Below are 144,179 nucleotides of genomic sequence, written 5' to 3'. Positions count from 1 at the left end.
TACTCATTGCATGTTTAGAGGCAAACCTCTGATGTTTTAGCTTGGCACTGGAAGGGATCCAGTTTCCATCTGTCTCCACGAGAAGGCACAATTGCAGACTTGCTGATGGAGACGCTGTGCACTGCCTGGGAGACACATATATTTGACTCTCTTTAATGCTTTGCTTATAGCCAGGGGTATAGGCTGCACATTAGAATCAAATTAGAATACAAAAATAGAAAGAATGCTAAGGTTAGGTGGATTGGCCATGCTAAATTTCCCATAGTGTCCAGGGAAATGAGGCTAGGTGGATTAGTCATGGGAATCACAGGGTTACAGGGAGAAGGTAGGAGGGTGTGACTGAGTGGGATGCTCTTTGGAGGGTCAAGTTGGATGCGATGGACCAAATGGCCATCTATTCCATGATTCTAACTCCCTTCATTCAAACATTAGGCATATTACATCAATCTGTTGGATATACAAATACAGCAAACACACTACCTCTTCTCTTCTACATGCTTGATACATATCAAGCTGTTGGACATAACTCTGTTATCTTTTACAACTCTAAATGTAATTTCTCTAACACTGGCCTCTTACCTATCCTAAAGTACCAATATGACAGTGCTGATATTTTTTAGCATGTGCTTCCTAGTCGACATATTTGGTGTCCATTTAGCACTCAAAACACAGGCACAATCGAGCCTAAATATTTTAACACTGAGCCTCACTTTATTTGTCCTGTATAGCAGATATTTAATAGATAAAGTTATAGAAATTTGAGTTATTTTATTTTAGGTGAGTCTGCCACGTAATTGCTCATTTTGGTGCATTTGGTATGCACTACTGCATGACAACGATAGTCAACCCACTGTGGAAAATTAATGTCTGAAATGCAGACCGCAATGTTGAAGCTCAACAAGAATAATAATAGGTAACCAGGGAGTAGCTGCCTTAAATGAGAAGATTTCAACAATTGAGAAGGTTTTGTGCATTTCAAATAATTACTAGCAAATGAGAGATTACTTAAATTTAACTTGAAATTGAAGTGGCAAAATCTGACAAGATGCATCGTTTAGTTTTAAAGAGATGTGAACAATGTTAACTATGAGTAAAATACCTCATTGAAATGTAAGCAGCCACATTGTTAGACAGCTAATAACTAAATCCAGTGAAATATAATACTGGTATTGCTTAGAATTGATGGAGACCATCAATGACATAATAAGTAACTTTCTCCAAATCTGTCTCTGGCACACTTGATGGAATAATGAACTAAAAATAATCTGAAAGATTTCTTTCCTTGGGAATATGATGAAGGGTATTGAATTTAGCAGTATAATTAAGGAACTGTGAATTTTCAGATTGGTCTTTTAGTCAATTTCTACAGTGCAAATTTCTCATGCAAATTGAACAGCTTCAGTAAAGTTAGTTTTCTTTCCTTCCTCCATGATATAATGCTGAACTGTCCACATACTCTGTACTTTCTTCTTCTTTTCAATTTTTGATATTGTTGTACTAAGTTCATAGAGTGTATAAGGTTAAATTCTGATTCCACAAAAAAGTTTAATTGTAAGGTGTCAGCTGCATGCAAACTGTGAAACCACGAGGTGTCTTATTGCCAAGTATGTTAACAATAACTAAAACTATTTGATACTTTGCCTCCAGCCACAAGTTGCAGACACTTAAATAGGTGGACTCTTGTGATGGGTCAACAAACATAGCATTATACTTCTGTAAATTGAAGTCATAACCTAATGACCCCAACTACAACCAAACCAGGCAACAAAACCCGACCTAGGTCTGTGACACCACCACCTCCTCCAGAACTTCCAATTCCCCATTGCCCAACAGGTCATTTTCACTATGGATGCCCAGTCCCTATACACCTGCATTCCCCATGCAGATGGCCTAAAGACCCTTTGTGTCTTCCTGTCCCGCAGGCCTAACCGGTCCCCCTCTACTGACACCCTCATCCGCTTAGCTGAACTCGTCCTCACCCTCAACTTCTCTTTCAATTCCTCCCACCTCCTACTGACAAAGGGGGTGGCCATGGATACCTGCATGAGCCCAAGCTATGCCTGCTTCTTTGTAGGTTACGTGGAACAATCCCTCTTCTGTACCTACACAGGCCACAAACCCCACCTCTTCCTCCGTTACATTGATGACTGTATCGGCTTCCACAAGAAGCTCAAACAGTTCATCCACTTCACCAACACCTTTCACCCCAACCTTAAGTTCATCTGGACCATCTCTATCACCTCTCTCATCTTCCTGGACCTCTCTGTCTCCATCTCAGGCAACCACCTAGAAACCGATATCAATTTCAAACCCCCAGGCTCCCTCAGCTACCTAGAATACATCTCCTCCCACCCACCTTCCTGCAAAAATTCCATCCCCTATTCCCAATTCCTTCGCCTCCACCGCATCTGCTCCCAGGATGAGGCATTCCACTCCCATACATCTCAGATGACCTCGTTTTTCAAGGACCGCAACTTCCCTCCTGCAGTGGTCAAGAACGCCCTCGACTGAGTCTCCCGCATTTCCCGCAATTCATCCCTCACACCCTGTCCCCGCAATAACAACCAAAAAAGAATACCCTCCTCCTCACGTACCATCCAACCAACCTTTGGATCTAATGCATCATCCTTCGACACTTCCGCCATCTGCAATCCAACCCCACCACCAAAGATAATTTTCCTTCCCCACCCTTGTCTGCTTTCCGGAGGAACCACTCTCTCCGTGACTCCCTTGTCTGCTCCACACTCCCCTCCAGCCCCACACCTAGCACTTTTCCCTGCAACCGCAGGAAGTTCTACACCTGCCTCCACACCTCCTCCCTCACCCCCATCCCAGGCCCCAAGATGACTTTCCATATCAAGGAGATGTTCACCTGCACATCTGCTAATGTAGAATACTGCATCCACTGTACCCGTTGTGGCCTCCTCTACATCAGGGAAAACAAGCGAAGGGTTGGGGACTGCTTTGCAGAACACCTACGCTCGGTTCGCAATAAACAACTGCACCCCAGTCACAAACCATTTCAACTCCCCCTCCCATTCGTCAGGCAACATGTCCATTCTGGGCCTCCTGCAGTGCCACAGTGATGCCACCTGAAGGTTGTAGGAACAACAACTTATATTCCTCTTGGGAACCCTGCAGCCCAATGGTATCAACTTGGATTTCACAAGCTTCAAAATCACCCCTCCGCCTTCCACATCCCAAAACCAGCCCAGTTTGTCTCACCTATCCCCTCCTCCCACCTCAAGCCACACCCCCAATTCCTACCTACTAACCTCATCCCACCCCTTTGACCTGTCTGTCCTCCCTGGACTGACCTATCTCCTCGCTACCTCCCCACGTACACTCACCTTTGCTGGCTCCATCCCCACCTATTTGACTTGTCTTCTTCACTATCCATCTTCTGTCCGCCTCCCCCTCTCTCCCTATTTACTCCCTTCCCCATTTCTGATGAAGGGTCTAGGCCCGAAACATCAGCCTTCCTGCTCCTACGCTGCTGCTTGGCCTGCTGTGTTCATCCAGCTCTGCACCTTGTTATCTTGATTTAACACAAGTACTTTCTGTGAATATCCATAAGGCTTCTTGTGGGCAAAGCTGTTTTAAAAATAATTGTATGAGCTAAGTCAATCTGGTATTTTACAAATGTTCTTTGAATGGTCAAAACTACAGAATTCTGGACTTATCATTTTTGAATTGCCGATTTCAACTGATGAAGTGTAATTTTGGTGTTGAGGTGTAAAAGTTGAAAAATCAACTTTAAACTACATCAGGGAAAAATGAGAAATCCAAACTTCACATTTGGAGAGCTATAAAAAACCTTTATTTGAATCTCAAGCTCAAGTTTGATTTCTCCAAAAATGATCACATCTCTTTTGGATTACATGGTTGATTATAAGCTTGATCTTCTGGGCCAATGGTTCAGATTGTGTTGGTACTCTGAGTAAGGCTTTTGTTTTGCTTATTGCCTGAAAAATAATTATTGTACCCCTATTCCTGAATGAACTTTACAATATAAAGAAGCAATTCACACCAGCACATTATGTGTTAACCTGCTTTTCAGTTTAATAAGCTAACTCCTTAAAAAATATCCTTGCTGTGGGATTCCTGGCTTATGCTTACAAACTGGCGTGTTTATCTAGACTAAAATAGTAACTCAGCTGTGCTGTTTTAGTGCAATTCCCTGTCATGCCAGCATGTCAGCACTCAGTGTTCAGTGAGAATGACTGGCTTCTCGCCCTCTGACAATACAATATGGTTTCAACATTCTGTTCAAAACAATCTTGGTTCCAGCAGGGACAGGGCACAGGCAACTTTGATATTCCCAGTCACTTTAATACCATAACCCATGGATTGTAATATCCACTCAACCTGTCATGTCCTATTGGAGCAACTCTCTAGTGGTTTAAATATTAGTAAGGACTTGTCACTGCCTTTTAAGAATGACTCATCCTTTCATTAGAAATGGTGAAGCTTATTTATGTGGAAAGCCAGCTGCTGACAAGAGATTGTTGGAGAAATATCCTAGTAGGCAATACAGATTAAAATGGTTATGTCAGGTTTATGTGATTTTTTTTGTCTGTTTGGTTTTATCTCATCTTACACTATCTGATTTGATGCAATAAAGTGCTGTTTCAGAAAATAATGTCAACCAGGCATATGATTCACAGGATATAACTTTTCAGGGATGAGACACCATATCATATTAAGAATATCTATATCACACTACAAATTGTCTTGCTTATTTCATATGTTGATTACATAAAATTCAGTTCATTACAGTTGATTGAACAGGAAATAAAGCTATGCATTAGACTATGCAATTAATTCTTCTTAACGTTGAAAGAAATGCCACTGTGCACAGTATGTATAATTCCTTTTAAAACTGGACATAATTGAAATTAAGTTTTGGAAACTGAGTTTCTTCTTATAGTCATATTCTTTATCATTTAAAAAGAAACAGTAATCATAATTACTTCTGAATTGTTTTAATTTAAAGCAAGATGCAGCAACCATATTAAACAAAGCAAAATTTGATAGTCAAAAGTAAGAATTCTTATTTAGAAATGTCTAGATGTATGTGTGCTATTGGTAGGATAAAAAGTACTGTTGTTGTTTTTTGCTATTTAAGACTGTTAAGATGTTCTGAGGCTTTTGTCATTCAGTTATGGGTGAATAATGATACAAGTGACAGGACAAAAGGGTTCATGATCACTGGAGATCCCTGCAGCTGAAAACTGTCCATCTGAGTTTAACTGTTTATTTCACATAAATAGAAATGAATGTGGAGTGGGGGAGGGAAAGAATGTCTGTAAATACAAAAATTGTGGTATATTTTGGAATGTTTATAAGCGACTATCTACATCTGTATTCAAAAATACACATGCCAGGGAGCATGGCCAAGACCTTCGTAATTTTTAACCTGTGTACATGGTACTATATGTTGGACAAATCAAACTTTAGCATCACATATCCCATGCTTTATGCCATAATCATTACCATTAGAAACAGCACTGTAATACAAATGACATGTTGCTACTATTTCTAAAATCCTTTTTGTGCCATTTATTGGGGTGCAAGACATCAGGTTCTCCAGGCACAGGCCTTGTAACCAGAGGAATCCAGAAACTCTCACTGGATTTCCTAATGCCTGTGAAGACCTGATTTAATTGAAATACAAAGTTTTTTCACTGAGATGTAAATATTATTACATATATAAATACAGAAAAATACACAGAGCTATACCATGTCTATGCTGACCCATAAATGCCAAGTTACACTAATCTCTTTTACCTGCACTTGGCCCATCAAATTCCAGGGCATGGTATGCTAAGTGTTCAATCAGATACTTCTTAAATGTTATAACAGTACCTGCTTCCAACACCCACTCAGGCAGTGTGTTCCATATTCCGACCACTATCTGGATGAAAAAAAAATCCTCAGATCCCCTGTAAACCACCTACTCCTCAATGTTAAGAGATAATGGGAACTGCAGATGCTGGAGAATCCAAGATAATAAAATGTGAGGCTGGATGAAGACAGCAGGCCAAGCAGCATCTCAGGAGCACAAAAGCTGATGTTTCGGGCCTAGATCAGAGAGGGGGATGGGGTGAGGGTTCTGGAATAAATAGGGAGGGGGGGGGGGGCGGACCGAAGATGGAGAGTAAAGAAGTTAGGTGGAGAGAGTATAGGTGGGGAGGTAGGGAGGGGATAGGTCAGTCCAGGGAAGACGGACAGGTCAAGGAGGTGGGATGAGGTTAGTAGGTAGATGGGGGTGCGGCTTGGGGTGGGAGGAAGGGATGGGTGAGAGGAAGAATAGGTTAGGGAGGCAGAGACAGGTTGGACTGGTTTTGGGATGCAGTGGGTGGGGGGGAAGAGCTGGGCTGGTTGTGTGGTGCAGTGGGGGGAGTGGACAAACTGGGCTGGTTTTGGGATGCGGTGGGGGAAGGGGAGATTTTGAAACTGGTGAAGTCCACATTGATACCATTGGGCTGCAGGGTTCCCAGGCGGAATATGAGTTGCTGTTCCTGCAACCTTCGGGTGGCATCATTGTGGCAGTGCAGGAGGCCCATGATGGACATGTCATCTAAAGAATGGGAGGGGGAGTGGAAATGGTTTGCGACTGGGAGGTGCAGTTGTTTGTTGCGAACTGAGCGGAGGTGTTCTGCAAAGCGGTCCCCAAGCCTCCGCTTGGTTTCCCCAATGTAGAGGAAGCCACACCGGGTACAGTGGATGCAGTATACCACATTGGCAGATGTGCAGGTGAACCTCTGCTTAATGTGGAATGTCATCTTGGGGCCTGGGATAGGGGTGAGGGAGGAGGTGTGGGGGCAAGTGTAGCATTTCCTGCGGTTGCAGGGGAAGGTGCCGGGTGTGGTGGGGTTGGAGGGCAGTGTGGAGTGAACAAGGGAGTCACGGAGAGAGTGGTCTCTCCGGAAAGCAGACGGGGTGGGGATGGAAAAATGTCTTGGGTGGTGGGGTCGGATTGTAGATGGCGGAAGTGTCGGAGGATGATGCGTTGTATCCGGAGGTTGGTGGGGTGGTGTGTGCGAACGAGGGGGATCCTCTTATGGCGGTTGTGGCGGGGGCGGGGTGTGAGGGATGTGTTGCGGGAAATACGGGAGACGCGGTCAAGGGCGTTCTCGATCACTGTGGGGGGAAGCCGCATCTGCTCCCACGATAAGACATTCCACTCCCGCACATCCCAGATGTCCAAGTTCTTCAAGCTCCCACGATAAGACATTCCACTCCCGCACATCCCAGATGTCCAAGTTCTTCAAGGACCGCAACTTTCCCCCCACAGTGATCGAGAACGCCCTTGACCGCGTCTCCCGTATTTCCCGCAACACATCCCTCACACCCCGCCCCCGCCACAACCGCCAAAAGAGGAACCCCTCGTTCGCACACACCACCCCACCAACCTCCGGATACAACGCATCATCCTCCAACACTTCCGCCATCTACAATCCGACCCCACCACCCAAGACATTTTTCCATCCCCACCCCTGTCTGCTTTCCGGAGAGACCACTCTCTCCGTGACTCCCTTGTTCGCTCCACACTGCCCTCCAACCCCACCACACCCGGCACCTTCCCCTGCAACCGCAGGAAATGCTACACTTGCCCCCACACCTCCTCCCTCACCCCTATCCCAGGCCCCAAGATGACATTCCACATTAAGCAGAGGTTCACCTGCACATCTGCTAATGTGGTATACTGCATCCACTGTACCCGGTGTGGCTTCCTCTACATTGGGGAAACCAAGCGGAGGCTTGGGGACCGCTTTGCAGAACACCTCTGCTCAGTTCGCAACAAACAACTGCACCTCCCAGTTGCAAACCATTTCCACTCCCCCTCCCATTCTTTAGATGACATGTCCATCATGGGCCTCCTGCACTGCCACAATGATGCCACCCGAAGGTTGCAGGAACAGCAACTCATATTCCGCCTGGGAACCCTGCAGCCTAATGGTATCAATGTGGACTTCACCAGTTTCAAAATCTCCCCTTCCCCCACCGCATCCCTAAACCAGCCCAGTTCGTCCCCTCCCCCCACTGCACCACACAACCAGCCCGGCTCTTCCCCTCCACCCACTGCATCCCAAAACCAGCCCAGCCTGTCTCTGCCTCCCTAACCTATTCTTCCTCTCACCCATCCCTTCCTCCCACCCCAAGCCGCACCCCCATCTACCTACTAACCTCCTCCGACCTCCTTGACCTGTCCGTCTTCCCTGGACTGACCTATCCCCTCCCTACCTCCCCACCTATACTCTCTCCACCTATCTTCTTTTCTCTCCATCTTCGGTCCGCCTCGCCCTCTCTCCCTATTTATTCCAGAACCCTCACCCCATCCCCCTCTCTGATGAAGGGTCTTGGCCCGAAACGTCAGCTTTTGTGCTCCTGAGATGCTGCTTGGCCTGCTGTCTTCATCCAGCCTCACATTTTATTATCTTACTCCTCAATGTTAACTTGTGCCCCATGCTCTGAGACAGATCTGCCATGGGGAAAAGATTCTCACAATCTACACTAACTATACCACTCATAACTGAATCAGATACAACCCCCTAAGCCCCACCTCAGACTCCTCTGCTCCAAAGCAAACAACCCAGCCTATCCAGTCTTTCTTCATAACTGATTCTATCTATTCCAGGCAAAATCCTGTTGAATCTCCTTTGTACCCTCTCCAGTGCAATCACATCCTTCCAAAAGGGTGGTAACAAGAACTACACACCTTTTTTCCATCTATACTGCAGAAATAATCTGCTTACTGACTTTTCACTGCAAGGAAAGCCTAAAGATTTGGGGCCCAATATTAAAAATAACCCTGCATGACCACATTTACTTCAGTTGTTGAATTATATAATAAATAATGTGAATGACCACTGAATACACTACAGCGCTGACATGGTTGGCATTATAGCAATGCTTAAGGGAATTGTTAACCAACTAATATTAACTGTGTATCGAAATCCTAAAGCCATGCACATAAAGAAATGATTCCACCATATTTTTCCACAAAAAGAGAATAAGAAAATACGAACAGGAGTAGCTCATTTAATCTCTGAAGTTTGTCCCGCCAATCAAATAAATCATGGCAGATCAACATCTCAATTGCCTTTACCAATCTTAGATCCATTTGCCATGAGACTCATACCTCATCAAAAAAATCCATTAAACCAACACAAATCACATTGTTGTGCTGTTGTAAATTGACATCAAATCCTTTTGCTCCTCCCGTTCCTTGCTCTTTGCTAAAGGGAATGTTTTTATTTCATTGAATCCAAGGTGGATAACTTTATATCTCCTCATGTTGTACTCCATCTTTCACAATATGTCCCCATTATTATGATCCTTCAGTATTCCTTTCGTAAATTTAAGCACTCCAATCCAGAGTATTTATTGTATTTTCTAACTTAATAGACTGTAAACATGAAATTATAACTGTGTACTTTCATCCAAGGCAATCCAATATGGCTGAAACAGCTGAGGCCTTGTGCAGATTGCTGAGGAACACCATTTAGGTTCCTAGAACCTGGCACATGTTGGATGTGGAGAGCATGACCTGAGACGCGGGTGCCCGAGTTTCAACATGGAGGTCCATTGGAGCAAGGGACAAGCTAAATCCGAAACAAGCCAAGTCAGATGTTCATTTTGCATTCCTGGTTGAGTATTCCCGATGTTGAGTTTGTTTGGCGAGTTTGATAAGATGGGAGTCTGAATATTAATGAGGTGAGTTGTGGTATTAACAAGGCTTTTAACAAGAACTAATCCCTGTCAATTGCCATTGGGTGCTGCTGCCTAGCGAGGATCTTGCCACACCAATTGTGCAAAGCATAAAAGCTGGAGCAGGATGTTCTCGACGATAAGGTGGGCACCTGATTTTGCCACACATGTTGCCATAGCGCACATCAATCAGATACCAGGTCTGCCCAAAGACTGAGCTTTCACAGCCCTTTGGGGGTGAGAATTCCAAAGATTCACAATCCTCTAAGTAAAACAGTTCTCTTCATCTTTGTTCTAAATGGCATCTGTTTTAATTTTAAACGGTACCCCCGTTTCTTGACTTCCTAACCAGGAGAAACATCTTACCCACATCAACAGTATGGATCCCTTTATGTAGGGGCTATATTTTAAGTTTTCATTTACTCAGGGGAGAGGAGGCTTGGGGTACAGTGAGCCAATTTTGGAAAGACAAAAGTTTAACACAGCATATAATTTAAAAACAAAACAAAACAATAAACTGATAATTTAAATAAATGAATAATTAGTAAAAACATCCATTAAAAAGGTGCCAAGCAGCAGATCTAACTAAAGCATCGTTTTTTTACCATCTTGGTTATGAAATAGAGCTAGAAAGAGACAGAACAAACCCCAAACTCTGATCACCTGGGAAGGGGCCTGGGGACCAGCACCAAGTTAAATACTTCAGTTTAACTAACACTGAACTTGTGATCACATTTGGTCGTGTACAGACTGTGTAGGCCTCAGTGAAATTCTTGTGAAAGTGGAGGTGTGAAGCAGATTCTCTTTGAAACTGAGGTTTCCTTATCTCCCAGTCTGCTTTGTGGCTAGTTTACAGGGAGGCCGAGCAGGAAGTGGGGGTGGTGGGGGGGGGGTGGTGGTGGTGTGTGTGTGTGGAAAGTGGGTGTGCATTTTGCTCCCTTCTTTCCCCACACACTACCACTACCAGTCCATTACTGCATCCCACACACCTCTCTCCCTTCCATTCATCACACAATCACAGTCACTCCGTCACAGCCTCCCACACACACACGTACCGTCTTTCACTGCCACCTCCTCCCCTCAACACAGATGCTCTCTTTGACTTTCACCACCTCCCACACACGCTTTGTGTTTTTCACTCCTTCCCACATACACTCACACACACTTTCTCTCTTTTCCACTGCCTGTATCTTTCGCTTTTTCTGTCTCTCTCACACTCACAACTTCAACATGGGCTCAACAGGCCCAATCCAAAGACTTGAATGCAGTTCTACAAGAGGTCAATGCCTATTTGTGAAGAAGTTTCATTTTCCCACAAACAGCCCCAAACATTGACATAGGCCCAGTTGGCACCCCAAACCAGGGCCTGCTTGCCAACCCAGTCCCACTCACCAACTCAGCCTCAAATTCAACCATTGCCTCAGCCTTCATCCTACCCATAGACCTGGGCCCCACCTGTCAATTTCGCCTCAGGCCCTGCCACTGTCCCCAGGTCCAAGCCTTCTTGTTGATGGATCTGGCCACTTCCCAAACTGCTTTCCCACCCATGCACCTAGCTAATATCCTCCCTAAAGCAGCCTAATCCAGCAGAATCACTGCTGCTCCCATTGTCCAGGCCCCAAACTGAATGGAAATGGAAATGGAAACATTCATACAGCTTGATGCTCTGCCAGATTCAGTCAGGAAACTTATCAGCAGCAAACGAAGAAAAGAAAAAGCCTCTAATTGGATGAGCACTGCCTTGCAGAAACATGTTGCACTTACTTCACAGAATTGTTATGGTGCGAAAGGAGGCCATTCAGCCCATCATGTCAACACAAGCTCTTTGAGCATTTTAACTGTGTTAGTTTCCTGTTTTCATTCTATACCCCTGTACAATAGGGTCAGCACAGTGGCTTAGTGGTTAGCACTGCTGTCCCAAAATGCTAAGGACCTGAGGTCGATTCCAACCTTGGGCGACTGTCTGTGTGGAGTTTGTACACTCTCCCCATGTCTGTGTGGGTTTTCTCTGGGTGCTCTGGTTTCCTCCTACAGTCCAAAGATGTCCAGGTTATGTGGATTGGCCATGTAAAATTGCCCATAACATCCAGGATGTGCAGGCTAGGCAAATTAGCCATAGAAAATGCAGGGGTAGGTGGATGGGCCTGGGTAAAGTGCTCTTCAGAGAGTTGGTGTGGGCTTGATGGGTCAAATGGCTTGCTCCCACACTGTAGGGATTCTATGATTCTATTTCTATTTAAATACTTATCTATCATGATGTCTGAACTTGAACTAAGTAGTGCATTCCTGACATGAACTACTCACAGTGTGAAAAAGATTTCTCTCACATTGCAGTTTGCATGTTTTGAAAAACACTTTTTTCTGATGAAGGGTCTAGGCCCAAAACGTCAGCTTTTGTGCTCCTAAGATGCTGCTTGGCCTGCTGTGTTCATCCAGCTCTACACTTTGTTATCTCGGATTGTCCAGCATCTGCAGTTCCCATTATCTCTTAAAACTGTCCTCTTTGGTTCTCTATCCTTTTACCGCCACCAGCTACTCTGTCAGACTCCTTATAATTCTGAAAATATCTATCAAATCTCCTCTTAGCTTCTCCTCTTTAAGGAAACAGTTCTAAACTTCTCCAATCTTTCTTGATAATTGAAGTATCTCATCCCTGTAACTATTCTCACAGCCCTTTCCACACTCAACCCAATTCTTTCTCACCCTTCCTATAGTACAGAGCCCAAACTTCTACACAATATTGCACCAGAGGTATAAACAGTCACTTCCACAAGTTCATCATAACATCCTTGCTCTTATATTCTATGCTCCTACTTATGAAGCCTAGAATATTGTATGGGTTATTAAGAGTTCTATCCAATGTCCTGCCTGTTTTAATGACATATGAACATGTACTCCCATGTCTCTTTGCTCCTGCACACTTTTAGAGTCATACCCTTTATTTAGTACTGTCTCTGCATATTCTTTGTACCAAAGTGTATCACCTCACACTTCTCCATATTGAACTTCATCTGCCACCTGTCCAGCCACTCTAAATTGTTCATGTCTTTTTGAAGTTCAACATGTCCTCTTCACAATTTGTAATCCTCTCAAGTTTCATGTTGTTTGCAAACTTTGAAATTGTCCACTGCTCACCAAGATTTAAATTACTTATATACGTCAGGAGAAACAATGGTCCCAATAACGATAATTGGGGAAATCCACCACAAACCTTCCAGCCCAGAAAACACCCATTAATCATTTACTCTCAGTTTCATACCCCTCAACTAATTTTGAACCCATATTTGTGCTGTCCCTTTTGTTCTACGACCTACTTCTTATCTCACAAGTCTGCTGTGGGGCACTGTATCAAATACCTTTTGACAGTCAATGAAATTGATGTACACCATGTCAACAGCCTTCCTACATCAACATCTATACTACCTCCTCAAAAAATTAGTTAGACATGACCTTCCCTTACCAAATCCATGGCAACCCTTCCTAATGAACACATAATTTTCCATTTGGCTACCAAGCTATAGTTTCTTCCAACAATATTTGGTTCCAGCCTAAAATACAACAAAGTCCTGCAGATGTTGAAGATCTAAAACAAAAATAGAAAGCGCTGGAGATAGTCAGCAGATCTGGCACCATCTCTTGAGAGAATACAGAAAGGTAACATTGATCGTTCATCAGAACTTAAAGTAGCTGGGGAATTGAACTATTTACGTTGATGCTGGGGTGCACTGTTGGGGAGAGGGTTGGTCGAATACATGGATATGGTGTCAAAGGGCAGATAGACAAAAGGACAGGCAAACAAAAGGATTGCAGACGATAAGCTGTAAGGGAGATAAACACTGAATGGGTGCTAACAAGAAGTGCTCTGAAATTGTTATACCCAGCAATAAGTCTTGAAGGCTGTAAGGTACCTAGGCAGAAGTTCTTCCAGTTTGCATTGGGCTTTGCTGGAGCACAGCAGCAGGCCAAGAGAGAAATGTTAACATGGGAACACAGTGGTGTGTTGACGTGGCAGGCAACTAGAAGCATTCTTACAGTCAAAGCCAAGGAGTTCTGCAAAGCCAGTGTGTGTTTCATCGCCATAGTGTAGAGGTAACACATTGTGAGCAGGGAAAACAGCATACTAAATTGAATGAGTACAGGTAAATTACTGCTTCACCTGGACGGTGTGCCTGGGCCTTGAATAATCAGGAGGGACGAGGTAAATGGGCAGTGTTTTCTGTGATTGCATGACAAGGTGCCATGGGAATTGTGAGGTGTTGTTGGGAGTAGAGGAGGAATGGACCCGGTGTTCTGGAGGGAACTATCCCTGCAGAATGCTGACAAGGGAGGAACGGAAATATGTGTCTGTAGTGGCATCGCATTGGAGGCAATGGAAATGGCAGCTTATGATCTGTATGATCCTTTGGATGCAGGGGCTAGTGAGGTGAAAAGTGAGGACTCAAGGAACCCTATTATTGTTGTGGAAGGGAAGGGAAGAGAAGGGATGAGGGCAGAAGTGAGGGAAATGAGACACATTACTGAGGGTCCTGTCAACCATGATGGCTGAGAAACCTCAGCTCAGCAAAAAGATAAACTTTTCAGAGGATCCTGCATAATGATGCAGCAATGAAATGAGCTGCTTTGTCCTAGATGATGTCAAGCTTCCTAACAGTTTTTAGAGGTGCACCCATCCAGACCAGAGGTGATATTCCATCATTTGACTCTTGACTTTTACTTTGTACGTGGTGTACAAGCTTTGGGGATAACAAAGGCCATCCTGCCTGCCAAGAGCTTTGTGATTGGCTCCTGGATAGCTGAACAGCTTGTGGGTGGGGATGATACTGCTAGAAGCCTTGTACTTCTGAATGAGAGGAGATGGTATCTCTTTCGTTCTGCTCTAAAATGTCAACTTGCCAGGACTGTTCCAGAATCTAGAGAATTTTGGAAGATGACAACAGAAGCATTCATTATATTCACTGCTACCTTCTTTTGTAACTGGGCATGCTGATGATCAGACTCATGGGATATATCATTTTTCAGTCACACTAATTTCTCCAGTGCTATTGTTTACTAATATGAATAGTAACATATAAACATAGGAAAAGAAGTAGGCCATTCAACCCCTCAAACCTACGCTGACTATCTTTTCCACTTCCCCCCGCCCAATAATCCTTGGTACACCAACATTTCTGCAATGTTATTTGTCTATTCCTCTTTGAACACAGATCTAAAGTAATTGTTTAACTGCTTTGAAGATTCTTTTTCTTCTCAGTTATCGATAATACAATTTCACACAGTAGGGGCCTACATCTGTCTTCACTAAACTTTTTTTATATACAAGACGTGGTCCAAGATGCATAAGAACAACTTAGGGGACCATGGTGGGTCATTGGGGGAGGGGGAATGTCTATCACGGTGGCTTATTACCAAACTTCCATTCCCTGAAAGTAACATGAACATTTTAGTTATGTAAGACACATTTGGATAAGATTACATAACTCAGAGCTCCTTTTCAAGGCATGACATTGAAGTTTGTCACTTTGTGAAGTCTCCGTGCACAGAATATGTGACATGTATATCTCTGTGGTTGCAGTACTTGAGGCATCGTTTCATGTGTGAAGACAATGTCAAAGGAAAGAGCAATAACAAAGTCATCAGCTGAGACAGCAACATCCAGTGGCTACCACAAAGCCTCTTGAGGGAGAAACAGTAGGTGAACATCTCCTGAAGAGACTGAAGAAAATGGTGTGACTCCACATATACAGACCTTTCTGTCAATTTCGACAGCTTTTGGGAAAGCAGTGCCAACACCAATTAAAGATAGAGATAGTAGGAACTGCCGGTGCTGGAGGCTGAGATAACAATTTGTGGAGCTGGAGGAGCGCAGCAGGCCAGGCAGCATCAGAGGAGCAGGAAAGCTGACGTTTCAGATCTGGACCCTTCTTCAGAAATGGGGCAAGGGAAGGAGAGGCTGAAATAAATAGAGAGGGGGAGGCAATGATAGAAGGTGGATAGTGGAGCAGATAGGTGGAGAGGAGGAGGACAGGTCAAGGAAGCAGGGATGAAGCCAGTAAAGGTTAGTGTAGGTAGGGAATTGGGTTGGGGGCTGGTCAGTGGGGAGGGAGGGGCGGGTTGGTGGGAGGGAAGACGGGCAGGTCAAGAATGCGAGGATGAGAGGGGGTGCTGGTGTTGGGATGAGTTCAGGGGTGGGGAGATTTTGAAGCTTATAAAGCCACATTGAGACCATTGGGTTGTAGGGTTCCCAGTGCTGTGGTACATTGTATCCGCTGTTCCCAATGTGGCCCCCTCTACATCGGGGAAACCAAGTGGAGGCTTGGAGACCGCTTTGTGGAGCACCAATGCTCCGGTTGTGACAAACAACAAAACCTCCCAGTCGCGAACCACTTCAACTCCCCCTCCCAATCCTTGGAGAACATGTCCATACTGGGTCTCCTCCAGTGCCACAACGATACCACCCGAAAACTGGAGGAACAGCACCTCATATTCTGCCTGGGAACCCTATAACCCAACAGTCTCAATGTGGACTTTACAAGCTTCAAACTCTCCCCACCACCGAACTCATCCCAACACCAGTGCCCCTCTTGTCCCCGCCTCCTTGAACTCTGTCTTTTCTCCCACCTATCCACTCCTCCCATCTCACTGACTAACCCCCAGCCCAACTTCCTATCTACACTCACCTCACCACTACTAGCCTCATCCCCGCCTCCTTAACCTGTCCATCTTCCCTCCCACCCACCCGCCCCTCCTTCCTCACTGATCAACGCCCATCCCAACTCCCTACCTATACTCACCTTTACTGGCTTTGTTCCCACCTCCTTGACCAGTCCGTCTTCTCTCCACCTACCTGCTCCACTATCCACCTTCTTTCATCGCTTCCCACTGCCTCCATTTATTTCAGACCACCCTACCCCTCCCCCATTTCTGAAGAAACGTCAGCTTTCCTGCTCCTCTGATGCTGCATAGCCCGCTGTGTTCGTCCAGCTCCACACCTTGTTATACCATTTAAAGATATCTTGGGCCTTCGTCACTAAGTTGTGTCACCAACTGATTCAGGACTTGTGCTCAGAAGGACAGGATGTTCATGACATCCTGTCCATGGAGGCTGCTGCATAAAAACGTAGAAACTAACAGCAGAAATAGATCATCTGTCCTTTTTAGCCTTCTTCACTATTCAATATTATCATAGCTGCTGCTCCATCTTAATTCCATTATTCTGCTTTCTCTCCATACTCCTCAATGCCTTTAATATCTAAATAAAATCTATTTCTTGAATATACTCAGTGACCTGGCCTCCATACCCTTCTGTGATGGTGAATTCCAAGGTTGGGTAAAAAAAAAAGTTTCCTCATCTCAGTCCGAAATGGCCTCCCCATATCCTGAGATTTTGATCCTGGATCTAAGTACATCAGCCAGGAGAAACATCCTCCCTACATCTGGTCTCTCCAGCCCTGTTACAATTCTATATGTTTCAATCACATTCCCTCTCATTCTTCTAAACTCTTGTGAATACAGCCCACTCAAGCCAATCTCTGCACATACTGCTATCTCTAGTGAACCTTCACTGCACTTCCCCTTGAATAAGGAGAACAAAACTGCACACAATATTCCAAGTATGATCTCACCAAAGCCTTAATAAGGCATCCCAATTTCCGAACTCAAATCCTCCTACAATAAAGAGCAACATACGATCAATTGCTTTTTGTCTATGCCTGTTTACTTTCATTGACTAAGAGGACACCCCAATTCCTTTGTACATCCACATTTCTCAAAGAAGCATTTAAATAACACTGTTCCTTTCCGTTTGTCACTTTGAAGTGTACAACTTCATATTTATTTCATTAAAGCACTAAATTAAGCTGGTCACATGATTTTTCTTCAACAAATACAAACTGACTTACATTTATAAGCTATACTTTTCCAAATTTTTTTCAGGATTATTGCCACTAACCAGATTGATCTGTAGTTGTGAGGTTTATCTTTAACCCCTTTTCAAAATAGGGGTGTAAAATTTGCAATCTTCAAGTACCTTGAATAAGGATTGAAAGACTGCAGTCAGAACTTGTGCAATTTCAACCTTTACCTCCCTCAATATCCTAGGATACATCCCATCCTGACCAAGTGACTTTTCAACTTTGAAGATATTAATATTTTATGTAACCTACTCATATCTATTTTTATCTGTACTGCTGCTGACGTGTATGACAGAAGTGTATATACTATTGACAAGTTTACAGATGACACATAAATAGGTGGGAAGGCATGCAGTGTGAGTGACACAATGAGTCTACAGAGGGATATAGATAGGATGAGTGAGTGGACAAACAAATGGCAAATTGAAACATAATGTGAAAAAATGTAAGGTTGTACACTTTGGCAAGAAGAATAGAAGAGTTGAATACTTTTAAGTGGGGAAAGACTACATAAAGCTACAGAATAGAGGGATCTGAGGATCCTAATGCATGAATAACAAAAAGCTAGCATCGAAGTTCAATTTGAAATATAGATGGCAAATCGTCTGATAGCCTGTATTTCAAAGCGAACGGAGTATAAAATAGAGAAGTCTTGTTAAAATTATACAAGACAGGAGTAAGGCCACAGCTGGATTGCCGTGAAAAGTTTTAGACCCCTCACTTAAGGCAAGATATACTGGCACTGGGTACAGTCCAGAGAAGGTTCAGTATGTTGATTCTGAGTATGAAGTGATTTCCTTACGAAGACAAGACTGAATAGTTGGGCTGGTACTCTTTGGAGTTTAGAAGAATGACAGGTGACTTCATTCAAACATATGAAATTCCTAGGAGCTTAGCAGATCAAAAGCTGAGAAGTTGATTCCCCCTTGAGGGACTGTCTAGGGCATTCTAGCCATCAGAGATGAGAAGGATTATTTTCTCTCAGAAGATAATGAATCTATGAATTCTTTACTGCGGAGGCTTGTCAGTTTTAGTCATTAAGTATATTCAGGCTTAAATAGGCTGATATTTCATCAGTAATGGAATCAAGAGTTATGGGGATAAGACAGGAAAGTAGAGGAAAGATTGTCAAATCAATCATGATCTCATTGAATGACAGCCCAAATTTGATGGGCTGAATGGCCTACCTCTGCTTAGTTTTATAACATGGTTTTTCAGGTGAGGAGATTTAGTTTAATATTTATAACTGAGAAATTTGTGGAAGTGCTGCAGAATGTTTTCAAGAACTTGAATTTGGCAAGAAGCATTGGTATATCCTTATACGGAGCGCAGAAGATTTGATGAGCTGCCCACATAATAGGCATGGGAACTGTATTTGCAATGCCACTGGATCTATAACACAAAAAGAAAATGAAACACTGGCTCAATAAGAGGAAGTTGTGTGCAATGGGAGAAGGAAGAGGAAGAGGGGAAAAAAGGCATTAGGAGCATCTTTGCTCCCAATACGCTGTCTGACCATGTAATCATACACTGGTTTCCTAAGGACAGCATCTTCTCACTACCATTACTCTGCTTTACTCAACCTTCCCATTTCTTTGTGATGCGCCGTCAGAGCATCTCTTGGCCAAAAACTTGTAATAAAAGCAGTTAACAAAAGCCGAACTCTTGTATCTTCCTCCAGCTTCTCTGCGACTATCCCTCATCCCTAAGCTCATGTTCATACCAAGATAATAAAATGTGAGGCTGGATGAACACAGCAGGCCAAGCAGCATCTCAGGAGCAGATTGGCCTGCTGTGTTCATCCAGCCTCACATTTTATTATCTTGGAATTCTCCAGCATCTGCAGTTCCCATTATCTCATGTTCATACCGAGTTTACTTCTTTCATGAGATCCAACTCCTCACCTATCGACCCTATTTTTCCTTTAAAGTACTGATCACCTTAATTCCAATCTTGCTTTCCATATCAGCTGATATTGTTAACAGTTCTTTAAGAGCTGCCATCATACTTCCTTCAGAATTGACCACACTATCTTCACAAACTACCTTCATTTCTCAAATTTCCTTTCATCTCCAAAGGCTTTGAATGTGTTATAAACTTCTACATCTGTATCCGTCACTTGCATCCTCCAAATTTGAATTCTTCTAGTTAGGTTTCTATCCTTGACAGCATATCAAAATGACTCAAAGGTGTTCCCATACGACTGAGGCAAAGATTAATCTTCTCTTTGCTCAGCTCAGCCGCTCTGCCTTCTTTGACGTGGTTGACTACCCTATCTTCTTCCAACATCTCTTCAATGAAATCCAGCAGGGTGAGTCTGCCCTTGTATGTTTCAAGTCTGTAATCATAGCTACACTTGCAATAGCTTCACTGCCCACTCCTACAACTTTATAAATGCTGTCTACAAAGGATTGATTCTCCATCCTCTCCTAGTTCTAAATATGCATTTTGCTCCTCAGCAAAGTCTTTCAAAACAAATAGTTTTCACATGAAGCTAATGACAAACAGTGCTAAATAAAATGGAAAGAATTGCAGATGATGGATATCTGAAACAAAAACATAAATATATAGAGGAACTCGGCACGTCTGGCAGTATCTGTGGAGAGAAAGCAAGGTTAATGTTTTGGGTCCAGTAACCCTTCTTCAGAACTGGACCTTAAACATTAACTCTTCTTTCTCTTTACAGATGCTGCCAGACCTGCTGAGTTTCTCCAGTTATTTCTGTTTTTGATTCACGCATCCAGCATGTTTGCTTCACCACTACCTTTCTCCACTCCTCTATTTATGTTAACTTATCAGCAATTGATTTTGGCCCTTACTCCAAACCTTGTTCCCTGGACACTGACTCCATCTTTCCTTCGAAACTACCTGTGGTTGAACCACACTCTCTGTAATGTTGATGTCATATCTGATCCTAAGATGAGGTTCCAACCATGTATTTGTGCCATTACTAAGATTTCCTATTTCCAGCTCTGTAACATTGCTCAATCTGCCACCATCCAAGCTCATCTGTTGCTGAAATACACATCCATGGCTTTGATACCTTTGTACTTGACTGTTCCAACACACTCCTTGCGGTCTCTCGCACTCTACAGCCCACTCGTGCTCAGTGATTCATCATGTGTAGATCCCACCTCTAAACTTGGCTGTTCAGTCTGCAGAGTGCCAGCATCCAAACTGATGGCTGTTAGTGTTCGAACAACTGGTGATGCTTCTGCATCAAAAGTGCATTGTTGCTCTCTCTTCTTCCTGTGGCTGTTGCGAGTATGTATAAGCAAGATATCGAAAGGAAAAGGCTGAAGTGAAAGATTGGTGTTGCAATGCATCATGAATTCACAGAATGGTTACAGTACAGAAGGAAGCTATTCAACCCAAAGAGTTCATGCTAGTTCTCTGTGAACACAATCCAGGTAGTCCACACCTCTGCCCTTTCTCTGAAACTCTATAAAATATTGCCTTCAAATACATAGCTACTTCCCTTTTTAAAACCGTGACTGAATCTGCCTCCCACCACTCTTTCAGGTAATGCATTATGAATCATAATTAGTCACTGCTGAAATATATTATTCCTTATCTTGGCTTTGCCAACTACCTAAATCAGTGCCTTTTGGTTGCAGGTCATTCTGCCGACTTATACAGATCTGAACATCCTTTCAAATCTCCTTTCAATCTTCTTGCGTCATATTCTCTAGCTACAATCCCAGTTTCTTCAATCCATCCATATAAATTAAATTCCTCATTCCTGGAAGCATTCTACTAAATATTTTTTGCCTTCTGTGAAGAGTTCACATCCTTCCTACAGTTCATTGTCCAAAATTGGACACAATACTTCCTTCCTTTTGTACTCTATTCCTCTATTTACAAGGTCAACATTCTACTTGTTTTTTTTGGCAGCTTTCTCAATCTGCGTAGCCACCTTCAACAAATTATCCACATGAGCCCTGGGTCTTTCTGTCCATGTACCAGTTTAGAATTGTACCCTTTAACGCCTCTTCCCTTTTGTCCTACTAAAATATATCAGTCCCCAATTCTTTCTATTACATTTAATTTGCCATGACCCTGCCCATTACACACGGCTGTCCATATCTTCTTGAAGTTTATCAATGTTCTCCTCTCTATATATTGCAATGCCAATTTTTCTGTCATCAGCAAATTTTGGATCTGTTCAATACAACCAAGTCTAAGTTATTAACATATGTTAAAGAAAGCAAAGGCTCTTAGTACCAAACCATAAGATATCCCACTTTATACCTCTCTACAGTCCAAAAAATAACTGTGTACTACTATTCGCTACTTCTGTGCTTTCAGTAAATTTCATATCCATGCTATCGTTGCTTCTTTTATTCCACGGACTTCCAATTTGCCAACATGACTTATAAATGGCATAAATTAACATGTTTTGTAAATCTGTATATGTCATATTAATCACATTGTACTCAATATCCCTTTGTTGTACTTTATCCAAAAACTCAAGTCACTTATCAGAATTTGCTTGTTATAAATCCCTGATGGCTTACCATAACTAATCCGCATTTGTTGAAATGACTGCCCTAGATGACCATTTCTAAAAGTTTTCCCACCACTGAGGTTAAACTGATTGTTCTGTAGTTGTTAGGTCTATCCTGGCACCCTTGTCTTTAATACTTGCAATTCTACATCTTGGCATCATGTTGAAGGAGAACTGAAAGACTGTGGTCAATAACTCAACAATTTCTGTCCCTACTTCCCTTAGAAACTGAATTACGTTAGCTACACTCAACCCTCTGACCATGTCTTTACCTCCCTTTTTGCTCTTTTCTGAGCTTTGTATTTTCAGCTTGCTTCTCACCTGCTTCACGTTAATCTCCATCTTTTCCAGCATCAAAGGAGTTCTGGTTTTGGTTGCCTTCCTTTCTCCCTCAGGAGACTATATCTAGAGTCCTCTCAAGCCATCTCCTCCTTAAAGCCTGTCATTGCATACAAATTTTGCCTTCCAATCTTCAATTCCAATTTATCCTGGCCAAATCTGTTTTCATTCCACTAAAACTGGTGCTCCTTCAAAAAAAACTACTTTTTTTTAAACTCTATGCTGCTCCCTCTCCATTACCATTGTTACCTAAACTTGGCAATATTTTAATCATTATTTCCTAAATGCTTCTCACAGACACTTGATCCTCTTGAGCTATCTGAATCTTTAGAAGCAGAGCTGACAACATTTGTTTCCTCATTTGGCCAGAAACATATTGATCAAGGAAGATCTTCTAAACACTCTTCAGAAATTCTTCATAATCTCTGCTCTTTACGCTATTGTTATTTCATTCAAATTTAGGATAATTAAAACCCTCAATTATCACCACCATATAAGTCTAGCACCTCTATGAAATTTCTGACAAAATTTTTCCACTTGTCGATGTGTTTTAGCATACACCCTGTACCGCATTGGCACCTTATTGTTTCCTTAATCATAGAATCATCCAGATGAGGCCTTTTAGCTCATCAGGTCTGCACTAACAAAAATATACTACTGTAAATCTACATGGTTCCACCTTTTAGCACTCAGCACATAGCCTTGAATGTTACGACATTTCAAATGTTCATCCAAGTACTTTAAAGGTTGTGAGGTTATCCTCTTCAATTACCCTCCCAGAGGATATTCCAGACTACCACCACCCTATCGGTGAAAAAGATTTTCTTCAAATCTCCTCTAGACCTCCAGCCTTTCACCTTCAAATTATGCCCCTTGTTGTTGACAATATTGACTAAGGGGAACAGCTGCTTTCCATCAACACTGTTTCCATTGACAGAATGCAACTCTCAGTGCAATTAAATCTTATTTGTGCCGTAATAGATGTTAAGTAAATTTATTCCAAGGAGAAGTACTCAGCACGTGCAAAAGCAGTTATGTCATAATGACATCAGATCACAATGAGCTAGAGTCTGAGTGTAAAGGCTGCAGCAGTATGTCCTCACTTACCATGTAAATAGTTACATTAACAAATTCTGTTAAGCCTCACTCACCAAAGTGTAGACTTTGTACTACTACAATAAGAAGCTCATCGATTTCATCATGGTCCATAAAAGTGGGACCTTTGAGACAGTGCTGGTTAGCCACAAATCAGAACCCTCCAGATTCCTCATTTGCCATCAATCTGTCACTTAATGCTGCCATCAAAATGCAAATTGTAAAAGCCGTAGCTATTCCATCCAAGCTAAGTTAGATTGCACAGAGCAATCAGCTGAAGAAGATCAGACTGTGAGTTTGTAAAACCTGCGCACTCCTCCACAGTAGCAAGACCAGGACAACATGTGCTCAGCAGAGGAAAAGACTCAACAGCTTCAATCTTTGCTGCTTCAAAGATATCCTTAGCATCTCTTAGTAGGTCTAGCTGACCAATCAGAAGTTCTGTAGCCTGTGAATTTCAGACAGCATATTGTTACAGCAAAAATGTTTGATAAATGGATGATGTCCCAGTATGCAGGACCTTCTGGCCCATGAACAAGTAATGGCCTCCTGAGTCGCCATATTTTCACGAAAAGGGCAATATGGAAAGATGACAGATACTGGTACAGACAACTGCCAATGTCTGGAAACTCAGGAGGCTATTTGGAAGAACATTGGAAGCAGCAAGGAGAAACAAATAGTTCAGCTAGCTGAGGACAGGACCTAGTGAAATCAGAGGTCAGTAAATCATGCATCTTTTCAGTCCACTATTTTTATCTGTGCTAAAGCTGCAGCGACTGCCTTGTCAGAGTGGGTCTTCTGAGGCATACTATTTGACGATTAACACACAACTGGCCACCAGAACACAAATCACTGTCTCATGAGATGGAAAGCTACAGGCTATCTTGATTTTAAAAAAATATAGCTTATTATCTTGGTTACTAAAATCCTCATTATCTTGCTGTCTTATTGGTTTCTGTATATTGCTTAACTCATGACCAAGTTAAGCTAGTTTGTGCACAAGAGTCTGGTAGCTACTTTTCGCTTTGAAGTGACAGAAACGCATGTTGAGAATCCCACCAGTTCCCCAGTAAGCAAATGACCATAATTAAAGTTTAATTGTTAAACACAGGCATGCTAATGTCTGCATAGACATTTCTGTCTTGCTGAGACTATGAATAAAGCTTTAGGTAAAGGGAAAAAAAGACTGGAAAGAAAAACGTGAACATTAATCCTTTCATCGCAAGTTCAAGTGGAGGTTATTGCCTAAAATGTTAATATTCTTTTTTTTTCATCTAGTAATGTGCACTTCCATAATTTTGAATTTGTTGTTGCTAGCTTTCACTCGTCTATTCACTTGATAATCCAGTCTATTCTACTCTTAATTCCAACATTGTGTGTCCCTTATATTTGAAAGGATAGACATGACACAGAGTTTCGCCAAGTAAGTGTAATCATTGTACCTAATAAGTATCTGTATTTATTTTACCTGTGGAATGACTGTGAAAGAAATAGAGTGGGTAGGATAGGAAACCACCATCAAACTAGTATCTGAAACTCTTTGTGATGTGGTACTCTGACCACAGTGGCAGTCATGTTGTCCTTGCTTTAGCGTTCAGACAAGCTGTTAGCAGTAAAACTTGCAACCAAATTTTATTACTACCTTTTTCTAATTCATTCTTAGGATATGGCACCACTGGCAAGATAAGCATTCAGTATTCATTCCTTGCTCTGAAGAAATGGTGCTGACCTTCCTTCTGGAATATGTCTGGGGGCTTGGTGGGCCATTTCAGAATCAAACACATTGCTATGGATTTGGAATAGAGTCAGGAGGATAAATTTGCTTCCCTGAAGGAACTAGGAAAGTTTTTACAACAAACTGGTACCTGCTGCTTTCAAGCTGAAGGCCCTCCTACTGGCCATCCAGTTTTGAGAGCCCACCCACCACCATTAATTATCCGACATCCATACCTGGTTTAGCCTACATGTGACTTCAAATCTACAGATGTACGCTTAATTCTGGATGGCCTCTGGAAATGGCCTAGCAAACTACTTAATTGTATCAGTGATAATAGGAACTGCAGATGCTGGAGAATCCAAGATAACAAAGTGTGGAGCTGGATGAACACAGCAGGCCAAGCAGCATTTCAGGAGCTCAAAAGCTGACGTTTCGGGCCTAGACCCTTCATCAGAGAGGATGAGCCCTAAAGGGCATAGTGGCTAAACTGTTGATATGATGAGAGATCCATCAAAAGAGAACTGTCTACTGGACTTCATCCACATCAAACGACCTGTTGCAGATTTGTCTGTCAATGAACTGTGTCAGGAGGAATGATCACCACACAGTCTTCTGAAGACAAAGACCTGTATTTCTACTAAGGATATCCTCCAAGATGTTGTGTGGCACATGCTAAATGAGTTGGACTTCAAACAGATTTAGCAACTCATAAGCATCAGCAGCAGCAGAATTGTACTCATTACAATCTGTAACCTCATGGTATATGCCACATTCTACCATTACTATCAAGCTAGGAAGTCAACTCTGGTTCAATGTGGAGTGCATGAGGGTATGCCAGGAACTGCACAAGAACTAGAGGTCCAAATGGCTAGGGAAAATGAGAGCTGAAAGCAGTTAGCATCCGTAAGAGTACTGTACTGAAGAAACTAATGGGGCTAAAAATGGATAAATCCACAAGACCTGATAAGTCTACATGCCAGTGTTGAAAAAGATGGCTATGGAAAGAGCCAATGCCTTGATTATTTTCCAAAATGCTATATTTCTGGAATAATTCCAGCAAATTGAAGGTAGCAAATGTCACCCCACTATTTAAGAAGACTGCAAGAGTGAAAACAAAGGATGACAGACCTGTTAGCCTCGTATCAGTAGTAGGGAAAATGCTAGAAGCTATTGTAAAGGATAGAATAACTAGACACTTGGTTGATAATGATCTGATTGGACATGGTCCACATGAATTGAGTGAGATATCATGTTTGACAAACCTTTAAGATTTTTGAAGATGTTACAAACAAAATTAACAAAGTGGAGCTGAAAGACATGGTGTACTTATATTTTCAGAAGGCTTTTGATGATCCCCCACAGGGGAGTGGTTAAAAATATTTAAACCACACAGTATAGGAGGTAATGTAGTGGCATGAATTAATGAGTGGCTAACAGATAGAAAACAGTGGGTAGGAATAAATGGGTCATTCTAGCATTATCAGACCATGACTAGTGGTACATTGCAAAGATCAGTACTTAGATTCCAGATGTTCACAATATAGCTCATAGAATCCCTAGTGTGGAAACAAGCCCTGTGGCCCAACAAATCCACGCTGGCCCTCAGAGCATCCCACCCAGACTCATCCCCCTGTAACCCACCTAGTCCACACATCCCTGAACACTATGGATAATTTAGCATGGGCAATCTACATTTTTCGACTGAGGGAGGAAAGCGGAGCACCCAGAGGAAACCCACACAGACACGGGGTGAATGTGCAAACTCCACACAGACAGTCACCCGAGGGTGTATTGGAACCCGGGTTCCCGACGCTGTGAGGCAGCAGTGCTAACCACTGAGCCACTGTGCTGCCCAGATTGAGCAATGATTTGGAATTGGAGGCCAAATATAATATTTCCAAATATGGGTGTTTGGAAGTTTAAGATAAAGGTGAAAGGAGGCTCCAGTGAAACACTGAACACAGAACAGTACAGCACAGCACAGGACCTTCAGCCCACAATGTCGTGCCGACCTATTATCCTACTCCGAGATAAAAGTGCCCTGCATACCCTACATTTTACTACTATCCATGTGCTTATCCAAGAGTCGATTGAATGTCCCTCATGTATCCGACTCCACTACTGCTGCTGGCAACGTATTCGAAGCATCCACCACTCTCGGTTTAAAGAACCTATCTCTGACCTTCCGCCAATCACCTTAAAATTATGCCCACTCATGATAGTCATTTCTGCCCTGGGATAAAGTCTTTGGCTGTCCACTCTACCTATGCCTCTCATCATCTTGTACACATTAACATTAAACATCAAGTGTTTAAATACCTCTTTCTTTGCTGAAAAGTTCCATTTAACTTTATTTCATAAACAATATTACAAATAAACATAAAATTGAATGTAAAGTTACAATTAAAGTGGCATTTTGTTCAAACAACATTTCAGCGCGTGGCAGATATGCGTACTGAAGACCTTAATTTCCTAAAATATATAAAAGGTTGGCTGCCTTTTTAGCAGAAAACACTGCATCAATAGTATTCAATGCTGCTCTGCTTTATTAAATCATCAAGTTCGTGCAAATTGTTTGCAATCTCGCCACATTAATGACCACACTTCAAACATACCTCACTGACTGTAAAATTGTTTGCAAAGTCCTGAAGAATTGAAAGTGCTTTAGAAACACAAGTCTGCGTTTCTTTAATCTTCTTGCACTGACGTTAAAAGCAAAAATGGATATTGACAGCTGGTGCTCTGGTGAGCGTTGCTTTTTTCTAATCTTAAATGTTGAGATAACTTCTGCCTCAAGCACTAATCCTGGGAGTGAATTTCACAGCCTCACAACCCTCTGTGTGACAAAGTTTCTCCTGCCCTCAGTTCTAAATCTGTTATATTTAATCTTATATCTATTGCCAATAGTTTTCAACCTTCAACTAATGAAGACAATCTGTTTGTATGTCTTTTCTCACCCACCATCATTTTAAAAACTTCAGTTAAGTTGATATGTCATCTGTGCAGATCTAATTGAAATATTTCTTGCATGTCTATCTTGTACAGTGTTTATATTTCCTCATGCTAAGCAACATCCTCATGGTAATAAACCAAAGAACTGCAGATGGTGAAAATCTGAGACAAAAACAGAAAGTGCTGGAGAAGCACAGCAGGTTTGGTAGCAGCTGTCAGCACACTATCTTGCATTTCTTTCTCTCTTGGTTTAACTGCTGCTATTTCTTTATTTGCCTATCCCCTTTCCCCATTCTCTCTGGGCTCCATCTCCATGTACTCTATTCGCTCCACCACCCTTACCAGCCCTTCACCCCCCACTCCCCAACCCCACGACCACCTGACCCCATCACCAGCATAAATACCACCCTTTCCCAGCTATTTTCAATTCTGGCGAAGCGTCACTGGACATAAAACATTAACTCTAATTTTCTCTTTACAGATACTGTTAGAACTGCTGTGTTTCTCTCGCACTTTGTTTTTGTTTTATGATGTTGATGATGTTGCAGTGTATTCTTTATAAATCTTCTTTATTCTTCAATAGCAGAAAGACAAATATGTTCTCACTCTGTTCTAGCTGAAGTCTTGTCTAAATTTTGGGTAAGCATGTCATTAAAACAAACCAACACCTCAACAACTTTCACTACTACAAATATTAACTAGCCCGTAATTATATAGGTGCTAACTTTGTCTTTTTAAAATATGGGTACAACATTGGCTACTTTCCACCAGATCACATCTATTCTCAGGATCCTGAAATGGGTTTTTTCGGACCTCTGCTATTCCTCCCTCACCTGGAATGATCAAATCTGGTTTGACACATTCTTGGAGATTTGATCACAGAGCATTTGATCTAAGAACACAGCTCATGTGATATTTGACCACATGACACTTGTCTATAGTTCATAAATATTGCTGTATTTACAGATGTTGATTGATTTAATACATGCAACCCTTGAATAAAATAATGGATTTTGTTGTTCTCGTTCTTGTTTTGTAATAAGAGGGTAGTTTATACTTCTATAAAAAATTACCTTAAGCAAATGAAAACTTCTATGATGAAACCATCAAGAAAATACTTTTAATTTAACATAATCATCATCAGTATTGAAGTGCAAACTGTGGGGTTTACAGGTATAATTTTGAAATACATTTGATGCTAGTTTGGGTCTGTTTTTGAGATAGTAACCAATGGATTTTTGTGTGTGTCTGAAGTTAACAATGAACTTGTAGGTATTTCTGTAACCACTGTAATTTATTTTAAAACAGTGTAGGGGAGATATCAGAAGTAGGTTCTTCACACAGAGAGCGGTGAGCATGTGGAACGCGCTGCCAGCAGTGACAAACAATAGACAATTGGCGCAGTAGGCCATTCAGCCCTTCAGGTCAGCACCACCATTCATTATGATCATGGCTGATCATCCACAATCAGTATCCTGTTCCTGCCTCAGCCAGGTAACCCTTGATTCCACTGGTAGTTGATAGTGGAATCAGATACTTTAGCAACTTCTAAGCGACTCTTAGATAGGCACATGGAGGATAGTAAAATGTAGGGTATGCAGGGTGGTTTGATCTTAGTAGGATAATAGGTCAGCACAACATCATGGGCCGAAGGGCCTGTAGTGTGTTGTGCTGTTCTATGTTCTTACCTGTAGACTAAATGGGACTGTGTAGCAATGGACATGTTTAGTTTAGAGCGTGTGGGTCCCAGAATGGCAAATAACGTGGTCTCAAAGGTTTGTTAGAGTGTTCTGGAGTTTCGTTATTTTTTTTAAACTTTAAGGGAAACACCCATAACTGAAAAATGTTTCATTTCACTTTTAAATTTGTTTTACGTTGGTCCCGTGAAGGCCTTCGAACAGGGTGGCTGTATTAAGCAACTCTCTTGAGAAGGGAATGGCAGAGATAGTGAATTAAATTACCTGCAGTGAAGAGTCAGAGCCAGTCACACACCAGGAACCCTGAAAAGATTACTTAAAAGCTGAGTACAGTGAAGCTTGGGTGTGGGATAGCTCCAGGAAGATGCTATTGGAGTTCCAGTTTGAAAACTGAAGTCACAACTGACTTAAACATACCAAAGTATTAGAGGTAGGAATTCTAATCTGGGTATTTTATGATTGGTATTTTTGGGAAGCATACCAGGACTGGTGTTCTGGGTACTATACAAAAGCTGTTTTGATTTTTTTCAATCTATACAGGAGTGTTTGCGGGTTAATGGAATTAGGGTTTTATTGCGTGGTTGAAACCTTTGAATTTGTATTAGAAGTGGATACTTTGGATTATTCAATTTTATCTATGTTCCTTTTTCAATAAACTTCTATTTTATCATTCAAACAAAATCTGCAGCATTGTGTGTTTGTGGTACCGCGTGATACCATTTTGTTAAAAATAAAACAAATAAAATTATGATCTTTCAAGCCAGTTCCTAGATGTTATCAAACTTATCCGGTAATAACATCAGCTGGGATGGTAACTGTATAAGTAATGTCTTACTAAAGTTTTTGTATAATTTTAATAGTTAGAGTATATATTATAACATATCTACTGATAAATTTCTATAGATTATAAAAAGAATCAATAAACTATCTCCCACCATCGAAATCTGCCTGACTTGCACAATAAAACACAACACACCATGCATCACAGCTAACATCAACTATATATCTGCATAGTTTGCGCTATTCTCTCACAGGTATATCTTGTCCTTGCTCCAGTTTATATTGCTCTTCTCTTCTCCATATTGTGCTTCATCATTTCCTAAGTCTTACTGCTCTTTCTATTTCCCATCACAGTCCTTCTCCCAGTCTGTTTCTTTCTCCTGTCCTTTTCTAATATATGTTGTTCTTAGCCTTTCCTCCAGTTTGTCCTTCTCCCACTCTTCTCCTCACTGCTAAGTTTGTCTCTCCACATTCCTTCTTCAATGAGCCCAAAAGCTGACGTTTCGGGCCTAGACCCTTCATCAGAGAGGGGGATGGGGTGAGGGTTCTGGAATAAATAGGGAGAGAGGGGGAGGATGGAGAGAAAAGATGGAGATGGAGAGAAAAGAAGATAGGTGGAGAGAGTATAGGTGGGGAGGGAGGGAGGGGATAGGTCAGTCCAGGGAAGACGGACAGGTCAAGGAGGTGGGAGGAGGTTAGTAGGTAGATGGGGGTGTGGCTTGGGGTGGGAGGAAGGGATGGGTGAGAGGAAGAACAGGTTAGGGAGGCAGAGACAGGTTGGACTGGTTTTGGGATGCAGTGGGTGGAGGGGAAGAGCTGGGCTGGTTGTGTGGTGCAGTGGGGGGAGGGGACGAACTGGGCTGGATTAGGGATGCGGTGAGGGAAGGGGAGATTTTGAAACTGGTGAAGTCCACATTGATACCATTAGGCTGCAGGGTTCCCAGGCGGAATATGAGTTGCTGTTCCTGCAACCTTCGGGTGGCATCATTGTGGCACTGCAGGAGGCCCATGATGGACATATCATCTAAAGAATGGGAGGGGGAGTGGAAATAGTTTGCGACTGGGAGGTGCAGTTGTTTGTTGCGAACTGAGCGGAGGTGTTCTGCAAAGCAGTCCCCAAGCCTCCGCTTGGTTTCCCTCACCCTCAACAACTTCTCTTTTGACTCCTCCCACTTCCTACAGACTAAGGGGGTGGCCATGGGCCCCAGCTATGCCTGCCTCTTTGTAGGTTACATGGAACAGTCCCTCTTCCGCACCTACACAGGCCCCAAACCCCACCTCTTCCTCCGGTACATTGATTACTGTATCAGCGCCGCCTCTTGCTCCCCAGAGGAGCTCGAACAGTTCATCCACTTCACCAACACCTTCCACCCCAACCTTCAGTTCACCTGGGCCATCTCCAGCACATCCCTCACCTTCCTGGACCTCTCAGTCTCCATCTCAGGCAACCAGCTTGTAACTGATGTCCATTTCAAGCCCACTGACTCCCACAGCTACCTAGAATACACCTCCTCCCACCCACCCTCCTGCAAAAATTCCATCCCCTATTCCCAATTCCTCCGCCTCCGCCGCATCTGCTCCCACGACAAGACATTCCACTCCCGCACATCCCAGATGTCCAAGTTCTTCAAGGACCGCAACTTTCCCCCCACAGTGATCGAGAACGCCCTTGACCGCATCTCCCGTATTTCCCGCAACACATCCCTCACACCCCGCCCCCGCCACAACCGCCAAAAGAAGATCCCCCTCATTCGCACACACCACCCCACCAACCTCTGGATACAACGCATCATCCTCCGACACTTCCGCCATCTACAATCCGACCCCACCACCCAAGACGTTTTTTCCATCCCCACCCCTGTCTGCTTTCCGGAGAGACTACTCTCTCCGTGACTCCGTGGCTTTGTGAGGGGTAGGTCATGCCTTACAAACCTTATCGAGTTCTTTGAGGATGTGACTAGGAAGGTTGATGAGGGTCGAGCTGTGGATGTGGTGTATATGGACTTCAGTAAGGCATTTGATAAGGTTCCCCATGGAAGGCTCATTCAGAAGGTCAGGAGGAATGGGATACAGGGGAACTTAGCTGCTTGGATACAGAATTGGCTGGCCAACAGAAGACAGCGAGTGGTAGTAGAAGGAAAAGATTCTGCCTGGAAGTCAGTGGTGAGTGGGGTTCCACAGGGCTCTGTCCTTGGGCCTCTACTGTTTGTAATTTTTATTAATGACTTGGACGAGGGAATTGAAGGATGGGTCAGCAAGTTTGCAGACGACACAAAGGTCGGAGGTGTCGTTGACAGTGTAGAGGGCTGTTGTAGGCTGCAGCGGGACATTGACAGGATGCAGAGATGGGCTGAGAGGTGGCAGATGGAGTTCAACCTGGATAAATGCGAGGTGATGCATTTTGGAAGGTCGAATTTGAAAGCTGAGTACAGGATTAAGGATAGGATTCTTGGCAGCGTGGAGGAACAGAGGGATCTTGGTGTGCAGATACATAGATCCCTTAAAATGGCCACCCAAGTGGACAGGGTTGTTAAGAAAGCATATGGTGTTTTGGCTTTCATTAACAGGGGGATTGAGTTTAAGAGTCGTGAGATCTTGTTGCAGCTCTATAAAACTTTGGTTAGACCGCACTTGGAATACTGCGTCCAGTTCTGGGCGCCCTATTATAGGAAAGATGTGGATGCTTTGGAGAGGGTTCAGAGGAGGTTTACCAGGATGCTGCCTGGACTGGAGGGCTTATCTTATGAAGAGAGGTTGACTGAGCTCGGTCTCTTTTCATTGGAGAAAAGGAGGAGGAGAGGGGACCTAATTGAGGTATACAAGATAATGAGAGGCATAGATAGAGTCGATAGCCAGAGACTATTTCCCAGGGCAGAAGTGGCTAGCACGAGGGGTCATAGTTTTAAGCTGGTTGGTGGAAAGTATAGAGGGGATGTCAGAGGCAGGTTCTTTACGCAGAGAGTTGTGAGAGCATGGAATGCGTTGCCAGCAGCAGTTGTGGAAGCAAGGTCATTGGGGTCATTTAAGAGACTGCTGGACATGCATATGGTCACAGAAATTTGAGGGTGCATCCATGAGGATCAATGGTCGGCACAACATTGTGGGCTGAAGGGCCTGTTCTGTGCTGTACTGTTCTATGTTCTATGTTCTATGTTCTACTCCCTTGTTCGCTCCACACTGCCCTCCAACCCCACCAAACCCGGCACCTTCCCCTGCAACCGCAGGAAATGCTACACTTGCCCCCACACCTCCTCCCTCACCCCTATCCCAGGCCCCAAGATGACATTCCACATTAAGCAGAGGTTCACCTGCACATCTGCCAATGTGGTATACTGCATCCACTGTACCCGGTATGGCTTCTACTACATTGGGGAAACCAAGCGGAGGCTTGGGGACTGCTTTGCAGAACACCTCCGCTCAGTTCACAACAAACAATTGCACCTCCCAGTCGCAAACCATTTCCACTCCCCCTCTCATTCTTTAGATGACATGTCCATCATGGGCCTCCTGCACTGCCACAATGATGCCACCCGAAGGTTGCAGGAACAGCAACTCATATTCCGCCTGGGAACCCTGCAGCCTAATGGTATCAATGTGGACTTCACCAGTTTCAAAATCTCCCCTTCCCCCACCGCATCCCTAATCCAGCCCAGTTCGTCCCCTCCCCCCACTGCACCACACAACCAGCCCAGCTCTTCCCCTCCACCCACTGCATCCCAAAACCAGTCCAACCTGTCTCTGCCTCCCTAACCTGTTCTTCCTCTCACCCATTCATTCCTTCCACCCCAAGCCACACCCCCATCTACCTACTAACCTCATCCCACCTCCTTGACCTGTCCGTCTTCCCTGGACTGACCTATCCCCTCCCTCCCTCCCCACCTATACTCTCTCCACCTATCTTCTTTTCTCTCCATCTCCATCTTTTCTCTCCATCCTCCCCCTCTCTCCCTATTTATTCCAGAACCCTCACCCCATCCCCCTCTCTGATGAAGGGTCTAGGCCCGAAACGTCAGCTTTTGTGCTCCTGAGATGCTGCTTGGCCTGCTGTGCTCATCCAGCCTCACATTTTAATATCTTGGATTCTCCAGCATCTGCAGTTCCCATTATCTCTTCCTTCTTCAATCTTGTGTTTTTCCTCTTTCTGGTTGCTTTGCTGTCTCTCTCACTCAGCCTCATTTTTATTTCTTCTGCTCTTCCTAAAATGTTTATGCCCTGTTCTTGTTCTGTTTGACGCTTTATTTCGATTAATGTTAAGTACAGATTTAGCAGTAAAATAATTGTTTCCAATGCACCCATACTCCAATTTCAACACCCGCACGCTGCAATTGATGCACTTGATGTTTGTACTTTGTAACACTACTTCACTGTTTACACACTTTCTCATGTTAGCCTAACTTCATTTCAGTCTTTTCCCTATCTACAATTTGTCCACTTATTTTTAATCTTTGGTCCAATATCACTCTTGCTGTATTGCTTTCTGCTGTGCAATAACTTGTCTGTTTGACCTTCTCTATTAACTGATTATTCCTAATTTCCCCAGCTACCAACTCTTACTATTTTGCTAAGACAGTATATTAATCTGTTATCATATTGGTAAGTTCTGGAAGAGGTTCAACTGACTTGAGTTGTCATCCACTCTTGAGAACAGTCCCCAGAATCCGAACTTTGCCCACAGAAAAGTAAAGCTTTGAACATGTTTGAGACTATGGCTGGATTTTCGCTCAGTGTTGGGAGTGAAAAATTAGGCCTCATTCTAGGTCCTTACCCCATTAGGATCTTGAATGCAGTCAATCAAGTGCCAAGTGGTGAGCTCACCATCTAATCAGAGATGAGGTCCAATGGGAGACTCACTGCACTCAGCTATCGAGCGATCGATATGGACATTGTCTACCTGACTTGCAAAGTACAAGAACAAGTAAGTTTCTCCTGCTGTCATAAAACAGTCATAAGTTGCCTGACCATATTCCCGCAAGGGCAGCCTCACTAAGGGACAGCCAGTAGCCCAGCAGCTATTATGAATTGAGAGAAGGGTGAATGGGAGGGATAGTTTTGGTCGTCCCTCACATGTCCATTGGTGTAACACACTGGTCCCAGTTAAGAGGTAACAATTTGTTTGTAACTGCAAAATTAATGCAGCTTCTATTTATTACATTCCTGTTAAATTTTGGAACTTGTTAATAAAATATAATCGTTGAATTTGTTTCATTCACAGAACGAATGCTGGTTTACACTGGATATTGGGAAAAGAGTTATCATAAGTTGGATGGCATCAAGAAGGGATGTGGCTCAGGGCCAGTAAGCTGTCTGATCCGGTCATTAAGCAGTGTCTGGGGTAAGAAGGTGAAGTCATTTATGTGACAGAATGTCACCTCTTTACCATAAGAAACATGGGTTTGCTGTTGCTGTGTTCAGTATATTGATGGTGAATGGCAACTCCAGACTGCTAATGTTTGTCTGGGTATTTTGTCAGGGATCCAAATTGATATCAGCACAAGAGATGCTGGAGTATTCTGGGCTAGCTGGGCAATGGCAAGTTCTTCTGCTAACATCAGATGAGAAAAGTGCCAGAAAGGGAGGTTAGGTAGTTAATGAGTTTAGGACAGTAGCATGAGAAACTGCACAATCTCTTGCAGAGAAACTTTCCATGAAACGCAATGAAAATAACACAACCAAAGACTGTAAGATTCAATCCCGTGTCCCAGTTTAAATGTATACATATGTTAAAATAAGAGACTACTCTAGTTTTCTGACCAAAAAATTGTGTAGAGGGTCAAATACATAACTGTTGCAATTGTTTCATTACGTGAATGACAGACGATTACTTCTGAAAGTAGCTGGCAGGTATTCAAATCCAGAAAGCATTGACAACGTGTTTTGGAAGATATTTAATGAGCTGAAGTTGTTTAACAAGCTGATTTGAGTTTAGTTGATGCAAAAGAAAAATATTGTGGATGACAGAAATCTGAAATATAAACTGTGATAAAGGCTCATAACGTATTAGTATTTGTGAACTTAGGTTCTCAATTGGAAAAACAATGGATTTCAGTTTTAAGTTCTGAGAAGGTGTAACTCGTTTTTGTTTCAAAAGATCAGAAAGGCAGCTGGATCTGTTTGCTAAAAACATCTCCAAGTAATCATGTGATTTTAGCTAAATAATTAGCAATTTCTGCGTTCCAAAAAGATATAACTGGGAAGGATTTTGCTGACTAGAGTTTACAATGCAGACAGGGAGTTAGAAGCAGGTTCATTCGCAGAAAAGAGGTCTTTAACATAAGATGTGTAATTAATGGCAGTCTCCAAAGCATTCAGCACAGACAGTACCTTCCAAACCCATGATCACTTCATCTAGAAGGTCACCAGCAGCAGATACCTGGGTACACCACCAATTACAAATTCCCTCCAAGCCAGTCCCCATCCTGAATTGGAAAAATATCACCATTTCTTCATTATTGCTGGTCAAAACCCTGGAACTTTCTCTCTAAACACACTGTGGGCCAACACACATCATGTGGACTGCAACGATTCAAGAATGCAGCATCCCCACCTTCTCAAGGGCAGCTGACCACAGCCAATAAAACACTGACCAGCCAGAGAAGTCCACGTCCCATGTGTGAATAAAACAAAAGACAATCGACAGGATGCCACAGGGGAATTAAAGGAGAATCAAGTTAACCAACACTTGGTAATGGTATTAGAAGGACACACCAGGACAATAATTGAAATCATCCAAATTAAAAGAGATGATGACAGCAGGCAGCAGAATCAAACCCTATGTAGTATCTGTGGGTAGTGGATGAAAGCACAGTTGAGGGAGAACCCTGAGCAGGCTAGCCAAGGGCAGGTTTCATTTTGGATTGGTGATGACCAAATAGAGCACTTGTTCTGCAGGAAGAGCCACTTCAATATTTCAAATTTCCAGTTACAGCCAACTAAGGTCAGTTTGACAATGACTGCAAGGGAATCCCAGGAAAGGCCTTATGCACAGTACTAGGTATCCTGATTATGATGCCGAACAAAAATGGCTTAAAAGTCTTTGAGGTTGAAAATATCGGCATGATCCAAGATATAATTAGATTATGATGGCACCCTACCATATGCTATATGAGAAAGGAGGAAGGCTTAGGTAGCACTCTGGATAAATGTCAACAAACCAAACAAGTAGGTGCATGCCCCGATCTGTGTATTCCAATGAACATGCGTTGTATGGTTTTCAGATAAGCATTAATTTAAGCAGTGGTGTAGAGCTACAGTGTAAAGGCTAATTCTCAGTGTAGCGGAGTGCACCTAGGCTCTAAAACTAGCATGAGACATTTGAAAGATGGAAGTGAGTGACGATGATTTTTGCAAATCCATGGAAAAGATGTTGAAGAGCCTTGGTGCATTATTAATGAGGTGAAGAACAGAAGCTTGCCTGAGAAAAATCTCTCCCGCCATGGTGCACCAGACACATTGAATTTCACACAACAAAACGCTCTAAATAGAGATGGGAAAACTCCACCCTCTGTTTCTCTCTCCACAGATGCTACCAGACTTACCAAGCATTTAACTGCATTTTATCTTTCCCTTGGAAATGGTGGGACTGTTCTCCCTGGAGAAGAGAAGCTTAAGAGGAGATTTGTCAGTGGTATTCAAAATCATGAGGAGTCTGGACAGAACAGAAGGGAGATACCATCCCACTGTGGGAGGCTCGTGAACCAGAGGACATGCAATGAAAGCATTTGGCAAATGATGCCGAGAAACATAAAGAAAACTTTATCAAGCAGTAAGTAGTTAGGATCTGGAAGACACTGTCTGAGAATGTGATGGAGTGAAGACCAATTGAGGCTTTCAAATTGAAATTGGATCATTATCCAAAGAAGAAAAAAAAAATTAAAGTCTATTTGGAAAAGTATGTGAGTGCCAGCAGCTGAGCTGCTCCTCAGGAGACCAGCACTGACATGACAGGCTGAATGGCCTTCTTCTGTGATGTAACCATTTTATAATTCTATAGTTTGCAAACTAAAACCATCATTAGTGCAGAAAGTATGACAATATCAATTGAACACTGGGATACCTTAGGTTATTCAAAGGTTAACTGCTTTTCACCAATTAGGCCAAATAATAAAATGGGAGGTTATCTCAGATAACCTTAGAAAATGGCCTTGAGAATTCTAGTTTGAGACCAACTAATGCCTGTGTTACAAGCAGCAAACCAAATTTATACTGGCTGCTAGATAACAAAAGCTTTTGTGCTCCTGAGATGCTGCTTGGCCTGCTGTGTTCATCCAGCCTCACATTTTATTATCTTGGAATCTCCAGCATCTGCAGTTCCCATTATCTCTTATACTGGCTGCTGTTTTAATTGATTGTTTCAAGTTGCCAGTACCACCCACATTGTTCATTACTGGCATTCAAGAGTGGGCCCAATGTTATTTGTGTTGGGAGCCATTTTGAAGAGACTCTGTATTTCTTGCATTGCTATAAAGCAATTACGTGGTAAAGTAACCATCCAAGGCTTCATACGCACCTTCACGTCAAACTGCATTGTACTTGTGCTTCTTTTAATCTAGTCTACTGTATTTGCTGCTCACAATGCAGTCTCCATTACATTGCAAAGACTAAGCATACACTGGGGAGCTGCTTTGTGGAACACTTCCACTCTGACCATAGGAATAACCCCAATCATCCAGCTGCTTGGCAATTTAATAAACCACCTTGCTCCTTTAGTAACATGTTTGTCCTGGGCCTACGAGAATGTTCCAGCAGAGCTCAATGCAAATTGGAAGGGAGTTGTTATGGTGGGCTTCACTTGAAGTGAAGTGGGACCAGTATCCTGGTAAATTGAGTAATTAATACTGTTGAGAAAGTTTTATTCTAATTAGAGGGATAGGGTTTGGAAGAGGGGAAATGGAGGCATGCAAAGTAAAAGGATAAAGCTACATTGCAGGGCAACTATTTGGATACTAGGAGTGGGACACGAAGCAATAGAGTGTACAAAAATTGAAAAAACAACAGCACAATTAGGGGGGAAAGTAGTCCTTTACGTAAGTGTGCATAGCGTTACCAGCAAAATAAATGAATTAATGGAATGTATAGAGGTTAATAGGTATGATCTTATAACTGTTACAGAGACATGACTTCAATGAGATCAAGGCTGGGAACTAAATTTTCAGTGGTATAAGACTTTTCAAAAGGATAGCAGAAAAGAAAATTGGGTGGGATAGCTCTGTTAATATGAGATTAAGTACAATATTAAGAAATGATCTTGCATCAGAAATGAAGACTCCATATGGATGGAAGAAAGAAATGATAGCAGAAGAAGATACTAATAAGGGCAGTCTATAGACCTCAAGCAGAACAGAAAATATATTAGGAGACAATGAAGACATGTAAAAAGGCAGCACATTAATCATGGATGAATTTATCTGCACAAAAGATTGGAGAAATCAAATTGACAGAATTAGCCATGTGGAAGAATTTACTGAGTGCATGTGGGACAGCTTCCTATATTAGCATGTTGTAGATCCAACCAGAGATCAAGCTATTTTCGATGTTGGAATTGGTAATGAAGCAGCTTTAATAAATGATCATCAGTAGATCCCCGAGAAAACAGTGGACATGAGCTGCAGCTTACTTTTTTGGTCCAATGCATGTTGCATCAGGCATTTTGGAGGGATTCTCACGTAATGGGGTCCAAGAGGATGGGGGGGGGGGGGTGGGGCTCATTGGGATGCTCTTTAGAGGGTCAGTGTGGATTTGATGTGCTGAATTACCTGCTTCCACACTGTAGGGATTCTATAATTCAAAGGTCTTAAGGAAGTGGCTGCAGAGCTTAACACTGGGTAAAATATTCCATAATTCACTGGACTCCAATGGATTGGAAACCTGCTAATGCGATGCCCCTGGTGAAGAAAGGAGGGAAACAGAAAGCATGAAACTATAGGTCAGTCAGCCTAACATCTATTGCTGGGAAAATGCTACAGTCCACATTAAGGAAGAAATAGTAGGCTATTTAAAAAATTAATGCAGTCAAACTCAGTCAACATGACTTTGTGAAAGGGAAATCATGTTTGACACATTTGTAAGAGTTCTTTAAGGATATCACAGGCAAATTTGATAAAGGGAAACTGGTAAATGTAGTGAATTTGGACTTCCAGAAAGCATTCACAAAGGTGACACATAAAGGTGACTGCACACTTTATGAGCTCATGGTATTGGGGGTAATATATTAGTATGAAATGAAGATTAGTTAACATTCAGAATCCAGATTGATGGACTTTTCTCAGAGTGTAATGTATCCAAATTTGTAACACAATGAATGTTCACCCTGAAAATTTCACAGTTCCAAGAAGCTGGGCCACCACACAGATTTCACAATTAACATTTTTGAAATAACAACACGGCGCACCTGTTAGCATGACTGGTCCCCATTGAAGGAATTACCTTTGCTGTAATCAACGATGCTTGTAAACCACTAAACCCCGAGGCAAGGACTGATTTAAAACAATGCTACTTGCTTGGGATTAACACCCTGTCATCATTTGGAATCTTCCTCATAATGTCACATACAGTCATAAAGAATCTGTTTTTACTGAGATGCTGGTATGCAGTTTAGTGCACAGAGGTATATGATTTTGACTGCATCTCTGCATGAGATAGCTGCAGAAAGCAGAGGTGCTCTAAGGTTGCTACTGGCAATTCAACTGACCTTGACTGTGAAGCTTGGATCACACTCACATTAGTCTTCAGCACTCTTTGCAAGCCAACAGTAAGTGTAAGTAACCTCATCAATAAAGCCGACATCAGCTAATTTGGTTTCCTGTCAAGCAATAATGTTGACACAAAGCTTATGTTGCTCAAGAACAACTTCAGGTGTCTTGCATACACTTCCTGTGGAGTGTTGATCATTGTTCTTGCCAGCGTGTATAACCCTTACATTCTAGCTTTCAACCTGAAATGTTACATTTCTTTGCTGGGTACAGCATTGTTTTAGGAGGTGCAGGCTTGCCTAGCATATGTATTCCCTCATGAGTTCATTGGCTGATATACAGAGAAAAAACAAAAACTTATACAGTTACAAACTACCTGGGAAAGTCTGTTGATTCTCAAGCCATCCAGATTAGTCCCAGTATTGTTACAAAAATTACTGCTTTATTCAAAGTATATGGGGATTAATCAGGCTTAGTCAGCATGAACTTATTAAAGGATGATTACGTTTGATAAATTTGAACAATCCTTTTGGGGTGGTAACCAGGAGCATCTGATGTGGTCTACATGGACTTTAACAAGGCTTTTGAAAAGATCCCTCATGGCACATGGGTCAGAAAAGTAAGAGTGAATGGAATCAAAAGCGAAGTGGCACAATGGATTCAAAATTGGCTGAGGCAGGAAGCAAAGGATAATGTCAGAGGGATGTTTTTGTGTGACTGGAGGTCAGCTGTAGGTTTCCACAGCCCCAATGCTGGGGCTCTTGCTGTCTGCAGTGTTCATCAATGATGTGAACTTAAATGAAGGGGGGTACGATCAATAAGTACGCAAATGGTAGAGTGGTAAGTAATGAAGAGGATAACCATAAACAGCAGGAGGATATCAATGGATTCATATATATCGTATATTTTTACAGTGTAGCCAGGGGAAATCATTGATGGGCTTCAATTTCAATTTTGTGCCAGTCAGAATTCAGCTGCACCGGGCAACCATATGGTTGAAAGATGTGTGACCAGTGGTCCTTGGCTGTGATCGTGACCATCTGGTTCTTTGTTGACAAAGCCAAAACGTTTTTCATGAAGTATTTTGTGATTATCAGCACATTTGTGCTTGGTAGCAAACTTATCAAGCATGAATTAGTTCATGTCTATCAGCTACATGGGGAACAGGTCTGGATTTTTACCCTAGGTGCCAGGCAGCTGACAATGGGAACTTTAATGCTTTCTTGTTTACAGGATTGTAATTGTAAATACCAGTAACAAATATCCTCAAAAATGCCATGATAGAGAATCACATGCCCAACGTGTTCTAGATATTTTCTGATCAACTTTTTCAGAGTTAGAACCAACATATCCAGCTTCTGCACTGATTGTTTCAGGAGATTGAAATGCTTTGAGATCAGTTGAAGAATGCGACACACATCAAGTTCGAGAATGGAGGTATTTAGTTGGTCAAAGTAATTGATTTAGAACACTGTGCAAGTGGTCACCTTAGGAGGGATATTTGAGAGCGAGGGGCCCCAACCTTTTGTAGCATCATCCCAGTACAGCAAGAAACATCGTAGTAACACTAAGCTGTTGGCTCAATGTCACACAATTTAGCCAATAGTTCAAGTGAGTCCAAAGAACTAAATATGAAAATTGAGATTTCTGAACTCCACAAAAGGATGAACTAATAATTATTCACTAAATTGCCCTGAATGTTGTGTTTTGAAGGAAATCTCAGTCTGGAGTGCTGATTGCAAACTCATTTAAATCAAGTGCTTTCATTTGGGAAAAAAAAGCTTTTTATTGAATGATTTGGCAAACTTTTTCCTTTTCATTCATCTTACCCACTTTCCTGCAATTATTTGCAGAAATATAGTTTGTGGTGACCTAGATACAAGGGTTGCTAAGAAACAGCAGACTAGTAAAGAGTGTCTACACATGACTCCTCCTCTAATAATCTCTACCATACCTCTAAAACAAGGAGAAAATGTAAAATACATATTCTACACGTGGGAAAAATTGAATTTTTGCTGCAAAAAAAAATTGATTTTGAAGTGAAACACATTGCAGTCAGAGTTATAGCTATCATTTGTGCCACTTCAGGAACCAAAAAGGTTTACAGTGGTAAATGAAACATTTTGGCTTTTTAAGGTCAGTACTGGTTCTTTGATGCAGCAATTTAAAAAAAACTCACTTCTTAGCTGTCTTGTCTTATTTTTCACTCCCTCATCTTTTAAAAACTTTTTTCTTAATTGACACAGTGATATTTGTCTCAGAGTACTCCTTTCAGCAAGACATTTCCTACTCCAAAAACTCAAAGGAAGAAACTTCACCAACCTTCCCCTTAATTTTCAACTGTTAGCCCTGATAATTGACACTCATCCTGGGGAAGTTTTTCTGTATTCACCTGGTCAAACCCTTCATATTTAAACATCCTTTCTTGTTAGCCTGCTTTGTTTTTGTAAAATAATTATAGTAGCTCAAGTCCCTCTTCTTGTCAATTAGGGCATAACCTGAGATGATTACCCATGTATTTTACACTCCTATTTATTAAATCCAAAATACTGTTGCCTTCTTTTTTGTTAGTGTCAATCCACATTTACATATTCAAAGAATTTTGAACACCATGTCATTTTGCTAATCTGCAACTTGAAACAGTTTGCCATTTGGTGTATATTCCACTTTGTTTTTCCTCCAGAACTGCATCATTTCACTTTTTGATGGTGAACTGTACCTTCCAATAGCTTCTTGTTTGCCTAACCTGTTTACATCCCTGTGTCTTTTATAATTTGCAAAACACCACACTCCCAATCCATGCGTATATCATTAGCAGGTTTTGACACTACGATCTCAAAATCCAGATAATTTAGATAGGTTATGGTCAGCCAAGTGGGCTCAAATTATTTTTGAATCCAATCAATATTCAACATCCTTAATCTTTTACAAACACAAAGTATTGCAAATGTTGTAAATGTGCATGTGTTGGAACGAATCCCTATACTTCACAGCTCTGGCAGCATCTGTGCAGTGCAGGTAGAGCCAGTGGCCAGAATTTTTAAATTATTATGAGGTCAGGATCAAAAGAAGGTAGGCACACAATTTGGCACTGCTGGTGCTGGCCTTCATACCGGTTTGCTGTAATAATCCTGCCTTTAGCACTAATTTTCAATGATGACGGCTTAGGTCTTGATTCCTGGCAGGCAGTTAACTATCGAGAATTACAGGATCTATTAACGGCTGGCTGTGCGCTGACTGGGATTCTCAGTCAGCCATGCCAGTGGCGCATGTCAGCCTGGCTTTCTCCTTCTGTCTCTCTATCCTCAGATCAGTAGCTCTGACCTCAGCTGGTATGGCTGCCTCCCACTGGTTCTCCTGCAAAGGGAGTGTGCCTGTTGTCCCCGATTTAACAATAAGCCACTGCTTGATCTTGAATTAGCTACAACTTTGAAAATCCCAGCGGATAGAAATAAAACAACACGGATCCAGCCCACAAATCTTGATTAAAAAATACTGTCAAATATTTCTCATCATCCATCAGAACTAGGAAATGTTTTTAAGCAAGTGTAAGGGTGAGAGGTGAAAATTGACCAAAGAAAGAGCTGTAATTGCGTGGAAAACAGGAGAGATTACAGAGACTAAAAGAGTTGGTGGTGTAAGACAAAGACTATTAATGGGACAAGAAAGAAAAGATTGGCTAGATTTTCCAAAGTAGCAATGATGCACAGTTGAGGGAAAAGAATGACTTATTGGAAGCACTGATATGTCTTTAGAACATATGTGAAAAATAGTGAAACTGAAAAGTTAGCTTAATGTCTTTACAGGAAGTAGGATGTGATAAAGTATAGTCAAATCAACTGTGGAAGTCAGTGTACAATAAATATTTGTTGATAATTTATCCCTGAAATAGAAACAGAGATGTTAAGGAAATGGTTAAGAAAGAATAGGAAATGGAGCATGGAAGCAAAGTTGAAATTTTCCAGTTTATTGTGAAGAAACAGCACTGATGCAGTCAATGATGTACAGAAAAAATTTGAGGGGCCCTGATTAGGAATGATATAAGGAATAGTTATCAAAGGAAATATATGTGTATCTAAGATCCATGTGTGTAATGAGTGGAATTGAAGGAGAAGGTCTTCAAGTGAGAGAAATTAGCCAAGTGAAGTTCAATGGGCATTGGTTGGAGTTGAAAGATGGAGATACATAAAGATATACATTTCTGATGAGAAGGAGACAGTGCCAGGAATTTGGAAACTGTTGGGAAATCTTTCACCCTACTGTAGACTTTCTCTTTCATCTTGTCCCCACCCAATCTTTAAAAATACTGACAATGTATTACATTTCTAACTTTTCCCACTTTTGCTGAAAGGTCAACAGCCTGAAATATGAAGTTTTTTCAGGCTGCCTGTCCTGCTGAGTGTTACCAGCATCTACTCTTTTTTCAGATGTACGACATCTGTTTGTGTTTTGCTATCATTATATATCTATCATACAGTAATATAACAAGCAAACAGACTCTTCAGTCCAACTCATCCATGCCTACCAGACATTCCAATCTGACCTAGTCCCATTAGGCAGCATTTGGACCATATCCCACTAAACCCTTCCTAATTATATACCCACTCAGATGCTTTTTAAGTGTTGTAATTGTACCTGCCTCCACCCCTTCCTCTGTCTGCTCGTTCCATACACACGCCATCCTCTGCGTTCAAAAGTTCTCTCTCAGGTCCTTTTTAATTCTTTGATCTTTCATCTTAAGCCTATGCCATCTAGTTTTGGACTCCTAGCCTGGGGAAAAGACCTTGCCATCCACCCTAGGCATGTCCTTATGATTTTCTAAATCTCTATAAAGGTTACCCCTCAGCCTATGACACTCAAGGGAAAACAGTCCCAGCCTATTCAGCTTCTCCCTCTCAAAACCTCCAGTCCTAGCACCATCCTTGCAAATCTTATTTGGAACCCTTCAAATTTAACAGTATTCTTCCCAAAGAAGGGTAGACAGAATTGTACGCAGTATTCTAAAAGTGGCCTCACCAATGTACTGTACAGCCACAACATTATGTCCCAACTCCTGCACTCAAAGTTCTGACCAATTATTTGGAAGCCAAAGCCAAAATTGGGTAAGCTGTCCGTGGACTAGTCAAGCAATAGCTTGACAAAGTTATACTCACAGAATCATACCTTGCAGACAAAGATCCAGACACTACCACTACCACTACCATCACCTTCACCTTCACTTGATACGTCCTGCCCACTGACAAGACTGACCCTCTGGAGGAAGTGATTTACTCTGGAAAGCCTCAACATTGACTCCAGATAGCTTCAGGTTTAACATGGGCAAGGTAATCTCCTGCTGATTACCAAATACCGTCCACTCTCGGGTAATGAATCACAAACCTCAACGTTGTGCAACATTTGGAGGAAGCAATGCACATGGCAAGGGCGCCATATGAGCGTGCCTTGCCAGATCCCGAGTTGTACGTCTCACAGGTTAACCACCCCCTCATTGCCGAGTCTTTCAATCGCTCCATTCCCTTCTATCCAAAAGAAATTTAAAATTAACTCGAAGCAGTTTCCTTTAAATAAGTACAAACGCAGCAGGATCAGAAAATCAGCCATAAACCAAAACAGACGGCAGAGAAAACCATCAAACAGCCGGAAGTGGGTCCACGTTACTAGGGTGAAAGGTGAAGGGGAGGGGCCTGCTGTTACGGAGCGGTCATGGATCCCGGTGGTGAAGGTAAAGCCGATTCTTCCGTGTGATCTGAGCCCTGTGGGAGCGACCTGGCTCTGGGTATAAACTGACAGGTCTGTCACGGTGAATTAGGGCGATATTTTCCTATAGTTATGGAAGATAAGATCCGATAGCCGAATCTTTAAATATCCATCGCGCCAGCACACGGCATTGGCGTGTGTGATGGGAAGGACTGCCCTCACTTACCATCCTGCACCCTTCCGGCCTTTCCTCATTTATCCCGCACACCCCCAGTGTCTTCCTCTTTCACTCCCTACCCGCCATCGAGGGAGGGCCCTCATCCCCCTGCCCGCTGCCACCTCGGACTGCCAACCCACCCCACCCGGCATATCCTCATCCCCCATCTCAGGACTGACCCCATCCCCTTCTTCTCACTCCCGCGCTGGAACTGTCTTCATTTCAGTCCCCACTGGGGACTGTACACAGTTCTCTGTGTATTGATGCTCAAGTTGCTGATGCAGTTAGATCATGTATCTTCCTGGTTGAGGCTTACTCATGAATGAAAAGGAACGAGCATTTTTGGTAATTTTTTTGAATCTTATGATGTCCTAATCTTTATAATCAGTGGAATAGTCGTGAAGTCATTTCACTGATATAAAATAGGAGATGTTACACCTCAGTGGGAATATTGTGTCGAATTCTGGGTATCCTTCCCATCTTTAGGAAGAATATGAAAGCTTGGGAATGAAATTTCATTTACTTGGCAAATTGGTGAACTGGGACTATCTTCTTTTGAAATAACAAGGTGTAGAGCTGGATTGACACAGCAGGCCAAGCAGCATCATAGGAGCAGGAAGGCTGACATTTGGCTGCTTGGCCTGCTGTGTTCATTCACCTTGTTATCTCGGATTCTGCAGCATCTGCAATTCCTGTTATCTCTCTCTTCTTTTGAGGTGTTTTAAGAGGAGTTTAGATTTAAGTGTTCCCTGAGGGGTCTGAAGAAAGCAGAGAAGGACAACTTTCTATTTGCGGAAAGCTGACAACTAAATTACGTCAACTTAAAGTGTTTAGCAAAATAACCAGAAGCAGTATGAGAAACATCTTTGTTGTACCATGGCCCAGATTTCCACTAGCTAGACAGTTGTTACTCCAGTGTTGATGGGAATTGACCTTACAGAATTCCTATCATAGCAGACATTGAAGGAATTGCCTGGGAAATTGAATTTTCCATCAGGCACTTTCTCTACACCTGGAGCCCTCCAAAACTCTTCATTCACATTGGAGACTTCAGAGAGTTTCAATGAAATTAAGTAAAGTAATTATCCAGGAAATGTTAGAGCATTAAATAGATGACCCGAAGTAACTATTCACCTGATCCCACGTTTACCTCAAGCACCCTCCATTACACCTCTGTTACTACACCTTTCACCCTCAATCCTGGAACAGACACCTGCGGGGACCTGACTACCATCCTATGACCCCAATGCCCTTTCCTCCCCATTTGGACTGGACCTGACCCTATATAATGCCCCACTAGGACTGGCCCCTCCACCTGACACTTGCTCACCTTGTTAGTCCCGACTTAACATAGCACTAGCAGACCCCGCCACTCACCAGAACTGCAGACCAAACCAGAAACTCCATGACACACCAGGCCTGATGCTACCCCTCACCTCCCCTCCCAACTCCATGAACCAATTTCTACAACATACTTGACCTAACCTAACTTAAATACTACATCACTTAAATTGCACCCTCACCAAGTAGCATTTTATCTGACACTCTGCGCTGATTCTTCATGATTTTCAATAGTTTGGCTGATTTCTCTATCAATAGCTCCTCTCAAATTTCCTTAAATAAAATGAAAGGCCATTAGTGGGTTAGCCTGACACAAGGGCAAAAGAAATGGAAAAATACCAAAGGGCGAAAAGACATGAAAAAGGCCACACAAGTAACAATGTGAGAAATATTAGAGAAGGGAAGAAAAAAGCAAACAAGCTGAAAATATGGCAGGTTGTTTTTATTCTTGAGATATGGGCAATGTTGACAATGCCACATTTATCACCAACTCCTAATCTACCTAAAGTACTGCTAGACTTTCTTGAATAGCTGCTGCTGTTTAATTAGAGTTCCTAAGGTAACTGAGGAGAGAAGGGGAGAATTTTGATCAAACAATAATGAAGGAATAACAATATACAAGTCAGGATAGATTGTGTCTTACAAGTTAGTAGTATTCCTTTGATATTGATGCTGTTGCCTTTTTCTATGTTTGAGGTGTGAGATTGAGCTGTGTCATCAAACTCTACTAGGTGAACAAGACACAGTCCAGATACAGTGGAGGTAATGATTATTGACTTGCTAGTTATGGATACTGATCAGTAATAATAAAAACTGTAAACACTCAGTGGGCCTGGTAGCTTTTGTGGTGAGAGAGACCAGAGTTAACATTTCAAGTCTGTGACCTTACATCAGATTTTCTCTTCCTACAGATGCTAGAAATACACCTCAGTTTTTCTCTTTCCACAGATGCTAGAAAAGCTACGGAGTATTTTCTGTTTCAGATTTTCATCATCCAAAGTATTTTGCTTTTATGTAGTAGTAGTTACACTGAAAACAATGTTAATTTCAAGCTTGGGTTAGTATTCCAATATGATTCCAACAAAAAACATTATGCGCTGTGGTTCTTCTCAACCTGTCTATAGTCTGTGACACAGTTGGTCATGCCATCTTTCCAGCTGCACTCAAGAGGTTGAGATTGTGATGGTTTGGCTCCATTTTGACTTGTACAATCAAAACTAGAATATCTATTTCAATTGTTTCTCCTCTCACTTATGCAACATTACCTTGGAGACCCTAGGAACCAATCCTTAATCTTTATCAAAATCCTTGTTTTCATGTCAATGCTGATAATACTTAGCTCCACGCCGCCACTATCTTTCTCGGTCCAACTGCTTTTTTCTGAATTACCAGACTGCTAATCTGACCAAATGAGCAGGAATTTCGTCTAACTAAATATTTGGAAGATCAAAGCTGTCTGAGGCTGAACCAGACTTTTTGGTTATAGAATTGTGTGACGTTATTTTCACCTCTGTAACATTGCTTGATTCTAGCGAGTTTTGAGAAGATTTGTAGCTCAGGTTGAGGTTCTGGATGTGAGTTTGCTTGCTGAGCTGGAAGGTTAGTTTTCAGACGTTTTGTCACCTTTTTTTTGTCACTTTTTTTTATTTTGAAAAAATATACTCGATTCATAAGATGTACAAAAAATAAAACATATTTATACACCTACCCAGTCATGCAAGCCGCTCCGGGTTACCCAGGGGGTACATACACCAACTAAAGGGAAAAAAAAACAAACAAAGAAGAAGAAAAAACAAAGCAAAGAAAATACCCTGGCAGTCGTCACCCCGCACAGTCCCAGTTGGCCCCCTGACCAGTTGGGGAAGGCGCCAGCTGGGCCCAGTTACCAGATAGGGCCCTTTTTTCTATTCTGGACGAGGGGTTTCATACCGTGGTCTTTCCCCGCCGCGCCTTGTCGGCGGCTGCACCAAGCTTTAGCGCGTCCCTCAGCCCGTAGTCCTGGACCTTGGAGTGCGCCAGTCTGCAACACTCGGTCGGGGTCAGTTCTTTCAGCTGGCAGACCAGCAAGTTGCGGGCAGACCAAGGAGCGTCTTTCACCGCATTGATGGTCCTCCAGGCGCAGTTAATGTTGGTCTCGGCATGCGTCCCGGGAAACAGCCCGTAGAGCACAGAGTCCCGCGTCACGGAGCTGCTCAGGACGAACCTCGACAAATACCACTGCATCCCCCTCCAGACCTCCTGCGCATAGGCACACTCCAGAAGGAGGTGATCGACAGTCTCATCCCCTACGCAGCCGCCTCGAGGGCAGCGTGCGGTGGCGCAGAGATTCCGGGCATGCATAAAGGATCTCACTGGCAGAGCCCCTCTCACCGCCAGCCAAGCAATGTCCTTGTGCTTGTTTGAAAGTTCTGGTGATGAGGCATTCTGCCAAACGACTTTGGCAGTCTGCGTGGGGAGCCACACGACGGGATCCACCCTCTCCTTTTCCCAAAGGGTCTCGAGGATACTACGTGCTGACCACTGCCTGACGGCCTTGTGGTCAAAGGTTTCTCCACGAAGGACAGATGGTACGGGACAGTCCAACTACTCGGAGCGTTCCACGGCAACGAGGCCAGGCCCATCCTTCGCAACACTGGGGACAGGTAGAACCTCAGTAAGTAGTGACACTGGTGTTTGCGTACTGAGGATCTACGCACAGCTTGATGCAGCCGCACACAAAGGTAGCCGTCAGGGCGAGGGTGGCGTTCGGTACGCCCTTTCCCCCATTTTCCAGGTCTTTGTACATGGTGTCCCTGCGGACCCGGTCCATCCTCGACCCCCAAATGAAGTGGAAGATGGCCCAGGTGACCGCAGCGGCGCAGATCCAGGGAATAGGCCAGGCCTGCACCACATTACAACAGTACCGACAGCCCCTCGCACCTGACAACCAGGTTCTGACCCGCGATGGAGAGGGACCGGAGCATCCACCTGCCCAGCTTCTGCTTCAATTTGGTGATACGCTCCTCCCAATTCTTAGTGCACGCCCCAGCTCCACCGAACCAAACACCCAGCACCTTCAGGTAGTCTGTTCTTACGGTGAAGGGGACGAAGGAGCGGTCATCCCAGTTCCCGAAGAACATGACCTCGCTCTTACCCCTATTGACATTGGCACCCGAGATGTCCAACAGCCTACTCACCGACCAGTGATCGGTGCAGAAGACGGCGACGTCGTCCATGTACAGGGAGGTCTTGACCTGAAGGCCTCCGCTGCCTGGGATAGTCACGCCCTTCAGGCTCACGTCCTTCCTGATGGATGCAGCGAAGGGCTCCACACAGCACACGAACAAGGCAGGAGAGAGCAGGCAACCCTGCCTGACTCCAGATCTGACGGGGAAACTGTCCGATTCCCACCCGTTGATCGAGACTGCGCTAACGATGTTGGTGGTAGAGCAGCCGGATCCAATTGCGGATGCCCTCCCCGAACCCCACTTTGGAGAGGACGTCCCTCATGTAAGCATGAGAGATCCTGTCGAAGGCCTTCTCCTGGTCCAGGCTGACGAGGCAGGTGTCCACCCACCTGTCCTGCACGTAGGCGATCGCATCCCTGATGAGCGCAAGGCTCTCAGCGATCTTCCTGCCCGGCACAGCACAGGTTTGGTCAGGGTGAATCACCGACTCCAGCACAGACCTGACCCGGTTGGCTATGACTTTGGCCAGGATTTTGTAGTCCACGTTCAATAGTGAAGTGGGACGCCAATTCTTAATTTCTTCCCTCTCCCCCTTCCTCTTGTAAAATGAGGGTGATGATGCCCTTCCTCATGGACTTGCACATTTCCCCTGCCCGAAGCGCACTATCGTACACCTCCAGCAGGTCCTGGCAGGTCCCACAGAGCGGAATACAGCTCGACTGGTAGGCCCTCGCTCTCGGGAGTCTTATTCCTCTCCAAGGAATTGAGGGCTCTGGTCAGCTCGTTCAGGGATATCGGCCGGTCCGGCCACTCAGTGATAGACGACAGGAACGACTCGGAGGCCGTGCTGTCCGTGGGCTTTGTGTCGTACAGTCCAGCATAGAAGGATCTGCTGATCCTCAAAATGTCGGGCCGAGACGATGTCACCGAGCCGTCGTCCTCCTTCAGCCGGCTAAGCACAGCGCTCTCTTTGTGCACCTTCTGAAAGAAGAAACGCGAGCACGTCTCGTCCTGCTCCACGGAGGCCTCCGCGGTGAAGAGCGAGGCTTGCTGGCCCCTCACCTCGCGGAGGTCGTCCGTGACATCGACCCCCATCAACTGCAGAAGGAGCAGGTTCTGCACCCTTTTCTGGAGTCACAACAGCTTTCCCCGCCTCTCTCTTGCCTTCCGAACACCGTTGGGGACAAAGAACCTCTTGATGTTCTTCTTCACCGTCACCCACCAGTCACCCGGAGACTCAAAGAGGGGTTTCACGGTTTTCCAACCGGCGTACTCCCTCTTAAGCTTCTCGACGTTCTCTGGGGTCAACAGATTCGTGTTGAGCTTCCACGTCCCCTTGCCGGCCGGCTGGTCGCCCTATAAGTGACAGTCGGCCAGCAGGAGGCAGTGGTCAGAGAAGAACACCGGCTCGACGCCGGTGGACCTGACCGAGAACGCCCGTGACACAAACAGGAAGTCTATCCTTGAGTGAATAGACCCGTCTGGCCGCGACCAGGTGTACCTCCGCTGCGCTCTGTCTGCAGGGGTGCTGAAGACGGCGAGCAGCTTGGCATCCTTCACTGTGCCCATCAGGAATCTGGACGTGATGTCCAGTTGACTCCCCCCACCCGCTGTCCCCATGCCGGATCTTCCATCTGCATCGATGATGCAGTTGAACTCTCCGCCTAGGATGACCAGCCTGGACGTAGCCAGCAGGGGTGGAAGCCGCTGCAGGACGGCCAACCGCTCACTCCGTACCGCTGGGGCGTACACGTTGATCAGCCTCAGGGGAGCGTTCCTGTAGGTGACGTCAGCCACTAGGAGGTTCTCTTCCCCCCCCCCCCCCCCCCCCCCCCCACCACCACCACCACCTGATGAGAGATGGTGAAGTTGCGCCCCCGCAGCAGAATAGCCAGGCCCGAGGAGCGACAGTCGTTACCCCCCGACCAGATTGAAGGCCCACAGGTCCAGTCGCCGGACCATTTCCCGTACCTGCCGAGGTGCGGTATACCGTACTCCTGCAGAAACAGGAGGTCTGCCTTGACGGTGGTCAGGTAGGCCAACGTGGACACACATCTTGCGGTGGACTTGACGCTGCGCACATTAATGCTCGCAACTCGTACCCCCATTGGTGGGCAGTGACTGCAGTACCCTCCCCAAGTCCAAGGTCCAGCCCCTCCATCTGTCCCTTCATGCCCATTGCCCGGGCTAACTGCTGGATGCTCTCCGGGCTGAGGAAACCATCCGTGCTGCCTTCCGGGTGGCATCCCCCCGTCGGGGGTACGGAGGCAGGAGAGCCCGGCTCTGGGTTAGGCTGGGGACGCGCTGCTTCCTCCTTCCCACCTGGAAGTTCTGGGGGGCCCTCCAGGGCCCCGGGGCATGTGACTGGGTGTCGGAGGGAGCCTCAGGATGCCTCCCGTCACCTGGAAGTGGGGTGCTGCTTTCCTTCTCCCTTGAGATCTTTAGCTTCTGCTTTGGGCGTGCCCTCTCCGAATCCCCCTCGTCAGAGGAGCTCTTATAGCCCCCCTGTAGCTGCCTCTTCCCGCCTGATGGTTGCGGTTTTTGGGCCCGCCGACGCACCTTCCTCCTCGCTTTTGGACTGTCGTCCACTCCCCTGGGTCGCCTGTCGCCGCCTCCATTGACTCCGGGTTGTCGGTGGGGGGGAGCGGAGCCTGCAGGGGCGCTTTCCTGGCCTCGGGCCCATCCTGCGGGGCTGGGCCCTCCTGCACGACCTGGCCCTCCTGCACATTAGTGGGGTCCTTGCAGGGCCCTGGTGCCTTCCTCTCCTCCGGGGGTGGCTGGCCCCGCATTGCCCCTGCCGGCGACCTGGGCGTAGGTGGTCCCCCGCCGCGGGCATGCCCTATAGAGGTGGCCCTCTTCCCTGCAAAGGTTGCAGCTTTTTTCTTGTGGGCAATCCTTTGCAAGATGTCCCTCCTCCCTGCAGATGGTGGCTTTGCAGTCGGCCGCCACATGACCTGACTTACCACAGGCATGGCAGACTTTAGGTTGCCCTGCATAGGTCAGGTAGCCCTTGCTCCCGCTGATTGCGAAGCTGGACAGTGGGTGTACGATGTTTCCGTCCGCGCCCATCCTCAGTGTCACCTTGACCTGTCTCTTACTGGTTCAGATGCCAAAGGGATCCACAATGTCAGTTAGGTCCCCTTCCACCTTCACGTACCTTCCAGGGAAGGTCAGGACATCAACTGCTGGCACATGCGGGTTGTACGTGTGTACAGTCACCATACGGCTCCTCTGCTCTGGCATCACAAACAGCAGGGCAGCGGTCAATACAGAGGGGGGCGCCCTCACCTCCTTTCTCCTTGAAAAACTCCAGGAAGCGCTCGCAAAGCTTGGCACTCTTGAAGGTTACATCATAAAAACCTCCTCTGGGAAAATCCTGCAGGCAGTAAATGTCCACAGCAGCAAATCCACAACAGTCCAACAGGACCCTCTTCACGAAGAAGGTGCGGTCCACAGGTGCACCTTCATCCACCTTCTTCACGGAAACACGGATGGTGTTCCGGACCCCCTGACCTGGGGCACGAGAACTTGCCGCAGCTATCGTTGCAGGTTGGCTGCTCCCCTGAACCAGCGTTAGGCCAAAGCCAGCATTAAGATCCACCGGTTGCAAGGGTGCACAGCCAACCCGACGTCTTCCTTCCACCTCCAACACAGCGCTCTCCTCCTCCTCGGTCCACAAAAGAGTGGGTCTTTATTTTGTTCTGGATGTAAGCTGGTTCACTGAGCTGGAAGGTTTGTTCCCAGACGTTTCATCACCATTCTAGGTAACACCAACAGTGAGCCTCCAACGAAGCGCTGGTGTTATGTCCGGCTTTCTATTTATCTGGTTAGGTTTCCTTGGTTTGGTGATGTCATTTCCTGTTCTTTTTCTCAGGGGATGGTAGATTGGCTCCAAATCAATGTGTTTGTTGTTGGAGTTCCGGTTGGAATGCCATGCTTCTAGGAATTCTCGTGCGTGTCTCTGTTTGGCTTGTCCTAGGATGGATGTGTTGTCCCAATCAAAGTGGTGTCCTTCCTCATCTGTATGTAAGGATACAAGTGATAGTGGGTCATGTCGTTTTGTGGCTAGTTGATGTTCATGTATCCTGGTGGCTAGCTTTCTGCCTGTTTGTCCAATGTAGTGTTTGTCACAGTTCTTGCAACGTATTTTGTAGATGACGTTCGTTTTGTTTGTTGTCTGTATCGGGTCTTTTAAGTTCATTAGCTGTTGTTTCAGTGTGTTGGTGGGTTTGTGGGCTACCCTGATGCCAAGGGGTCCGAGTAGTCTGGCAGTCATTTCGGAAATGTCTTTGATGTAGCGGAGAGTGGTTATGGTTTCTGAGCCCGTTTTGTCTCTTTGGGTTTATTGCTGAGAAATCGGCGGACTGTGTTCATAGGGTACCCATTCTTTTTGAATACGCTGTATAGGTGATTTTCCTCTGCTCTGTGTAGTTCCTCTGTGCTTCAGTGTGTGGTGGCTCATTGGAATAATGTTCTAATGCAGCTTCGTTTGTGGGTGTTGGGATGGTTGCTCGTGTAGTTCAGTATTTGGTCCGTATGTGTTGTTTTCCTGTAGACGCTGGTTTGAAGTTCCCCATTGGCTGTTCGCTCTACTGTGACACCTAGGAATGGCAGTTTGTTGTTGTTTTCCTCTACCACTGAGGGTATTACTGATGGTCTTGAAGGTTTCCTCTAATTTGTTTTGTTTGGTGATGACAAAGGTGACTACAGGAGCATTGATTTGAGAATTGCTTGATTCTGCTACTGACTCTTCTCAACTGCTGCAGAAACCCTCATCTATGCCTTTGTTCCCTTTCAGTTTGACAACTGCAATGCATTTCCATGTGATCTCCCACATTTTATTCTTAGTAAGCATGAAGACATTTAACAATCTCATTTATGTCCTTACTCTCACCAAATCCCGTTCACTCCTCATCCAAATGCCCACTGACCTGAACTGGCATCCATTGAGCAACATCTCACTTTCATGACTCTCATTCTTGTTTTCAAATCCATCCATGACCTGCGTCCTCCCTCTAGCCCAGAACCCTTTGTGATATCTACATACCCTGGAATCTGGTCTCTTGAGCATCCCTAACTTTAAGTGAACACAGTGGTTTGGTGTCATCCAGAGATGAAATAAACACGCTGATAAGTGCTGTCATGTTCCTATGGCTAGGTTTTTATTTGTATGTAACTTTTCCACTGAATAATGGTACACATTACTTTTGTTTTTTTTCCATAAAGGGCCAATATATAATTCATTCCACACTGCGCGCCACAACACTGATATCTGTGAATTTTGTGAATAGTATCACAAAAGATATCGTAATGGTGTTGAATTATCTTGTTTAACTGCTGTATTCAGGATATTTTTGTTTATTTAGAATGAATTTTGGTGGTTCAGATTTGACAATCCGTTTCCACACCTTTTTTTGATATGTATAATGCTATATCCTACATTTAAATGACAGAGGTGAGTCATAAGGCTTCATTTACACTGTTTACAAGTTCACATCTGCATCTTGCACCATATGTCTTTATCATGTTCCATCATTTTGTTCACTTCCAATATTACAGTTCTAGTATTTGCGCTGTGTAGCGTAATATGACATAATAATAAAGCAGCTGATGTGTAGTGTATCTATGAAGAGAGTGTCAAATGGTTTCCAATCCCCAAAGCTAATAGAGTCATACAGCACAGAACCAGACCCTTCGGTCCAATCAGTCCATGCCAAACATAATCCCAAACTAAACTAGTCCCATCTGCCTTGTCCTGGCCATATCCCTCCACACCTTTCCTATTCATGTACCTATCTAAATTTTAAATTTTGCATTTGTACCCATATCTACCACTTCCTCAGGATGTTCATACCCTCTGTATAAAAGAAAATTGCCTCATATCCTTTTTTAAAATCTCTCTCCCCTCATCTTAAAATCTCTCCCCTAATCTTGAAATCCCCCAATTTCCAGAAAAGGCAACGAGCATTAACTCTGTCTATACCCCTCATTATTTTATAAACTTCTTCGAGGTTGCCTCTCAACCTCCTACACTCCAGTGGAAAAAGTCCTAGCCTGTTCAGCCTTTTTAGTAACTCAAAATTTCTATACCTGGCAACTTCCTGGCAAATCTCTTCTAAAATTCTTTGCATCTTAATAATATCTTTGCTGTAACTGGACACAGTCTTCCAGAAGAGGCTTCACCAATGTCCTGTACAACCTCAATATGACTTCCCAATTCTTGTAGTCAAAGAACTGAGCAATGAAGGCAAGCTTGCCAAACACCTTTTTAATTATCCTGTCTGTGTGTGATGCAAACTTCAAAAAATTATGTTCGTCCAAGTCCCTCTATTCTACAACACTACCCAAGGCCCTGTCATTAATTGAATAAGCCTAACACTTTCTTGAAATATCCACAGTTTCTCCACATCCTATTCAAATGTTATGGTGATTATTATAATGTTGTCATTTTTATAATAGAGCAAAATCCTCACCATTGTCACAAGTTGTGATTTGATGCAGCTAAACCATATGGGGTGCCTTGGCTAGATTCACTTCCGTCAGACCACCTTATTGGGATTGGTCTAATTCGCTTATATCTTGGGAAAGGATGATTGCTCAAATACTTCAGTAGATTTTAGATCACTCTTGATAGTACTAGAAGGGTATAGATGTTAGCATAATAGTAATGTCACAGGACTAATAATGCAAAGGCCCTGCCTAATACTCAGGACATCAGTTTGAATTTACCACAGAAGTAGGTGGAATATAAATTAATTTAACAAATCTGGAATTGAAAGCTACTCTTCTTGGTGACCAGGGAGCTATAATTGAGTGTGATTAGAAAAGAAAATCCACCTGGCTACCTTATGCCCTCCAGGGAAGGAAATCTATCATCCTTATTTGGTCTGGCCGACATGAGAGAACCCAGACCCACAGTGATGTGGTTGATTCTTAACTGTTCTCTGAAATACTGTAGCAAGCCATTCAGTTTGAGGGCAATAAATGCTGCCTTTGTCAGTAATGCTCTTTATACATGAAATACTAAAGAAAAAAATCTCGTTAATGTCTAAGATACCTGATGGTCCCTTGCAATACATTAGGCTCAACTTTAATAGTACACACGTTTTTCTTGCTGAAACATCCGAGTTCACACCTCAGAAAACTGAACCACTGCAACTGGTCGTTCGACATTGTGATCTCCAGCATTTGTTGCTTTCAGTACAGATTCCAGCATCTGCAGTAATTTGCTCCTATCTTTCAGGTACTAACTGTCTTAAAAACCACTGATAGTTTGAGAATCCAAAGAAAATGTTTGCAATGCACCTGATAACTTTGTGAGCGAATCATTTCATTTGATGCAAGTGCATTAATGAATTTGACTACATGCCAGTGAAGAGTCTGAAACCCCTAGCGCGTGCATCTTAATAAGGTCCTACCACCTTTCTAAAGTAAACTATTTGCTGTTAATAAATTCAATTTAGGAATTTAGTCAACTCAGATTTTCTCAAAATAATATTTTATTAATAATATAATAATATAATATAATAATATGTAATATATTATCATCTTCAGTACTTTCTTTTGAGAATGTTACACTTGGAAGCAATTTAAGTAGTAGTAAATATGAAAGTTTAATGTGAATTCATTTTATTGTAATGCTGTAATAAGAAACTATATTTGGATCACCTCTTTTTTCCTCTTCAGATACTAAAATGTTTTAAAGCAGGTGTTCTACTAGAAATCTTCATTATAAATATATTGTGTGTAGAGATGTATTTGAATAAATTGAGTATTTTTCATTTCAGTAGATTGTGCGAGATACATATTCAATGCAGACAGAACGCAAATCGGTTGTTCAGTCTTTGCTCCTTCTCTCCAGGGAACTGGTGTTCTGAGAAGATTCATAGAAAGCTGTGTGTGTGACTAACATAGAGTGAAAGGATAAATGTGCTTCATGATGAGACCCGGTTCTTGCTAGATTAGTGACAGTTTGATGTGAAGTCAGATCACTAATGTCAAGAAAAGCCACAGGAAGCTCTGTCTATATTTAAACTGTTCTATTTTTGGTGAAGTCTTAAAAATCTGTGGTAAAGTTACTAACCTATTGTGTTCCCAAGTTGATGCTTTGAACATTTAGCACATTGCCGATACTCTCTTTAGTAGACTGTTCCAGCCTCTGACATCGATTTTTTTTTCTGTCTTTGGGAATAGTTCATAAACCAGCCAGGATTGCCCTGAAATATCAAACTAATATTGTAACGGCTTTAGAATACAGTGTTTAATATTACTTTTTGGCCAAAAGACATGTTTCTGTATTTACTGTCTTAGAACTTGGACAGCAAAAACAAAATAAGGTTTGCCTCTTTGTAGGGCACGTGGAACCATCCCTCTTCCAAAGCTACACTGGCCTTATCCTCCATCTCTTCCTCCATTACATTGATGACTGTTTCGGTGTCGCCTCGTGTTTCCACGAGGAGCTTGAACAGTTCATCCACTTCACTAACACCTTCCACCCCAACCTTAAGTTTACCTGGACCATCTCTGATACCTCTCTCTCCTTCCTGGACCTCTCTGTCTCCATCTCTGGCATCCACCTGGAAACTGATATCCATTTTAAGCCTACTGACTCCCACAACTACCTAGAATATTCCTCCTCTCACCCACCTTCCTGTAAAAAGGCCATCCCCTATTCCCAATTCCTTCGCCTCCGCTGCATCTGCTCCCGAGATGAGGCATTCCACTCCCGAACATCCCAGATGTCCTCTTTTTTTCAAAAACTGCAACTTCCCCTCCACAGTGATCAAAAATGCCCTCGACCGTGTCTCCCGCATTTCCCGCAACTCATCCCTCACACCCCCTATCGGCAATAATTACCAAAACAGAATGCCCCTCGTCCTCACGTATCGCCCCACTAACCTCAAAATCCAATACATCATCCTCTGACATTTCCGCCATCTGCAATCTGACCCCACTACCAAAGACATTTTTCCCTCCCCACCCTTATGTGCTTTCCGGAGGGACCACTCTCTCTGTGACTCCCTTGTCCACTCCACGCTCCCCTCCACTCCCCCCCACCCGGGCACTTTTCCCTGCAATCCAAGCAGATGCAACACCTGCCCCTATACCTCCCACCTCACCCCCATCCCAGGCCCCAGGAAGACTTTTCACATCAAACAGATGTTCACCTGCACACATGTTAACGTGATATACTGCATCAGCTGTTCCCGTTGTGGCCTCCTGTACATCAGGGAAAACAAACGGAGGCTTGGAAATCACTTTGCAGAACACCTACGATCAGTTTGCAATAAACAACTACACCTCCCAGTCGCGAACCATTTCAGTGGGCCTCCTGCATTGCCACAATGACACTACCTGAAAGATGCAGGAACAGCATCTCATATTTCGCCTGGGAACCCTGCAGCCCAAGCGTATCAATGTGGACTTCACAAGCTTCAAAATCTCCCCTCCCCCGACCACATGCCAAAACTAGCCCAGCTCGTCCCTGCCTCCCTAACCATTCCTCCCACCTCAAGCCCTCCCCCATCCAACTGACCTCATCCCACCACCCCCACCCCCGACCTTTCCATACTCCTTGGGCTGAACAATCCCCTCCCTAACTCCCCATCTACATTCACTTTCACTGGCTCTAACTCTGCCTGTTTGACCTGATTGTCTCCTCTACCCTATCTTCTCCTTTATCCATTTTCTATCCGCCTTCCCCTATTTATTTAAGAATCCCGTTCCCCTATCCCATTTCTGAAGAAGGGTCCCGACCCGAAACATCAAACTTTCCTGCTCCTCTGATGCTGCTTGGCCTGCTGTGTTCATCCAGCTCCACACCGTGTTATGTCAGATTCTCTAGCATCGGCAGTTCCTACTATCTCATAAACATATTTTTTGCCAGGTTTATATTTCTTGATGTTACATAACTGCCTTTCAATGCACTTGAATCAGAAAGGAAAACTAGTTTCTGTATTTTATATATTGAAATGGAAGATTTTGTGAGAAATTCTCCACACCTTCCCTCCAAATACTTGGACTTATACAAGTGATATTGTGAATGGTAACAATGGGCTGTGTAAACTTGGTGTCATTGGAACCTCATGATGTCATATCAGTTGATATTCAATGTTAAATGTACTACATTAAGTGCATTTCTTGTACCTTAAGCCTCCATTAAATTGTTTTCATTTACTCTGGAAAATGTGTAGTTCTACATAATTAGTATAGAAATGGATGAAATGACATAATTCCACATTTACCATATTACAGTTTGTGAAATTGTTTCATGATTACATTGACTGCTGCATAAAAATGGTAGGTAGATTTCAAAAAGCATTTTTTAGCATTGACATGCTGTCCTTAGACGAACATTATTTTAGTGCAAATTCATTCTATGCATTATCTGTCATGTATTCAGAAAAACCCATTGAAGGCCAGAATTTTTGTGAAGCAAAGCTCCTTTTTGTTATTTGTATTTAATTCTGATTTGATAAATACAGCAACATGTTAATTTTGTAAGTTGTCTTCATTTCCTTGCACTTGTTCTCTTTTAAAATCTCTTTAACTACTAATTTATTCAATTTGTAAGGAAATGAGAGTCCTTTTACTTCTCTTTGGCAGTCCTTCTGGATTGAGGATAACTTGCTTTGCTGTGATGGGTATGATTGGTGGTGAGTTCAAAGTGTGATGGAGATGGGTTAGGTAGATGAGTTATTTGGAGACTTATACACTCTCTCCAACTTCGCAACTTCACTTCTGTGTATTCCTGGCAAGCCCCTTGATGTTTTTGACCCCTTTCCTAACAAATGTCTCCTTTTTGAATGTTCACAAGTCAGTGATTCCCATGAAACACAGGGATGTTCAACGTCTTCAGAGACAGTTTGAGAATTTACTGAAAGGGTTTGCATGTTCTCCTCGGAGCCTACTGTGCAACCCAGTTCTATAGGACAGGTTGCTTCAGGAGTCTAGTTTTGGGTGTGACATGTTTTGCCCATTGCACCTGGCTTTGAGTGATTAACAAATCAGTGCTGAGCGTGGCATGTTGGTTTGGAAGAGGACACTGTGATTGGACTACGTTTCTTCTCACTGAATTTGAAGGTTCTTACAAAAGCACTTTTGATACTTATCCAATGCTTGAGGTGTGTGCTATAAGTTACTCCAATCTCTGAAGAACATAGGATATCAGGGATCACTGCTTCTGATAAGTGTTGCTCTTAGCCTTGGGGTTGGAAAGTCTGGAGGTGATGATGAATTTCATTGCATATGACTACCTTTGTTGAGAGACTGTTCAGAAATATGGCAAATGGATTACGACGTCCAGATTCTTGTTCTTGATATAAATCAGTCAGTGTGAAGTTGTACTATGGAAAGTAGTTGGAAAAAGAACTTAAGTTTCCCAGGCGTTTACAGAGAAGAATTGGACAATGAACTGGAGGCTAGTTTCTTAGTGAGCACATATGCTTGTTGAAGCTCAATATTTTGAAATTAGAGTGACTTTGGTTTTGTATTGTAGGAAGTATTTGTTGAACAATTTGCTGCTTGTTCTGTGTATTATTTCCAAGTTTGTGTGTAATTTGCTGGAGGTGAGGTGCAGTGTTGCAAATTCTGCAGTGTTTCAATATGTGAGGACCATGGCTTTTGTGCTATGCACTGCAGGTGGTCACAAATTTCGGAGGGCAGCTGAATTGAACAAGGACACACGCTTTATTCTTCTTGCCCGATAGGAATCAAAAGCTTTGGTTAGCTCAGGAAAGGCCATGTACGTTTTATTTTGCATTTTTCATGGGATTTGCTTTTCAGAGAAGATTGTGTCTGTCAGTGGTACCTGTTGGTGGGTGAAAATTGCATTGTAATTCAGGAAGGACTTCCAGCTATTGGGAAGAGGCAGTTGAGGAGGATTGCACCAATGATCTTCCGCGTGACCAACAGCAGGGAGGCTCTTCTGTAATTTCACTAACTGGACTTGTCTCCCTTATTGAATATTAAACCAACCCAGCTGTCACTTTAAATAATCATCATTGTAAAATTAATTTGATCATTCAACTGTCATTTGAACGCATTCTGAAAATGTTTTGTATGAAACTGAACATTTAGCTAAGTCAGGTTGCGGATAATCAAGATCTATTTTTGACCACATTATGGATCTCCTTCAGAACAAGATATGTAATACATTCAGTGGTGAGAAAGGTGAAAATTTGATTGGAACCGACGATTAAGTGGTAATTAATTTGAATTGTATATTGTCAAACTGTAGAAACATTTTATAGTTTTACAGTTTTAGCAAACATGTGACATGCTGTACAATTTTCATCAGAGTATTTAGCATTTGTCAAAAATACCTACCAAAAATGAATATCATATGATAACTTTATGAAAGAATCAACGAACTTTTTTTATCTTAATGAACATCCATCAAATAACATCACCAATTATGACACTGTGTTTATAGCAAGGGAATTGTTCACATCATGTTTACATTAATTCTGGAACATTGGAAGTGGTACAGACTGTTAAATGATAAAATTAACACTTATGGATTGTTGTATCATTTAACCAAGTGAATTTAATATTACTGGCAATGCTATTATGAATGCTCACTGAATTTAAAAAGTGGATCACATCTAATTTCACACTTCTAAGTTTTCTGAAATTTCACAGCAAGACCAATGCTAATGTTTAAGTAAGATGTTCAACTAAATTTAGGTGTTCATCTAATGAAACTGTAATTTAGCTTCACCTTTGAGATGTTTACCAACTTTGTTTTACATTATAAGCATTTTCTGTTTTAGATTTCCATTTTTCAGTTAATCTTGTTAATTATTTAGCGTTTCTATCTGGTGAGTTGCTTTAAAAGAGTGTTAAGAAGCAATGCATTGTTATAAGGAGAATGTTTTGTTTAAATCAGTAGACTGAGTGATAAGATTCCAAGCTATTAACAAGACCGCATCATGATGATTGGTCATTTCAGAAACGACTTAAAAACAATTCTGTTTTCCAACCCCTGCAATCACCTCTGTCCTCCCTACCCGCATGCATTTAAATCATTTTGACAACTGCTAAATGAAGCAAGGATCAGTTTGTCTACCGTTTCTACTGAATGCATTTTTTAGATTAGAAGTCTGAATTAAAAATACTTGCCCTAGCTATGAATAATAAACAAGGAATTGTGAGCACATCAGTGCAAACATAAACCTGTTCCTCTGAGAGTATTCACGCTGTAACTGCTGCCTGTATCATTTTTGTTAATTAAAACTTGGCAATTTAAATGATACACAAATTAGTTTTCTAAATGAAAAGGAATTTCTTTGTCATATTTTCTATTGAATTATAATCACTTGTATTTATATATTTGACAAGTTACCCGAAATTAATTTCAAATAATTCCTTGGGTGCCTTTCAAGTACAAAGGTGCATCCTGAGGGGCGTAATGAAGGGGTGTATGTTTTTCCTTTCCTTTGTTTTCTTTCTCCGTAATGTATTTACACTTTTAGTATGGTAAACTATTGCACGATGTTTTAAAGAAACAAAAATGAGTACAGCGCACTTGCAGGCAAAAGTAGCCAGTGACCAAATGCAAAATCAGGACAAAGGGGTCACAGCTAGTGAGTCTGGATACCAGAGATAGTAGGAACTGCCGATGCTAGAGAATCTGAGATAACAAGGTGTAGAGTTGGATGAACACAGCAGGCCAAGCAGCATCAGAGGAGCAGGAAAGCTGATGTTTAGGATCTGGACCCATCTTCAGAAATGGGGGAGGGGAAGGGGATTCTGTAATAAATAGAGAGGGTGGGGGAGGTAGATGGAAGATGGATAAAGGAGCAGATAGGTGGAGAGGAGATGGACAGGCCAAAGAGGCAGGGACAGAGCCAGTGTAGGTGGGGAGTTAGGATGGGGGTTGGTCATTCAAAGAAAGCCAGACAGGTCAAGGAGGTGGGGATGAGGCTGGCCGGCAGGAGGTGAGAGTGGGGGTTGAGGTCGGAGGAGCGCATAGGTGGGAAATAACATGAACAGGTCAGGGAGGCAGGGATGCAGCTCATAGAGGTGAGTTTAGGTGGGGAGTTAGGATGGGGGTAGATCTGTCAAGGGAAGACGGACAAGTCAAGGAGACAGGGATGAGGCTGGTAGGTAGGAGGTGGTGTGTGGGTTGAGGTGGGAGAAGCAGATAGAAGCTTGCACAGTTCATCCACTTCACACTAACACCTTCCATCCCAACCTTAAGTTCACCTGGACCATCTCTTATACCTCTCTGTCCTTCCTGGACCCCTCTGTTTCCATCTCTGGCAACCACCTGGAAACCGACATCTATTTCAAGCTTACCAGCTCACACAGCTACCTAGAATACACCTCCTCTCACCCACCTTCCTGAAAAAATGCCATCCCCTATTCCCAATTCTTTCGCCTTTGCTGCATCTGCTCCCAAGGTGAAACATTCCACTCCTGGATCCCAGATGTCCTCCTTTTCCAAGGACTGCAACTTCCCCTCCACAGTGGTTGAAAACGCCCTCGACTGCATCTCTCGCCTTTCCTGCAACTCATCCCTCACACCCCCTCCTTGCAATAACAACAAAAACAGAATCCCCCTCGTCCTCACCTACCACCCCACCAACCTCTGGATCCAATGCATCATCCTCTGCTGTTTCTGACCCCACTACGAAGGACATTTTTCCCTCCCCACTCTTATCTGCCTTCCAGAGGGACCGCTCTCTCCATGACTCCCTTGTCTGCTCCACACTCCCCGCCAGCCCCACCATCCCCGGCACGTTTCCCTGCAACCACAGGAAGTGTTACACCTGCTCCTACACCTTCCCCCTCACCCTCATCCCAGGTCCCAAGAAAACCTTCCACATCAAGCAGATGTTCACCTGCACATCTGCCAATGTGGTATATTGTATCCGCTGATCCCAATGTGGCCTCCTCTACATCAGGGAAACCAAGCAGAGGCTTGAAGACCGCTTTGTGGAACACCTACACTCGAATCACGACAAACAACTTCACCTCCCAGTCGTGAGCCACTTCAACTCCCCCTCCCACTCCTTGGACGATGTGTCCATCCTGGGCCTGCTCCATTGCCAAAATTATGCCACTTGAAGGTTGCAGGAACAGCACCTCATATTTTGCTTGGGAACCCTGCAGCCCAAAGGTATCACTGTGGACTTCACAAGCTTCAAAATCTCCCTGCCTCCCTAACCTGTCCATCCTTTCTCCCACCTATCCGCTCGTCCCACTTCAACCCCCACGTCCTACCTACCAGCCTTGTCCCTGTCTCCTTGACCTGCCTGTCTTCCCTTGACTGACCAATACCCATCTTAACTCCCCACCTACAGTCACCTTTACTGGCTCCATCCCTGCCTCCCCGACCTGTTCGTCTTATTTCCCACCTATGCCCTCCTCCCACCTTAACCCCCACGCTCACCTCCTACCGACCAGCCTCATCCCCTCCTTCTTGACCTGTCTGGCTTCCTTTGAATGATCAACCCCCATCCTAACTCGCCACCTACACTCACCTTTACTGGCTCCGTCCCTGCCTCTTTGACCTGTCCATCTCCTCTCCACCTATTTGCTCCTCTATCCATCTTCTATCCGCCTCCCCGTCTCTCTCTATTTATTTCAGAATCCCCTTCCCCTCCCCTGAAGACGGATTTCTGAAGATGGGTCCAGATCTGAAATGTCAACTTTCCTGCTCCTCTGATGCTGCTTGGCCTGCTGTGTTCATCCAGCTCTACACCTTGTTATCTTTGAGTCTGGATATCGTTCTTTTTTCTGTACTGATATGAAAGAAATGTCGTAGACACAATGTTAATTCTGTTTCTCTCTCCACCGATGCTGCCAGACCTGCTGACTTTCTTTTTAGTTAGTTTTTAATTTTCTGCCACATTAATTTTTTGTATAATTAGCTTTTCCTACTATTTTTGAACAGTCAGATCATCATGTTGCATTGTACAGCATTATTTACATCATTTGAGTATATGCCAAATGTTTACCAGTAGTATATCATTATCTTGCTTGAATATATAATTCAGTAAATAATACTATAAACCACCATTGCTTATGGGTGAATAGATGCTCTATAATTCTTTGTATTTTGTGAGGACCTTAATTCATGGAAGAATGTATAAGGTGAAGGAGTATTCAATGAGTAGCAAGACACTAGGCCTAGTGCAGGAAAGTGAGGCTAGAATACTATTTTGTCATATATTTTTGGCAGCACTGATATGATGGGTCAAAGAGCCTCTTCTGTACTGGATGATTCTATGGACTGTAGTTTTGTAATGCTGTACATCTAAGGTTAGTTCGAAACGTGTTTTTTTTTTCCTCTTTCCCAGTTTCGAAATTGTGGACACTTTCCAATATTTAAATGAATTCAGCAGTTTTTAATATTCTTCAAATGTGCTGATGCTTTGTTAAAGCTGGTTCTTGAAGTGTTCCATTTTGTCAATTTGACAGACTTATTTACTTCAGTTTTGTCATGTTTTGCTAACATTGAATTTTCCTATCAAATGGCTCTTGTATTTATGCCCCTTGCAGAGTGGTGGTTAACCATGCAGGAAGGTTTTGGTTTGCCCTGAGTTAGCTAATCTCATCCTGGCAGCATTTGGAATGCTGATTAGCATCAGCAACCAGGGTTTGGGAAAATGAAACCAGCAAGTATCCACCCCCACCTCTCTCCTTTCAGAAGTGCAAGCAAGTTGTCACAGAGCAAATGATTAGGAGTAGCTCTTTGCAGTTAATGGTAATAACTGGTCAGTCTTCTAAACGCACATGAAAGCAACAACCATTTGGTTTTAATACCTAAAGATAGTTATGACTATGAGCCATTTTGAAAACTGTCTTTAGCAAAATGGGGAGAAAGTTGGTTGGACGAAGTGTGTTGTCAAAGAAGTGCACTTGTACGCCGTAAATGTGTACTAAAGTGAGAAGCGAAGCATTGATATTTTGTGCGAAATTGTAGTCTACAACTTGGGATCATGGACCAAATCTTGCAGGACTGGAAGTATATTTTAGCGTACAATGTCTGACCTTTTCTTACACCTTTTAACTGGAAAGTATAATTTTTCTCATACCTTGTAGGAGATGTAAACTGAAAAGTAGTGTGATAAGGAGAGTAGAACATCTAGAATCCTACTGAGTGGACTGACAGTGCCAGTATCATTCAGCAATAAGTTAGAATTATATAAAAAGGGGGATAAATTAGAATTCAAATCAGCTATGGGAAGAGAAATACAGTTACAGAAAAGCTCGTCAGACAGCATCCGGGGAGCAGGAAAGCAAACGTTTCAGGCTGAAACAAGTTGACTTTCCTGCTCCTCAAATGCTGTCTGGCCTGCTGAGCTTTTCCACCTCCACACTTATTGACTCTAGCTTCTAGCATCTGCACACATTACTGTCTACAGTTAGAGAAAGAAAGATTAGGTTAAGAGAGGGGAATAAAGGGAATGAAAATGTAAGAAAAAGATTTCTTTTGGAAAGATAAACTGAACAGTTTTAAATGAAGTTCATCTTCTGTGTCAGATTGATTGATTGGCATCCTATTAACATTTATCACATGAGCAAAAGGGTACTTAAAATAAATCGTAACTTAGTATAATTGACAACTGATATGCCAATACAGATAGTATTTCAAAATAATGGGAACCCTAGGTCACTTTCTTAAAGCCCTCTTCCCTACCTTCACCTTCACCTCCACATCAAGTTCATATATCACTAGTTTGTCCGGAACTTATTCAGCTGGCTTTGCCACATTCCTCCCTCCCTTTAGCCCGTTAGGCCAAACGTATTCTAAATTCTGTCCACCCACCTTAGCTGTGAGTTTGCAAGTTTGTCTAGCTTTTAGTTCTATCTCCCTCATTTATTCTTTAAACTCATCTTGAGAGAGATCTATCTCCTACTCCTTGACCCTTTTCCACTAAATTGCTGCTCTCCTAACTTTTCCTACTACTATCCATGTTAGGGACTATCATTCCTAGTTCTCACACATGCAGGTATTTTGTTTCTTCCTAATAATTCTGCCGTCATCGCCCCTCCTATGAAAAAGTTATTTGCCCCATTATCCTTACAAATTGCCACATCAACTTCATGCTCCATTTCCCCTCTAAAATTCTTGAACCTTTTGTTGCCTCCCAGATCCATCACCACCCCATCCAAAACTCCATGTTTCAATCCCACCATTCAGGTTTTTAACACCACGACAGGTCTGAAATTCCTTGTATTAAAGTCACACATGACACCTGACTGTGACCACTGTAAACTATCCCTCATCAACTTTCTGACCATCTCTGCAGCCTTTAACAAGGTTGACAACACCATGGTCTTCCAATAGAATAGCTTGATAATCCAAAAGTATAAGGTAGTGTTTTCAGACTGATAACACCCATCTCAAACTTATCCCCACCTCTCTCAACTGCTCATTATTGCTGAATGATGAAACTGCTTATCTGACATCCAGATTGTGCCCCTTGATTTAACACCCTGTATTCCCCAATTGCTATCTCCATCCCTGTTCTTGGTAACAATCTGAGTGTAACCAGTCTGTCTGGAACTTTGTTGTCATATTTGACCCTGAGATGAGCTCTTGTTCACAAATGGAAGCCATCACTTAGATCGCCTGCTACCTAAAGACTTAACCATTTCAGTGAAATTTTCATAATCACTGATCAAAGTTGCTTTCTGGCTCAGTAATGTCGTTTTTTTTTGAGAATTCTCATCCTTGTTTTCTAATTCTTCCATAACCTTGCTCCTCCCTACTTCTGTAGTTGCTTCCACCCTCAGATATCTGTGTTTCCCTAATTCTAGTCACTTGTGCATCCTTGATTTTAATTGCTCATGCATTCAACTCCCTAAGCCCTACACTGTTGAATTTCGTCCCTGCAATTTCTCTGCCTTTCTATCTACTGTCCATCTTCAGTAACAATTTGAACATGTTTTTGGCTATCTGAATTAATAGACTGAACTCTTCCATTTTTAGTTAGTGTTTTGACAAGTGAAATTCATGATGCACAGACCATCGTGGCTCCGGTAAACTCTTCTCAGCAATCTTCCACTATACTTCTTATTAATTACGCAACCGGGATCTTGGACACACCTCTTATACAATCTCACTGGAGGAAAGACAGAAACATTTGCTACTGCTAGGATCTTCTGACAGTGAGATTGTGATCATTATCAGTGAGGAAACTTCCCAGAAAGATAAATTAGCTCTCCACTTTATAGACAGTGACCTGGAAGTGCTGGTAGAGTGTCAATTTATTACCATGCTGACTGCTGCAGGAGACCATGCCATCAGGTACTGCCAGCCTAGACTCAAATAAGTATCTTGCTTAAAAAGGAACGCATGGCAATGCAGCAAAATAGAGTCATAGAGCTATACAACATGGAAACAGATCCCTTTGGTCCAACTCGTCCATACTGACCAGATATCCTAAATTAATCTAGTCCCATTTAACTGCATTTGGCCCATATCCCACCAAGTTCTTTTTATTCATATACCCAGCCAGATGCTTTTTAAATGTAATTTTACCAGCCTCCACCACTTCCTCTGCAGCTCATTCCACACATGCACCACCCTCTGCATGAACAAGTTGCCTCTTAAATCTTTCCCCTGTCACCTTAAATCTACGCCCTCTAGCTTTGGACTCCCGCACCCTGGGAAAGTGACCCTGGCTATTCATGCTATGTATGCCCCTCATGCTTTTATAAACCCCTATAAGGTCACCCCTCAGCCTCTGATGCTGGAGGGAAGGGAAAATAGCCCTGGCCTATTCAGCCTCTCCCAATAGTTCAAACTTTGCAATCCTGACAATATCTTCGCAAATCTTTTGCGAACAGTTTCAATTTTCCTAAAGTGGAAAGACCAGAATTGCATGCAGTATTCCAAAAGTGGCCTAACTAATGTCCTGTACAGCTGCCACATGACTTCCCAACTCCTAAACTCAATGTGCTGACCAATAAAGGCAAGCATACCAAACATAACCTTTATTATCCTGTCTACCTGCAAATCCACCTTCCATGAACTATGAACCTGCACTTTAAGGTCTCTTTGTTCAGCAACAGTCCCCGGAACGTTACCGTTAAGTGTAGAAGTCCTGTCCTGATTTGCCTTTCCAAAATGCAACACTTCACATTTATCTAAATTAAACTCCATCCGCCACTCATTGGCCCATTGGCTCATTTGACCAAGATCCCATTGTACCCTGAGGTACCTTCTTCACTGTCCACTACACCTCCAATTTTGGTGTCATCTGCAAACTTACTAACCATACCTCCTATGTTCACATCCAGATCATTCAAACAAATGACAAAAATCAGTGGACCCGTCACCAACAACAACAACAAAACAAAATCTGAAAGAACTGTGGATGCTGTAAATCAGGAACAAAAGTAGAAGTTGCTGAAAAAGCTCAGCAAGCCTGGCAGCATCTGTGAAGAAAACATCAGAGTTGATGTTTTGGGTCTGGTGATCCATCCTCAGAACTGCACTAATCCTTGTGGCACATCGCTAGCATTTGGCCGCCAATCTGTAAAGCAACCTTCCACCACCACAGTCGTCTTCTTGTAGATTTGTCTACCTTGACTTCCATTATTACCTATATCATCATTTTATTTACTTGTATTAAATTCATCACTTCCTCCCATTAATTTATCTCAGATTCCTGATTGTTTATTACCTTCATTGTAAAACTGATTGAATACTCAATTAACAAGATTAAGTTTCCTTATTAATTACTATAGTCTTTCCTGCAATGACATTCAATGGAATAGTCCCCTTTCAACTTATTTTTTCTTAATACATTTTATTGACTTTGATATCCCTTCTGACTTCTCAGTAGTCTCATTTTGTAGCAGTATTGTGAGCTTTTCGTGTGATCCTTTGACCTACTTCATTTGTTCACTGCGGTTACTTAACTACTTTGTCCCTTAAGCATAATAGCGGGTTTTATATCATTTTAAAAATATTTCTTTGAATATATCCCTATATTTGTAAGTTTGCTGCTTGACAATTCTATACTGTTTACTGAGGTTAATTCATTTCTCATACTAACTTTGAAAGCCTTGATGATGGTTCTCTTTTCCTCTCAAGTGTAAAATCCAACTCAGTTTTGTTGTGGTTATTATGTGAAAGGTGCGCCACAACTGTCAGATTGCGAATGAATTCTAGATTGTTATCTGTTATTAATTCTAGTGTGTCTAAGATTCCTTGTGGGCTCCAAAGCATTTTGGGCCAGATTATAGCAGTCAGTAGTGAATGTAATACTGCTGCTCCCCACAGTCTTTTATGAGCTTTGCACTGCAAGTTCCTAGGCAAAAGTTGGAGCATTCTCTCCAAAGCTTCTGGGGCCACTGTGCAAGAGGAAGTAACAATGTAACTCTTTAAGGAATCAGATAGAAGAGTTATTGGTGAGCAACCCAAAGCTTGAACAAGGAATTATTATTAAGACTATTTAATTCACTGTCTAATAAAACCCAGAGAGTAAAGATCTCAACTTTCACCAAGTTGGGGTGACTTAGTCATCCTTTAAAAGAATTCCAAGAAAAGAGATAACATGCACTTAGATTCACTAAACATTCAAAATGTCATTTTTATTTTCAATCTTGAGTTTGTTAGTTGATTCTTGGTTCACTGTAGAAAAGATGAGCTTCTCAAACGTGTAATGATTTCCAGGCAGGGGTATTCCTTTTTATGGCCTGGAATCTCTTGCCTTAATTTAGGGGTGGGATGGTTTTGACTCCCAAAGGAGCTGATTTGTAACTCTTTCTTTAAAATAAATCAAATATAAAGTGTTTCTTAGCACTAACTGCTTTTGTTGTGTGGCTATGGTGGTGGGTTTTCGACTGGACACACAATTTTTTGATGTCATTAGCCATTGTCACATGCCAACTCTGCAGTTGTGAAGAACCTCTGAATGTCTGTATCTCCATTTTCTAATAAACTTTGCAGTCAAATAATGTGACTGTAGGATCTTGAAGTCCTTTTGCAGAACTTCAGATTTACTCTTATCTATGCCCTTTGTTTCCAAGTGATCCACACACTGGAATCATAGAGTGGTTACAGCTAAAAAGGAGACTCTTTGGGCTGTTGCGTCTGTATTGGCTGTCCGCCCTGAAATTCTTTTTTGTTTCATTAATTATCCAATTCCATTTTGAAAGCTGCAGTTTCCTAGGCATTTATTTCCGTATGCTAGTGCTCATTGCTTTAAAAAAAACTTTGGTTGTTTCATCACTCACCTTAAATTGGTGTCCTCTGATACTCCATTCTTCCAGCACCGGGAATAGTTTCTCCCTACTTAGTGTAGATCGCTCAATTTTTAACAACAACAGTAACAAATCCCCCCTCAAGCCTCTCTAAGGCAAACAGCCTCAGATTTGTTAATCTCTCTGTGTAGCTGAACAATCTCATCCTATGTGCCTTCACACCCTTTCCAGCTATGTAAAATTGGGAACAATATTCCAGTTGAGGTTGCCATGCTTTCTACACTGCATCTGTGAGTGGACTTCAAGCATACTTCATTGGTGTTCTGGTTGCTGGCCCTCACATCCCAGAACCTTTCGTGTTTATTCTGTGATAGCTCAAATCTTAGCACCCAGGAAGCAATGTACCATTTGAGAGTATGGGATGTCATTGACAGAGGATGCCGTATAGCCCTTGACAGTAGAACTCCCTACTACTACTGTTAATCTATTCATGTCATCTCTACTTTTTCCCCATAGGTGCCTTGCAGTATGATAAGTCTCTGCTTGTCGCCTTTTATTTCAAATTACTGCTACATAAATAGGTATACACATTAGGCAAATCAAGCTCCTTTTGACCTTTATCTGTAGTTTCTTGTTGTACCCTAACTTGTATGTAAAGGTAGTCACTGGTCTCCTTTAATAGCTCCCGGGTAGCTTGTGGAGCAATCACGCAATGAAACATCAGCTCCAGAAAATGTGCTGTCTTCCACCTGTCCATCTAGTTGATTCTTTAGCTGTGCAACTTTGTGTTTCAAGGATTGCAGTATTTGTGCACTTCAAAGACATAGCCACTCTGATCTGTAAATCAATATAATGCACACCACACATCACACTCCAATTTCATTTCCTGCTATACCTATATACATATTTAATTCAATGGTTTATAGAATCATTAACACTCAGTATTTTTACTCAATGTTTTGAAAGTCATTTTTTTTCTAATTCCCGGAACCTGTAGTTTGCACATACTGCCTGTTTCTGCCTGGGTTAGCTCTGGGTGCTCCGATTTCCTCCCATAGTCCAAAAATGTCCAGCTAAGGTAGATTGGCCATGCTAAATTGCCCTTAATGCCAAGGACTTGAAGGATAGGTGGATTAGCCATGGGAAATACAGGTTTACAGGGATGGGGCAAGGGGGATGTGTCTGGGTGAGATGCTCTTCGGAGGACTGTGGACTGAATGGGCCAAAAAGCCTGTTTCACGCTTTAGGGATTCTATGATTCTATAAAAAACATGAAATGGAGTTCAGGTGAATAATTACTATAGGAGAAAAATATTTGGTCTTTTGGCTACAAATGCTGCTTGCTGGGCCTTCAGGATTTTCAAGTGGGTGAAATGAGGGTACGCTGGAAAAACAATCCAGAAAAAGATTATTGAAAGGACAATAGGTGACTCCTTTTCAAAACAGTGGTGAAACTGTGTTTAAGTACCTGATTTATGATTTACTGATCTCAGTATCCTAGTTATCAAATCCAAATGTTAGAGAAACGTCCCGGTAGTCATCCATTTCTACTGTACTACTAAATTGGCACTAAGAATACCACTTTTATATCTTCCAGAGAGAGATCATCTTCGGCATGTGGAGAAAGATGTGCTTATTCCCAAAATGGTGAGAGAGAAGGCCAGAGAACTCTGTTCAGAGAAGGTTGAAGGTAATGATTTATCGTGTCCTGTGAGATATACCTGAAGGCAGGCCCTTGGCTCATTGTCAGCTGATGCTTCAGCCTGAGATGTTTACTTGTCAATTTTCTTTTGTCAGTGGTGGTTTGCCATCTCCGGCATTGGACAGGGAACAGGAAACAAAACCACATTTTTGGCATTATTCTGAACCTCATTCTAGCCATCCATCAGCTATGCTAACCTGCGTGCTAATAATTTATCCTTTGACTGTATTTCTGTGTTAAATATATGCAGTACATTGAAATAGTAGCACATGTAAAGCAAAAAAATGCATTCCTGATCACTGATTATCCCTTGGTGACATCTTCTGAAGATATGCTGTCAGACTCCACGTGTACCCAGTTGTTTCTCTCATATCACATCTCTCAACTCTCCACCTTTGTTCATTCGGCTTGCCCTGCCTGATATCCAGTAACGGGTGTTTTGTGGCTTCTTCTAATTAAATATTAGGAACCTTGAAGCTGTTTTCTTTAGTCCCTGCAACCAACGCCATTCTTTTTCTCATTAAATTTATCTATTTCCCTGGCTACTTCCCCAAAGTATCAAAGTTATTCTCAATTTTGATATCCTATTTGAACTTCTGAGGTTTCAACCTCATATCTTTCCCATTACTAAGACCATCTCAGCTCTTGTCACAGCTTTTTTTGCTGTGGAAAACCTCATTTAATCTCTGAATGAGGATTCAGACTGAACAATTTCAAATCTCTCCTGGTCATTTTCTCACCTTTTACCTTTGTATTCCAAACCTGTTGTCTTGACTTGCATCATGTTCTGTTATTAAGAGCACACAAACTCCTGCAGGGATAGGTTGTTTGGCTCTTGCCATTCATTAAGATCATTGATTATTTGATTGTAACGTGAACTACACTTTCCTGCCAGATTCCCATAACTCAACACCTTCAGTAATCAAAGTCTGCCTAACTCTGTCTTGAATATGAGAATGTGGAGCTGGAGGAACACAGCAGGTCAGGTGGCATTGGGAAATGCCCACTTCTGAAGAAGGAGCCTGACCCAAAACGTCAGCTTTCCTGCTCCTCTGGTGCTGCCTGACCTGCTGTGTTCCTCCAGCTCCACACTGTGTTGTATCAGTCTCCAACATCGCCAGTTCTTACTGTCTCTCATTCTTGATTATGTTCATTGACCCAGTTTCAATTGTTTCTTGAGGAAAAGAATTTGAAAGATCAGCATGAGATATTATCCTAAATATCGGGTGCTGCTTATCTACTGCCTTGCCTTTTAACAATTCGCCCATCTGCATTGCCAAAGCTGCCATTGTTCAATTGTAATTGCAGTTAATTATCTTTAAGACCCCAGGCTGCGATCCAGGCTTCTCATCTTCAAACTTAATATTAAACTTCTATATTGTTCTGATTGGTTTTACTGAGAAAATCCTTTACAATGAAATCATGAGTGTTCCGTATCCCTGAGGCAAAGGTCTGTTTGGTCAGCACATTTAGGGAGGTAGTCAAACTGCAGTTTAGGGGTGTGCAGTCAGAGAAGGAATAGTTGACTGCCAAACAATTCAACAAAACCAGGCAGGTAGTGCAGGAGTCAGTAGTGAAACTAGAAGATTCAAAGCCTAAGCTTGATAGGCAATTAGTTAAGGGAACCAACAGGCAATCTGCAGCCATAAATGTAATTTTAGCATGATAGGTTGCCTCTTTGATGCGAGGGTCAAGGGTGTCACCGGGCATTCTTCTGGGTGAACAACCAGAGGTCATATTCTGTGTTGGTACCAATGACTTTGGCAGGAAGGGGGATGAGGTCATGTGTAAGAAGAAGGGAGCTAGAAGGAGATTGAAAAGCAGAACCTCCAAAGCAGTAATCTGAGAATTATTCCTGATCCCATATGCAAGTGAGCACAGAATTGAGTGTTTGAATACATGGTTGAGAAATTGGACTGGTTCTGGGGCAGGTAGAGCCTGTATAAGTTGAACAGGTTATGTTGTGGCAGTAGTAGGGATTGTCTCATTTCAGGATGCTTTTCTAGTGCTTTTGCGGAGGGTTTAAACTAGTTTGGCAGGGATGGGATCCTAGGAGTGAGCTCAGATTCTAGAGAAACAGAACTAGTAAAAGGAAGTAGAAGATTAGAAAGCAAAAGCAGAGGACAGATAAGCAATGGCAAGCATCAGATAAAATCAAAGTGGAGAATAGTGTTAAAATATAAATAGTATTTTAAAATGTTTGATGATTTGAATCTACAAGTTGAGGTCAAATGATATAATTTAATTGGTAACTCAGAGACATGGCAACAGTTAACTGATATTGGGAGCTGAATGTGCAAGGATATTCTCTAGATTTAGAAGGGATAGACAAAAAGGAAAGGGAGGTAGGATTGCACTCATAGTAGGGGATGCCATCAGTTTTCTGACACCAACACATGCACGCTATGGACTGCATAATTTTGCACGTTTCAACAGGATCATGTTCAAGTTTAACAAGTTATGGCTGTGAGTAGGGTGTGGTTGCAGCCCAGGAGAAGGGCAAGGGAGGCTGGAGATGAGATCTTGGAGAAAGGAAGGAATAGATGGAGGTAGCCGTGTTCCAAGCTGCTTTGGTAGTTACAACACTGACATCTACCCAGCAATGTGCAAAATTGCCTAACTCTGTCCTGTCCCCAGGGTAAACCCAACCCAATTACCACCTCTTCATTCTACTCTCAATCATTAATGAAATGATAGAAGTTGTCATTGCTAGTGCTATCAAGTGTCACTTACTCATTAGGAACCTACTCACTGATGTTCACTTTGGATTGCATGCAGCCCACTCAGCTCCTGATTCCAGTTACAGCCTTAGTCCAAACCTAACAAAAGAGCTGAACTCGAGGGAAAATGAAAATCCTTGTCCTTGACATTGCAGCAGCATTTGAATGAGAATGTCATCGCAACACTGTAACAAAATTAGGACTAGTGAGAGTCTAGTGGAAAGCTATCCACTCAATTGTATCAACCCTGATAGAAAGGAATATAGTTGTCTTTGTTTGAGATCAAGTATCTAAGGTCTTACAAGTTAATCTTTAAACCCCTTAAGATACACTGAACAAATCCCACATACAACTAATTCAAAGTACAGATTCTAAACTAAATGACATTAAAATAATATATCAATCCTGCACTGTTAATTAACTTGCCACTTATCAGCCCAAGCTTGAATGTTGTCCAGGTATTGCTGCATTTTGATGTGGAATGCTTCAATATCTGAGAAGTCATGAATGATGCTAAGCATCGTACAATTGGTAACAAGCATATCACAGAATCATAGAACTGTTACAGCACAGAAGGAGGCTATTCAGCCCAGCATGACTGCATGGGCTCTATTACCCAAGACCAATCTCCTGCCTTTTCCCCATACTATTCCTCATCTCAGCATCCTATTTCTATCCAAAAAAATCATCCATTGTCCTCTTGAATGCCTCAGTTAAATATGCCTCCACCGCATTTCCAGATAGTACATTCCATACCTTAATCATTGGTTGTGTTAACCATTGTCTATGTGAAAAAGTGTTTTTTTTCTCACATCAGACTTCTTTTGCACAATACTTTAAATCTATGTTCTCTTGTTCCTTTTTACTTTCTGATTGGGAACAGCTTTTTCGTATCTACTCTGTCCACCCTGCTCTTGATTTTGAAAGTCTCTGTCAAATTTCCTCTTCAAGGAGAGAAGATGCCCTGTCTGACCTTATGATAAAGAGGTCATTGATGAAGTGACTGAAGATGGTTGGGTCTAGGACTGCCCCTATCTCTGGACCAAGAAGCCCAAGCCCAAGTTCAAGTCCCACCTACTCCAGAGATGTGTATTGACATCTCTGAACAGGTTGATTCAAAATATCTACCTTGATAAACAAATAAAATATGATCCATCAATCCAGACGTCAGTCCGGAGATCTGACTTGTCACAATACTCAAGACTTTGTCATCCATAATCAAAGCCACCTGCTCGGTCAGCATCCTGGCTGAACATTAAATCCTTCAACCACTGATACCCGTTGTGTACCATATTCAAGATGCACTACAGCAACGCACGAATGTTCCTTGACAACATTTTCCAAACCCTTGACTGGTACTGCCCAGGATGATGAGGGCAACAGATGCAAGAGAGCTCAGACAGTTCTCCAAGTCATACAACTTCCTGAACTGGAATTATATTGCATTTCTTTGCTGTCACTGAGTCAGAATTATGGAACTTCTTTTGCTAACAGCAATTGGGTATACCTACACCACATGGACTGCAGCAGTTCAAGTTCGCAGGCTCATCACCAACTTCTCAAGGATACTTGTGGATGGGCAATAAATGCTAGCCTGGCCAGCGAAGTCCAAACCCTGTGAAAGAACTTTGTTTAAAAACTTATGAGCCTTATACTTACATACCAAATAAGAAAATCAAAAGTAAAACTTTCATCAGAAAGATCAAGACCATCAAAACTAAAATGATGCCTTTATGTATATTTGCAATTCCTTTTAAAATATATATTTTGTAATCTTTGATTCCAGCAACCATCCCCATTTTAACTCCACATTTGCTCAGATAAATGAGCTCAATATAGCCGTGAGGTTAGACAGTAGATTTACTCTGAGGCCTCTGTCAATGGTGCTTATTAGGTCATGAAGGAGTCAGTTCCTTCTGTATGAAAGTGGACATGCTTGCACCATTCCAATCCAAGTCATTTAAAAATGTAAAGGTGCTCATGGGGAGTTGACAGTATAAATGCCTGTCATACGGCATGTCAGTGTTCTAATGCATTGCATTATTATGCTACCATTGTAACATGAGCAGATAATTTTATAAATAAATACAAGTGCTTTTGTCCAATAATTCTATCAAGTTACAATTATTTTTCATGGGAATTTTTCAAAGAAAAAAATCCTATAACCAAGCTTGGGCTTTCATTTACTGTAACAAGGTTGAATGGAGGGAGAAAAAAACACTTGAGAATGCAGGCACCTTGTTGAATTTGGCTAAAATCTGCTGGTATGTATTAATTAGGGCAGTCTCTAAATGAAAGGGCTGCATTTGGTGTTTTTGAAATTTACCAGTTGGTGTTCTCTGAAAGATTAAAGGCTAATACTTTACCTAGTTTTGTCCTCCAATTTCATCCTAATTAGCTTACCCATGCAATGACTGTGTTTGTCAACTGTCTGCATTACAAAGAAACTAGTTAATGCTAACAAATTAAATCAAGTCAAAATGAACACCATCTTGAGTTGGTAACTGAACATCTTTGATACCAGTAATTGCTGTTGAGTGCAGTAACAAGGTCCCTTTCCTCAGAAAATTTCATTTGCCTTTCTTGGAAAAAGACTCTGAATGCTGTAAACACCTCATTAACAATGCAACCAATGGATCCAAGGATTGACATTTTAGTCATGCATAGGTTGAGAACGTATCTAAAATAAATATTAAGGAAGTTCTGGAATCTTGAGGAAAAAAAACAAACAAGCAGATGTCAAGGACGGATGTTTGGCGGGGGGGGGGGGGTAGTGGGGTGACAGCACAGAATAGAATAACAGATAGCAAAAGTTTCTATAAATATATAAAATGAAAAAGAGTGGCGAAAGTAAATGTTGGCCCTGTAGAGGATGAGAAGGGGATTTAGTTACGGGATATGATGAAATGGCCGAGGCATTGAACAGGTATTTTGTATTGGCCTTCACAGTGGAGGACATTAATAACATGCCAGTAATTGACAAAGACACGAAGCTGGGTGAGGACCTGGAAACAATCATTATTACAGAAGAAGTAGTGTTTGGCAAGCTAATGGAGCTAAGGATTAATAAGTCTCCTGGCCCTGATGGAATGCATCCCAGGGAACTAAAAGAGATGGCAGGAAAAATAGCAGGTGCACTGGCGGTAGTTTTTCAAAATTCGCTGGACTCTGAGGCAGTCCCAGCAGATTGGAAAACAGCAAATGTGACGCCACTGTTTGAAAAGGGAGGTAGATAAAAGGTGGGGAATTATAGACCGGTTAGCTTATCCTCTGTCGTGGGGAAGATGCTTGAGTCTATTGTCAAGGAAGAAATAGCAAGGCATCTCGATAGAAACTATCCTGTTGGGCAGACGCAGCATGGGTTCATGAAGGGCAGGTCATGCTTGACAAATCTTTTGGAATTCTATGAAGACATTACGAGCAAGATGGACAATGGAGACCCAGTGGATGTGGTGTACCTAGATTTCCAAAAGGCCCTCGACAAGGTGCTGCACAAGAGGCTGCTGCATAAGGTAAGGATGCATGGCGTTAGGGATGAAATATTAGCATGGATAGAGGATTGGTTGGTTGACAGGAAGCAAAGAGTGGGGATAAATGAGTGCTATTCTGGCTGGCAATCAGTGACTAGTGGTGTGCCTCAGGGATCGGTGTTGGGACTGCAATTGTTTACAATTTATATAGATGATTTGGAGTTGGGGACCACATGAAGGGTGTCAAAGTTTGCAGATGACACTAAGATGAGTGGCGGAGCAAAGTGTGCAGAGGACTGTGAAACTTTGCAGAGGAACATAGATACGTTGAGTGAGTGGGCAAAGGTCTGGCAGATGGAGTACGATGTAAATAAATGTGAAGTCATACACTTTGTGAGGAGTAATAGTAAAAAGGATTATTACTTGAATGGTAAAAAGTTGCAGCATGCTGCAATGCAGTGAGACCTGGGTGTCCTTGTGCAGGAATCACAGAAGGTTGGTCTGCAGGTACAACAAGTGATTAGGAAGGCAAATGGAATTTTGTCCTTCATTGTTAAAGGGATTGAGTTTAAAAGCAGAGAGGTTATGTTGCAGCTGTACAAGGTGCTGGTGAGGCCACACCTGGAGTACTGCGTGCAGTTTTGGTCTCCTTACTTGAGAAAGGATGTACTGGCACTGGAGGGGGTGCAGAGGAGGTTGACTAGGTTGATTCCAGAGTTGAGAAGGTTGGCTTATGAGGAGAGACTGAGTAGATTGGGATTATATTAATTGGAATTCAGAGGATTGAGGGGGGATCTTATAGAAACATATAAAATTATGAAGGGAGTAGATAGGATAGAAGTAGAGAGGATGTTTTCACTGGCAGGTGAAGTTAGGACAAGAGGGCATAGCCTCAAGATTAGAGGAAGCAGATTTGGGACTGAATTGAGAATGAACTTCTTCACCCAGAGGGTTGTTAATCTATGGAATTCCTTGCCCAATGAAGTAGTTGATGCTACTTCGGTAAACTTTTTTAAAGCTACAGTAGATTTTTTTTGAACAATAAAGGAATTAAGGGATACAGTGAGAGCGCAGGTAAGTGGATCTGAGTCCATGAAAAGATCAGCCATGATCTTATTGAATGGAAGAGCAGGCTTGAAGGGCCGGACAGCCTACTCTTGCTCCTAGTTCTTATCTGAGATGATGCAACCGTGGGTGGGAGACACAGACTAGGTGCACTTCCAGGAAAGGTGCGGTAGAACGACCCATGAATTGTTAACGAGTGGAGAGCATGAACGTCAGGAGAAGTGTTTGGGAAATGGACGTTCAGGGTGACAGTGATTCAATGTATGGCAGTGAGGTAGGGTAAAGTGGTGAAGTGTAAGGGAGCAATAGTTTGGTAGTTTGTAACACTGTAAAAGATCCCTACAAGTATTAAAATTTGCCTTTCAATTGAGCCCTTGAAGCCTTTCTGCATTTATGTCCTTGTTGTGTTCATGGATCAATAATTAGAACTTATACATGCATTAACAAAGAACAATGAATAATTAGTTTATTAATTGAAGCGTTCAGTTAAAGTTGGACCGATTTGATGTTATTTAAAATTCTGTGAAATACAGACTTGCTTTTCCTATTCTGCTTATTTCAGAAAGCATATTTTTAATAGGTAAATAAGTTAATAAGTAAATAGGTATGAAATTATTGGAGTCCTTTTTTCTTTCACAGAGAGCTGTTCTGAAGGAAAATCTTTACCTAGGCAATCAATGTAAAGCAAATACCAATATCACTTTTTGAGATGAACTTCTATAAACGTCTTCACAACCACTTCCAACTGAAATAATGAAACCTTGATCTTGCTGCCACGAATTATAGACTGCTTGATTCTGATAAAATACCATCCTCAGAATTGCCAATGAAGTAAAATGCAGGTTAACTGAGTTGGCTGGATGGCTGGTTTGCGATGCAGTGTAGGTTCAACGAAGTTACCACAAAGGGTTCTCCTTCTCAACCTCTCCCTAGGGTCGGTAACCTTCAGCTTAAACTACCACCATTCTTCTCTCTCTAATGAATGATCAGTTCTATGATTCTCAGAACTGTGGTGACTTTACTTTTTATTTTTCGTTTTGGTTGGTACTGAGAGCAGGTGTATTATGTCCTGTCCACAAGTTCAGTCATTACAAACTTAAGCTCATTCACATAGTTTCCACAGTATTATGACATAATTTAATTACTTTATTTGGGAGTTCTATTAATGCAGACGAAAAAATACTCCAACTTTTTTATTGCATGGATAACTGTCTGGTTAAAATACGTAGATAGATGTATATCCACCTATTGATCAGCTAGCATTTGATCGATTGCGTCTAATTTTAATGTCAATGCGCCTTGGAAAGCTGTCATTTTAAAGCTTTATGAAATGAAACTATGTCGCATTCTTTGTCTGTTTAAAGAAAGGCAAACTTGGTTTCATCTATATTGCATCTTTCATGCCTGTTGGACATCTCAGACTGCTTTACATTCAGTTAAGTACTTTTAAAAGTTACTCGCTGTTATGCTAGGAAAGGCAACAGTAAATTTGAACTCCAAAAGCTCCCACTGACGGCAATGTGATAATGACCACATATTCTGAGATACTCTTAGTTTTAATCGAGACTGATCATTGTTTTGAAGGGTACCGATTACTTAAGATTTGGTTACAGTTGCTCACTTATGAAGGATAAAGGAAAATAACAATAGAAGACCTACTGTCACATTAATCAAATATTTATCTGTGTACTTTTGGGATAGGATAAGAAAGCATGTAACCAGAAACTGGAAAAACTGTCAAAAATGATTTGATTTTGATGGATTACTACAATGTGTTATGAATTATTATTAGCAGCTCAGTTTCTGGTCAGTGATAACCACAGAGATGTTGATGGGAATTCATAGTAATGCCACTGAATGTCAAGAGGGAACTTGCTGGTGGTGAAGCTCTCATGTACCTGCTGGCCTTGTCCTTCAGATGGAAGTTGTGGGTCTGGAAGGTGCTGGCTGAAAACATGACTAAAGATCTTAGGCGAACTTCAGATGAGGCAAATGAGATTGTACCACTGTGTTGGATAGGGCATCTCCAATGCTTTTTAGAAATTTAGCAAGAACTTCATCTGCTCCAGAGGCTGTGTTGTTTTTCAGCTGTCAACAGTAAATGCACATTTAAAGCTCAATGCTCTCTGTATTTTCTCTTTTCCCTCAGAACTATAGAACTTCTTATTTGCCTTAGTCTTTCCTGTTCTGCACTATTACAGGCTTTAAGCTTCAGGTGCTGTTTCAGATTACTGCTTCAATTTTTCACCTTGACAATTTTCAGCTGTATACTAGTAAATGGAATTTAGCATTTTTTTTATTATTTAATACAAACTTTCACAGATATCTTTAGGTAGTGAACAGGAGCAAGCACTATCAGCATCCCTATTCCAAAGTTGACAAATTATAGTAATCATTGATTGAGATGAGTCAATGTGTGCAAATTTAACTCAAAAACTTCTTGTCTGTACTGCTAGATCTAAAGTTTAATTCCATCTTACAATGAAGGCTGGAGTCAGCTTTAACTTGTTAAAATAAGCAAACATAAATTCTCGTAGAATTCTTATGAAAACATATAAAATGCAGATTGGACTGCACAGGCTAGATGCAGTAAGAATGTTCCCGATGTTGAGAAAGTCCAGAACTAGAGATCACAGTATAAGATAAAGGGGTGAGGCATTCAGGATTGAGATGAGGAAGAATTTCTTCACTCAGAGAATTGTGTAATTCTCTGCTACAGGAAGCTGTTGGGGCCAGTTCATTTAGATGTATTCAAGAGGCAGCTAGAAGTGGCCCTTGCGGCTAAAAGGCTCGAGGTGTGTGGGGAGAGGTGTTTCAGCTCAGTACTGTTTGGTGGACAACTATGAGCTCTTGTAGTCACCAAAAATCACTGATAGCATATATGTATATAACTTGCATGGCAGCAAATCTACTCAGTCTGATTCTGCAAGTTCATTAATATCTTTAGAAAGAAAGAAAGAAGCAAACAATAATTGTAACTGTTTTGAAATTAAGCCCTTTGTCTTTGGTTTTCAGCCTTCATAAAACATACAGGCTAAAGTTGACAGTACAATCCTAAACATTGCTTGAAGATACAATTTATTACACATGGAACTTGACTGATTTAGTTATCATAAACATGTGCCTCTGATCATTGGTAAAGGTTTGTAAGGGGAATTGGGAAACTGAGATTGTGTGATCAGATATTATCGTTTTACATGGTGGAGCAGGCTTACATGGGCCAAATGGCCTACTTCACCTCTTTTCTATTTTCTATGGCTACAAGATTTCGGGAATTGAGAATATTTTTGTGAACAGTGTACATTTTGCATTTCACAATAATAGAATTAATGACACAGTTGTATTGATAAAGAAAATTGTAAATAACAGAAGCCATGCTTCTCCTGCTTTTAAGAATTTATATCTTTTTGATATTTTGGCCAAAGGGTGAAAGCAGGTGTTAAATGGATGCTGTGCTAACAAGAATAGCCTGTTTGAAAATCTGAAACCTGGACATAATATTGGTTCTAATTACTGGTTACCATAATTTGCCTGGAGGTGCTAAACTAGACATCTGCAGATTTCTTACTCAAGTGAGGATTATGCACAGTTTTGTGCAACTGGATCAAAAAGACAACAGCCCACCAGCAAAAAAAGCAACTTCATTGAAAGCAAAGGCAGAGGGGAGGTTAATACTGACAGTAACAAACATTTGGAGATGGATTGAGTACTATCTTTGCTAGGTACACCACAGAGAACAGTGACCAAGAAACACTTAACACCATAGAAAGCCTGTCTGTCACATCAGAGAGGAATGTTGAACCCGCAGGGAGGAGCTCAGCTAAGTACTAAGTCACTATAATGGATACTATAGATACTATACTCCTGAACCCTCAAATAGAGGAAACTAGTACTCCTGCAGCATTTGTACAAACTTGTTGAGAGAAATGGGAGAATTCTGGTTGTATACTTTCTTTGTGACGCGGAAGATAGTTACTCTGTGCAAGAGCAAGGGTAACTACAGTGGTTGCACCACCTATTGAGACATCTACCTGCTAAGCACAGTGAGAAGAGTATTAGCATGTATCTTTGTAAGGCAGTGGATCCTGGCTGAATGCATTTACTTTAAATTACATTACAAGTTAGAGTACATCTTCTAGCTACTTTTCTCTCATGAAATCTAAGCTAAAATAGAACCAATATTCCATGTGGTGAGCAATTAAGTTAGTGCTCTCTCTGCTTGGTGGCAGGCTAATTGACCATTATTGGGCCTGTCAATTTGGTATGAGGTCAGAAGTCACACGACACCAGGTTATAGTTCAACAGGATTTTTTGAAATCACAAACTTTAGGAGCACTGCTCCAAGGAGCAGCACTTCGAAAGCTTGAGATTTCAAATAAGCCTGTTGGACTATAACCTGATGTGTAACTTCTGACCTTGTTCACCCCAGCCCAACACTGGCACCTCTGCATCAATTTGGCTTGAGGCAGTCGATAATAAAGCACAGCTAAAGCTGCCTGTCTCTGTTTGCAAATTGATCTGTCTGCTTTTGTCATCAGACACATGTGCACACACACATACAATCTAATCAAATGAAGCTCTACATTCTCAGGCCATTCATATAGATCATAGAATCCCTACAGTGTGGAAACAGGCCCTTCGGCCCAACAAGTTCACACAGACCCTCAGACCATCCCACCCAGACCCATCCCCCCATAACCCATCTAATCTACACATCCCTGTGTGCAATTTAGCGTGGCCAATCCACCTGGCCTGCACATTTTTGGACTGTGGGAGGAAACTGAAGCACCCGGAGGAAACCCACGCAGACACAGAGAGAATGTGCAAACTCCACACAGACAGTGGCCCAAGGGTGGAATTGAACTCGGGTGCCTGGCACTGTGAGGCAGCAGTGCTAACCACTGAGTCACCATGCCACCCCATGTCTATATGGAAAAGTTTGGTAGATTTCAAATAGCGATGCAAATAAATTATTTTATCTTTAACTCAGCTCTTTGATTTTGAAACTCATATGAATGATTTATTTTCCTAAAGGAAAATTTATGGACTTCTCTCTCAGAATTGCCGATCCTGTTAAGGAGCTGTGGTATTTGCAATCTGTTTTTACCCTGCTGTATTCCAGGAATGGCATGTTTAATTTTAAGTATCCTATCGATGTAAGTCTGGACCATTTCACTCCATTACAAGTCTAGAAATGGATCATTGCTTGTTTAAGTTTTACATTTCTACCTATGATCTTGTAATTTAAACATTTATCAGCTTTTAACTAATTAATTCCAAACTTATTTGAAGTGTAGTCATTTGAGATGCTCACCGATTTCTTAACCAGATGCTCCTATTTATCCATATTTTAAAACATAATTCCTACACTTAAAAGTTATATTTTAAAATAAGTGACGGATGAGATATTTACATGAATACTAACAGACAGTTAAGTGACAATTAACCCCTTAACAATCCTCCAAGCATTCCAACTCTTTGCCAAGGTGGTGTCTTGCATAAAATGCAGATATGCTAGTGTTTCAGCTCAATACTGTTTGGTGGACAACTAGAGGCTCTTGTAGTCACCAAAAATCACTGCTAACATATATGTATATGACCTGCATGGCAGCAGATCTACTCAGCTCTGACTCCACAAGCTCATTAGTATTTTTAGAAAGAAAAAAGAAGCAATAATTGTAACTGTTTTGAAGTTAGATCTTTTGTCTTTGGTTTTCAGCCTTCATAAAGCATTTAGGTAAAAGTTGACAGTACAATCCTAGACAATGCTTAAAAATTCAATTTATTACGCATGGAACTTGACTGATCTAGTTATTGCAAGTAGGTGGCTCTGACCATTGTTAATAGTTGTTTCAGTGGACTTGTCCTTGCAGTGAATTTTGGATTTCACTTTTCATTGTTTTGTTTTCTGTGCTATTGTTGAAGTCTTAATTTTCTTTTACAACAAAACAGCCGAGAAAAATTTTAATCAGCTTGCCCCAATGGGTAATTATTTGGTCTTTGTTGTACAACTGATGCTAACAGCTGAAAGGCCAACATTTTTAAGTTTTAGAATTACTGTATTTGAAAATGGGGGCTAGGTCTGGATACTATAAATTTTCTCAAATGATTTTGAAATGGATGCTCAAATCGCAATATAAAATTTAGTATATTTCTGCAACAGACAGTGCAACTGTGAAGATAATAAAATGTGAGGCTGGATGAACACAGCAGGCCAAGCAGCATCTCAGGAGCACAAAAGCTGATGTTTCGGGCCTAGACCCTTCATCAGAGAGCAACTGTGAAGTTCTTTTTATCTTCCAACTTGTAATTTGTCAGATCTAACAAAGGCACAATACTATGTTAGACATTGCTCTCCCTAAGACTTCAGACTGCAAACCTTGAATAACAAAATAAAACAGTGAATATATTATCAACATTCAGCCACTGATTGACAAAATTGTGTGGCTATGCATAGGTAGGGTATTATTTTAATGTTGACTGCAAGATATCTTACATGCACTTAACAAAAAGATGGGACAGTTTTTTCCGATGTATGAAAATTTATCATTTGAGACGTTAATTTCAGTAAATTGTAAAATATTAGATGAAAATTTGGCACAGTTCAGAAGCAAAAATTGAGAAACTGAATAACACAAACAGCTAACCCTCTGTTGCCCCCTGGGGGCACTGAGGCACAATAGCATTTCCAACAGCAAAATGTAGCAAGAGATATATTTTACGTTATTATCCAACAACTCATCATTACTTTTTAAAAGAAATATGCTTTCAACTTAGACTAAAACAAAATAAAACAAGAGAGCATAGAAGCAGGTGATTACATAGCAATTACAGCATCAATAAATCTTTATTATAACCTTTTGTTTTGCCGGTTTGTCAAATAGATTCTCTTGCAGCAAATTTTTTAAACACACACAAAAATTGAAATTTAAGACACTGTATTTTGGAAAATGAAGGAGAACATATGGCAAGATTGTGATGAATAGCAGGTTATTTTTCAGATAGGAAAAGGGCAGGTAATGGCCTAGTAGTATTATCTGTTAAATTTTTCCAGGTTCAAATCTCACCAAAGCAGATGGTGGAATTTGAATTCGATGCAAAAAACAATCTGGAATTAAAGGTCCAATGATGACCACAAATCCATTGCTGATTGTTAGGAAAGACCTATCTGGTTCACTAATGTCCTTTAGGGAAGGAACTGGCCACCTGATCTGGCCTACATATGACTCCAGACCTAAACAATCTGGTTGGCTTTTAACTGCCCTCTGTGGCAATTAGAATTGGGCAATAAATACTGGCCTAACCAACAACAACCTCAATAAATATAAAAAAGTTTGAAATAGAGCCTTTCTCTTTTCACAGTCTTCTGAGATGCTAGCCCAGCAAAGAGCTGAAAAAGGCTTGAAAATATATTTTTCACTAAGTCCTTGATTGAGGATAAATAAAGAACTTAAAGGAATAGAAACATTGTGAACTGGACCTTTTACTCTGTGCTGTATCAAACTTGCCAAAGAGAGCAGGCTCACACCTGCAAGTGATGCTAGGTACATCTGTTATATATTGGAAAGACAAAACTAAACTGTAGCCATTGAAAAAACAGAGTCAGCCTAGGTCTGCAGCGATGGGCATATTATGTATTTTGTGACATAGGTATTTATGATGTACAGGAAATCTCCACCCTTTACTCAGAAGACAACATTGTTGTTGTTGTCAGGAAGTACTACTGAGAATTCTTTGTCAGAAACTAGTTTTATTGTTCCCCCGTTAATGTTGCAGGACACAATATTCAAATTTTAAAAAAACCCACTGATGTTATCTTAGGGGGGCCAGGAACTTTAATTTTATCCTTTACAATGTGTAATATAGCACCAGAACTCTGCCACCACCTCCAAAGTTTTTGAGGCTCCATATTTTGCATCGCGAGATTGAATGATTATTCTATATTAGTGAAACCTTTCTCTTTGAAAATGCTGACTAGAAAGCAATAATTTCTTTAAAAAATAGAATATATTTAAAAATCAGATTTTCTATTTGCTTTAAATTTTCTGCCTTAATTATTTTCATAATCTGAGTTTTTATTTGTTCAACAAGGAAGTAAGTTCCAGGGGTGCCTACATTTTTAAGAAGACATTGATACTTCTGTGCATTCTTCCCCACCTTATTGTGTAAGTCACTTCTGTATGTGGTTTTTGATTCGTTAGTACTTGCCATCATCACTAGTTGCATGGCATACTCTGTTATGGGAGCATTTTCAGCCATGTTCTTTGGCCATGAGTTATGAAGTCTTTAGGTTTTGGATCGTGCCAACAGTCCAATCAACAAAAATCCTTTCTGTCATATTATCTCCTGTTTTCTCAATTCAGCCACACATCTTTTAATTAAAAACTTGTGATGAATGATTCCTTTTCTTTCCTTTATTCTAGCTACACCATAAACAATTAAAAAGCTCCTTATGAGATGATCTGTACTGATGTCTGTGTCATTGAATAAAGCTAATTAAGTTTGGAGTAGTTTTCTTTGCCATCGGTAACATGGAGGATATTCTTTTTGATGTGAAAAGACATTTCACATGTTGAAGAGGATTGTACTTTAACATCATTTGAACTGTTAGCAGCTGGTTTGAAAAATGGCATTTTAATTAAAAGGTCAATATCTAGGCGTTGTACGCTCCCTACTCTGCAGTTCTCTGCTTCGGGGCCCACGAAGGCTAACATTTGACTACTCGTCCAACTAGTTGGATTGAGCAACACCTCCGATTAGTTAAATAAATTAATGGGAATGTGAAAGTGAGTATTCCGAGAAAGCTTCGATAACAAAAGAAACTTTTTTTCAAATGAAAGAGTAACTGCATCAATGATAATCAAGAATTTGTGATTTTCTTAATTTAGTCCTTTGCAGATCATATTGCATACAAATACTTCAGCACTAAATATTGCAGTAAATGGCATTTTTCTTCTTGCTGTTCATGCTGAAGATGAAGCAGTTAGTTATCTCTCACTCCACAGAACGTGAACAAGTGAGTGGGATTACAGCAGGAGTTTATATGGAGAAAAGCATGGGCACAAACATGGTTCTGAGAATCCAAAGTTGTATGTTGGAGCAAGGAGTTGAATGCTTACGCTCCTATCAGACTCCTGTTGGATAATCTACTATTAACGTATACTTTTGTCATAGATTGCCTTGAGTAGCTATGTACATTTGCTGAAATTAGGCTTCTGGAATATCAAGGCCATTATTAGGAATATGTGCAACCAGTCATCAGAAACTGTTTTCCCTTATATTAAAAAATTGATAACAGTCTTGGAAACTTGTTCAGATGGATGTTCAACTGTATCCACCATTATTTTGTACAATTTGATTTGTTCACTTGAAAATCTGTATAGCATGGTTCTGGTCATCTGCTAGTCTATGATTTAAAAGCAGTTTCTATACACAGCCATCACACGAGGGCATGCAGTAAGCTTGGTATTCTGGTTGTCAGCAAACTGCGTCTGTCATGAAATGAGTATTTGCAATATGCTTTACTCATACTAACTACCTAAGCTTGTGATGCACTTGCACCCATGTAGCTAGTGTTAAGAAAAAACATAATTTTTGTAACACCTTTCAATGCTTGGACTGCACAAAGTGTTTCATAGTGAAATTTAGTGTTTTTGAAGTGCAATTATTGTAGTAAACAAGGCAAATACAGCAACCAGTTGGAGCAAAAAAGTGACTAATTGAGGAATTAATCTTGACTAGGACACCCTATGAACTCCCAAGGGTAAACGTTCAATGCATTGCCTGTTACCTGTCATTTCAGCACAGACAACTACTTACTTTCACTCTGATGCAGTACATTTGACTTTGTGTGAAGGTCGTGAATTCATGTTTTATCTGAAGGCTAAATAATCTACAACTAATTCAAGTAAAGCGAGCCAATTTAGGGAAAAAAAAACTCAAACTTTTTCTTCCTTCAAACAAATTCCAGGAGTTCACAGTAAACTATACGGATGAAGTATGCTTAACTCAGCTTAGCTTGATTGGGCATGATTAGAAAAAGTCTGAATGATAAATGTAGTTTCAGCATCCACTGGTTGGACTTCAAGGTCATTTCACGCTCTTGTCCACTCACAACACTCACAAGGACAAAAGAAATTTAGCATTGCCTCTGAAGGACAGTATCTGAAAGAGTATGTCACTGTATCAACATTACAACAGTTTTAATCTATATTGTATGTCTTTAGGGAGGCCACGGCCTCCATGTGACTCCACACCCACAGCAATGTGGTTGACTCCTAACTGCCCTCTGGACAATTAGGGATGTGCAATAAATGATGTCGAGTCAGTGATGTCCTTGTCCTGTGAATGAATAAAGGAAATAAAAGTCTTCTGAAAAGTATATTTTTGAGTTCCTCTGTGGACATGAGCTTTTAATAGATTGGGTACTTTAAGTCCAATTGTTGAGAACTCTTGCATTGTATGAAGTATTCCTTTTTTAATGAGACATTAAACATGGTGCATTGTTGTAGGAGATTTTTTCCAGCTAGTCAGATAGGTAATTCTGGAATTGGAAGCATACTGATGAAGGATGATTACAAATCAGATTATAATTAATTATTATTTAACATAAATAGCACTAGGTACTTTAATAAAGGATGAAAAATAATTGTGAAGATGATTTTAAAAAAAGCAAAATTACATATAGTTAAGGAAGGTGTACAGTTGACAACAGACCTCCCAGTTTACTTGCAGTGACCAGTTTCTAACCTCCATTCAATTCTGTGATTTCAAAATTACACATTTTAGAAAATAATTTTTGAATATACAAGCTGAAACACAGCTAAAATTGATATTTCATTTTGTATTAAGCTGATTTCTTGCATAGGTTATTTGTGAAATGGTGCTTTTTGGAAAAAAAGATCAACTATGAGTTGGTTCAACTCAGAACTAGGCTAAACTACAATTATATGTAGTGCTAGTTTAATGCTTCTGTTTGTTATGCAATGTGAAATGATGCAATATTTAGGGGTATACCACAGCTCCTTCAAATTTGCAACTTCATTAAATGGTAAGCTTGGAATATCTGGTTATCAAAAAAGGGTTAGTAAACATTTGTATTTCAAAGACATTTAAATTGAACCATAAAAATATTTTCATCCAAAGTCATCATTTTCCTTTTTCATGGTAAAATTAGTTGAAATATTGAAGATTATTGTTTTTCATCATTCTTACCACTGACTTTTAGTTTCAAAATTCTCACTGGGATGTATTTTAGTAAAAATATTACTGGGAAAAACAGTGCTGCTCTTACCATTACCTATAGAATGTTAATTAGGTTTTTGGGAAGGTAGAATGTTGGGTAACAATGAAGTTACCTTATTTACATGAAATTTATTTTTCATAAGCACTATTGGATTTATTATTAATTTTCTGCTTTGGCTCTTTGCATGATGAATGTTGTAACAATTCTGTATTTGTATTCTGTCAAATTAATCCTTTCTTCTGGTCTTTCATTCTGTTTCAAATTAGCCTTCAGTCTTGTAATAAGCTTTATGCATGTTATGATAAGTTAAAATAGGAAACGCCATTCAAGCCATGCCAAACAGGCAGATATTACTTGTTAATTTAAAAGTGAGATCAGAAATATCCTTTTCTACTTGACTGGAGAGCTGATTTAGTTTGAATATCTTCGTCTTTTTCATCAGGTGAGAATTAATACACTCCGAGTATTAAATATTCAGTGATGTTAACTGAACCTTGATCAATCGAGAAGGTATGATTATTGTTGCATCGTAAATGTCAAATAGCTTCTGCGGTGTGCTGCGTAATAATAGTTCATGTATTAGTACCTTATGGGCCAGCAGTAATTCTTTTCCATTATGTTTCTTCAGTAAGTGCCATGTTACTTTTAAATTAGTAGGTAAACTTTTAAAAAATATATTCTGAAGCTAGTTTGTTGTTTATTTAAGTCATTCCACCAAAGCATTTAGCATGAGAAATATGTGAGAGCAACAACATAATTTTTATTATTTTAAAACCTTGTTTTTCAGTCTCTAACCAGTTGCAGTATATTTGTTATTAGGTGATCTTCAAATAAACAGTATACATTGTAAACTAAAATCTCACTATTGACTTAGCTGCAAGTCCATTGTGAATAACTTGGTCCCTGCATCAAGTGGCCGTGCAGAATTTATTATAGCCACAGGAATAATGTGTTGAAAATCATTTTTGGTGTTTAAATACTATTTAATTATTTAACATTAAGAATAGCAATGCAATATTTTCTCATAATGAAATGTTGAGATGTGTAACTTGATGGGAGTATGCAGCCAAAATTATGAACTAGTGAAATTTACTCATTTATCATTGCTAACAAGCTTTGTCGAAGGAAGTGTCAATACATTTTTATATTGAGAGCATCAAATGGAAACATATTGTACTAAGTGGATACCTAAATTATTCTCAAGTTTGGAGTCACTTATTTGGTCTGGAGTTTTTATTCTTCTTGTGTCATTACATTTCATGTTTTGATGATGAATCAGTAGGGTGAAAGGACATTATGTAGGTTTCTAACTGTGAAAAGCAGTTATGACTATGTAATTAATGAAATAAAGAAATATTCTAGATAAAGTAAGTCTCTTCTGCCATGTGATATTTCATCGAGATGCCCTAGCCTCTTGACTACTGATTACCATTTGTTAATGAGCTTGTTTTACAACGATTGTTCCTCAGTCACCATCTGATGGATTAAGCAAACCCCATAATAGAGAAGAAGTGAAATGAGTAATTAAAGCAGCAGGGTGTGTAAATGCTGCAGCAGGCATCTTTTTAAAGGAGACATTGATTATTATTTTCCTTTATAGCTTGGAGGTGTTTTATCATGTTTTAATGATCTGAAGCTCATTGGGCGATCAGCTTCTATGCAGTTTGGATTATTTACCAACAGGCAGTGCCTTCTGGAGATGAAGAGTGAATGTATTGTATCCTGAGCCTTGTTTGGGGCGGAAGCACAGCCATATAATCGAGACTGGGGAGGAGGTCCAGTTCCACTTAATAAGCAAAAGAGACCTCCTGTTGTGCGGAAGTTTTGCAATAAACTGCTTTTAAAACAAGGGATCACTAATGCAGGTTTTGCTGTATTCGGGTGTCACTGATGGGCATAAGAATTCAAGTTATTAGTTGAAGAACAGATTGCATTTGAGATGTTCTAAGCTCATTTCTGAAATAGCTATTAATTTAGTTAAAATTGGGATGTCATTTTAAGAATTATGTAACTAAACATATCAAACATTCTAAATGTATAGAAATATTTCCAAAAGGGTGCGCTCTTTTAAGATTTCTGCATTTTTTCGAATTAAACTATCCACCATAAATGGGATGTTTTGTCAGCAGGAAATGAGTGTATAAGAACAACATGGCTATAGCCAGACTGAAATGCAAAACCTTTTAATAATCTCCTCCATGTCAGTGATGCAATAGCTATGATTTACTAGTTCATTGAGGAATGGGACAATGTGTGAAATTGATTGTAGTGAGACAGAAATTCAGTTTTCTTTTAACTTTCGCCCAGACCCCAGACTTATCCCAGTGATTCAGGAGAAAGAAGATCATTCCGTAAGTGGAGTCATAACATTGTTGTAAAATTAGCTAGGTAAAGTGGCCATTAAATTATTGACTGCCATCATATTCTTTGATAACCTCTGCCTTTAAAGAAAAGGGGATAAGCAAAATGTAAAGTGTGTCTGGTGTTGTAGACATTCAGAAATCACTCAAAAGATGGCTTTATACAGTTTTTTTTAAAGCACTCCTAATTTGGCACCATTTGCTGCTATTAATAAGGCTTCAAGGGTAAGAAAGCAAACCTTGCATTATGTGGGGGTTTTGATGACCTTAGAAGCCCCCAAGTGCTTTACGGTAAATTGAATACTTTTGGGGTGTTGTCCCTGTAATGTAACAATGTAATGTATTAGTTGAACTATGGATGGTTTAAAGCCCAATTAATTCATCATTCAATGAGATATACATTTTTAGGCATTGAAAGTTTTATGAATTAAAACAGAACAGTTTCAAACTGGGACGGCTTTAAGTGAGTTCTTTGACAACACCATATTTCCCTCATTGTACTGAAATATACCTTTTGTTTTAAAGTCAAATTATGTGTGCTCAGGCTGTTTAAGTTAATAAATAATATTTTAGTATGCAGAACTTAAGCTGTGCAATCATTATTCTTTTCTCCTCATTGTGATTAGTGAATCAAGTAGTACAATCAAAGATTCCCTCAAAGATTTATGAGGCTACTTATTCTCAGCAGGTGCAAGATTCTTTCTGAAAGGTATAATAATACAAGATGAATTTAATTCAACATCTAAGATGTTTCGGATGAGGCATTTACTGTATTCAGTTTGTAAGTTCTCAAATTTGACCATTTAAATTTAAAAAAGTATTTAGTATGCTACTTTGAGATTCTTGAAGTCAGTTTTGTGTTTAAGTATTTATTTTTAATTGTCTTTTATGTAATGAGGTATTCTGGGAACACTGTTAAGCATATAGGTCTTTAAGCAGCATTTGTGCTTCACATACATCATTATATACTGAACTTTTAGCTTATATGTCTGGCTGAGATACACTGTGATACTTGGACTTTGTTCTAGACCATGAGTAGAGTCTGTGGCACTGAATTCAAGGCTGGCTTAAAAGCCAGCTAAAGATGACAAAATAAAAATAGAGGAAGAAAGTAAATCGAGGGTAAACTAGCAAATGATAAGAAAACAGACAGTAAAAGCTTCTTTACATATGTAAGAGGGAAGAGAGAGGTCACAATTCACAAAGGACCCATACAGAAGGAGCTGGAGAAATAATAATGGTGAATGAGGAAATGGTGGACGACTCAAATGAATAGTTTGCGTCAGTCTTCACAGCAGACAACATTAATCACATTACAAAGATATTAAAGCAAGGGCCAAAAGGCAGGAAGGAAATATATACCATATCTGTCACAGGAGAATAGGTACTAGGGAAGCCATGGATTTCTAGAAGGTGTTTGATTAAAAAGTACCACACATAAGGTGACTAAATGAGATAACAGTCCATTATGTTGGGAATAGTATATTACCATTGATAGAGAATTGGCTAACAGAAGACAGAGTTGAGATGAAGGCAACATGAGACGAAGGATCCATGGAGGGATATAGACAGGTTAAATGAGTTGGCAAATGGAATGTAATGTTGAGAATGATCAGATGAATAGAGGAGGTTAATATTATTTAAATGGACAAAGACTGCAGAAATCTACAGCATAAGGAGATTTGGAGCTCCTCATGAATGAATCACAAAAAGCTGGCATCCAGATTAGTGGGGAAAACAAAGGTAACATTGGCCCTTTTGAAATAGAGTAGAAAAATTGGGAAATCATGCTAAAGTAATACAAGGCACTATTTAGGCCATATTCAGTTTAGTGTGAACAGTTTTGATCCCCTTATCTTAGGAAAGATATATTGGCATTGAAGGTAGTCCAGAAAAGATTCATTAGGTTGATCCTGGCTATGGAGAGATTTTCTTATGAGAAAACTTTGAGTAGATTGGACCTGTACTCATTTGATTTTAGGAGCATGTGAGACAACCTTGTTGAAACATATCACGTTCTTAGGGGAGGTTGGCAGTAGATTCAGAGGATGTTACCCCTTATTGAAGGTTCTAGGACCAAAGGGCATAACCTCAAAATAAAGAGGTATCCATTTAAATAAAGATGAGAAGGAATTTCTTCTCTCAGATGATAGTGAACCTGTAGAATTCTTTATGGCACAAAGCTGACAAGAGTTGTCATCAAAGGCTTATCCAAGGCTAAGATACACCGAATCTTATTCAGAAAGGGAATCACAGGTCTGGGGAAAGGGCAGGAAAATAGCATTGAGGATTGATCAGCCATGATCTCAATGAATGGTAGAGAAGCAGCCTTATTGGGCCAAATGGCTTACTTCTGACCATATAGTTTAACATTTTTAGGGTAAAAGTTGCACAATTGTTCTGCAGCTTGATTTACAAATGCCTGTCTGTAGTTATTTTCCAGACTATGTATTGTCTTAATTTTTGTTGTTCATAACTAGGACAAGTGATTTTTAAACTCTGCTATGCTAAATCCCCAAATTCTCTGTATTTTCCATGCATTTTTGCTGTTACAGACTCAAGTCTATACCCTTTTCTTTTATCACACTCGTAACCTGTCTCCTCCCTTCCTGTCAATATGTCATTGTCATCTTTCATTACTTAGTTCTTGTATCCTGTGTCAGACCCAATCACTATACCAATCCATCATTACTCCTTTGCCATCCTCTCCTGCTGCTGATCCTGTCTTGAATGCCCCATTGTGATGAAAGGTGTCTGATTTATGTGTATTTACATAGATTAATACATTTATCATTTTGAGAGTTTGGAATTCAAAATAGTGGCATAAGTTGGTTACTTCCATAAAAGTTTTTTTTGAAAGATTATTTGAATTGTTCTCGTGTTAATGCAAAGAAACTGTTGTGAATCTATTAACTAGTGGAGAGCTGGGGTGTATTTTCTGTGGATTTGAATCTCTATAAGTGGATGGTGTTTGGGAAATAGGTTGAAAACTTTGTTTTGTCATGTGATTTAAGATTATTTCTTATTTTGCGTAATAAATATATGTTGTTAAACAAACTATGCAATTACCTGCAATGGTGTTTCAGGGACTGACCACCACATTAACTAAGAAGAAGTCTATCAAGCCAGATTTAATTTTGGGATCTGATTTGTCCAGTGGCACCATTATCTGGAATCATTACACCATGGATATGCCTGTGGTTGCCATCTGTGTGTCTCAAAGCATTCTCTGTGGTGCCCATCTAGGCAGCGGTCTCTCTTTCCTTATGCACAGCAAAAAAAACTGCCCATTTCGTCTGTCTTGCTGATGTTCCCACCCAACTTGTCCTTCTTCCCTTCTCATTTCTCCAAGTCTTCACTGCTGTCTTGGACTATCTGTTCAGCAACAATCAATCTGTTCTTCAGTTTCCTGTCAGTGAATTAAATTTTGCTGATGGTTGATGATCCCGTCAATGTATCTGCAACCAGCGTTTTTGCGTTTTGGGGGTTTGTGATCCTTTGCATTGAATCACAGCTTCAGCAATCTCTCTGACAGTGTCTTTGCCTTCGAGCATCTTGTGGCATTCCACACCCTACTCACTACTTTAATAAATCCTTGCTCTTTTGCACACTCCCAACATCCCAAACACATCCCCAGTTTAAAACCAACATGTTGTCACTTCTTGTGATAGTAGGAACTACAGACGCTGGAGAATCTGAGATAACAAGGTGTAGAGCTCGATGAACACAATAGGTCAAGCAGCATCAGAGGAGCAGGAAGGCTGATGTTATGGGCCTAGACCCTCCTTCAGAATTTTCTGAAGAAGAGTCTAGCCCCAAAACGTCAGCCTTCCTGCTCCTCTGAATCTGCTTGGCTTGCTGTGTTCATCCAGCTCCACACCTTGTTATCTCATGTTGTCACTTCTTTCTTTGACCGACTTCCCCTGATCATCTCCTCATCCTCAATAATTCATTTCAACTTACCTCCTCCTAATTTTTACAGCTTTCTCTATGTTAACTCTCCCATGCTTCAGTACAAACATCTTAATCACAGATAAAATTGCTCTAGTCACACGCCACCTCTTCTAACTTATGTCTGAGTGCGTTCCTGAAAAAATGAATTTTCCCAAGTCACTTGCAAGCTTCTAACTGTCTACCTTTTGGTCCTTTTATTTAATCCACAAATATTAGCTGCACTCCATCTTCAATATCTGTGAGCACAACAAAATTCTTACTCTGTCCTGCACTTTTGCACCGCTAATGTGACCCTGCCTCTTTGTGTTGCTCTTATTATTTACTTACTCATTTTATGGGATGTGGGTGTTGCTGGCTGACCAGCATTTATTGCCCGTGCCGAGTTGCACTTGAGAAGATGGTGGTGAGCTGTCCTCTTGAACAGCTGCAGTCCCGTGCTGTAGGTTGACCCGTAATGCTATTAGGGAGGGAATTCCAAGTTTTTGACCCAGTGACAGTGAAGGAATGGCAATACATTTCCAAGTCAGGATGGTGAGTGACTTAGAGGGGAACTTGAAGGTGTTGGTGTTCGCATATATCTGCTGCTCTTGTCCGCTAGATCAAAATGGTTGTGGGTTTGGAAGGTGCTGTCTTGAGGAACTATGGTGAATTTTTGCAATGCATCTTGTAGGTAGTACACTGTGCTGCTACTGAGCATCAGTAATGGAGGGAGTGGATGCTTGTTGGTGTAGTGCCAATCAAGCAGGCTGCTTTGTCCTGGATGGTGTCAAGCTACTTGAATATTGTTGGGGCTACAACCATCCAGACAAGTGGGGAATATTCCATCACACCCTTGACTTGTGCCTTGTAGATGGTGGACAGACTTTGGAGAGTCAGAGTTGAGTCATTCACCACAGTATTCCTAGCCACTTACATGCTATTGTAGCTACCAGAGGTGAGGCTAGTTGAGCTTCTGGTCAATGATAACTCCCAGGGTGTTGATAGTGGGGGATTCAGTGATGCTAACACCATTGAATGTCTAGGGGTGGTGGTTAGATTGTCTGTTATTGGTGATGATCAGAGCCTGGCATTTGTATGGCTCGAATGTTACTTGCTACGTGTCAGCCCAAGCCTGGGTATTGCCCAGATCTTGTTCCATTTGGATATGGACTGCTTCAGTGTCTGCAGAGTCACAAAAGGTGCTGAACGTTGTGCAATCATCGGCAAAAACCCCATTTCCGACCTTACGATGGAGGCAATGTCATTGATGAAGCAGCTGAAGATGGTTGGGTGTAGGACACTACCCTGAGGAACTCCTGCAGAGATGTCCTGGAGCTGAGATGACTGACCTTCAACAACCACAACCATTATCCAATGTGTCAGGTACGACTCTAATCACTTGTTTGCCCCCGATACCCATTGATGTTTAAGAGGTACAGGCTAAACTAGTCTGGCATAAATCTGATTGACCATATACCTCTTGAACTGAATGGATCACATCATACACTCTGGGTTGTGCTGTCTTCAGAAGAAATCATTCATTACTTCAGGACCATCCTGAAAAAAAAAGGACACTGGCTTCCTTTCTCCATTGCAAACAGACTCCCTAAATCACATGCCCCTTCTTTTCAGCACCATAAGACATAGGAGTGGAAGTAAGGCCATTCGGCCCATCAAGTCCACTCCACCATTTGAATCATGGCTGATGGGCATTTCAACTCCACTTCCCGCACTCTCCCCGTAGCCCTTGATTCCTTTTGAGATCAATAATTTGTCGATCTCTGCCTTGAAGGCATCCAACGTCCCGGCCTCCACTGCACTCTGTGGCAATGAATTCCACAAGCCCACCGCTCTCTGGCTGAAGAAATGTCATTTCATTTCAGTTTTAAATTTATCCCCTCTAATTTTAAGGCTGCGCCCACGGGTCCTAGTCTCCCCGCCTAACGGAAACAACTTCCTAGAATCCGCTCCTTCTAAACCATACACATTATCTTGTAAGTTTCTAGTAGATCTCCCCTCAACCTTCTAAACTCCAATGAGTACAATCCCAGGATCCTTAGCCGTTCATCATACGTTAAACCTACCATTCCAGGGATCATCCATGTGAAGCTCAGCTGGACATGCTCCAGGGCTAGGATGTCCTTCCTGAGGTGTGGGGCCCAAAATTGGACACAGTATTCTAAATGGGGCCTAACTAGAGCTTTATAAAGCCTCAGAAGCACATCGCTGCTTTTATATTCCAACCCTCTTGAGATAAACGACAACATTACATTCGCTTTCTTAATCACGGACTCTACCTGCAAGTTAACCTTTAGAAAATCCTGGACCAACACTCCCTTTGTATTTCTGCTTTGCGAATTTTCTCACCATTTAGAAAATATGCACCAAATGCAAGGAGTGCATTTTCTCTTTGCCACTAAAAATGCGACCATCTTTTTAATGGCTCTGCTGCATGTCCCTTTACCATGTCCACCAAGCAAAACATCAAGCTCCTCTCTTTTTCCTCATGTCACTTCCAACCTCCATAAGATCCATATAACTATGGCACATTTGCTCTGATGTTCACCTGTCACCCACTTTACTCATTGAGCTAATTCCTGTTCTCTTTACTTTAACTCAGAATCCACACTTTTAATAAATCTCCCATTTCTGCAATTTTCACTGACCACATGTACTGTTCTGAAATTCTGCTCTTCCGATCTCACGTATGCTCTATTCATTGACCTTTGACCCATTATTGATGACAGACCTATCTTCTGCCTGGATGTTATTATTTATAATACCTTCCCTTGACTCTCCGGTATTTAAAAGCTTTGTCAAATCTCTCCTTAGTGAAGCTAATGATTGTCTCTCTGCTACCTTAAATTTTTTTTAATTGACAGCCGTGGGAACAGAAGCTGCATCTCCTGTTTGCAGCAAGGAAATTAATATGTGGTGACCTTTTTTGCAGTAATGTGTCTATAATTTTGCAAATATGACTTGTGAAACCACTCCACTAAGCGTGAATTAGTGTTTGGGTCTGTAAATGCTCCATACCTAAACTCTCACTCTGGGTATGAGCATGATCTTCAGAATTATGCTGTTTCAAAGAAACTCCAGTGCTGTCAGAGTCTATATCAGCCCATTATCAATTGTCACCGTTTTGAAATCATCCTAAATATTTTCTTATATTTAGGCTGAAGGTCCTAAGTGGGCAAGAATTGTTTTATTTCAAATCTGTGAAATATTTGAATTGAATGATCATACTTAAACATAGCTAAGTAATTTTGTCAGCATTTCATAGCTGAAGCAGTTGCCAACAAGCTGTGCCTCAGACAGCAACACCATCAAGCCTTTTGGCTACACATCCAGGCTAATCTCCTTGTCTTACACTGTTTCATCATGAAGCAAGCTTTCTACCTCTTATTCCGTCTGTCACCAAGGTTGCTGGTTATCACATCTGGTACGGTATTCACTTAATGTCCTCCCAAACCTCTTCGGTTGCTGAAACCGTTAGTGTGCCCTAATTAGCCTTGAAGATGTAAAGTGCATTCTTGTCAGCATTCATCCTTCACATAGTAACATTCTTTGTATAAATTCCTGTACATTTATTACTGCCTGAAGCCCTGCACAGCCATTCTTGTCTACTTTTATTGGGTCCTGTAACCTATTGAATCCACAAACATGACAGCTCCAGTCGATCCATTGTCTCTGCCTGCTCCTGCATTGCTGAACTCATCTCCGACTACCTCGACTCCGTTTTTTCCACCCTAGTTCAGGAACTCCCCACCTACATTAGAGACACAAGCCACAGCCTCCACCTTCTCCAAGGTTTTCAATTCTCTGGCACCCAACACCCCATCCTCACCATGAACATGCAGTTTCTCTTCATCTGTACCCCATGAGGAGGGCCTAAACCCTTCTGTTTCTTCCTCTCCCAAAGATCCCTCCACTAACGCACTCTCATCCACTTGACGGAACTTGTCCTCACCCTCAACAACTTTTCCTTTAACTCCTCCCACTTACTACAGAATAAAGGGGTAGCAATGTGCACTCACGTGGGTCCAAGCTATGCCTGCATCTTCATATCATACATAGAATAGTCCCTTCTCCGCAGTTACAGTGGCACCATCCTTCATCTCTTCCTCTGCTGCATTGATTGCATCGGTGTTGCTTCATGCTGCACTGAGCAGCTCAAACAATTCATCCACTTCACCAACACCTTTCACGCCAACCTCAAATTCACCTGGAACATCTCCGATACCTCCTTTCCCTTCCTGGACTTCTCTGTCTCCATCTCCGGCAACCAACTTAGCACTGGCATCAACTTCAAACCCATCGATTCCTTGACTATACTTCCTGTCACCTACCCTCTTGCAAAAATGCAATCCCATACTCCGAATTCCTCTGCCTCTGCCGCATCCGCTCCCCAGATGAAGTGTTCCGCTCGTGGACATCCCAGATGCCCTCCTACTTCAAGGACTTTAATTTCCCCTCTCCTATAATTCATAATGCCCTCAACCGTATCTCCTGCATTTCCTGCGCTTCTGACCTCAAACCCCGTCCACACAACAGCAAGGATAGAGAACCCCAGTCCTTACGAATCACCCCACCAACCTCCGAATCCAATACATCATCCTCTGCCAGGAGGGATCACCTGTAATCCCACCCATCAAACATACATCCCACCCCACCCCTGTCTGCTTGCTGTAGGAACTGCTCTCTCCACGACGCCTTCGTCTGCTCCACACTTCCCACCAACCCCCACAACCGGCACCTTTCCCTGCAACCGCAGGAAGTGCTACACCTGCCCCTATACCACCTCCCTCACTTCTGTCCAAGGCCCTGAACAATCATTCTGTATCTGACAGGGATTCACCTGTACGTCTTCTAACCTGGTCTGTTGCATCCATTGCTCCTGATGTGGTCTCCTCTACATCGGAGAGACCAAGCACAGACTCGGTGACCAATTCGTGGAGCATCTGCACTCTGTTTGCTCTAATCAACACCATCTTCCAGTTGCCAGCCATTTCAACTCCCCCTCCCACTCCCTTGGTGACATGTCCATCCTGGGTCACAAGGGGCCACACGAAAATTGGAGGAACAGCACCTTATATTCCACCTCAGGAGATTACAGCCCAATAGCCTCAGCATAGAATTCACCAGCTTCAAAATCTCCCCATTCCAGCCTCATCCCATGTCCAGCCCTCCCTCTCATTCCCCCCGCCGACCTTACACAACCTGTCCATCTTCCTTCTTACCTATGTGTCCCACCCTTCCCACTGACCAATCTCCACAACCCCCTACTTGCGTCCACCTATTATCACCCATCCTACCTTCGCCCAGCAATTATTTATTTTTGAGCTGTCTTCCCCTCCCAGGTCCTGACCTGAAATGTCGAATTTCCTGCTCCTCTGATGCTGCCTGACCTGATGTGTTCCTCCAGCTCCGCACTGTATCGGCTGTGTCTTCCAGCACCTGCAGTTCTTGCTATCTATTAGTCAACTGCAAGGTCCTTGTTTTCAAATCCCTCTACTTTGTCTCAGTTGTATAATCTTTTCCAACCAAGTAAGACATCACTTAATGTTTTGCAAAAAATATTTTAAAAACCTGTTCTTTGAGCCTTTGTCTTCTAAATGTTGTTATTTAATTCTTGGTATTTACCTCTTTCACCTTGTAAAAGCACATCTATGAATTTTACATGAGAAATGCTAAATTATTTTTAGACTTACAAATCTACTTCATTCATCCAGTGCAATAAGTTAGCATCAAAGGAAATACACACTTAATATAATGCTAGTCAGGGAACCAAATGTCCAGTGGTTTGCCAGATTTCTAAGGTTTTAGTATGATCAAGCGGGTGCAAACTTTCAGTTTGTGTTGCATTTTGTAAAATTTGCCTTCATATTTTGTCAGATGAATAATGTATTTGCTGGAATATTCGGTACCCTGTTAGTGGAAAAAAATAGAACATGAAGTTTTGCATTATAAAGGAAAAAGATGTCTTCCTTCTATTGTAAATAATGTGCTTGCAGCTGGTTGATATTTTTAAACTGTCAGTGCCATGCAGGAAATTAGTTCTTGTCAAGTTGTAACTTTGCATGTGAAATAAATTCCATAATTCACACATTTGAATCAACATGTAAATTGTGTACTTTTATAGCCCATGTATGTTAAATATTGCGTCTTAAGTTCAGAATTTCTGGATTTTTATTAAATTTGACACCTGAAAGAAAGCAATGGTTTGACTGTTGTTATAGTTGGAATTCAGTTTTGGTGAATAATATCAGGTACAGATGAGACCTAAATTTAAAGAACGGGAAACTTATTTTTGTTTCACTACTTTAAATTGAATTGAGGAACCTGTAATTAACAGTAAAATACATTAGGGGACAATAGAATCGAAGAATATTGTTTCTCATCATTATTCCATTGTAAGAATTGTATCCTTTGGAAGTAGTTACTCAATTGAATCTCCTTTCGTATATAAGTCTGGTTGAAAATTACTGTATAATAAAGCTTTAATGTTTGCTAATTCTTGCTCTGTTTGCCCCAGTGAAAATGAGAAAATAGCAGTAAATCTTGCTAAGAATTCCAGGCAATGATGATTCTTTGATACCTCCAAGTAGCCATTCTCAGTCTATACACTGCGTGTAGATCACAGCTATGGTTGAGCACTCCTGCTTGAATTTTTGTTTTCTAATGTGATGTATTTTACAGACTCTTTGAGAAAAATGTGTTGATCACACAAATGACTTCGTGTTGTTCCATGCTCCTATTGTACGGTCATCGAAAGGAGGTGACCAGCAAAAGAAACTTGAGGAAATTGCCAAGAATGTCAAACTGCTCTGTTTGTTACTCCTCTATTTACTTCAGTGTCAGAGCTCAAGAATAGGTTGCCTTATTCAGATAAATTTGGATAAAGGCAGGAGAAGCAGAAGAAGGAAAGAAGCAGGAAGAATGCTATTAGTAAATGACACAGAAACTACATGATTTGTTAACAGTCTTTGTTAATCAGAGCAATTTGCTGGATTTTAAATTGGAATTAACATGCAGTGTACAACATTGGTATTGGTTTGCAGTCTTGCTGCATCTTCAAGCAAACAAATTATCAGATTACTGGAAAAAATCTAATTAAAACCGTCTAGTTAAATAAGTGACAAAACATTGATAAAAGCTAATTTAAGGCTTAAAATCTACTATTGGCATATATACAGTATTAACTAGGTCGTTAAAAAGTTTTACAATATTGTCTTTTCATGTATGAAAATTGAATCAGATGGGTAATTCAATGTTAGTACACACATTTGCACAAATAAGACACTGAAACAAATCTGCGAAAGGAATTATTGTGGAGGTACATTACATAATTATTGTTAATTCAAAGTTGTTTTTGCATGAAATATCAGTTGAATTATTCAGTAATTCAAGTTCTGCAGTTTGATAAAATAATGCAGGAGCTTTGTTGTTACATGAGCTAACAGTTCAAAATATCTAAATTCTGTATTTATGAGCTTTGACTTGTGACTTTCTAACTGACCACATAAATTGACCTGATATATTTCCCAGCAAAATTAAAGAGAATTGAAAATAACCTAAAATATAGGAATTAGTGCAGGTTTTGTTTCAACATTAAAATGAATTTATATGCTTTCATTTATTAAGCCATACATAGATATAATGGTATTTTTAAGGGGTAAATTAGTGTGGACATCAATGGGTGTTGCAGACATGTTCTAGATGGCTCGCCTTGGGACTAAAAGTATCACCAAAGTTACAAACAGTTGCCAGCGAAGAGGATTTGAGTTATTTTCTAGGGAACAATGTTTCTGTTGGGTATTGAAACCAGTGGAGCTGTTGAGGTTGCTGATGCTGTAGTGGTAGCTATTATTAGCTACTTGTGGAAACTTGCTTGTTTTCTGATGATGTCTCTGGGGCACTTTGTAGGTGAGAAATAGTAGGGGCCAAGGATAAATCCTTCGAAACACTCAAGGTTATGGTATTGGGTCAGATAGAGAAACCATTGTAGGTGACACTTTGACTATTGGCTGTGATGAGATAAGAGTAAAACCACGCATGCATCGATCATCATAGCTGGGTGATGTTGAAGAGACTTTGCAGGACATTCCTAATGTCAGAGATAGTGGGGAATGCCGATGTTGGAGAATCTGAGATAACGAAGTGTAGAGCTGGATGAATACAGCAGGCCAAGCAGCATCAGAGGAGCAGGAAAGCTGATGTTTTGGGTCTGGACCCTACCTCAGGAAATTCCTAATGCCATCTGTGTCAATGACTGTAGACAGATTGAGGGGTTGAGGAGGATTGTTTACTTTTGTCACAATTGCACAGATTATCATGTATGACTTGAGATTCAACCATGGCAGCGGCAAAACTAGAAGGATTGGTTGGAGGGATTCAGTCATTGAGTTCTAAGAAAGATGCATATGGATTCTGGAGATGCTTAAAAACTTTGAAGAGGAAATGGAGGTTGTAAATGGGGTGGTAGTGTGTAGGAACAGTAGGCTCAAGCATTTATTTTTATCTGAGGGGTGGTTATTACAGGTTTTTCAAAAGGGACACAGTAGCTGATTTGGGAGCTCGGAATGGAATTTGGGTGGTCAGTAGTTTACTGAGAATAGACTCTCAGATGCAGGATTTAGATCCCATTTGCAAAATGAACTTGGAGAGGACCTGAGAAAGTAGAGAAAGATGTGAAGGTCTTTTTACCTGAGAAAAGGTTTAACCCAGTAGGGTAGGGGAATGGCAATTGACTGAATAATTTTAATCTTAGTGACAACAGATCCACAAGTCCCTTGCAATTTTTGATGTAAGAGTCAAGGAGCTGGAAGAGGAATTTAAGACTATGGATTCAGGTTGGGAGGAGAAGCTAGGGCTTTCTTTGTGTTCCTGGATGGAAATTAAACAACGAGCAGTTTTGGCTGACAAGCAGTACCTGATGGTGCTTTAAGTGATCCAGATATATAGTTAAATAAGTTGTACATCGTACTCATCCAAATCTCCATTCCTTACACTTATGGGAGTAGAGATGATGGCTGTACTTGTGAGAATGTCCAGGGAAGAATGAATAATGGTTTCAACAGAAAGGAGTTTATCAGTGATGAAAGTGAGGGTGTTGTTGAGTGGGTCACTAATTGTAGAAATAGTGTGGTGAGTGGAGAACATAAACATGGTTGGAATTTCAAAACTGCAATCACATGAATAGCCACCCATCAAAAACATCTTCAGGCTAAAAACATTAAATGATCTGGTACAAATGAGGATGTTTGCGGTTATTATTAAAAGTGGAATGTTCAATGATTATTGCAATGTTCTGCGCTGTTTGCGACACCTCAGATACTGAAGTAGCCAGTGCCCATATGCAACAAAACATGGACAAAATCTATGCTTGAGTTGGTAAATGGCAAGTAACACTTACGCCACGCAAGCGCCAAGCAATTAGCATTTTCAACAGGAGAATCTAGCCATCACCCCTTGACATTCAATGGCATTGTCATTGTTGAATCACCCACTATTAACATTTTGCAGATTACCATCGATCAAAATTGTACTCGGCTAGCCACGTGATTTCAGTGACTGTAAGAGGAGGCTTATGCTTAAGAGTTTTCCAGCAAGTAACTCTTTTATCACTATCCTGATCCCCACCCCACCTGGGTCCATCCACTATCTACCTGGCACAAGTCAGTGTTGTAAAATACCTAAATCAAATTGATACTTTCCTTAAATTAATAATAGCCTCAAACAAGGATTTAGTTACCATCTGAACAAATACAGAAGGAAGGGGAAAGAAAGGTTCCACATGTTCTCTTTTTCCGAATTACAATACTTAAGGCTGGATTTAACTCATCAGCTCCTTTAAAAGTTCATCCATAGACGTTATCAAATTTAAGATTAATACCTTACCTCACATTGGCTATATATATCTCAAGAACCAATGCATTAATATTTTGACTGACTAAAACTTTCTATGTCATTACAGCTTTTAGCAAATGCTGCAAGGAGAAAGGTTTTTTAATGGTTATAAAATGCAGAGAAGAAAATGCCGCACTTAAGGAATGCCTTACCAACCAGTGAGTATTATACTGTGCAATAATGGATTAACATTTAACAATGGTACCAAGAGCACTGCTTCAATATGAGTTACCATCATAGTAAATATATTTGTTGTGTCTTCAATATTTGCATCCAAGGCAATGTTAGTATTTGAACCCATTCTGCATTTTACTAGGAAGAGAACAGATAATATACTTAATGCAGTATTAAGAAAAGAGTGTCGACCTAAATATTGAAATTTTCCAAACAATTTCACTTCAACTACATTTGATGATAGTCAATTTTACCTAGCTGCAGCTTTTGGTTGAACGTTGCATGGGAGGAAAGCATCATCATGCTACAAATAGCCTGATAGTTAAAGTTGTACTTTCACAAAAAACATGAAGTATATTAGGGAGAGATATGTGATTCAAAATGTGATTAAGTAGGTCTGCCCAGTGCGACACACCATATGTTTTTTTCACAGGACAACTCCACTGCATGATTTCTCTATAATTGTGTTTTGCAATAAAAGTTTGAATTTACATCATGGCAGAGCTAGTGACAGTCAGGACACTCTAGAAATTATCTCTCTAAGTGGATTTCATGTCAAACTGAAATTAATCCAGATATCTTGCATTCCAGAGTTGACTTTGGGTATAATCTAACCTGCATAACACAATACAGTCTAGAGAATATGATTTTGTTAACTTGATGTGTACATCCGACATTCCTGAGTTGACAGGCAGTTACATTTTTCCAGTGGCTGACCTGAATTCCTCATGAGTTATGCCACTGTTCCAGTGCTGTTAGGAAGTATCAACTTCAAAAATAAACTTTCTGCAATCTAAGGTTACAAACAAAACTTTAGTTAGAAATTACTTTTGTTATCTTCAGTTAGAACTTTGCAAAACCTTTTTTATGGACCAGAAATCAGAAAATCTGGCTATTTGCACCTCTGAGCTGTTCTGTGTAAGAATACAATAGAAGCTTTTCCTGTTTCCAAAGTCAGCAAAATGTTTAGCTTTCGAATTTTAAGGGACTAAAGATGATGCCAGATCTAAGAAATTTGGGTCTCTCTAACTTGCCTGTTCAGCTAACACATTACGTGTCTTCAGAGAGAGTTCTTCTGGATCTATGATAGTGCTGCTTGGGGTTGGGTGTACACATCCTCAAGAAACCTGCTGCAACCAATAGGTTTCTCCCTAATGGGAAACATCCACACAATGTTACTGTCAGTTGATCTCAGCATCTTGATTACAAAAGGGATCAAATTGGATCATCTTCTACAAAGACCAGACTGACATCTTCTGCAGCTTAGATAATATTTTATCAGAAGTGCCTTACAGAGCCTAACCACACACAAACCCTGGTGTCTTCCAGAATATAAATATGGCTGTTAGTACCAGCATAAAAAATGTGAAGGCAAACAGAGATGAAATTCCCTCAACACTACCATCAGAATTAGAATGCAAAGGCAGAATTTTAATTTCCATTGTTGATGAATTTGGAGTTGGGAGTGATGGGAGCTTTCCCATGGGCCTCTTGGAGGCCCCAAACTCTCTGCAATATTATGGTACAATGGGCAGAATTTAGGCTTACCCACTGACCTCTGCCCTTAAGTGGCCAATAAAGGATCATTTGAGGACCATTTCCTGGCTGGCCTCAATTTTCAGGCTGGCAGAAGAAATTAATTGATAAGGGGACTGGAACATGATCCTTCTGAGAACTCGGCCAAAATAAGGTATAGGGGTTGTGTCTGACATTGACTTCTTTTCAACGTCAGCCAGCCCTTTATGTCTGTCTCCTGCAGGTGAAACCTTTCCCACCCCTCTCTTGCACCCCCACCCCTTGCCACCAATTCCCCCCATTCCCCAATCACCAACTCCCTCTGGCCTAATCTCTGCTCCTCAATCTGAGACTTTCAAACTTGACCTGGTTTGGGAATTAGATTCTGAGGATTGTTTGCAGGCCGAGATTTGTTGCTGATGTTTGTGGCATTACTGAGACTACAGAGCTAAAGTCAATTAGATTGACAACATTTTGAGGTATGACTTTTTCCCATGCGAGGGCTGGAAGTCCTATCTCCAGCCAATTAACTCTCTTTGAAATATCAAATTACTGTGGGGCAGCCAGCTTAGGTGGTGATGTATTCTCCCTGATTATTTGTGAGACAGCCTGGGAAACCAGTAGGCAAACAGGCTGGACTTGTACATACCACAGGAGTATTGTACATTGCATTCTTTATACCAGAATACTGCTGTAAGGGCTGAAGCCAGAAGCTCCACCCTCCTGAATGTTCCTGGATAGATCACAGCAGTGTTATTGTATTACTAGGTCAGTATTCCAAATGCCTGGACCAATGCAGTGGAGATATGAGTTCATTCACAACAACAAAGGCAGATTTTGCCCAGTCAATTCCATAAATCCTCCTTGTCAACATCTCGTAAAATTGGGAGAATTGTCCCACAACTGGACCATAAACAATATGGTGAAAAGCAATGATTCCAATGTCACAGACATCACTATCAATGTTCTTTGGTTTTGGCCTATGCATCAGTAGAATAGATGCCCCCGCCCCCTCCCCAGAGCTGAAAGTGCAGTGGTACTCAGTCAGGAGGGTATTGCGGACAGTCCTGGGTGAGATCTGGGTGCTCAGGTCTATTGTACCCTGAAGGTAGCAACGCAAGTAAAGACAGCATATGGCATGCTTTCATTCATCAGCCGGGGTATTGAGTACAGGAGTTGGCAGGTCATGTCGCAGTTGTATAGAACTTTGGTTCGACCACATTTGGAATACTGCATCCAGTTCTTGTCACCACATTACCAAAAGGACATGAATGCTTTGGAGAGGGTGCAGAGGAGGGCATTAACTGTGAAGAGAGGTTATATTAGGATTATTAGGATATTAGGTTATATTAGGATTATTTACATTAGAAAGATGGACGTTGAGGGGGGACCTGATTGAGGTCTTCAAAATCATGAGAGATATAGACAGGATGGAGAGCAAGAAGCTTTTTCCCCAGAGTGAGGAACTCAATTACTAGGGATCACGATTTCAAGGTGAGAGGGGAAAAGTTTTTAAGGGAGATATGCAGGGATAAAGATATCCTCTTTATGCAGAGGATGGTGAGTGCCTGGAATGCGGAGGTGGTAGAGGCGGGCCCAGTAGCGTCATTTAAGATGTATCTGGACAGATACGTGAATGGGCAGGGAGCAGAGGGATACACATTCTTGGAAAATAGGCAACAGGTTTTGATAGAGGATCTGGATCGGCGCAGGCTTGGAGGGCCACAGAGCCTGTTCCTGTGCTGTAATTTTCTTTGTACTTTGTCCTTGTGATGTATCTCCAATCAAAAAAGGGTGTCCATGAGACACATCCCTCTCCACCTTTTCTCACCAAGGCCCTAGCCAGTATACATGCTAGGCATCCCACCCATTGCCCACTAAACATTTGTGGCTGGGTTGGATGTGGTCCTGACATGCTAGACTGGGGACTGAAATGAATGCAGCTTGAAAGGCACCCACACAATTTAACGGACCACCCACCTGCAAGAGACTGCGAAATTCTGTTCAATGACGTCGTAATACAACGGGATCTTGATCAGATGGGCCATTGGGCCAAGGAGTGGCAGATGGAGTTTAATTTAGATAAATGTGAGATGTTGCATTTTGGAAAGACAAATCAGGGCTGGACTTATACACTTAATGGTATGGTCCTGGGAAGTGTTGCTGAACAATCAGACCTTGGAGTACAGGTTCACAGTTCCTTGAAAGTAGAGTCACAGGCAGATAGGACAGTGAAGATGTTTGGTATACTTGCCTTTGTTGATCAGTGCATTGAGTATAGAAATTTGAGGGTCATGTTGCATCTGTACAGGATGTAAGGGGTAAAAGAGAAGCAAAAGTGGACATTGGACTACTGAAAATGGCAGTGGAGAGATGGTAGTGGGCAACAAGGAAATGACTGAGGAACTGAATAATTACTTCGAGCCAGTCATCAAGGTGGAAGACACAAATAAAATCCCAAAAATTCAAGAGAGTCAGGGGGCAGAGGTCAGTATGATGGCTATCACCAAGGAAAAAGTGCTAGTAAAACTGATTGGCCTGAAGGTGGACAAATCACCTGGACTATGTGGACTATACCCCAGAGTTCTAAAGGAGATAACTGAAGAGATAGTGGAAATGTTAGTGGTGATCTTTCAGGAATCACTAGAGTCAGGGAGGGTCCCAGAGAACTGGAAAATCGCTAATATGACACTCCTGTTTAAAAAGGGAGTAAGGCAAAAGATGGAAAATTACAGGGCGATTAGCCTAACGTCAGTCGTGGGGAAGATTTTGGAGTCCATTGTAAAGGATAAGATTTCTGAATATTTGGAAATGTATAGTAAAATAGGGCAAAGTCAGCATGGTTTCATCAAGGGGAGGTCATGCCTGACAAGTCTGCTAGAATTCTTTGAGGTAACATGGAGCAGGGTCGACCAAGGAGAGCCAATGGATGTTATCTACCTGGACTTCAAGAAAGCCTTTGATAAGATGCCACGCAGGAGGCTGCTGAATAAGTTAAGGGCCCATGGTGTTAGAGGCAAGGTGCTAGCATAGATAGAAGATTGGCTGCCTGCAGAAAACAGAGTGGAGATAAAGGGGTCTTTCTCAGGATGGCAGCCGATGACAAGTGGTGATCCACAAGGGTCAGAGTCGAGACCACAACTTTTCACTTTGTACATTAATTATCTCAATGAAGGAACTGTGGGCATTCTGGTGAACTTTGCAGATAATACAAAGATAGATGGAGAGACAGGTGGTGTTGAGGAGGTGGCAAGGCTTCACAAGGATTTGGACAGGTTAGGAGAGTGGGCAAAGAAGTGGCAGATAGAGTATGACATGGGAAAGTGTGAGGTCATGCACTTTGGTGAGAAGAATAAAAGCATGGACTATTTTCTAAATGGGGAGAAAATTAATAAGTCTGAAGCACAAAGAGTCTAGTCCTGGATTCTCTCAAGGTAAACTTGCAGGTTGAGTCAGTAGTCAGAAAGGAAAATGCAATGTTGGCATTTATTTTAAGAGGACTTGAATATAAAAGCAGGGGTGTAATACTGAGGCTTTATAAAGCCATGGTCAAGCCACATTTAGATCAAAACTGTGCATAGTTCTGGGCCCCATGCCTCAGGAAGGACGTACTGGCCCTGGAGTGGGTTCAGAGGCTTATGAGAATAGTCCCTGGAATGGAAAGCTTAACATATGAGGAACGTTTGAGGAGTCTGCGACTATACTCATTGGAGTTTAGAAGGATGAGGGGGGATCTATTTGAAACTTTCAGAATACTGAATGGCCTGTTGGGAAGATGTTTCCGTTGGTAGGAGAGTCTAGAACCCAAGGGCACAGCCTTAGAGTGAAAGGAAGATCTTTTAGAATGGAGATAAGGAGAAACTTCTTCAGCCAGAGAGTGGTGAATCTGTGGAATTCACTGCCACAGAAGGCTGTGGAGGCCAGGTCATTGAGTACATTTAAGACTGAGATACATAGGTTCTTGATTATCAAGAGGATCAAGGGTAACGGGGGAGAAAGCAGGAGAATGGGACTGAGGAATTTATTAGCCATGATTGAATGGCGGAGAAGACTCAATGGGCTGAATGGCCTAATTTCTGCTCCTATGTCTTACGGACTTAGGGACATTGGTTCAGCCACTTACGGAATAGTGTGGGCAATTCTGGTCTCCCTCCTAAAGAAAGGATGTTGTGAAACTAGAACGGATTCAGGAAAGATTTATTAAGATATTGGAGGGTTTGAACTGTAGGGAGAGGTTGAATAGGTTGGGGCTATTTTCCCTGGAACACCGGAAACTGAGGGGTGATCTAACAGAAGCTTATAAAATCATGAAGAGCATTGATGGGGAAAATAGGCAAGGTCTTCTCCCTGGGATAGGGGAGCCGAAAACTAAAGGGCATAATTTTAAGGTGCAAGTGTAAAGATTTAGAAGAGACCTAAGAGGCAACTTTTTCATGCAGAGGGTAGTGTGTATATATGGAATGAGCTCCCACAGGAAGTGTTGGAGGTTGGTACAATTACAACCTTTTATACGGCATCTAGGATGTCTATATTAATAGGAAGGATTTAGGGGGATATTAGCCAAATGCTGGTAAAATAGGACTAGATTTATACAGGATATCTGGTCTGCATAGACAATTTAGACCAAAGGGGCTGTTTCCGTGCTGTAGATCTCTATGACTATGACTCTATGACACCTCAAATCTTGTTCATTATCTGCAAAAAAAAAGTCAGGAGCACAATGGAATACTTCTGATTCGCCCATATGAGGGCAACTCCAACAACACTCAAGAAACTCTTCAGCAGCAAGATTGATTGGCACCCAATCTACCACCTTAAACATTCACATCCTCCAATACGAGCACACAGTGACAGCAATGTTTAACATCTACATGATGAACTGCTGTAACTCAATATTCCTTCAACAGAAAATTCCACATCCGCAACATCAATCACCTAAAAGAATAAGTACAGCACATCTGTGGAAACATCATAAATTGCACATTCTCCATCAATTACAAATCATCTTGGAAGCATACTGCTAGTTCTTCACTGCCTACTGCTATTGTCAACAACTCACATGTTCCATGAATGAGGATTAAAAACTAATCCAGACACTGTTCTGGGGAATCTGACAAACATTCTCATTATTTTGCAACAGTCAACTGGTTGCCTCCTGGTACTATTTATGAGGGCAGATAGATTAACATTGTTGGCCTGTTATATTGGAGTAAGCTATATTGGAGTGCATCTTCAATCTTCTGAAGCCGATATGGATCATTTCTAGATCAGGTTATCTGGATCTGAAGACTGATACCCCTTCTAAGTAGCCCACTCCTTTTAAAAGACCACATCCCCAAAGCAGGAGACCTTTACACAGCCAGAGAGAGACGGTCTATTTGATTAGACTTCCCTCTGGTCCCTAATTCAACAAAGCAACAGAGGTTGGGAAGAAACAAACTACCCCAGTCCACAAACCTTCATTGTTCCCAGTGCAAGGGTAGAAATCTTCCAGTGACTCACCCAATTCATGTAAAGGACAGATTTAATAAATTAGATATTGCCCAACAAAATGCATTGAATGAACAAATGTAAAATGGCTTCAGAGAACACAAACATGAATGTAAACATTTGAGTTGATGTACAAAATTCTAGGGCTTTGATATGGATTTTTACTGAGGCTGGTCTGAGATCAGAGTCCTTTCTCCGCATTCTATACAAGACCTAGGTGGATTGAGGTAACAGCAGTGTAGAGCTGGAGGAACACAGCAAGCCAGGCAGCATCAGAGATTTTGGCACCCAAAACATCAGCTCTCCTCCTCTGATGCTGCCTGGCCAGCTGTGTTCCTCCAGCTCCACACTGTGTTTTCTCTGACTCCAACATCAACAGTTCTTACTATCCCTAGGTGGATTGATTTGGGTTTTCAGACTTTAGGTGTTTTATAGCAGCAAACTTCTTCTGAATTAGATCTATTAACTTTTACTGACCTGGACAGTCGTCTATTCTTTGTAGTGCTTTTGTTTTGAATAGCAGCTGAACCCATTGTATGGATTAAAAGAAAGATGTAGGTAGGATTTTGTTTTGGAAATTATAATTCCTTTAAAACTAAATTGTCCTTCTAAGGAGTGATGCACTCAATTGATCTTTTCCAGATCTGTATATTCTACATTTCTTATTACACAGTGTCATTTCTATTTTACGCACTAGCATTATGCAATCTCTTCGTAAGAATAGCCATTGAAATTTGGCCACCCACATACTGTAGTTTAAAATAAAAATATGAATTATTCTTACACAGTGCATGTCAAATACAAACTACTGCGTCAAAGTTAGACTTTCATCCAACCTATCCAAGTTTTATTAGCTACAAATCCATGTCTCTCAGGTGAAGGGATTTACTGTTCCAGTGACTCACCCAATTCATGTAAAGGACAGATTTAATAAATTAGCCTTTCTCCCAATTCTAATTGGAAAATAAATTGGAAAAATAACATTATTAAAGAAAGGTAACATTTCAAGTGTACTTTGAGTGTACTTCTCCTTTGCTCCTTTCTTGCACGAAACCAAGATTTATAGTAGGTTATAAGCAATTCTGTAATAAGTGAAAAGACTTCTGACCACCCTTGCTTCCCATCTAATCTCATTAAGATGGCTGGTATTTAAATTACTGAGATTGAAACTGTAACCCGTTCAGGAATTCACTGTCACTACCCAGCTATGATATTTCTAATTGTAGCTAACATGAACATGCATCCCTTTGAAATATTATTAGAGCTCTGAAAAATAGAAATTGTAATCCTTTTGCATTTAGTTAGAGAAAAAGGTTATGGCTGTAGAGTGTAGGAATGTAATATGAAGCTATGAATTTTGATTTGGGGGAAGACAATTTTGCCAATTAAGCATTTCAGTTCGAGCTAACTGTACCAGAAGTGGCTCCCAGAATCTGGACAAATAGACATAATCACCACTATTGTGAGAACTGTTTGCTAACATTAGTCATCTGAGAAGTTTCTTTTAGTTGCGGAATCAAATATAGCAGTGTAGACTAGCAGTGAGAAGAGTAAACAAATTGGCTGGATTTTACCATGAGGACAACAGTGTGGCTATTGCCACTGTTAATATGCAGTTAATTGGACAACAGTTTTCAGCACCCACACATGCACAGTTGAATGTGGAAATCAAGCAGTAGTTGTCACAGCTACTGTCTCCCTCCACAATCTTTGCTATGACATTGCTTGACCAAGTGACTCACGTTTGAAATGCATGGGCTACAAAGTTATGGCAGTCTACCCTTTAATGCACACTCAACATGCCAGAGAAAAGATTAGCGGGTATGTGTTCAAGTGTTAGTGTTCTTTTTTTACAGTGTGACTAATTTTAATTACTGCTAAACAATTTCTGCAGCACTGAAAATTAACCTTTATAGGTGTGGAATCTTATTCTTTCAGATTTCAGCTGTTAGAATTTAATTAATTTATCTTTTCCTTCATTCTTGTATGGGTGTAGTGTCACTGGCCAGGCTGGCATTGTTGCTCATTCCTTGTTGCCCATTAACAGATGGGTCACAAAAGCCATTTCAGTGGGTAGTTAAGAGTCAGTCACGTTGAGGTGAATGTGGAGTCCCAAGTAGGCCAGAGCTGGTGGCAGAGTACCTTCCCTAAAAGGGCAGTAGTGAACCAGATGGCTTTTTGCAACCATTGACTTTACTTTCATGATCACCATTAGATTTTTAATTCCAAACTATTTAGAATTCAAATTGCGTAATCTGCTGTGGCTGACAGACACAGTTGGGATAAAAGGAGCATTTTCAAGATGGCAAGCTGTAACTTGTGGAGTGCCACAGGATCACTGCTGGTACTACCAGTATTTACAATGTATGTTAATGTCTTGGGTGACAGAAGTGAATGTGTTGTCACCAGATTTGTGGATGGCACAAAAAATAGGCAGGAAGGCAAATTGTGAAGATGTTCCACAGAGTCTGCAGACAGATACAGACAGATTAAAATTGGGCAAAAGCTTGGTAGATGAAATACAATGCGGGAAAATGTGAGATCGTGCACTTTGACGGGAAGACGAACTAAAATATTTGCACTGCAGAGAGACTGGAAATGTAGGGTCTTTGTGCACGAATCTCAAAAAGTTAACATCCAAGTTCAGCAGGTAACAGAGAAGGTGAATAGGCTGTTGGCCTTTATTTCAAGGGAATAGAGTATAAAAATAGGTAGGTCTTGTTAAAACTACACAATGTTCAGACCATACCTCGAATACTGTGAACAGTATTCCCTTATCTAAGGAAAGGTATACTGCCATTGGTGACAGTCCACGGAAATCTCACCAGGTTGATTCGGAGTATGGAGGGATTTTCTTATAAGGAGTGGTTGAGTAGCCTGGGCTTGGGTTCATTGGAGTTTAGAAGAATAAGAGATCTTGTTGAAACAAATTAGATTCTGAGGGGGCTTAACAGGATGCATGTGAAGAGATTGTTGACCTTGTGAGAGATCTAAAACCACAGGACATGATCTCAATAATAGGGATCACCCATTTAAGACAAGTTTCTTTTCTCAGAGGGTAGTCAGTCTGTGGAATTCTTTACTGCAGAGACCTGCAGAGACTTGATCATTGAAAATCTAATCCAGCCTTGAATATATTTAATCAATAAGAGAATTAAGGGAAAGTGGAATTGAGTTATTGAGTCAGCTATGATCTTATTGAATGGTGGAGCAGACTCAATGGGCCGAATGGCCAATTTCTTGTGGTGAGATTCGAACTCAGATCCCCAGAATATAACCCAAATTTCCAGATTACTGTTCCAGTGACGTTATCATTAAATCACCATCTCCCTTCAAATTATCTCATAGTCTTAGATTTATGTATACCTGTATTTTGCTTTCTGTGTATCATTTTGCAGGAAAAGAAACATTCTAACTTTAGTTCCTGGTTCAGCATTTGCATTCTGCATTCACTTTGAGGAGACACATCGTTGCTTGTCTTGTTCATATGGGTGACAGAACCGCCATTCGAGCTGTCTAATGACAATGAATTACAGTTCAGATGTCTGTTAAAACTCTAAGGTAGTGTAAGCATAATGATGAATAAGCACCAATCGTTCTTCATTGATTTTTTTAAAAAAATCTAGAAATTGTTTTCCATGAAAACTGAATCGTTTTAGTTTTCTCTGAACTAAATGATAACAAAAGAGTCTACTTCTGTTTGTAAAGAGCTTGATTAGGAGTTTCTACTGTTATGAGTAGGTTTGATGGCATTGACTATGAAAAGATTATTTTATCTGGTTGTGGAGTCATTAATTTAAAATTAACATTGAGAGTTAGGTAGATGTTAGTAAAAACCCTCTTTAGTGAATTCACTCTTCAATCATGGGATACTTTATCACTGTCGAGACCGTTGAATTTTATTGAAACAGATATATATTTGAAGCACACAAAGATAGAACAATGTTTTTCCCATTAGACTTTTCTTCATTACCAAAGTCTTTTTAACCATTTTTCCACATTTTAAACCCTGTGCTTGCTTTCTATGCTGCTAGAATTACACATTTACTTTGTGCATAATCTGCTAAATGTATATTTCTGTTTTGCAGTTCACCAGGCTAAAGGTTAAAAATACTGAACTTGTAAATCCTGGTTAGTTCTGAAATCTTATGTTAAGGTGCTTTAAAAAAAAGTGTGACAAATGTAAGTGTTTTCAATTACTTGAACAGTAAAGGCTTCATAAAAAGGTTAACCAGGTGTGAGACACTATGAAGAAAATGTATGAAATTTCTATCGTCTGCAAATGGCCAGAAATGAGAAACTTTCACTTTGCATAGAGAATCCAACAAAGGAGCATTGCCAGTGTCAAAAGAGGTCAGAGTGTGTGATGCAACTTTGATATGATGTGAAACCAGATGCGTGTGCATTTTATTTTCTCCTTGTTTGTTCAAAACTTTGTCCCTATTGAAATCAGATTTTCTTATTTACATTTACCAGTTTTTGTTTTTCAGAAATAGTTTTTCATTTTTTTATTATCTTGTGCCTGTGTTTTATAAATATTATTATGTCACTCAAAATAATTGATAACAAGATTTCTAAACAATATTTTTGGTGGTTTTCCTCTCTCCCACTCTGCAGCCCTGCATTAATTTATATTGCATTTTAAGAACCTTGTAAACTTAGGCATTTTGAGGCCAATTATAATGTGGCAAAATCAAATAAGGCTCTGTACATTCTGTGCAACAAATCAAGTACTTGAAACGATCATGAGTTTTTTGATACACACACTTTGTTTCCCCTTTTTACAGAAACATAGGACATGGGAGCAGGAATAGGCCATTTGACCCCCCCAAGCCTGTTCTGTCACTCCGTACAATTATGATTGACCATTGAACTCAATACCCTAACCCCGCTTTTCTCCCTCCATGTCCACTGATCCCTTTAGCCACAATAGCTATATCTACCCCCTTCTTGAAAACACAATGTATTCATCTCAGCCACTGAACTCCACAGGCTCACTGCTCTCTGGGTGAGGAAAATTCTCCTCCGCTCAGTCCTAAAAGGTTTCCCCCTTTTCCTTAAACTATGACCCTTGATTCTGTAGTCCCCCACCACTAGGAACATCTTTCCTGCACCTAGCCTCTCTAGACCTCTTAGAATTTTATAGATTTCTATAGAATTCTCCCCTAATTCTTTCAAACCCCAAATGCCTAACCAACTCAATCTCTCCTTGTACGTCAGTCCTGCCATCCCAGGAATCAATTTGGTGAATCATCACTGTATTCCCCCTCTAGTGTATAGATAAGGAGACCAAAACTGCACATAATATTCCAGGTGTGACCTCACCAATGCCCTGTATAAAAGCAGCAAGAAATCTTGCTCCTGTACTCAAATCTTATCTCCTTTGCTCCCTGCAACACCTACACACTTACTTTGTGACTGGTGCATAAGGACACCCAGGTGTTGTTGAACATGGCAATTTACAGTCATTCAGATAATAACCTGCTTCCCTATTTTTGCTACCAGAGTGGATAATCTCATATTTATCCACATTATTTTATATCTGCCATGCATTTGCCATTCAGCATGCCCAAATCACAGTGCAACATCTCTGCATCCTCCTCACAGTACACTTTTCCACCCAGTTTTGTGTTATCTACAAATTTTGAGAGATGACATTTTTTCCCCTCATGTAAATTATTGACATACATAGTAAATAGCTGGGTCCACGTATAGATCTCCACAGTAAACCATTAGTCACTGCCTGCCTTTCAGAAAAAGACTTATTTACTCCTCTTTATTTCCTGTCTGCTAACCAACTTTCTATCCATCCTATCTATAATTCAGGGACTTGTGAAAAATTGGACGTTTACCATTAAGTGGAGGATGTGGCTGAGATTTAAATCTAGTTCTCACAAACATTTAATTTAAATGGAATTACAATGAAACGAGGATAGAGTTGGCTAAAGTTAACTGGATGGATAGATTAGCAGGACTGACAGTGCAAATAGGGGCAGGCATTTAAGGAGGTAATCCATGACTGTCAGCAAGACTATATCCCAGGAAGGTGAAAAGATTCTAAGAGAGGGATAAACCAACCACGGCTAGCCAAGGAAGTTAAAGACAATATTAAGTTGAAACAATAAGCATATAAGGAGGTAAAAGTGGTAGCCCCAAAGAGTGGGATCAATTCAGAATCAAATAAAGGAGGACTAAACATATAATAAAGACGGAGAAAATTCGCCACAAGGACAAGCCAGCCGGAAATATATAAGACAGTAAAATCATCTTTAAATATATAAAACGGAAGAAAGAGGCCAAAATGAACATTGGCTCCTTAGAAAATGAATCTGGGGAGATGGTTATGGGGAGCAAGGAAATGGCAGATGTGTTAAACAGACATTTGGCATCAGTCTTTATGGTGAAAGATACTTCAAACATCCCATTCATGCTAAAATATACAGGGGAGGAATTAAATACCTTCACAATCACTAGAGACGTCGTAGTAGACAAACCAATGGAGCTAAAGGCAGAGTGGTTCCCTGGCCCTGATGTCTCATTTTGTCGAATGCTAAAAGGGATAGCTATAGCGATTATAGATAGTAAGAACTGCCGATGCTGGAGTCTAAGATAACACAATGTGGAGCTGGAGGAACACAGCAGACTAGGCAGCATTAGAGAAGCAGGAAAGCTGATGTTTCAGGTCGGCACCTTTCTTCAGAAATTCAAATATTAGTTGTAATTTTCCAAAAATGATTGAATTCTGGAGAAGTACCAGGAGATTGAAAACTGCTAATGTGGCACCCCTCTTTAGAAGGGAGGCAATAAGCAGGTAACTGTAGGCCAATTAGCCTAACATTTATTGTTGGAAAAGTATTGGAATCAATTATTAAGGAAGTAATAGTAGAATGCTTGGAAAATCATAATCTGATCCAGCAGAGTCAACAAGGCTTCATGAAAGGGAAATCATGTCTGACTAATTTATTAGTTTTTTCCAGGTAGTCTCAATCCGAATGGATAGAGGGCAACTAGTAGATGTCTTGTGATGGACTTCCAGAAGGCATTCAACAAGGCTCCTCACAAAAGGTTAAGTCACAAGACCCCACCTTGTTGGAGGTCATATATTGGCATGGATAGAGAATTGGCTCATGGGCAGTAAACAGCCAGTGGGGATAAGTGTCTTTTTAAAAATCAGATTGGTGTCCTATGAACAATGGGGTTCCACAAGGATCATTGCTGGGACCGTAATTGTCTACAATAAAAATGACTTGGAGAAAAGAAACAAATGTACTGTAGCCAAATTTGCAGATGACATAAAAAACAGGTGGAAAGGCAAGTTACATGAGTAATACAAACAGATATTCAAAAGTTAAGTAAGTGGGTAAAAAGTTGGCAGATGGAATGGAAAGTGGATAAATGTGAAGTTGTTCATTTTGGAAGGCAAAACAAAAGAACAGAATATTATTTAAATGGAGAAAAACTTCAGAAAGCAGCAACACAAAGAGACTTGGGGATACTTGTACATGAAACACAGAAAGCTGGCACAACGGTGCCCCAGGCAATCAGGTAGGATAATGGAATGTTGGCCCTTATTTCAAGGGGGTTGGAGTACAAGAATATGGAAGTCTGACCGCAACTGTGTAAGGTGCTAGTGAAACCATATCTGGAGTACTTTGTTACAGAGATAGTAGGAACTGCCGATGCTGGAGAATCTGAGATAACACGGTGTGAAGCTGGACGAACACAGCAGGCCAAGCAGCATCAGAGGAGCAGGAAAGTTTGACGTTTCGTGTCTGAAGAAAGGTCTCAACCCAAAATGTCAAACTTTCGTGCTCCTCTAATGTTGCTTGGCCTGCTGTTTTTCATCCAGCTTCACACCGTGTTATCTCTGGAGTACTTTGAGCAGTTTTTTCCTCTTATTTTGGGAAAGTCACTATCTATTGGAGGTACTTCAGAGAAAGTTCACTGGGATGATCCCCAGTATATAGGGATTGTTTTATAAGCAAAGGTTACTGGAATTTAAAAACATTGAAACATGTAGAATTCTTAAGGAGCTTGACGGGGTAAATGCTAAAAGGATGCTTCCCCTCATAGGAGAGACATACAGCACAAAAACAGGCCCTCTGGCCTATTGGGCCCATGCTGACCAGCAAACGTCAAACAACATTAATCCCTTACCTGCATTTGGACCATTGCCTACTATGCCTTGGCATTTTAAATGCCTGTCCACATGCTTCTCAAATGTTGCAAGAGTATCTGCCTCCACCATTCTCTAGGGCAGTGCATTCCATATTTCTATCACCTTCTAAGTGAAAAAGGTTTTTCATCAGATCCCCTCTAAACCACCTACTTCCCTCTTTAAACCTCCTACTTCCCTCTTTAAACCTGTACCCTTTGGTCTTAGACACATTAGCCAGGGCAAAGTGGTTCTCACAATCTACTCTATCTCTGCCTCTCATAATTTTGTATGCCTTGATCAGATCCCCTCTCATCCTTCTCCACTCCAAGGAAAACAAACCCAGCTGATCAAGTCTGTCCTCATAACTGAGAATTTCTATCCCAGGCAGCAAGCTGATGAATCTCCTCTGCACCCCTTCCAGTGCAATCACATCATTCCGATAGTATGGTGACCAGACAATTCACTGTATTCCATCTAAGGCCGAACCAATGTTTTATAAAGTTGTAACAGGACTTCTTAACTCCTGTAATCTACACCCTGACTAATGAAGACAAACATCCCATGTAATGCCTTCACAATCCTGTCTACCTGTGCTGACACCTTCAGAGATGTATGGACTTGAGCACCACGGTCGCTTTGTTCCTCAGTACACCCTAGACACTTGTCATACATTATGTATATCCTTGCCTTATTACACCTTCCAAGATGCATCACCTCACACTTAGCAGGCTTAAATTCCATTTGCCATTGCTTTGCCCAATTTATCAGCTAATCAGTATCAAAATGTAGCCTGAACCATCCTCATTATCAACAACACCGTCAACTTTTATGCCATCTGTAAACTTACTAGTTGTACGTTCACATCCAAGTTGTTATTGTAAGTAACAAACAGCAGGGGTTCCAGCACTGATCCCTGTAGTGCACCATTGGTCACAGGCTTCCAATCATAAAAACAACCTGCCATCACATCCTTTGTCTCCTATTTTCAAGCCAGTTTTGGATCCATGTTATCGACCTGCCTTGGATACCGTGGGCTATTACCTTTGTGACCAGCATTCCATGTGGGACCTTTGTCATAGGCCTTACTGAAGTCCATGTAAACCACATTACTTGCACCACCCTCATTGATATTTTTAAGTTAGCTTTTTAAAAAAAACTCAAATAAATGAGACAAACAGGACCTCCCTCTCACAAACTTGTGTTGACTAGTCCTGATCAATCCCTTACCAATTGTTGATTAATCCTGTCTCCCAGAATTTTTTCCAGTAATTACCACAGACATCAGACTGACTGGTCTGTAGCTGGCCTATTCCTGCTGTCCTTCTTGAACAAAGGCCTTACTTAGTTATCCTCCAGTCATCTCTCATTTCAGTATAAAATGTCTGCCAGGGCCCCAGCAATCACTTACCTCACTCCCAAAGCAGCATGGGTTACATCTCTCTGATTTTCCTGGATACCTGCTCCTTAAGCTCTCTTTGACTTTTGGGAGGCTTGTAGTATTGTCCCAGCAAAGTGTTCACCCTCTTTTATTTTCACCCAGACAGCCTCATTTGAAGAGCCTTCTAGGACATCCTCCCTCATTACTGCAGTGATGGCTCTTTTATCAATTATACAACCTCCCTGATTTCTCTTACTTCCGCTGTCCTCAAACCCACATATCCTGGAATGTTGAGCTGGTGGTCCTTCCTGCCCTTCAACCATGCTTTTTAAATTCATTTTTTGTGGGATGTGTGCATTAATGACTGGCTATCATTTATTGCCCTTGAGAAGGTGGTTAGCTGCCTCCTTGAACTGCTGCATTCCACCTGCTGTAGGTTGACCGGCCATGCCCAGTTTGACCCAGCAACAGTGAAGGATGGTGAGTAGCTTGGAATGGAACTTGAGGTTGGTCTTCCCATGTATCTGCTTCTCTTATCCTTCTCTATGGAAATGGTCGTGGGTTTGGAAGGTACTGTCTAAAAATACTTGGTGAATTTCTGCAGTGCATCTTGTACATAGTACATGCATTGCTGCTACTGAGCAGGGAGTGGGTGCTTGTGGATTTAGTGCTAATCAAGCAAGCTACTTTGTCCTGGATGATGTCAAGATTTTTGAGTGTTCTTGGAGCTGCACTCATCCAGGCAAGTGGGGAGTATTCCATCACACTCCTGACTGGTGCCTTGGAGATGGTGGACAAGCTTTAGGGAGTTAGGAAGTGAGTTACTCGCTGCAGTATTCCTAGCCTCTGACCAGCTGTTGTAACCAATGGTTTATATTTCGAGTTGATGGTAACCCCCAAGAAATTGACAGTGGGGGAATCAGTGATGGTAAATGTCTCAAGGGTAAATTCAGTGATTTTTCAGTGATTGTGAAAATATCATATTCCCACAAGCTGATCAAAACTCAAAGTTTGTCCACTTTACCAGTCAGGCTTCTTGCATTAAAATAGATGCAATTCAGCTTTCTCATCCTCCCACGTGCTTACCACCTATTGGATTGCCCTACTATTCCTTTTGTATGTGATTGGACCATGGCCCCTACTTTACATTTACTCTGTGCCCAATCTCCCTACAAAATTAGTTTAAAGTCTCCCCTAGATTGTGAGCAGATCTCACAGTTTGTGGGTATTGGGCCCATTATGCTTCAGCTTGTACAGATACCAACTACCTCGGAAACTGTCTTAATGATCCAAAAATCTAAAGCCTTCCTTTCTACACTCTTCCTTTAGCCACATGTTAATCTGCCCTATTTTCTATTCCTGTACTTAATAGTGCATGGCACTGGAATTATTCCAGAGATTACAACATTTACAGTCTTCCTGTTTTAATCAAGTACCTAACTCTCTGAATTCCTATTACAGATTCTCAGTTTTGATTTACCCATGTCGTTGGTATTGATCTATCACAATTGCTGGCTGTTCACCCTCCCTCTTTGGAATGTCCTTCAGCTGCTCTGAAACATCCCTGACCCTGGTACCAGGGAGACAATATGCATTTGAGAGTCTCATTTTGAGTCATTGAATTGTAGAGAGGTGTAGCACAGAAACAGGCGCTTCAGTCCAACTCATCCATGCCAACCAGATATCCTAGATAAATCTAGTCCCATTTGCCAGCATTTGACCCACATTGCTCTGAACCTTTCCTATTCAGATACCCATCCAGCTACCTTTTAAATGTTGCAATGGCCTAATGGTATTATTGCTAGACTGTTAATCCAGAGACCCTGATAATGTTCTGGGGACACAGGTTCGAATCCCACCATGGCAGATGGTGGAATTTGAATTCGATAAAATATCTGGAATTAAGAATCTCACGAAGACCATAAATCCATTGTCAAACGTTGGAAAACCCCATCTGGTTCACGTTGTTTAAGCTCCCATCCTCACCTGATCTGGCCTACATGTGACTCCAGACCCACAGCAATGTGATTGACTCTAAACTGCCCTGTGGGCAATTAAGTATGGGCAATAAATGCTGCCCAGCCAGCAACGCCCTCATCCCATGAATGAGAGAAGAAAATCGTACGCGCCTCCACCATTTCCTTTGGCAGCTCATTCCATACACAACACCACCCTCTTGCCTGATAAAGTTGCCCCTTAGGTCCCTTTTAAATCTTACCCCTCTCACCTTTATCATATGCTGTCTAATTAGTGACTCCCCCACCCGGGGTAAAAGACCTTGTCCACCCCATCCGTGCCCCTCATGATTTTATAAATCTTCGTAAGGTCACTCCTCAGCCTCCTATGCTCCAGGGAAATGGCCCCAGCCTATTCAGCCTCTCCCTATAGTGGCCTAACCAGTGTCCTGACAGCGTCGACAAGACCTCTCAACTCCTGTGCTCAATGCACTGACCAATGAAGGCAAGCATACCAAACACCTTCTTCACCATCCTATCTACCTGTGACTCCACTTTTGAGGAACTATGAACCTTCACTCCAAGGTTTTCTTGTTGAGTAACACTCCCCAGAACCTTACCATAAAGTGCATAAGCACTGCCCTGATTTGCCTTTCTAAAACGCAGCACCTCATGTTTATCTAAATTAAACTCCATCTGCCACTCCTCGGCCCAATGGCCCATCTCATCAGAACCATCTGTCAGTTTACCTTAAAATTGAATCCCCCATACTAAAGTTCTCCCACTCTTTTTCTGCTCCTGTTGTAGAGTAGAGCCAACTGTGGTGCCATAAACTTTACTGCTTTCCCTGAGAGGCACGGGATATCTGTTTGAGAGGGGAATGGCCACAGGGGACTCCAGCACTACCTGTCCAGGATTACTGGTCTTCCTGGTGGTCACCCAGCTCTTTTCTGCCCATGCGCCCCTTATTGGTGGTGTGACCAGCTCACTAAATGCACTATCCACAACATCCTCAGCACCACAGATGCTACATAGTGAGTCCATCCATTGCTCCTGTAGCTCCATGTAGTTAATGAGGACCTACAGCTGAGCTCACTTCCTGCATAAATAGTTGCCATGGAGACTGGACTTGGCCCTGATTTCCCACAGTTACAAGGGGAATATTCCATAGAGCTTAGTTCTTCTGACATTGTGAACTTTACCAAATACAAACGATAAACTAGGAACAAATTACTTAAGCTTAACCACTGCTTATCAGATCAGATTTCTCACTGTCTATTCCTAACAAACTACAAACACAAAAATAAGGATATCACATACTCTCTTGGGCTCTCTCCCCCTCCCACTACTACTCAGTCAGCCCATAAAGCTGGCTCCTAAGCAGCTAATTCTCTAGCCTTGTGTCACTTTTTGAACCCTCACATCATCTAAGGAGATCGACCTCTGGATTCAGTGAGGGTTCGTTCCACTCCTTTCCAGCTGCTGCAGTGACTGGGCTTGTACTGGGCATTGCCTCTTAGGCTCTTACCCAGAAATTCAGCTGCCATTGTTCATTTCCCCCCCGCTAGCTGCATTCTACCCCTAACCTGCTGATGCTTCAACTGAGCTTGGAGTCTACAACCAGAGGTCATTGTCTCAGAAAGAAGCTGTGCCAATCTAAGACTGAGATGAGCCAGAATTTCTTCTTTCAATACCTTGTGTGTCTTTGAAACTCCTTGCCACAGAGAGCTGTGGGGCCAGAGTCCTTCTGTACATTTAAGGTTGATTGTTAATCAGTTGGGAAGTCAAGAGTTACAGGGGAAACATAGGAAGGTGGACATGATGAATATTGGATTAACCATGATCCTCTTGAATGATGGAGCAGGCTCAAGGGGCCAAATAGCCTTGCTCCTGTTCCTATTTCTTTTAGTCCTGTGGTAAAGATAGTGGTTTGAAGTTTGTTGTTACAAGCAAAGCAATGGTACTTGTTATTGACCTTGAAGAGAACTAACCACTAAAACCAAACAATCTTTGGCACACACTTCCCTATTCCTGATATCAAGTTGAATGTGGTGCAAAGGGGATTTCCATTGGAAAGGGTACAGACGGGATTTACCAGGATGTTGCCTGGTATGGAGGGAAGGTCTTATGAGGAAAGGCTGAGGGACTTGAAGCTGTTGTCGTTAGAGAGAAAGATAAGAGGTGACTTAATAGAGACATACAAGATGATCAGAGGATTAGATAGGATGGACAGTAAGAGCCTTTTTCCTCAGATGATGATGACTCACACAAGGGGACATAGCTTTAAATTGAGGGGTGATAGATATAGAACAGATGCCAGCGGTAGGTTCTTTACTCACAGGGTAGTAAGGGCGTAGAATGCCCTGCCTGCAACAGTAGTAGACTCGCCAACTTTAAGGGCATTTAAGTGGTTGTTGGGTAAACATATGGATGATAATGGAATAGTTTAGGTTAGATGGACTTCAGTTTGGTTTCACAGGTCGGCGCAACGTCGAGGGCCGAAGGGCTTGTCCTGCGCTATAATGTTCTATGAACATAAGAAATAGGAGCAGGAGTAGGCCACCTAGCTCTTCGAGCCCACTCCCCCATTCAATAAGATCATGGCTCATCTTTTTGTGGCCTCAGCTTCATTTATCCACCCTCTCACCATAACCCTTAATTCTTTTACTGTTCAAAAAGTAATTTGTCTTAGCTTTAAAAACATTCAATGAGGAAGCTTCGACTACTTCACTGGGCAGGGAATTCCACAGATTCACAACCCTTTAGGTGAAGAAGTTACTCCTCAATTCAGTCTTAAATTTGCTCCTCCAATTTTGAGGCTATGCCCTCTTGTTTTAGTTTCTCCTGTCAGTGGAAACATCCTCCCTGCTTCTATCTTATCTATTCATTCATAATTTTATATGTTTTTATAAGACACCCTTCATTCTTGTAAATTCCAATGAATATAATCCCAGCCTATTCAACCTCTCCTTATAAACCAATCCCCTCAACTTTGAAATGAATCTGCAATTTTCTGCTGTTCAAATACTAATCCTTTTTACTGTTACTCCTTCCAAAATAGATTACTTTATATTGATCAACATTGTACTCCATCTGCCAGACCTTTGCCCACTCACTTAAACTATCTACATCCCTCTGCACATTTTCAGAGCCCTCTGCACACTTTGCTCTACCACTCACCTTAGTGTCATCTGTAAACCTTGACACACTACACATGGCCCCCAACTTCAAATCATCAGTGTGAATTATAAACAATTGTGGTCCCAACACATCCCTGAGGTGCACCACTAGCCACTGATCGCCAACCAGAAAAGCACTCATTTATCCCCACTCTTTGCTTCCTGTTGGTTACCCAATCCTCTGTCCATGCTAAATACATTACCCATAACACTGTGCACCTTTATCTTTTGCAGCAGACTTTTGTGCAGCACCTTGTCGATGCCATTTGGAAATGTTGATACACCACATCTCTTGGGTCCCTGTTGCCGCCACACTCGTAATGTCTTCATAGAATTCCAATAAATTAGTTAAATATGATCTGCCCTTCATGAACCCATGCTGCATCTGGCCAGTTGGACAATTTCAATCCAGATGCCTTGCTATTATCTCAGAGAGCAAACCAGGAAGTAAAGAAAAACACTGAATTCCTTCACTTTTAAATTTTACATTGTACTGGTCGGCAAAATAAATAATTGGGTCATGTATGTGATATTAAAATACAAAGTAAAATAATATTTTAAGAAACATTTAAAAGATGTTTCTTAGGGTGGCACAGTGGCTCAGAGCGTCAGAGTCCCGCGTTCGATTCCAGCAACGGACAACTGTCTATGTGGAGTTTGCACATTCTCCTCGTGTCTGCATGGATTTCTACCGGGTGCACCTGTTTTCTCCCATAGTCCAAAGATGTACAAGTTAGGTGGATTGGCTGTGCTAAATTACCTATAGTGTCCAGGGATGTGTGGGTTGGGTTGAATGGCCTGTGGGGATTTTATATAGATTTTCTTAATAATTAAGTTTTTGACAACAAATACACAGTTACTCTTCCAGAGGTTGTGAAGCGGCTGAGCAATAATTATGAACTTAGAATTCCGTAAAACACAAGTTATACCTCATTCAGCAAAGTGTAAACGTTTTGTAAAAAGACTTTAAGAGTCAGGCTAAAGGGTAAAATGGCAGGTTTATCACTTTGGTGATTGCTAACTAATTGCTGTGTGGGTGATTTTCAACAGTGCACCCTCTGGAAAAGTGCAGAATCACTGATGACACCTTCTGTATTCCCAGTTTTAAATACAGATGTCTAACTTCGGAAGTTCTGGTTTACGGTCTTCATCCTGAAACATTGACTCTGTTTCTTTCTCCATGGATTCTGCTAGACCTGCTGAGTATTTCCAACATTTTCTGTCATATTTCGGATATATACATCCATAGTATTTGCTTTTGTGCCAAACATCATTCTCAGTTACGGATGAATAACAATGGTGAATGCCAACAGCTTCACTATGAATACTATTGAAAAACCCAGGCTACATTCTTAACTGTACAGCATGACCAAATATATTTCAAAAAGTTAGAAGTGTTATTGTTCCATTCTTCCAGTTTTTTCAGAAGCTATCTTTAAACAATTTTTTTCCCCTCTTGTTTTATGGCGGGTGGGCATCATTAACAAGGCCAGCAGGTGTTACCCATCTCTGACTACCCTTGATACACCATTTCAGAGGGCAGTTAAAAGTGAACCGTATTGCTGTGGATCTGGAGTCACATCTGGGCCAGACAAAATGGTGAATGGCAGGTTTCCTTCCCTAAAAGAACATCAATGAATCAGATGGGTGTTCGCAAAAATTGACGATAGTTGTCATGGTCACTATTACTGAAACAGCTTTATGTTCTAGTTTTTTCAGTTGAATTTAGTTTCCTTCTATTATTGTAATAATATTGGATCTCATGTCCCCTGATCACTAGCCTGAGCCTTTGAATGTCTAGTCCAGTGCATTACACCACTGTCTCCACTCATGTTGCAGCTAGCACTAGAATAGAGGCTTCTGGACTCAAGAATTAGAATGTAATCTGCTTTCAGCAGAAGAGTGAAGAAAGAGCAAAAAGTAATAAAACTGAAAAAGTTATATCTTTACAGTTGAGGAATTATTTATTTTTGTTTAGTCAGTAGTCTTGATTTCAATTCAAAAAGTGAAAGAAAATGAAAGTAAGCTCCACCTGCATCATTTTGCAGTTGACCCTGTGCTCTCAGTTCAGTTTTTAGAATCAAGGCAAATCATCTTTGTGAATCCCATTACCTGTGCTGTACCATTTTGAATATGGTTCAAAATACCCTGGAAGGATTAACATTGTTGCAAGTCTCTAATTTAAATAACAATTTAATCAGATTGTAAATAAATATTAAAATTGGTTTCCTTGCAACAGCTGTCACTTTTTGGATCAGATTTCCTTAAAATATCTTTTTTATTAGGAGAATGTTAGGTGTTAAGAAGTGATAAGTAACTTCAACACTTCCATTACATGGGTTAGTTTTCTTGAACCAGTCTAATTTAACCCCTTATCATAGATAGCAGTTGTAATGCATTAGAAAATTTTGAGATGCATTCACATTATTATAGTTCATAATTTTGAACATTAGTAATTGCCTTTGTTAGTTTCCCATCAAGAGGGAAATCTGCACTACACTCGAGGGTCAAAAAAAATCAAGTTATTTCAAAATCAATCATGGCATAATGAATGCTTTAAAAGATAGACATTATAGAAAATTGATCTTCCTTTGATTTGAGCCTTTCCAATGCAACCTAAATTCAAATATCTTCTGCTCTACTGGATAAATTTGATATGAGACTCCTCATTAAAATGTACATATTTACTGTGTAGTGAAATATTAACGCACCTTGGAGTACAAAATTACTATCTGACACATTGAAAATAATAAATAAGGATATGTGAATAAAGAAGTGTAATGTGATGCCATCCATTAATTATTCTTTTCCATGAAAAAATGTTTTACATGGAATGTTGCAAGTGTGAGCTGATAATGGTGGAAACAGCATGTGGAACTAAAGGGAACATGGAAAGCCACTGTGTACCACCTCAACCAGTCAGATAATAGAATTAAGAAAGAAGTGATGTAAGGACTGAAATGATGTTTTAACTATAATAGGTGAATTACAATATGATTCAGAAACAAAAAAAAATAGAGAGGTGAAAATGTAAGACTGGCTGAGGAGAGAAAACAAAAGATGTGAAAGATTTTTTTAAAATCAAAAATTTATACCTTCTGTCTCTTAACAATTAGAACTTAAAGAGTGAGAATTTACCCTTGTAATAGTTAATTTTTCAGGGCCTTAGAGGTTTATTGACAGTAATTAAGGCTGACAGTGTCATTTAAATGACAATTACAGTGGAGTTAACTTTTGTGGTGTGTTTGGTTTGTACCTATTAAAATAGTACAACCACTTAATGCCATTCAGTGCATGTCAATATTGAGGTAGGAATGCAAGATGCAGTTTTAGAAGTTAACAGCGTAACAGTGCAAATTGGACACCAATTTTTGGGTATATAGATTTAATCACACATCCAACCTTTTTCCAAAGTCACTTTACCATTCATTCATTCATAAATAATGGCAAGTCCATTAGCCTCATTGTGTCTTGTAATCAAAATCTGGTCACATTGAGTCCAAAGGCTAAGCACATGCTACTCATTTTTGGGAGAGAATATATAATATACCCAGGTCATAGAATCCCTACAGCATGGAAGTAGGCCCTTCGGCCCAACATGACCACACCGACCCCCAGAGCATCCCTCCCATACCCATCCCCCTGTAACCCACCTAATCTACACATCCCTATACACTATGGGCAATTTAGCCTGCATGACTTTGGACTGTGGGAGGAAGCTGGAGCATCCGGAAGAAACCAACGCAGACACGGCGGGGAATGTGCAAACTCCACACAGACAGTCGCCCAAGAACGGAATCAAACCTGAGTTCCCAGCGCTGTGAGGCAGCAGTGTTAAGCATTGAACCACATTTATGACACCCATTCACTGCCATATCAATGTTTGCACCAAAGCAGGGTACAATATATTACAGTAGCAAATAAAAAGTATGTATGCACAACTGTCAGAATTGTTTTGATTTCCATTATTAAGATTCTTTTTAGTTTTAGTTTATGTGGCGTATAACTCCCTGAAGGCATGATTTTTCCCCTCCCTGGAGAGGGTGGGATGGAGAAATTATAGGGCGAGTTGGCCCTGGCGAGAAGCTCACACCTTCCTTCCCACCTCACTAATTAAGGTTGTGATGACTGCTTGATCTGCCATTAATTAAGACCATTAACTAGTTAATTAATGGCCACTTAGGACCTCAATCTGCCACCTCCCTGGTCTTCAGGACCCAGAAGCTGGCAGCCTCTAATTCATTAGCAGCTTATGGCAAACTAGAGCAACTGTGTCAAGACCTATGATTTGCTGAGAAGCGAATGCTCTGATTACTGGCATGCGATGGGTCAAGACTTCACAGTGCAATGGTAAGAATGCTTGATGCCACCTAACACCCTCACCACCACTTTGTCACTTGAAGACTTCTTTATCTGGATTCTGATACAGGAAATCTCATCTTTTTTTTTCTGCAACCAAATTGCTGATTTAATTAAATGTGCGGATTTCCAAACAAAACCTAGAAAATATTATTTTTAATGAAACAATGAAAACATTTTCAGTGCTGAATGCACATTGTGAAGTGCTTTTATAAAACAAAAGTTCACAGCCATATATTCCAAATGTTTGTTTTCAGTTTATTTTTCATTGCATTTTACTGTAAATTAATCTTACACAGATATTGTTTGTCTTGATCTTACAAGTTATAAAGATTCAGCATTATATGAAGAATGTAAACAAGAATATCTAAAGGAGAGGGAAGAATTCCGTCAAACTGGCATTCCTGCGAAGAAAAGGCAGCAGAAAGTGCCCAGTAACATGTAGAAGGTGCCACTTGAAGAAACCAGAACTGACAGAGAACATACACCTGAAACCTGCGAATCACGAATCATGTTTAAGCAATACAATTTACAATTGCTACATTATGTCAGATTGATTTTTGTAATTTTTATAAATTAGGAAATTGAACTACTGCTGTTTGTAATTCAGTACTTTTCAAATTTTATAGTGTAAATCTTGTAAATTTATTTTACATTGCTTCTTTCATGCAGGATTCCATAATTATAGACTCAGGCACATATTTCAGTTAAATGTCCAATTATTTTGTAAAGTATATCTGGTGTTGATCAGAATATAGCTTCTCAGTCTTTCTTCACTGAATGCTTTCATTGCTTTGCAAGGTGTACAGGATGGCTGGTTCGACCCTCATAAAAAGGTCTCTGACATACTGATTGAAAGTCACAGGTTACCGCATCTGCTGAAGGAAATACAGACTTGTTTTCTTCAGGAAGAATGTTTTACTGTAGAGAACTGAGAGACAACCTGAGCTGGTGGAAATCCAGTTCACAGCCCCAAGTTCTTCAACCAATCCCATTGTTTTTGGTAGGCAAAAGGTACCAAAGCTTTGTTATTATTACCATGTAACTGCTGGTTAATTGAGTTACTCCTTCAGTTTTGAGATGGGGATTTTGCCTCAATAAAAGCCACTTGCACAAACTGCCCTTTATATCATTTTATGTTAGGACCCCGTATGCTCAGCCATTGGAACTTGAGGCAGAATGTCCATGAATCCAGTAAATATTGCAACTTAGAGAAGTAGAGCATTGGATCAGAATGACTTTCTTTTCGATGATCTTGTTGTGCTTTCTGTCATTTTCTCAGTTTTGGTTAAGATTTGATTTTATTTTGTGAGGGAGAAATTTGAAGTTCTTTGTCAGTTTCAGTCTGATTGCATTATAATTATTTTATCCACCAGGCATGGTTCCACACAGTCTCTTGAGTAAGTCAGTTTCAATGTTTTAGCTGCAGGCCTGGTGATATTTGACTATAGATATTGTGCCTGCCCTTCTCCCCAAGAAACCTCCATGCAACAATAACGTGACGCTTTAAAGATCTCACCAATGGACAGCTCAGCTGGACAGTGTTCAACAGCAGTCTGTTCAGCTTGATTGGTTTTGCTGGCAATTTCTACCAAATGATTTGAAAGCATCTCTCACCCACAGCATCAGTACAGACTGACACCGTCATGCTTGGTTCATTGCCAGCTGCGCCCACTAGGAGCAATACCAAGTAACAGCCAGAAGTAGTACAAGATTTGACTGTCAAAAGATTGGGCTTTTCTTTCACCAAGCTGGACGTGAACATAAGTTACTCTGTTTGGAGAGAGTTGGCCTTGGCACTAATTCCCAATTCTTTCACAGCCATGCAGCACTGAAAAACTCTGCAGAAAATCTTTTGTGATGACAGGAGATGGTCACTTGCCTTTCCTCCCTGCTGACCCCAGACAACAGTTTGTTGTTTCATCCTCAAATCAACACTCCGTCTACTTTCACTTTACTTTGAGTGAGGGCACCTGAAAATACCTATTCTGCATATATCCAAAGCACTTTCCTCCGCTCTCGCATGTACTAATACTATTTGCCTCACTTCACCTCTTGGTACACTTGTCACATGCAACTCACTAACTGCCCTATCCTCATAAGCACAAACTTCAACCTCTTTAGCTATGTTCTTAGGTACCTTCTGCCATCTATTGTTGCAGATCTCTACTGTAATGGAAGTCTATAATAAGGCAACCATCAAAGGTGGTCTTGAGATCAAACAACCACCACAGCATGAAATGGAAACGAACGGAGAAGGAAAATAATCAGGCCATAGAGCCAACACTTAGCAGCCAGCCTGTTCACCTAATGATCAAAATCAAATTGGATTTTCCACCCATGACCGCCATCTCTGTTATTTGCTCCCCTCTCCAGTCTGTCTATGTGTGTGTGAGAGCAGGGAGAGGAGAGGTGATCAGGGGAGGAATAAAGGCGTACAAATGCCAGATGGCAATGGCTCAAGTCCATTGGCCATAGTGCTGTGTCTTGTGACAGCAATATATTACACCTTTGCCTATTCCATCTCAGAGTGCCCAGTCAACAGTCACTTTTTGGTGGGGATCAAGACAGGCTGCACAGGATACCCTGCAAAGTTGGAGCCAGCATCAGCTCTGACATAAATCAGCAAGCATTCAGTAGGGCCTGCCTTAGCCCCTGACCCTTTTTGGACAACCTGAGCAGCCAGACATGCATTCTGCACATTTACACAAAGTAGGGGAGGGGTGAAGAGGGCATACATAAGCATATTGGGGAAGACCAAATAAGAAAATGTAGAAAATTGCATCATTGATAAATTATAAATTTCTTTGAATAAAAGAAATGTTTTTGTAAGTTTTGCAACTTGTTCATGCATTGTTCCATGTGTCTGTGATAGCCTTTCCGGAAAATAAACACTCATTTGTTGCAGGATTGGGGGATTTTATGGAACCAGCAAGAGCAGAATTTGCAGCCTATATGTTGACAGAGCTAGGCAAAAGCTTTGATTTTCCAACAGCGGGTTAGCATGCAGACACAAAGTCACAGAATGGTTTCAGTATATCCGGCTTTACACCAGCATGTGGTGGGCTTTTAACCGTAACACATTTGTATGCCTTGAATACTTAATAATCTAAAACTTTTTAAAATCAAGTTCTAACCTCAAGAAAAAAAAGGCAGTACAAGAGAATCTTGTGCCACCTGGTTCACCTTCCTTTAAAAGTGGTGTACACCCATTGGCTTTGTGCAGTTCTATCTAAGGTCTGCAAATTTCCTGATTGAATTCTACAGCATGAGGAAGGGGAGAGCTGCAGTTTGCGTGGAGGATTGTAACTGGCAAGGGTGAATCATTCATGGGGTTTGGGACGGGTGTGGGGTGGGTACAGGAGGGGTGAGGGTTTGGATCCTGTGTATGATGGGATGGTAATAGGGATAACAAGGTGTGGAGCTGGATAAACACAGCAGGCCAAGGAGCATCTTAGGAGCAGGAAAGCTGATGTTTCGGGCCTAGACCCTTCATCAGAAATGGGGCAGAGGAAAAGGGTTCTGAAATAAATAGGGAGACAGGGGGAGGCGGATCGAAGATGGATAGAGGAGAAGATAGGTGGAGAGGAGACAGACTAGTCAAAGAGGCGGGGATGGAGCCAGTAAAGGTGAGTGTGGGTGGGGAGGAGATAGGTCAGTCCAGGGAGGATGGATAGGTCAAGGGGGCGGGATGAGGTTAGTAAGTAGGAAATGGAGATGCGGCTTGAGGTGGGAGGAAGAACAGGTTAGAGAAGTGGGGACAAGCTGGCCTGGTTTTGGGATGTGGTGGGGGGGGTGGGAAAATTTTGAAGCTTGTGAAATCCACATTGATACCATTGGGCTGCATGGTTCCCAAGCGGAATATGAGTTGCTGTTCCACATCAAGCAGAGGTTCATCTGCAATCTGCTAATGTGGTATACTGTATCCGCTGTACCCATTGTGGCTCCCTCTACATTGGGGAAACCAAACGGAGGCTTGGGGACCGCTTTGCAGAACACCTACACTCAGTTTGCAATAAACAGCTGCACATCTCAATCACAAACCATTTCAACTCCCCTTCCCATTCTGCAGACGACATCCATCCCTGGCCTCCTGCAGTGCCACAACGATATCACCCAACAGTTGCAGGAACAGCAACTCATATTCTGCTTGGAAACCCTGCAGCCCAATGGTATCAATGTGGATTTCACAAGCTTCAAAATCTCTCCTCCCCCTACCACATCCCAAAACCAGCCCAGCTCGTCCTCACCTCCCTAACTTGTTCTTCCTCTCACCTATCTCCTCTTCCCACCTCAAAGCGCACCCCCATTTCCTACCTACTACCCTCATCCTGCCCCCTTGACTAACCTATCCTCCCTACCTCCCCATCTACACTCACCTTTACTGGCTCCATCCCCCCCTCTTTAACTTGTCTCTCTCCTCTCCACCTATCTTCTCTATCCATCTTTGATCTGCCTCCCCCTTGCTTCCTATTTATTTCAGAACTCTCTTCCCCTCCCCCATTTCTGATGAAGAGTCAATAGATAATAGACTTTAGGCGCAGGAGTAGGCCTTTCGGCCCTTCGAACCAGCACCACCATTCATTATGATCATGGCTGATCATCCACAATCAGTATCCTGTTCCTGCCTTGTCCCCATAACCCTTGATTCCACTATCTTTAAGAGCTCTAACCATCTCTTTCTTGAAAGTATCCAGAGACTTGGCCTCCACTGGCTTCTGGGGCAGAGCATTCCATATATCCACCACTTTCTGGGTGAAGAAGCTTTTCCTCAGCTCTGTTCTAAATGGCCTACCCCTTATTTTTAAACTGTGTCCTCTGGTTCTGGACTCACCCATCAATGGAAACATGCTTCCTGCCTCCAGAGTGTCCAATCCCTTAATAGTCTTATATGTCTCAATCAGATCCCCTCTCATCTCTCTAAACTCAAGTGTATACAAGCCCAGTCACTCCAATCTTTCAATAATTGATAGTCCTGCCATTCTGGGAATTAACCTTGTGAACCTGCGCTGCACTCCCTCAACAGCAAAAATGTCCTTCCTCAAATTTGGAGACCAAAACTGCACCCAATACTCTAGGTGTGGTCTCACCAGGGCCCTGTACAGCTGCAGAAGGACCTCTTTGCTCCTATACTCAATTCTTCTTGTTATGAAGGCCAGCATACCATTAGCTTTCTTCACTGTCTGCTGTACCTGCACGCTTGCTTTCATTCGGGTCTAGGCCTGAAACATCAGCTTTCCTGCTTCTAAGATGCTGCTTGGCCTGCTGTGTTCGTCCAGCTCCACACCTTGTTATCTTGGATTCTCCAGTATCGGCAGTGCCTATTATCTCTGGTAGTAGGAATAGTCAGTTCATGAAATGCAGTGCCAGTGTTGTCCAAATGCCTGAGCATCTCAGGTTGTTGATTGATTCTTATAGGGCTTCAAGGTCATTTATCACAGTTCATTTATCCCACAGAGTGATCTGGGACTAACAGCATTTACAATACACAAAAGGCAAGGCCAGCTGAGACTGTAAGTTCAACAATGCCCCACAGAATAGTGAGTACAAAATTAAAAAGAACATTTGCAACAAATTATAAATAATCACAACCTAAAGAACTGCGGATGCTCTAAATCAGAATCAAAAAGTTCTCAGCATGGGTCACTTGACCCGAAGCACTAACTCTGATTTCTCTCTACAGATGCTGCCAGACCTGCTAAGCCTTTCCAACAATTTCTATTTTTGTTTCTGAAATAAAAATCACAACATTACCTTTTCCACATTAGAGGAAATGTCCCTCACTCTCTTGTTACCATCAATCCGTGCCAACCATGAAGCAGGCTGGTACATCTAGCCCTCTGAATACCAACATATAATGTGATGCACATGAATAAAGTCAAGTCAAAGTAGCAATAAATATTTACTGGTAAAATTAAAATTTGAAAAACAACTGTGCCATTTTAGCTGCTAATAAATCTTATGTAACAGGGAGTTGGATAAAGTTGGGCCATAATGCATAGCCACTCTGCCTGACCAGAAGGCTTATGTAGTTATCTACTTGTGGTTGCTGTATTGTCAGCAGATAGCAGATTTCATCACTGAAGAGTATTCCCATGGAATTAAATATAACTTCTATGCCCACCACTGGGACTGTAAATTTTAACTATTTCTGTAGGAAATGGAAAACACAAGAAAACAGAGGTAGTGGACACTTCCAGTTCCCTGGTAATAGGAACCGTAGATGCTGCAGAATCTGAGACAACAAAGTGTCGAGCTGGATGAACACAGCAGGCCAAGCAGCATTTTAGGAGCAGGAAAGCTGACGTTTCGGGCCTAGACCCTTCTTTTGGAATGCACTAACAAAATTGCGTCTTTGGTGCAAATTCAGGGGCTTCTCCACAATGATGTTGCATTGGATGAAGAAAACTTGATTCTTGCAGCATACCCATCAGGAAAGGCATGCCTTGTCTGAGATCAATCTGAGCTTAGGAGTAGGGAAAGTCTCAAGTTTCTTTCCTCTAAAAAAGAACACACTTTAAAGAACAGTTTTTCACATCAAATTCAATCAAAGTGGATCAACTATAAAGCTGGTATGTCCAGTTTGTGTAAAAGTTACAAATACACATTTGTCTACATGTCTGGGAGACAAGGGGGCGATTTAAAAGCCCAATTGTAATTCTGCAATCTATGGCAGCTGCATGGAGTGTTCCAGTCTGTTCTGAGTGATAAATTTACACTTAAATAACGCCTCCACATGAAGTCTAAGCTTTCACACCAACACCCGTGAAAACATTTCCAAAAGTATCCACAGGTGAAATCTGATATTTTTTAAATGCATATTTTAGCTTAATGAATGTAACTCTAGGTTGAATCAGTGACACAAATAAACTAAAAATAGTGATTTATTTTGAAGTATTTGCATTTGTTCTGGTCATTAATTTGACGATTAATTGATTTGCAAGCTGTATAGTTTCCCTTTCCCAAGTTATGCTTCTAACTTTAATATGTACAGCTATGCCACTGCATACTAAATGTGAGAAAGCATCAGTGTGGCTTGTGCTGGCCCAGGCAGCTTGCACATTAAGACTGTAAAAAGTCAGTTCTGCAAAACAATCTTTTAACATTCACCAGCTTTTTGCAAAATGTACTCGAGGTATGCAATGACATGATAAATGCTTCAAAATTCGCCCACAAGTTTTACTTACAGCTTATAAACATGCTGAATTCCACATTTTTAATTGGATCTTGGCAGGAAAGGTTTCAATTCAGTCTATGTACTTTTGCTGATATGAGTCACTGCACCTCAGTGATCCACTGTATGTGTTATTCACTGAGGCATTTCTGAAAGATGTGTTAGGGGATGTTATAAATGAAAGGCTGTTTTATGTGGAATTGTGAAAGACAAGGAAAATTTTCCTCTTCAGGATCTTTGTTGTAATCTGGTCTGGAGCATCACCTGTCTATATTACAAATGCCCAGTTTTCATAAAATATATTTCAATGACATGATAATCAGGCAACTGGTCTACTCCTATGTCAAACTGCCGTGTTTGACATGAGTATCATGTTGCCTGTTTGAATCATCTTACAGC

General features: G+C 41.5%; 1 protein-coding gene across 1 annotated transcript; it reads left to right on the top strand.

Annotated features, from left to right (window-relative positions):
- Positions 1-47,027: 47,027 nt before the first annotated feature.
- cmc1 (C-x(9)-C motif containing 1) lies at positions 47,028-139,438 on the top strand. The gene is made up of 4 exons (XM_048557636.2): positions 47,028-47,124; positions 75,592-75,684; positions 110,466-110,556; positions 136,931-139,438. Exons 1-4 carry the CDS (start codon positions 47,106-47,108, stop codon positions 137,049-137,051), a joined length of 324 nt encoding a protein of 107 aa, XP_048413593.1. The 5' UTR covers positions 47,028-47,105; the 3' UTR covers positions 137,052-139,438.
- Positions 139,439-144,179: the final 4,741 nt, after the last annotated feature.

Source organism: Stegostoma tigrinum, chromosome 2, assembly GCF_030684315.1.
Source record: "Stegostoma tigrinum isolate sSteTig4 chromosome 2, sSteTig4.hap1, whole genome shotgun sequence".
In the NCBI taxonomy this organism is placed as follows: domain Eukaryota; kingdom Metazoa; phylum Chordata; class Chondrichthyes; order Orectolobiformes; family Stegostomatidae; genus Stegostoma; species Stegostoma tigrinum.
The sequence above is the reverse complement of the archived record's forward strand: the minus strand, read 5'-3'. Positions and strand labels throughout refer to the sequence as shown.

Bases quoted from the DNA above. Each gene is read 5' to 3' on its own strand.
- cmc1 (XM_048557636.2), top strand. The intron at 75,685-110,465 runs GTAATGATTTAT...ATGTCATTACAG, and splicing joins CTGTTCAGAGAAGGTTGAAG to CTTTTAGCAAATGCTGCAAG. The intron at 110,557-136,930 runs GTGAGTATTATA...TGATCTTACAAG, and splicing joins AAGGAATGCCTTACCAACCA to TTATAAAGATTCAGCATTAT.